The sequence below is a fragment of the Cupressus sempervirens genome, chromosome 6 (genome assembly GCF_028749045.1).
Source record: "Cupressus sempervirens isolate cs-2001-9-10 chromosome 6, ASM2874904v1, whole genome shotgun sequence".
NCBI lineage: Eukaryota > Viridiplantae > Streptophyta > Pinopsida > Cupressales > Cupressaceae > Cupressus > Cupressus sempervirens.
In genome coordinates this window covers 283,133,176-283,277,354 of record NC_143123.1, presented here as the reverse complement: position 1 = coordinate 283,277,354, position 144,179 = coordinate 283,133,176, and the positions used below count along the sequence as shown (strand labels likewise).

Genomic DNA, 144,179 nt, shown 5'->3' with positions numbered 1-144,179 from the left:
TTTTTGTACGAACACATTTTTGGAGATATAGGTATGAAATTTTGGGTCAAGTAGCCTTGTGTCATGTTATTGTTAGTGTTTGTCTTTTCCTTTGATGTACATGAGATGTTTTTATGCTTACGATTATGAGATGCAAATGTAATGTTAATGTATGTTTGATATGATTTGATTATGTGATGTAAATGATATGAGTTTATAATTGTAATGCATATGGAAATGAACTGACATCTCATGAGGTCCTGTGTATTTTTGCTTGACAATGACAGGTATCCCCTTGAAGAGCATGTGAATACAAACCAAAGAACCAAATTCTTGTATAGCCATGGAGAATTTTGATATGTTTGAAAAGATCCACAATCCCCAATCACAAAGGATGGAAACAGAGTTGTAATTGAATTGCGTGCGTATGCAAGTGAAGTATGCAATGCAAGACTGTGTTATATGTAACCTTAGGTCTGGTTACCAAGCCTGGACAATTTATCATCACTGAGCATAGAATAAAATCCTATATGTCCTACAACCCCCACTGATAATGAAATCATGAGAATATGAATAGGACATAGTTTATAGGTTTGTCAAGATTAAATGTAAGAATTTGAGGCACAAGAAGCCAGAATGACCAGAACATTTGTCCCTTTTATTGTAGAAAATTAACATAAGCATCAAAAAATAAACATTAGGATGACCAAAATATTGCTTGCATGGAAAACACACCAAACACAAGAGAGATCCATCTTTTGCTAAGTATTCAGTAAGTATTTTGTCCGCAATGACCCTTGTGTTCATAACCTGAGACAAAAGTGTGCTAGGGATATTCGCAGTGACCCATATGTTCACTTAGTAGGATGAGTATCAGTATTTACTGTAGTATAAAGAGTTCACTCCAACAAACAAGGAGAAGAGCCAATGTTATTGATGTATTTGTATAAAAGGAGTCAAGGTACACTCATCCATCCAATACAAGATGAAGGCTCTTATAGTGGACACTCCTCTTATAGGAATATGTCAACTAATTGGAACTAAACTAAATATAGAAAGCAAAGAAAAGATCATGCCACCAGTCATTACTTCTCTAGTCAAAAATGACATCAACGAGTTGCTCGAAGAAACATGATAAAGTAAAAACAAAGAAAACAAAGAAAAAAAAAGCTCAACATATCCAAACAAAGTATGTTGTTTTGAGTTCATTTTTGTGTCATGGGATTGATGTCAAGTGTCAGTGTCCAAAACATGTTTGAAAGAAATCTCTTTAGTAGGGTGACAACAATAGGTAGATGCAATCAGAATGACTGGTGAGTGAGGTCAAAAGAGGAATCTTAAAGATGAAGAACCTAAAGAGGATTGAGCAATAGTAGACAGACACAGCCAGAATGACTAGTGACTAACGCAAGAGAGATCTTCCATAAAAGAATCTCAAAACGTGACATGAGAAAAAGTAGGCAGACACAGCTAAAACAATAGGTGACTATTGCAAAAGAGATTCTATGAGAAGAATCTTGACAAAGAGTGACACTAGCGGCAATAGGCAAACACAGCTAGAATGACCAGTGACTATCACAAAAGATATTTTTTGAGGAGAATCTCGAAAAGAGTGGCACTAAAGGGGAATGCCCCCAACCTGTGACAAGACTCAATCCATGGATACATGAGCAGAAAGTAGAAAAAGTAGGAAAGCAACTATACAGGAAGCCAGAAGATGTGCTGCAAGATGGAGCATTGGGAATAAGAGACGCTTGTTTACCAAGTTTTCACCTTCTTGGAAAAGCTTTCATTTTTTTGCTACCATGATGCCTGTTTCCAAGTTTTCACCAATGGCACATTTTTTTTCCTTTTTTCTTTTTTTTTTGTATTTTTTTGGATTTTTCAATTTTTTTGGTATTACCAAGGCACCTATTACTAGGTTTTCACTAGGGTAACAATTTTTTTCAGGACTTATTCTAATTTTTATATTTTTTTAGGACATATAGATATGTACAAAGAGTTACTAAGATCATATCAACTATAAAACCGCTCTAGGTGGAGAGTGTTGATAGGTTCCTTGAGCACTTCTCCTTTGGTTGTGAAAAGGTAATAGATGTTGGATCCATATAACATAGTAATGATGTAAGGACCAAGCCAGCTTGGTTCAAACTTCCCTTTTTGAACTCATTGCTATTAATTCTTAGGGTTCTCTTTTAGGATGAGATCACCCAACTAGAAGTCACGTGGCCTAACTTTCCAATTGTATCTTCTTGACATTCATTGTCGATAAGCTCACAAACAATCACACACCACTTGTCAACATTCATCCAGTAGCACTAGCTCTTGAAGCTAAGCTATCCTGTAATATTCATCAGTAATAAGGCCTTTCATAGAGATTCTCAAGGTAGGAATCTTGACCTTTATTAGAAGCACTACATCCACTCCATACACCAAAGCAAAAGGTGTCATACCCATTAGAGTCTGAATGCTTGTCATATATGGCCACCAAGTTGGATTAATCTAGAGGTGCCAATATCTCCCAAATTTTTTGATTGTGTGATGAAGGATTTTGAGGATAGCCTTATTAGATGCCTCAGCCTAACCATTATCCAGGGGTAATAGATGGAATACCAATGTTGTGTGATTTTGAATTTCTTGCATAATTCCTTGAGGTCTTTGTTCTTGAATTGTCCTCCATTATCAGCAATGATTGAGGACAGTACACCAAATCTATAGATGATGTAGTTTGTGATAAAAAGAGCTATAATTTTTCCATTGGCAATTGTGAGAGGTACTACCTCTACCCACTTCATAAAGTAGCCTATAGCTATGATGATGAACTTATGTCCATTAAAAGAGGTTGGGTGAATCTGACCCACCAAATTGAAGGCCCATTGTTGAAATGTCCATGTTGTAGTAGAGGGAATCAGCTCCCTAGCTAGAGCATGTATCATATTCCCATGGAGCTGACACTTCTTGTAGGATCTAGTGTAGTTGATTACTTCTTGCTCCATTTTAGGCCAATAGTAACCAGCTCTAAGGAGTTTGTGAGCTAGCATCAATTCATTTGAGTGGGATCCACAAATGCCCTCATGAACATTAATTAATGCATGTTTGGACTCTTTGAGTTCTAAACACCTAAGAAGTGTTCCATTAAGACCTCTCCTATATAGGTCATCAACAATAATAACATACCGCAAAGCATTATGAATTAAATAACATTTTTCATTTTGGGTCAAACCTTCTGGAATGGTTTTATTATAGAGGTAAGAATAGATGTCATGGTAGTGAGATGAGTCCTATCCTACAATAGAATAGATCATCCTAGAGTCAGGGGTGTCGTAGGCTGGGTAGTGTAATGCTTCCACTAAGAACTCATGTTGGAGATCATTTTCAGGCATCTATAGCAAGGAGGCCAAAGTAGCCAAAGCATCAGCCACTTTATTATCTACTCAAGGAATATTTTGGAAGGTGATGTGTGCAAATTATTTCTTTAAGTCATCAACCATGCATTTGTAAGGAATTAATTTCTCATCCTTTGTTTGATACACACCATTAACCTGGTTGATTACAAGATGAGAGTTGCCAAAGATGTCTAGCTGATCGACTCTCCATTCAGCTACAATTTGCATGCCATTAATCAAAGCTTCATATTTAGCAATGTTATTTGTACAAGGGAATAGAATCTTGTATGCTTTGGGTAATGAATATCTCTATGGTGTTATGAAGAGTAATCCAACACCAGATCCCTGTTGTGTAAAGGACCCATCGAAGAACATGACTCATGTTTGGTGTGTGAGTGTCAAGATTGACTCATCAGGTAAATCAATGTTCATTAGCAAGAGAATCTACATAGGCACATCAGCTAGCTGATCTTCAATTTCCTATCCCTTGATAGCTTTGTGTTCAACATATTGAATGTCAAACTCACTGATTATCATAGCCCACTTAGCCAATCTTCCTATGAGAGCTACCATACTAAGCAAGTACTTTAGTGGATCTATTTTAGCCATGACCCACGTTGTGTGGGCAAGCATGTAGTGTCTCAACTTCTAGAAAGAAAAGATGACTGCCAAGCAAGCTTTCTCAATGATGTTGTAGATCCTTTCATAAGAGATTAGTGTGCAACTCAACTAGTAAACAACTCTCTCCTTGTTGTTGTTGTCTTCTTGAGCCAATAGGATTCCTAGAGATGTTCAATTTCTGAAATGTACAAAAGAAAAGGCTTCCCACGGATATGAGGCATCAGGATTGGCAGATTAACAAGATATTGTTTGATTTGCATTAAGCTTTTCTCATAATCCTAGCTCCAATTGAATTTCACACCCTTATGTAAAGTCTTTGTGAAGGGTTGTGATCTATTTGCCAATTGTGAGATAAATCTATGAATAGATTGGAGTCTTCCTTGTAAACCTCTCATCTTGCTAATGTTTTTAGGTGGAGGCATATCCATAATTGCTTGAACATTCTTCAGATCCACCTCAATTCCTTTTGCAAACATGATGTATCCCAGCAACTTTCCTGATGTGACACCAAATGCACATTTCTTACGATTGAGTCAAAGACTAAATTTTTCCATGTGATCTAGGATAGGTCCCAAATTTTGCAGATGAGGATTGCATCTTGCACTTTTCACCAAGGTATCATCCACATAGTCCTCCATGGTCTTATGCATCATGTCATGAAAGATTGTAGTTACTGCTCTTTGATAGGTCACACCAGTATTTTTCAATCCAAATGGCATTACATTCTAGCAAAAGGTTCCCCATGCACATGTGAAAGTATTTTTCTCCTAGTCTTCTGGCACAATTTTTATCTAATTGTAACCAAAAAACCCATCTATAAGAGAGTAAATCTCAAAGCCTGTCATCATGTCCACTATCATATCAATGTTGGGAAGTGGAAAATCATCCTTAAGACATGCCAAGTTGAGATCACAAAAGTTAGTACAAACTCTAATAGATTTATCGTGCTTAGAGACTGAAAAAATATTGGATATCCATTTGGCTCAATCAATTGTACGAATGAATCTTGCCTTTAGAAGTTTCTCCAATTCTACTTTGATGAGCAATGCAACATGAGGATGCATTTTCTGAAGTTTTTGTTTAACTAGTATGATGCCTAGTGTGATGGAAAAGTGGTGCATGCTAAGATTAGGATCCAATCCTAGCATGTCAGAATATGTCCAAGCAAAATTTATCTTCTTCTCTCGAAAAAAATGCAATGAATTCTTCCTTTTCTTTAGGAGACAATGATTGTGCCAAATGTATCATATGAGGATGTTCTTATGTACCTAGGTTGATTGGTTGTGTCGGCTCTATCAACACTGATGATCTCTCTTGAAAGTGACTTGGAAGTGAATCAAATATCTCATCCACAGGTGCCTCGGAGAGGTTTTCACCCTTGGATATATCTTTTGTTTTTACTTTTTTGGGTTTTGACACTGCCACAATGTGGTTTTCACCATCAGACTTTTTGCATTTTTTCTTTTTAATTGTATAATTGAGATATTTGATGTTAGCTTCAGACATGTTGATGTTATGTTCATTGGTGGAAGACATTATAGGTTCAACAACATTTAGGTAGCAAGCAAGATCATAATCATTCTGGAATGTGGAGACTTCACTAGATGCATTAGGGTTCTAGTCTATAAGCTCAAGATGTGTGAGTGAAAAAGTAGTGACAAGTTTGATTGTGTTCATGGTATAGTCATTAAGTGCTTGGACCAGCAATTCGAGACCTACAGTGACTTCATCCATAGGTGTGTTCAAACACCTCTAAGTACTAATGTCAACAATTGATGACTCTAGGACACTAGTTAGATTAGACCCATCTGACCTAACCCTAGATGTTTCACCCACTTCAATTTGGTTTTCATAGACATGAACTTGGTCAATGTATTTATCAGTAGTTGCTTCTAAAAGAGATTCAAACTCATATTCCTTAGAATCAGTACTACATGGCAAGAGACTATAGAACTCCCCAACAGTGATAGGGACATACTCGCCTTCATCATCTAGGTTCTTACATAGGTACTCAATATACAATGACTGACTAGACTCCCCCTTTTCTGAATGATCTTTGGGTTGATCAATATTGTCCTTAGAAGAATCACTAGTATCATCCATAGTGCTAACACGTAGCACGAAGTCATCTGGCTTAGCAAAGAATTTAGTGAGGTCATCAGGAATAGGATAAGGATAGGGATCCTCATCATCAGATTGTTCCTCTTGAGTATTTGACTCGGCTTGTGCTCATTTCCAGATGAACTCTTAGGTTCTGGTATGAATTTGTTAGCACCCAAATGGAAAGGAAACTTCTTAAATCCTAGACTAGTTGTATCATTTTTTCTTCAAGTTGTTGCATTGATAGGATCAATTAGGCCATTTTTATTGCACCCAATAGGACCAGTTCTCTTGTAGCCAAAATGCTTCATGAGCCTACGACTAGGCCCATATTTCTCAGGAGTGATTTCTCGAGCTTGCTCTGTTAAGTCTACTAGAGTCTCTTCTCTGTAAAGCCATGTAGCAATGGCTTTGTTTTCACTTTCATCCTCTACGGGAACTGTAGCCTTGACAAAAGTTACATTATACTTGGTTTGAGGCATCAGCACAAATGGTTTCTTTGCCTCTAAGGGTCTCCCATAATGACGAGGAGACTATGGAAGAGATGTTAATGATAACACTACTTTAATATGGTACTCTCCCATGCTAGTTTCTTTTAGTTTGAATGACTACTCAATTTGTTTCAGCTTATTGTCACAATAATCAATGGATTATTGATTAGAAGGGATGAAATTTTTAGCAGCTTTGAGCATATTTCAAGTATAGCTAGTAGTTGCAGGAATAGTAACTTTGAAGCCATGAAATAGGAATTTGATGCATTGGTGATATGTGGATGGTACAACGTGCATCTCATGTATCCATGGCCATCCTAATAGAATGTTATAATCCAAGGGAATATCGAGCACCTGACAGGTGACATCCCTTTCTATAGGACCGATGCGAATGGGTAAGACCACAAGACCTAGAGACTTTTGTTCAACTTTTTCATATGCTTTGATAGTGATCTTGCATTGAGGATCAATAGAGTCCCCAAAATAATTTAACTGTCTAAGAAAAGTAGCAGAGACAATGTTTAGGCTAGCACCGTTATCGATGCGTACCTAACAAACATGTGTATGATGTATCATAACCTTGATGTGTAGAGGTTGATTGTGTGGGTGACTCAGTGAGTTATCATCCTCCTCAAAGAAGGACATAAGATAAGGTGAGGTCACGTGACCTACCATGGATTGAAATTTCTCAAGGTCAAGATCTTGAAGAACATTCGCCTCAATGAGGGCTTTGTCCATAATCTACTTGTGAGTAGCTAAGATTTTAAGTAACTCAAAGATGGAGATTTGAGCATTAGATCGTTTCAATTGATTGAGAACACTATAGCTAGTTGTCATTGAATGTGTTGTGAATTTTGCACCTTTTCCAGTAGCTAGTTGTCATTGAATGTGTTGTGAGTTTTGCACCTTTTCCAGAAGGACCAGCAAGGGCTTTGTCTTTATGTTGTTCAGGATCGGGAGTAGAAGGTGCAGGGCCTTTGAGCCTAATTTGGTGCAAGAGTGGGTAATAGCATTAGCACAGTGTTGTGAAGATGTGCTATCTATTGTGTTGGAAGTAGGGCCCCTCAAGACAAATGGTGTCTTGGGTTTATCATTATCTTGTTTTCCCTTAATGGTAATGATGTCGTAGTATTATAATCCACAAGTTCAACCATGTTGATCACATTTTCATCATTGGAGTATGCATAGTTGACCTTTTTGTTGGGATTTGGTTTTGAAATCTTTGCTTTTTCATAAGTTGGGAAAGGCTCTTTGAATGCCTTGTGATCCAAGTTCTTGTTATGTCCATCTACCACAAGTTCACCAGCATCAATCATGTCCTGTGCTTTATGGCGCAAGTTTATATAGTTGCTATTTTTGTGTCCCTTATTTTGGTGATACTCATAGAATGAGGTTTCATTCCACCATGGTGGACGTGTTTGTGGATCATAGGGGCGAGGGTTGTCCAGTGGTGAAATAAGCTTGTGTTGTAACAATGTTTTGTAAACCACATCCAAAGGTTCATCCAAGGGTGTATATTCTCACTTAGGACATGTGGCCCATGAGTTTCTCAGTTTGTTCTCGAATGATTTGTTGTTAGGAGGAGGATTCTCAATATTTTTGGCCACATTGAGACCATCTATGAGATTAAATATTGCCTTAGTAGGTTTGGGAGTGACATTTTCAACAACTCCATCATGTACAATTTCTTGGTTCTTGTTGACATATTTGGTTTTATCCTTGTTGGAGGTGGAACCTTTTTTTGTGTCCTTCTGAAGAGTGAGTTCACCTTTCTTGACCATAAATTCCTTGATATAGATAGCTTGTGTGATCATGTCTTCAAATGTAAGTAGACCTTGAAGTTGGACTCTATACCCGAAATTAGGTAGGAGATTGTCAATGAAAATATCAAGCTTCTATGTTTTTGGAATTTTCCATGAATATTTAGTGTATAGTTATCTCCACCATTAGAGGAATGTAAGGAAAGGTTCTCCAACTTTTTACTTAAGGTTACATAGATCTCAAATAATGACAAGGTGTTGAATGTTATGAGAATACTACTGGACAAATAAGTTGGCAGTTTTGTCAAACACCTTGATATCGGGAGGTAAGTGTGAGAACCACTCCAAAGCCTAACCACCTAGACTTCTGGGGAACAAACGCATGAGGTCTATTTGGTCATGTATAAACTCAATAGACAAGGTTCCAAATTTCCACAAGTGATCTTGGGGATCATTGGTACCAAAGTACTTGTCATACTTAGGTAGCTCTATGCCTCATGGGAAAGGAGGCATGTTTATGCTCTTGTCAAATGGAAATGAACAAAGAGAGACTAATGTGTATGTTTTTGTGGGTTTCTCTTTGTCATGCATCATCTGAGCCAGTTCGTCTTGCATAATTTTTAGATGTTTTTGGAGTTTAGAAGTCTCAATTTCCTCTTCAGGCATGACAATGGTTTCCACATTGAAATGATAGGGTAGCTTAGCTCCCTCTTGGGCAAGTTGGAGAAAGTACCTTTCTTTCTCTTTGTTAAGTAGAATTCCCATGACCTTTTGAAATTTTTTGTCTCTACGACATTTTTCTATGTGTTCAAGAAGTATTTCCATTTCTTCCTGTTCCTCATCGATGTCATGGTCTTTCTCTTTCTCTTTGTCATTCCTAGGTGGTTCTTGATGTCTACTATGACTACTACGTTCAGGTTCACGATCAGTCATTAGAGGAACATGTTTAGTTTCAAGACATTATGATTTGAAAGCTCCTTTGAAAAGGAAGTCAGACATTGTGTTTGGACATACGAGACCTTTACTAGTCTCAGGATCCTCTTGATACAAAGGATTCCTAGTTTGTTGCAAGTTTATGGAAAATGTTCGTTGGACTCGAGGTGACCTGACAGGTGAGGGAGATCATGAAGATGCCTCACTAGATGAACTAGATGTAGAGTGTGTAACAAAAGGTAGGTGACCTCTACTATGATTATGACCCCTAGCATGACCTCACCTAAGTCTAAGAGGATAAAACACGTTGTCACTTCTTTTTGTGACATTCATAGACAAGGACAAGAAGCAAGAACCTGGACAAGAACCCCACTAAAACTTAGCTTCAACAGGACAAGACAAGAATTTTGTATACTAAGACATGAGTATTTTGATTTGAAGGCTAGAATAGGCAAAGGTTATGACTATCATAATGTAGAGTATGACAAGCACTAAAGAACAAGAATCTAGAGAACTAAACGATGAGACTAGTCAAAGTACAGATCGCAAATCTTTAGTTAAACTAAATGCCACTATTCTGGACTATGTACAAATAGAGAAGGGATAGCTCAATGTAGAAAATAGACTAAATGTAGATCGCAGATTGGTCGAATAAGTTGATTTGACAGTTTGAGAACAAGGTCTCGTGCAAAGCTCCTCTGTGAGGCACACAAGAAAGTATAGCGGGTGGTGCAAAATCTTAGAATAGCAATTTAAACTTGTGCAAAGAGTTGTGTCAAGTTGTGCGAAGAAATGACAAGTTCAACAAAGACACTTGGCAAGATCTTGCATGGGCATATGCAAGTTCTTGCACAAAGACCTAAACTGGCTCGCACAAAAAAGTGAGTTCTTGAGCGAAGAAATGCAAGACAATAAGCAAAATTCAGGACCAGACTGACAACAGAGTTGGATTTCAAAGAGATTTTCAACAGTTTTGGACAACTTCAGATAGATTGCAGGTTTGTTTGACTAATAATAGGTAGAATGCAGGTTGATTTTTAGACTTGTAAAAGTGGTGTTGAGTTTCAAATAAGACAATATTTTTAGTAGAACGCAGGAAGCAAATAGTAGTCAAATACAATCCAACTGAGGGCAAAGCAACTTAGAGGGATAGGGGAGTCTTGACTCTTTAGTTTATTTTGTCAGGTTTGGACATGTCGAAGACTCGATAACAAACATGCTTTATCCCTAGAAATAGAAAATGGTAGAGAAGGAAAAATAGTTGTCCCACATCTTATGTGCATGCATGTACCTCACACAGTCGTGTCACCCCCTAGAGGGCACCTATGTTTTTGGTATATTCAAAGGGATCAATAGTATACACTGAATGAGTGCCCTTTTGGTAGGGTACAAGTGTGTATACCACCTTCCAACATCTAGTAGCATGCCTATGGTAAGTTCTACAGGAGAGATCCTTCCCCCTCCTTGCATAAAGATTATGCCTCATTTCGAAGGTGAACTGGGTGGCTTCTAACTACAAGGTTTTTACTTGGCTTCCATTTGAATTAATCCCTAGTGGCTCTAAAAGCAGAGTGTAGACTAGCAGCCCACACCAGCATCTGAGAGTGCACACTTGCTTAGCAAGACTGGGGCTGATGTCGGCCAGTGCAATAGACAAAGCTTCCCCTTGATAAGTGATATCAAGAATCAAGGGAAAGAAATCAATCCGACTTTGAAGTCTTTCACTCTACAAAGCATCTTGATTAGAGTGAGTTGGAATCTTCGGCAAAAGGAGTGTGCTCACTTGGGTCATTCCCAAAGGTTAGATCACTTTGGCAGGCCCTCTAAAGGATTGACTCAGACTGGTGGTTCAAATGCAAGGTTCAAAGTTTCTAATTTCCCTGGGAAAGAGCATACTCCTCTACCTTACTTTCTCACCCAAACACATAGAATAGGTTAATTTATCGACTTAGCTTAATCAATCCAGACTTTTCCTTTCTGAGGATTCTGATTCCCTAAAAGGAAACTATCATCCCTTCATAGAAAAGGACTCGTACTAGAGAACCACTAAGCTACTTGCCTTCTTTGGAATGTCATCTTTCAGAAGCATCTAAGTTTTTGATTCACCCTTGGTCATGACCTCTAAGTGGTGAAGAGCATAAGCCCCTAGTCTTCTATCTTGCACCCTAGGAAGTTCAGAAACCCTAATTGGTCTATGTTTTGAAAGCAAGAAAGAAAACACATTGTTTTGTGGGTTTTAAAAGTAGTCTTTGTCAAATGTATCTTCGGCAATCATCCTGCAAACAAAAAGGGTAAGTTCATGTTTGAGTGGGTTTTGTAAGGAATCTTTGAGAAATGTCCTGCAGACAATAGTTAAGCTACAAAAAACTAGAGAAATAGAATAATAAAGATTCAAAGAAAAACAGGTTAGAAAAATTAAATGAATAGCATGCTGAAAGTAGCAAAATTAAACTTGTTGTTTTAAGATCTCGTGCGAAATCCTGCGCAGAGCCACGCGAAATTCTTTTTCAACCCACATGAGAAAATGATGTATCACTCAAAGACTTGCGCAATGGGGCACTTTTTTGCACGAGAAGGTTTAGAACTTTGTACGAGATCTTCAAGTCCTCACGCGAACATGAAATGTCTCGTGCAAAGATTTGAGTGACCGTATGGAACAGTACAGATAGAATGATAAAATAATAGGAAAAAATGTAGATGAGGCCAAAGAAATTGATTTTCTCAGCCCCATGGTGGGTGGTAGAAATGTATATGTCTAAATGTGGCCTCTGTTTAACACACTTCAACATGATCCTTGTATGCGGATTCATTCTGGAATGAATATGGGATTGTTCACCAAAGAGGAGTCCTACAAGATAACCTGTTGCCTTCAATCTAGGTGGATTTTACCTACTTATGCTCTCAAATTTGAGGTACAGGTAATCAAACCATTCTAGAATGAAGGTTTTAAAGATGATTATTATATATGAATATGCAAGTAATTAAAATGAATTATGCAAATTATTCTAAGAACTTGTTAAACAAACTAGATTAAACGTATGCATATTAAAACTAAATGACATTAATCTAGGAAATCAAAGTCTATAGAAATAAAATAAGCTTAGATGAGTATGCAATTTAGCAGCAATTCGATAGCAATTCAATTCAACCTTTTTTTTTGTAATGAGGAATTATGAGCCCCTTAAATAGAATCCAGGAATGGATCGACGGTTGAGATCAACTCAGATGAACAGTCATGATTGAAGTAAAGATTTAGTCAAAGTGGAAGATTCCAAATATAGATGTAGTTAACTAACTCAGATCTTGAGTGCAAGAAATAGTTAACTCAATTTCATTTTAGTGTGAGAGTAAGTGATTTGAATCACTTCTAATTCAAGTAGTTAACTAGGAATTTCCATTTTGAACTGAGAAATAGAATTTGGAAAATATATATAATTTAATAAAATGAGATATGACCTCATAAATAACCTTTTCATTTAATTGAATAATTACATTCAATTAATTAAAGTGGGCATAATTATTAAATTAAACAGTTTAATTCCCTAGTACATTAGTCTTAGGATATATTTTAATTTAATTAAAGTATAAATACTTTAAATTAAATTAAATCTTAATCAATAGGTTTAATGCGACTAATATAAGTCAATACTTTAGGAATTAAATGAATAGTATGATGAATGCAGATTTAGGGTTTTCTGCATTTGACAATTAACTCAAGTAGCAAATATTAGAATAAGAATTGCCTAATGAAATAGGACTTTAGAATTGATCAGAAAAGACTAGAATTGGTGATGATGGCGATGAGCCAATTTTGGGGTATTACAGCTTCATCCTAGTACTCACAACAAAATCAAAGTATCCAACTTCTCAAACATGAACAATGTCACCTCCTATTATGCCACTACCACCAGACATACATAAAAGTCATCCAAAAAGAAATCCACCCAACCTGTCACATAAGAATCATAAAATCCTATACCAATTAAAATGACAAGCACAAACACCTAATCCACATGGAATCACATGTATCTATAGTTGTCAAAATATCCATAGCTGAAATAGCACCCAGAGCAAGTGCTAACTCATCCAACTATCCATACCTCCAAAAGGTACACCAAGTGAATCTCACATCATCAACATATCCAATCTATAACCTACAAACACAAGCCTCAAGAGAAATACTTGCCACATATATATATCAAGAAGCTCCCACTGCAAAAGATAATATCAAATTTGTAACCAATTCACTCAGAACATCTCAAAGAAGTGAATCCATGTAGTATAAAGGACATCCACAACACATAAACCAATAACCTACACAAACAACTCTCATAACAAGTCTCTAACACTCTCCCAAGTTCTCCACAACCAACAGAGGAAGGAGATAAGGGAATAACCATGTCATCTCTCATATGACATCCATGAACACAAACTAGTGATCACAAGATCCAACCAATCTCAAACCCAATGTAAGTAAAACCAAACATCTAGGAAGATAACCAAGACCTAAGAGAAACCATACGAATTACAACTTGTATCATGTCCTTCTACACACACCTTTATATGTAAATTGTGAGTAAAATATCCTCCATAAAACCTCAACCAAGAATCCACAACAATACCCAAACCATACCATGTAACTAATCATGGATGTAATTCTTTCACAAGAAGATCAAACTCACAAACCATTCCTAACTCAAGAAATGAACCATTCCTAATCCAAGGAATATGTCCACAATAAACCATCTGCCAAACTCAACTAGCATAACAACATATGCACATAGAGACAACCAATGATAAACCATCTCTCAAATGAACCCTCCAAAACTATCTCAACTAGCATAACAACATATGCACATGGAGACAACCAATGATAAACCATCTCTCAAATGAATCCTCCAAAACAAACTCAACTAGCATAACAACATATGCATATGGAGATAACCAATGATAAACCATCTGTCAAATGAACCCTCCAAAAATAACTCATGTGTACCATAGCTCAAGACCCATATCAATGAAAGACAAGCATAAGCATAATACACTTGAGAGAAACAATGGGTTATACCTCTCAAGTAGTAAACCTCCAAGTATACCAAGAGTGGGGAATGAGAATGTTCATCAAGGTATCAAAGTCTCCAACTTATCTAAGAACAATCTCCTCTCAAGTCATATCAGTTGAATACCCCTCAAACTTCCTAGTCCCAAGAAATACTTTTCTAATCCAAGAGAAATTAGCATCACCACTATCTCTAAGTATCCAAGAGCACCTATACTGAATCAATTCATGCCAACTCCAAATGCAACATATATGAGGGCATAACCCATAGTAGATTTGAAATAAATATGCAATTAAAATCACTTAGAATCCACATGCAAGAGAATAGAAAACATACCCACAAAAATGTGACACAAGATATACCCTAGGAAACCCTCAAAGGGAAAAAAACCCAACCTTCAAAAGCATCCATCACCACATCTTATTCAGCAAAAACACCATTGCAATAAAACTATGGAATCCTTCAAAGCCATAGCCACAACCAAGAAATCCATGTGAACAAGCATGAACCCACACATCTCATGTCATGCTTCCAACCTTCACAAATGCTCCATTAGCTAACCTGTCAAGCCTTGTCTTGCTTGACTTTCTTTTTTTTCCTTTTTTCCCTTTGTCTTTTTTTCTTTTTCTCTTGTCTCTACAACTACCCTTGTGGCTTCTTATATAGTAGAAAGTCCCACAAAACCACCAAGTGATATACATAAACCATGTGTTAAATTCATATGCTACCTAGCCTGTTGACCCCACATTTAATATTGGACATTTAATTTATTTTCTCCAGTATTAAATAATTACATCAAATATTATCACAATGTTACAATACAACTCATCAAGTATATCTCTTGGGAATCTTTACATATTGCATGTCCATATGGGTACTCCTAGGTGCAACATTACATAATAAAATAAAATAATACAATATAAAATATTATGCAATGTGTGCAACACACATAATCTCAACAAAAAACATATTGACCTATCACACAAGCCCACCATGATATATAGCTTAATTTGACTTCACAAACCATAAAATATGCCAAAGTTAGGATCATCACAAGACCATGGATACATTGGCAACATTACACACATTGTATACTCTTTTGCACATTAAGAAAGATATAGATGTTGTAGATGATTTGGTTTACCTCCACATGATGGAACATAGGAATAAAGTATGTGACTTATAATAGTGTCACACTATTAATGCAAATTTGTGTGTACACATCCTTGTCCCTAATTATGTATTACTATGGTTTATTCCTTTTACTTACGAATAATTCCTTTTATATATGCATACAATGACATCATATTACCAATTTTCAATGTAATCATATACCGATTTCTAATATAAAAATTTCAACAATAATAAACAATGGGTCAATAAAAATCAATCACACATAGTGTCATAGTTCACACAATATAGTGCACAACATTTCTTCAGGTTCCAATCAACAAACACACATGCAATAAAAAGATACTATAAATTACCTCATCACAAAGGGAAACAAATAATAAATTAGAAACTCAAGGGATACTTCTAAACATCCTCAAAAGAAAGAGATAACATACATATCATCTATCATACAAGATCAGGTGATATAATTCAACCATGACCACCTAAACATCCACAAACTTAGAAAAAACCGTAGATAACCAATGTTAATAAATGAAGAGAAACTCTCCAACATCCAACCAATAGAGAGGTTCTTTCACAAGGGTATGTATTTTTGTTTGGTGATGTAAAATACTATGAGGAAATCATTCTTCCACCACAAATTCCCGTGAAATGTTGCGCATAGGTTCCCAAGCACAACCTACTCATGTTCATGATACAACACTTACATGTCTTTGCATTGATCATATCTTTTACATGGGATAAACATAACCATGGATCTTAACCTTGTTTAGAAAGATACAAACTAGTTTGAAGGTTCCCAAAAAGAGAGAGAAACTAGTAGATCTAAACATCTCCAATTTTTTTGTAATTTTCTTTGTTTTAGTGAATCACACAATTTTTTGTAGGTATTCAGAGAAGAATAGGGAGATGAAAATATTACCACCTACTTATGAAAACTACCAACTTCATTTTTTCAAGGAACTAAAATTATATCTCTTCAATACCTTTCAAATGATGTAGGTGGTTTCAAATTGTGAGCACTAGGTATAAATTTATGACCCTACTAAGTTGGGATGCCCAATTTTCACTCCTAAATTTGGATAAATGTGATTTAGAATCATGCACACATATCAATAAGATGAACTAAGATAATGATTTAATACAAGATAATAAATTAAGAGGTTCGTTGAAACAACCACACATTATGTAAAACAAACACAATGAGCATATATACACCATGGTTCCTAGTGTATGAACTTGTGTTTTGATTCTAGATGTAATGACCTACCAAGGAACCCTTGAACCAAAAAGGTGTTATAGAAATACAAGTGGTGCAATCATCTCATCCTTTAATAAGGTAAAAAAAATTGATTCCAATAGTAAAAATACTAAAGGGTACAAAAGGAAAAGAGAGGAAACCAAAGGGACCAAGATAGACTATGACATTACAAAATAGAAAAAGAAAACTTTCAAAAAAGGCATAGAGAAGAGAGGATCACAAAAACGATGCTTCACATGTAGAAGTGAACATAATTCAAATCAATACCTACCTAGGATTCAAGGAGTGCAACAACAAATAAATTATTTACCATCACAACAGATAGTCTTTCAACAAAGACTTTATGTTACAGTAAACAATAGACAAGAAAAGTTTTAAATCACCCAAAATTAGGCAACAAGTATGCTTAATGGGAACCCTATAATACTACTTATAGACACATAAACTATAGAAAATTTAATTTCACCATATTTATTAAGAAGATTTCCAAAAATGATTCACTTTATGGCCAATTCTTGGATAATGGAATATGTCATCCAGTCAAGAGATTAGGTAGAGAAGTGTCTATATAATGCTAGGGTTGAACTTTCTTCGCTTCAAAACAGAAAGTTATTTGTAGCTAGTCTATGCTCCTATGATATAATTATAGAATAATTGGTTGTGGATACATATGGCCAAGGAATATTCCTTTGCTAGAATAATAGAATATCTCTATAACATTAAAAATCAGGTTTATTTGCAAGTTATCCAAGATAAGATCAAATGTGGCATATCTCGGCTATGCAATACAGACAAATTGAAAGCAAATAATATTATTTTTTTGCAGTATGAAACAGATAATTGAACTTGAAATTAGGATGCATGACGACATGATAATGTTTCTGACAACCATAAATAAAGAGAAAGAACTAGGTGGGGCTAGTGAGGAAGGAGAATGTTTTGTGGATAACTACCCCTATTTTTGAGATTATTAGGACATGTTTCTTGAAGAATTATCTTAGTTACCATATAAAAAAATATTTAATTTTTTTGTTGATTCATACTAGGAGTAGAACCAATTCTAAACCTCCTTATTGAATGACAAATATTGAACTCAAGGAATTAAAAGAACAATTCTAGGAATTAGTAAGAAAGGGGTTGATTTAATCTAGTTTGTTGACATGGGTTGGACTAGTGATATTTGTCAGTGATAAGTAAGAGACCCTTCAATTATGCATTGATTACTACATGTTGAATAAGGGGGCAATAAGAAACAAGATTTCCTTACCTTGAATTAATGATATATTTTAACAAATGTGTGTCCTCAGAAGTACCTTTAGTTACAAATTAGAGATAAGGCATCTATAACTTTTAGAACTTGGCAAGGGCACTATGAGTTCATAGGTTTACCTTTCAAACTCACTAATTCCTAGAAAACTTCATTTAATCTTATGAGAACTATTTTTTGAGATTTCTTTGATTAAAAAAAAAAATTATGTGACATTTTAATTTACTACAAGAATGAAGAAAAATTATAACATTTACAAATAGTATTGCAATATTTCTGGAAGAAAAATGATAATAAAAGTTGTCTATATATACAATCTTGCAAAAGGAAGTATAGTTCTTAGTACAAAGTAGATGTACTAAGGAGGTTGTAGTAGATTCTAATAAAGATAAAAGCCATCTTATATTGATTAACCCCAAGAAACATGGAAGAAATAAATTTCTTAATGCAATTTAAAAATAGTACATAAAATAGTTATAAAATTATCACAAATAGCTCATCTTATTTATACACTTCAATGAAAAGAGAAGAGGTTTGAGTGAACCATAAAGTGCCAAAAGGCCTTCAAACTTCAGAAGGAAAAACTTTATAAGGTATCAAAACTTGAGGGAAAATATATGGTAGTCGTTGATGCCTCAAATTAAGGAGTAGCATCCCTAATGTAGGATGAGAAAATGATTACGTACAAATCCAAAATCAATGAAGAATAGTGAACAAAATTATATGCACCTATGACCGTGAGCTTGCAACCATTGTGCACGGACTTCAAATGTGGTGTCACTATTAACTAAGAAAACCCTTTGATGTCCTATTAGATGATTGGAGGTTGAGATATATTTTCACCTATTGCAATCTTTATTTTTTTCAAGGAAGAAGGTTTGAATGAATTTCATATTATGATTTTGAAATCAAGTACATAAATGGGAAGGAAAAAAAAGTAGCAAATGCCTTAAGACATAGATCTTGATATTTTTCAAGGATGAAGGTTTGAAATTAATTTCAGTTGCAATTTTGAAATCAAGTACATAAATGGGAAGGAAAACAAAGTAGCATATGCCTTAAGCCATAGAAGGCATATACATTATATGGTTTATATTCAAATAGATTTTAGATATTGAGTTTTAAAACAATTAAAATGGGATGAGTATTACCAAAAAGTAAAATAAATAATCATTTATGCTAATCCATTAGAATCAAGACATAAATGCCTATGTTTTAATTTGATGACCTTTTAAGATGTCAAGGTTGAATAAATTTACGAAAATCTTTAGAACTAAAAAAGTTGTTTTAGAAAGAGGTGTATTTACTACCATACTTAGGTCACCCAAGGGTCACCAAAATCCTAGATGTTAAGCTCCTTTATATTTGGAAGGGTATGAAAAAGGATGAAATAAGATTTGTGGCTAGTTTTTTTATTGTCAAAGAGTGAAGGCAAAACAGCAACACCTAACAAGATTACAGCCTAATGCCATTTTAGAATGGAAGTGGCACATAATTAGAATAGAATTTTTATAAGGATTTCTCAAGATGAGAAACAAACACAATTTTATATTGGTTATGGTTGAAAGGATCACCCAATTAGCCTACTTTATACTTGACATTCTGATAGATAGAGCAGCCATTGTAGCTTAGATTTGTGCATGAGGTGTTCCACGAACATGGGGTGATAGAAAAGATCATATCAAACAGGGATACTAGAATGACATCTTGATTCTAGAAAACTTATTTTGAGTCCATAAGAATCCAACTAAGTATTAGTTTAAAATACCATTTAGAAATATATGGCCAAAAAGAGTCAATCAAGTTCTTGAAGATCTTTTGAGAATGTTTAGCATGGATCAACAATTCAAGTGAGAGGATATGTATCTTTAGTTAAATTTGCATATAAAAACTTGTATCAATTAGTGATTAAGATGGAACCATTTGATGTATTAAATGGAAGGAGATGTAGAGCTCCTATCAATTGGGATAAAGTAGAAGATATGTTAACTCTCACTGTGAGATTCCCTTGAAAATATAACAACAAATGACTTTAGATAGAGAAAGGTTAACTAAAGATAAAAATCAACATAAAAGAAATGTAGAGGAAAAGAGAACACAAAGACAATTAGAAGTAGGAGAGAGTAATCCTAAAATTCAAACTAGGTTTAGGTTCAGGTTTATCAAAGCTTAGAGGGTCAATTGAGATATTCGGGATTCTCTTCTTTAATGCAATTTTTTAAATGCCAAAATAAACTCTTATTTAGTCAAGTTCAAGAGTAGAAATTAAAACAAATGAATTAATGATAGTCATATATTTAAAAGTTAAATTTCTATTATAATATATAAAAATGTGTGTACACAATAAATATATATACATAGGTATATGTGTGCAATTTAGTAATTCAAGAATATTTGTGTACATAATTTTGTAATAGTATGTATTTAATTGTATGAATTTCATAATATAAAAATTAATATGTAATAAATAGTGGTGTTCTCCTCTCCTATGTATGCTTTGGTCAAATCCTCTTCATTTTCCTTTTTTTTCTATTGAAGACAAGGCATGGTCAGTGTGGACCTGCGGGTGTCACGTGGTTGGGAGGCGTAGCTACCTTCACCACTACTAGGGACCGGTGTACTGAGACGATCTTTTATCCTAGTATGACCATTGCTAGATGTTTTCACTTGGTACTTTGGGTTCTAGAGTATGCTTCCTTGTGATTTATACTTTCATTGGAATTCTTGGATATCATGTTTAGATGATGTTAGTTTATTTGACGCATTTCCATATTATGATGTTTGGCATATGACTAGATGATGGAATTTTTGTATTGGATTATCTATTTCTTATTGGTTTAGCATGTTAGATTTCCCTATTATGATAATTAGCATGTGATAGGAGATGTTATCTACTTATAGGATTATCTTATGCTTTTCTACTAGCATGTTAGATTTCCTTATGCTTATATTGTAGCATGTTTTAGTAGTGATGTCCCTATCACGATAGTATCGATGATCTGACTGGTGGCTTTCAATGTTACCCATGGGGGATGGCTAGGATCCATGATGGTCTTATGATATTATTGATGGTTGAGAGGAACTGCATACTTAGTTTGGTTGTTCGATTATTGTGATGTTATGTCTGTACATTGCGATGTTGCTTATGTTCACTGCGATGTTGCTTTTAGTACACTCTTTACTGCTTTGGTTTAGATAAATAGGTGTTCCTCTTTCTTTTCTCATGGCATCTTATTGTTTATGCACTCGAGTGTTCGCTCCTTGATCTATGTGGATCTGATACTCCCTGGTGTGGAGATTTTATTCTCTCTTTTCCCCTTTTTTGTTTTCCTTAAGTGTTTGTTGTATTTCCTGGGCAACCATTTATCAGCATGGTGCGATACAATATTGTATCGCACGCCCATTGAAATTGTGTTGTGCATCCCCTATTTCTATCGCACGCCTCTTGGAGAAATATCATGCGATACTTTCCAGTATCGCACCTCCTTGTAAGAGCTATTGTATGATACCCTTAAAGTATCACACGCCTTCAAGAGGAGTATCACCCAATCCCTAAAAGTGTCGCCCTCCTTTAGGAATGTCATGCAATACTTTTTAGTGTTGTATTAAAGTATCGCCTGGATTTTTGCAAAGACCTATGTGGGCAAGCAGAGGGCACTTTTTGGTTTGACCCAAACTTTTTGGGAGTTGTTTAGGGTACCCTCTTAGGCATTCTTCAGTCCTTTCGTGTCTCACTTTGAATTTAGAATGTGTTTGATTTGAATTCAGTTAAGCATTCTTCGGCATCGATCATTTTGGTCAATTTGTTAGTGATGTTCACAAATTCGTTGGTTGTGAGGATTGTGGTGAAGTGTTCTGTTGCGATCTTTTTTATCCCTGTATGATGTTGTCACGTGCATTCATACTTGTAAAAAAAAAATTATCTTGGCTCGAATTGAATCCTTGTTCCAAGGATCTCTAGGCAAGGCACTACATCTGGTATCAGAGCCCATGTTCAAACATTGGGATCTCTACATTTATGTTGCCCTTGTGGTTGTTGCGTTGTGTGAGTGTGAGTGTCTTGGTGATACCTCATGATATTTTTTGCTTTGGTATCTACTTGTGATGAACTTGCTTGTCCGGTAGATGTGACTAGATCTATGTGAGGAGAAGGAATTGAGTCTTCCCTTGTTTTGTAGGCGAAATCAATGTGCCTTTGTGTGGTTGGTTGCGTGTGTGACCTTCTTGGATGGAACCACTGATTGATGTGCATGTGTTGGCTTTTAGTGCCTCCTTTTGCTTCTCCTTGTAGAGTAAGGTGCATTGTTTCCCTGATTTCTTCTAATTGTAAGTTAATAAATGAATCTTATTTGTGATTCTATGTTATATTGTTATAGTAATGAAATGGTTCCTTTCTTTGAGAAATGAGTGTTTATTGTGAATCATTGTATTAAATTGATGAATATTTAAATATTGCATTACATGGAAAATAATTAAGGAAATTATTGTTGTATGCATATGCATGAGGTTACTAATGGTATATTGCTTGGTGTGTGTGTGTGTGTGTGTGTGTGTGTGTGTGTGTGTGTGTGTGTGTGTGTGTGTATTCTCTAACATTTCTAGGATGATGTATTCCTTAGCATTGTGTGGTGATTTATCCCTCTTGTGTGATTGTTTTCATTTATCACATGTGATGTGATTTGTTTGATGCCTTATTTTATTTGGTTGGAGGTACTTTCCTCATGTTGTTAGGCTGGTATTGCTTTTTTGTATTTTCCTCTCTTGGAATAGTCATCAAATTTTATCTATCACTCTCTTTGTGGTGGTTGTCACACTTGAATTATTGTTGAAATGAGTTCTTTTTAATATTTACTATTGGAATTGACGATTCCCCATTTGAGCTTTTGTTTTGGTTCATGATGATTATTCTTATTTTTTAGCTGCTGCCCAGTTGTGTGTTGTGACTCTACCATGTTCATCTTGAACCTCTGGTAGTACATATAAGGGATAACGTCATGGAGAACATGATAGTGTGCCTTCAATAGCTTTTAAGTTGTTAATGTAATTGGATGGTTTAAAAAATGAGTAAATGAAATGTTTTCTTGAAAGAAATTGAAAGATATGTACTTGTTTTATGGTGACTCTTGAACCCTTGCAATGAAAACCTTTTTGTTTCTTTGTGCATTAGTGCTTATGTTATGTTTAACTAATGAAATTATGAAAGATAAGTGATGATGGGTTTAGTGTGTGAAATACCTTTCACTCCATGTCATATCTTGTTTTGGGCATGTGGGTTCTTGAGTGGTTTTGGACGTTTTGTCTATTGCTTGTCTTGGTAATCGAGACTGTTATTTTTTTTTTTGCCGATGTGGTTTTTTTTGAGTGGTAACTCAACCTCTTAGATCTTAGGACTCTCTTAGCTCCATCATATTGTACTCCTCGTCGATATATTTTTGATGCTTTTCGAACGGAATCAATCGAAATCCAAACGTGGAAGTTATGGCCTCCGGAGTGAAGATAGTTTGGTGCTGATTTGAAATTTCATGCGAGAAACTAGTGACCATGCACTTTCTTGCCTAGTTCATTGCACTTTCTCACCTAGTTTATTGAGAAATTTTGCTAGAGAGTGTGCTAATGCAAAGTTTCTCCTGGGGAACAACAAGCATCTTGTTTGCACTTTTGGAGTTGCTAGTCGATGTTTTGAGTACCCTTTTATCAAGTAGAGGCCAATTCAATCATGTCATATCATATTTATGGTCATTGGAGAAGTTTAACTCTTCATGTTATTCGTAATGGAAGAGTTATCTAGTCTTCATTATCTACTAGGTACTTTTTGGAGCTCATGTTGGGGTTTGTGTGTTTCCTATAGCACAAAACCACCCTTATGAGGTGAAGTGTGGTTTGGGAGCATTCCTTGGTTGATGTTGATGTTGCCTTGTCATTTGGGAGTGACTCGGTTCTTTGATGAGTCTAGATTCTCCTTTTTAGACATTGTCTTGGGTGCATCTCCGTATTCTTTTCTCTCTTGAGAGAGTAAGCTAGTGTGGTTATGCCACTAGCTTAGTTAGTGTTTTCCTAATGAGTATGTTGATGGTTGGTGGAATTGTGAGTTCCCTAATGTGTCTTAGGTTGATTTAGTGCAGAGGTTGAGGGAGACTCCCTCTTAGTCCTATACTCTGTAGTTCTTTCTCCCTAAGCTTATTTCTTCAAGAGGATTATCTTAGTCAATTTTTCTCATTGACCGTTGACTTGAGGCTAGAGATTGAGTTTAGCAGTAGGTTGGGTGTAGTATTCCCAACATGGTGTTAGAGGGACATGGTATCGTTGGACATAGGTTACCATCTTGTGAGTTGGTATGCAGACATTACATGATTGTGTCCACTGACGGAAGTCTTTGAACCTTGTGGAAAGGTGATATATTGTCTAGTTGGGTTATGTAAGCCTAGTTCCCTGTGGGAATTGAGCTTTTGTACCTTGGAGAGGCGTTGTGCTCCTACGCTTGGTGGTGAGTAGTCTTTTGGAGTGTGTAATTTTGTTGGTGAACTTCCATCCTCTTTGTTCAAAGGGTGAGTTTACATGGATTCAAGGATGTTCATGTGTGACATGATATTATTCTTGGGAATTTGGGATGGTTATTCCCCATGATTCCAACTCTTTTGGGAGTGCGTAGTGTGTTGACCTAGTATTGCGGTCATATGGTAGGTGCATGTTTAGTTGGGCACCTGTTGACGAGGTAGAATGGGGTTTTCCTTACCTTGTATTGTTGACTTTATGGATAGATGGGTTTTTCCTAGTGCATGGAAGGTTCCTTGTTGGAGGACCTTGTGTCTGTGTGACCCCTATTCTCTTATGGTTAACCTATTTGGGGGTTAACAAGATGGTTTGAGATTGATGGAGTGATCTAGTTTGACTTGTGGAGAGTTTTTTGAGTCATTCCTATTGCTCGATTTTGGATTTTTGGTTCTTCTTGTGTTTTGGGTTCCATTCTTGGATTGCAGGCTTTCAGGAGTAAGTCTAGTCTTTGGGGGGGATGATGCAATGCCTCTGCCATTTGACTTTTGTAAGTCATCCTCATGGATGCAACCTTGTTGATCTTTAGTTGTGATGGATCATGATTGTGACCGAATGGTCTACACCATTGAGGTGATTTGATTTATGTTTCTATATCAGTTGCTTTGATTATGTTTTTGGCTAATTTATGAGATTATGATGTGGTTTATGGTTCACTGAGGTTTGTGCCAATGGTTACCAGGATCGATGTGGTATCATGAGGTTGTTCCGTGATTAACTTGAGATGTGTGCAAACATTGCACTGTGTACTTTTTACCTACTACCTTGGATTAGGTTCCTATAGCAATGGTTAGTCATGTTTGTGACTGTGTTCACCTATGTGTTTTATGTGACCTTTGTTGTTGTTTAAACAACCATTATTAAATGCTTAAGTAATTAGAAATGGGTTGTCCACGTTGGATTCATTGGTTATGTGATGTGGATATTTACTTGTTATATTTTGATCTGAGAGATATTTTATTACTTATGTTATGCTTTACTTACTTGAGGATCGGATGTTATACCTTGATTTCAATATCATAGATGTTAGACTACTATATTGTTCAGTTAATCATATTGCATGATGATGCCATTTTGAGATGACGGTGTGCTTTATGATGATATCTATTTATCCGGTATTTGGACATATCTCTGATTATGTTATGTGACGGATTTAATGCTATGGTTATTCACTTCATTCCTGCATTATTATGCTTTATGTGAACGTGAGTGATGTAAATAGATTATTTTAATATAATTAAATAAATAGTTAAATTAGGTGATTTAATGCATTTATTGCTTCAGCTATGTTATAATATGCAATTGCACTTGATCGTGTTGTTTAGTGTGCATGATTTATATCCCTGGTAGTGGCACATGGAGTTAGTGATTCAGCCATTCATATTTTACCAATGTTGTCTCTATTTGATTGACGTATCCTTATTTTAATTGTTTAATTAAACCTTTTAGTGATTATTAAATCCGAACTCATTTGCATTATGTGGCTAGACCAATGAGCGTGTCTGTCCATTTAGAGTTTTGCATTGTCGCAAAAGTTGTTAAGGAAATTTTTGTGTTTTGGGGTTTTTGAGTTTTTGGGTTTTTGGGCTTTTTAATTGATTTATTTTAATTCTGGCAACTTTTCCATAGATGAATTCATGTTTATAGGAATAGCCTATTTTCATTTGGGTCGATTCGGAGTTCAACTAGGTTGGCTAGTTATTTACCCTAATTGATTATTCACTCAAAAAGTGAATAAATATCTAAAAAAGAATTTAATTCCTCACTTCTCACTTTTGAATTAGAAAGTTTGAGAGTAAAACCCAAAATCCTCTTCATAAGGATTTATTGTTTTGTTTTTTGTAGGAGCTACAGGCATGGGATCATCACGAGACCGAGCTCGTTGGATCCAACTCAGGGAAACACTGGATTGCCGCGATTTTTAGCTACTTCTGCGAGCTATTTATTTTATGGTTCAGATTCTCGTTTTACCCTTTGGGCTGTGAGGTAGGGCTTTACTATTTTATTATTTTGGCTCTATTTCTACTCCTATTTTTTGTAGCCATTTGTTTAGAGGCTCAAAACTAGTGTTCCCCTCTATTTTTGTATGTTAGTTCTACTCGATTGGGTGGGTACGGACATTTCTCTATTTTTGGGGATGAGGGTTTGGGGTTTTGCGCCGTTATACTGGCCATTTTTGCATACAGTGTTCGAACTTATTTATTTTTTGGATTTTTGGAGTTTTTGTACCCCAAGGCCAAATGGGTTTTAGTTTTTGAAGTTTTTTCAAAATTTGGAGATTTTACCTCATTTTGTGTGCCGCCCTATTTTTTCAGGTTTTCTTGGCACATTGTTGGTCATGGACATGGATCATTCATTTGGATGTCAGTCAGACCATTGTTTCACTTTTGTGTTGCATTGGGATGTGTGTCACATCCATACTCCCAACTTTGTGTTTGGTTGAGTGATTTGGTACCTAGTGTTATGGTTTCTTTTGGACCTTTGCTTTTGTTTTGTGGACACTAGGATTCGAGTAGAATCCATGCTACTGGATTGAGGCTGGTTGAGTGAGTTCATGATGTTTGGTCTTGTTGCATCATTAGGATTCATGTAGAATCCATACTCTTAGATTGAGGTCAGTAGAGTGATTCGTGAAGTATGGTTTTATTGGCTTTGGGATTCATGTAGAATCTGTCCTCCCAATTTGCTTTCGGTTGGGTGTTTTGTTTTGCATTGTGTTCTCATCCAGTCCTTGTGTTTTGATCTTCGTGATGGTGGTGTGCCACGCACGAGTATGTGTGCATACATTTCTTGGGTGACTTGCGAGGCCCAATCTTCTGTGTTACTTCTGGAAGTTATGATCATTGAGGTTGGGATGGAAGTATGCATGCCAATGGGCACTTGTCGTAGGATGAGCATGGGTAGGGTAGGGTAGCATATGGAGGGGCTTCTATCTCACAATTTGGTGACTATTTCCCGGTTGGCAAAGGAAGTTTTATATAAGTGATAACTAAATATAATGCTTGTTTGGAAATAAAACTTAATTAATAAAGAGGAATTGTGCACCTTTCATTGGGAAGTTGATGTTGCCAATACTAGCTTGGGCTTGTCGATGCCAAGCGACTCTCCATGATGTCAGCCCCTACTTAGTAGCCTATTGAGTGTCTGACCAAGACTTGTACTCCTTTCATTGTCTTAGGTTCTTGGTTACAGCCATCATACTATCTGGCATAAGTGTTAGCCTTGGATGATTGTTTTGTGTGTTTGTGGTTGGATCATTATCTCCATCAGCACGACGGGTGTGGACCTACGGGTACGATGTGGTTGGGAGGCATAGCTACCTTCACTACTGCTAGGGACCGGTGTACTGAGGCAGTCTTTTATCCTAGTGCGACCATTGCTAGATGTTTTCACTTGGTACTTCGGGTTGCGGAGTATGCTTCCTTGTGATTTATGTTTTTATTGGAATGCTTGGATATCATGTTTAGATGATGTTAGTTTATTTAACGCATTCCCATATTATGATGTTTAGCATATGACTAGATGATGTGAATTGTTGTATTGGATTATCTATTGCTTATTGGTTTAGCATGTTAGATTTCCCTATTATGATGATTAGCATGTGATAGGAGATGTTATCTACTTGTAGTATTATCTTATGTTTTTCTACTAGCATGTTAGATTTCCTTATGCTTATATTGTAGCATATTTTAGTAGTGACATCACTATCACGATAGTACCGATGATCTAACTAGTGGCTTGGGATGTTACGCATGGGGGATGGCTAGGATCCATGATGGTCTTATGATGCTATTGATGGTTGGGAGGAACCGCATACTTAGTTTGGTTGTTCGGTTATTGTGATGTTATTTCTGTACATTGCAACATTGCTTATGTTCACTGTGATGTTGCTTTCAATATGTTTTTTACTGCTTTGGTTTAGATGGATAGGTGTTCCTCTTTCCTATCTTGTGGCATCTTATTGTTTATGCACTCGAGTGTTCGCTCCTCGATCTATGTGGATCTGGTACTCCTCGGTGTGGAGGTTTTATTGTCTGGTTTTTCCCTTTTGTGTTTTCTTTAAGTGTTTCTTATGTTTCTTGGGCGACCATTTATCAGCATGGTACAATACAACATTATATTGCATGCCCATTGAAATTGTGTCATGCATCCCCTGTTTCTATCACACGCCTCTTGGAGAAATATCATGCGATACTTTCCAGTATCGCACCTCCTTGTAAGAATTGTCATACAATACTCTTAAAGTATCGTACGCCTTTGAGAGAAGTATCGCCTAGTCCCTGAAAGTGTCACTCTCCTTTAGGAATGTCACACAATACTTTCCAGTGTTTAAAGTATCTTCTAGATTTTTGCAAAGACCTATGCGCGCAGGTGGCGGGCACTTTTTGGTTTGATCCAAACTTTTTGGGAGTTGTTTGGGATACCCTCTTAAGTGTTCTTCAATCCTTTGGTGTCACATTTTGAATTCGAAATATATTCGATTCGAATTCAGTTATGCGTTCTTCCTCATCGATCGTTTTGATCAATTTGTTAGTCATGTTTGAAGATTCATTGATTGTCGGGATTGTGGTGAAGTATTTCGTTGCGATCTTTGTGATCCTTGTATGATGTTGTCACATGCATTCATACTTATATATATATATATATATATATATATATATATATATATATATATATATATATATATATATATATATATATATATATATATATATATATTGGCTTGTATCGAATCCTTGTTCCAAGGATCTCTAGGCGGGGCACTACACCTATGGGAAATAGGGCTGGTCAGTTTCCTCAACCTGGATCTCAATTGACACTGAAGCATTAGATGAAGGTTTCTAATTTTTTGGGTACTTTGAATCCTGAAGACCTGATTGATTGGATTGGTGAATTGGAAGACTACTTTTAGCTTGAGGATATTGAGAATCCACTCAGAGTAAGGTTGGCACAAACTAAGTTGAAGGGACATGTTACTCTTTGGTGGAAGGAAATGCAAAAAGATAGAGAAGAGGAAGGTGAAATGAAGATCACTAGATGGAAATTGATGGTGACTAAATTGAAGGCTAAGTTCATTCCTGTTGATTATGAACTTGAGTTGTTTAAAATTTTGTAGAATCCGAAGCAGAAGGATATGACTGTGAAAGATTATATAAAGGAGTTCTACAAGTTGACTATTCAATCTAGGCATAGAGAATTGTCAAAAGAGAAGGTAGCTCGATATATTAATGGTTTGAGATTCAATATTCAAGATGAGGTTGGTATGTTGAATATTTCTTCAGTTGAAGATGCTTATCAATATGCTTTGAGAGCAGAAGAGAAGCTAAAGAGGAAGAATCAAGGTAGTTCCCAAGGGAAGCAGAAGCAGGATGATTCAGCACAAGCTAAACCAAAAGAAGAAGGTAAACAAAAACCTGCTGATCAGAAAAAGAGGACAGGTGGAGGTAGGTTCAGAGGTAATTTTTTCAAGTGTGGTCAAGAAGGGCATAGATCTTTTGAATGTTCGATTGGTAGGATAGTTGTTGTTGTGAATGAGGTTGAAGTCTAGGGCAGTCACCTGGAGCAAGGAGAGTTTTCTGGCTCGATGAGTATTGATTAGTGAGAGGACATTAGATTCTTGTCAGAGGACTAGTTTATTCAAAACTTGTTGTAAGTCTACTGGTAAAATCTGCAAAGTGATTGTGGATGGTGGTAGTACTGATAACCTTGTTGATGAAGAGATGGTTCAGAAACTTGGTTTGAAAAGAGTAAGACATCCTTATCCTTATAGGATTAGTTGGTTGCAAGGTGAGCATGCTTTGGAAGTAAGGGAGCTATGCCTTGTTGATTTCCAGATAGGGCAGTATAAGGATCAAGTGTTGTGTGATATTGTGGATATGAACATTTTCCATGTGTTACTTGGTAGACCTTGGCAGTATGATTGCAAGGTTGTGCATGATTGTGTTAGGAATGTGTTTACTATTGAGAAAGATGGTAGGAAGTTTTCCTTGATTCCTTTGCAAAATGAAGAGCTCGGTAGGAGGAACCTGAGTATTGGCAGCCCAATTGAGTTGGCAAATTCTAAGAAGGTTGGAGATCGGCATGGAAAGCAGACTTATGGAACACCTGTGGTGGGTGTGAAGAAGAAGAAGAAAAACAAGGGAAAGAGTGCAATTTGAAGACTTCGAGGACGTGTATGTGAAGAATCAATTTGGGATTTATGTGTTAAATCCCAAAGGATGTTCTTCCAATTGCTAGAACATCTTTTTGAACCTGGGGTGTCTGATGCAGGAGCATCCTAGGATTTCCTTCAATCCTGCATGTTTGGAGGTATTTTGGTTAAGTGCTGAGGAGTATCAAGCTTGAATTTTGGTGGAGCTATGTTTTAATGGTTAGGGATGTGTTGGAGGCACATTGGAGAACCTTTCCTCATGATTTCATAGAGATTGGATGGATTGAGTTGAAGTTTGAACTGTTTGAACCATGTTGTTGGAACTGTGTTTTTCTAGTTTCTAGGTGTATGTTGTAGAGAATATAACTAATTATCCTTAATGAATGAGAAGTTTCACACTTTAGGGTTTGAATAGGGCCTAGAGTACTTCCTTGTGTCAAGAGCGCAAGTCTTAATTCATTAAATGTTGGGAGATATGGAAATTCTCCCAAAGTATCAATTTCTGCCAGTTTCGCACTACAATTTGCTATGGGTGACTTTCAAGATGGATGTGCACTTTTCCTTAGGGAATCAGCCTTTGCACATTTAAGGGGTTGTAGAGGACCTAGATTTCTACCTACGGTTCGAAGCACGAGTTCTAATCCAATTGGAGCTCAGAGATATCGCGATTTTACTCAAATATCAATTTTTAGACATTTAATTGTTGTTGCAAGCCAACTTCTAGCATTTAATTTATGTATTTGTATTTAATTTGTGTTCTAGGCCGACTTGTGGCTTAGATTAGTATAAGTAGGGGTCTTGGGGAGTCTTTTAGTCATTATTGAGTTGGGACAGAAGGAAGGATAGATGCAAATTTGTAGAGCTAGAGCTGCGACTTAGGAACTAGAGGATCTCTTGGTGGACCTACAGGTTCAAGTGTGGATTCTTCTTGGTGTTCTTATCCAGTTGTGCATCTGGACTAGCTGAGATTGGTTGTAAGTTGGATCATGTTGGATCTTGCAGAACTGATTTTGTAATTTTCTGATTGTATTTGGCCCTAACCCGAAAGGCCTTACAACCGAGCATATTGCATGTAATCAATCATCTTTTATGAATAAATTATTGTAACTTGGTTTCAAATCCTGTTTTGTTGTTTCTTGGTGTTGTGTTTCCGTTGTGTGGTTGTATAGCTAGGGGCTAGGACATCTCCTTTGGGGATTCACTTGCCTTGCACTACATCAGATGGCATTATTGTTCCCCCTACATGCCTTAATCTAATTATTGGTGCTCTAGGGCATCACCATTCTCTTCGCATAGCATTGGTGGTGTTGGAAAACTTCCATTACCTCATGCCACCAACTTTAAACCTGCCTTAGGTCAAAATACATTAAATAAAACTAGTGGGATATGTGTGCCAGGACTTCATCTCCACCAAATTCCCACTATCTTTCTTTCTTGTATTTACAAAAAATATGTAGCCAATAGTTAGTTAGTGAATGAGTAGAATTGGTAGTTTTTTCATAAAGCTACCAATTGTGAAAATTACTATTGCAGTCAATGAGAATTAATCTCCCATCTTATGAAGATTATTTAATTACCAAAATTTAATTCACAACTAATAATGATAGAAAAATACAACTACAAATTCACCAACAAAAATATAGAAAGAAATTCGCAACACAATATTTTTGGACAAATTGTCCCTAGCAAAACCCCTAAAGGAAAACCAATTTCGCATATGAGAAATATATTAAATTTTAGCAAAAGAGTTACAAAATTCCTTGCCTCTTAGTGGTAGAACTTCTACAATCTCCCAATTTATCCACTGATATTCCCCCACTGCTATCCACAACACTATCACTATGCTCTTGCTAACACTACAAATGCTTCTACAAACTTATTCTTCAAATGCCACTTGATCCCCTTTATACTACTCTCGTTGGAAAACCAACAATTGAGATTGATTCTCAATCAATGGCTGAGATTAAATACCACACAACAACCAATAACAAATTTGGTTTCCAATTGCTTCCAAAAGAGGTCAATTAATTAATTAATAATTGTCCCTACTCTAATAGAATTGTTAGGAAAATATTTATTTACTAAATAATTACATATGGACGAACAATTGTCCAAGCTACCAACACTAACACTAGTGTGGTCGCTTCCTTCAATTCTAGGAAGATTTTCCAACCATATCCCTCTCTTTTGATATATCTTTTTTCCTCAATTCCTCTTGTTTGTTTGGAAGATTTGGCTAGTGTACAAGACAAATTTTTGGAGGATTATACCCTAATTTGTAGATTCAAAAAATTATGGCCAAAATTATGTGACATGTGTTCATGGATTTTAGAGAAATAAAAAGAACACATGAGGGTAAATTTTGGATTTACAGCTATGGCTAGGGGTTCTTCATTTTAGAATTTGATTATCAAAAATATAAATAGTTGATACTAAAGAGTAATCTATAATTTTTTCTTCATTTAATGTGTAGAATTGCTTATATTATCTCTAGATTATATATGGCTTTAGTATTACATTGAAATTTTATGAGTTCTAAAAAAAATCAAGAATCTATTTAATGTATAAAGGAAGAAAAGATGCAAATACTGGAACCTCAAAGCCATGTTTGAAGTATCTATGAAACCATTCCTTCCATGTCTAAGGGGATTGAGCTTTATTTTTACAACTATAAGATAATTTAGATAATTGATAATAATGGCCCACTGCCCAACTTCAAAAGTAGAATGTGTTGAAGGATAAACAAATAAAGAAAACATTATTGCTATAGATAGGATATTGGCTTTAGTAAATATAATAAAGCAAACTTTAAATCATAATTAATTCTGAATTGAAACTGAGTTTATACTTATTATTTAGTATACAACAATACTAATGCACTCTATTTAAGAGTTTAGTAGAGACGCTAAAGATGTAATCTTGAATTTTAGAAACTGGACTACGTCGTGTCATACTAGGTATATAAACCACAAAGTTGCTATGTTGTACTCTAAGATCGTTATTTTCTGATACTCTAGATCATGTTGTCTCTCTAGATCATGCTGTCTCATTAATTAATCCATATTTCAAGAAGCAAGATTTAAATCATGTTTTCTTTAGTTGCGCTTATATTAGTATTTTACACTTCTATACCAATGGAGTGTGCACGGTCGTACCAATACCCATGGGCAGCGTCCCACTATAAGAACATGTCTGTATAGAGACTTGTGCAACAAGGGTTATATTGTTTTATATAGATTTAATCCTTTGATGGAATGATCATAGATAATATAAATTTCCCATTCATTAAAATATAGGGAAAATAAATCTTAGATATAATGCATCCATGTCAATAGCAGACCCCGGACTTTAAAAGCTCTCTTTCAACAATCGTCAAATTCTAACATTTTATCTTCGATACACATTACGCTTATGGCCTCGTATATTGAAAGTTCTAACATTGCTCCTTCATGGAGGCACCATATTATAATATCAATAAATAGTATAAATGAATGCATTGCATTTTTGTGCATTATGTTTCCTTTCGGCATTGGATAAGCATGGACTCCATTAAATATAGCACCTGTAATAGGCTACTGATTATTTTCGCCTGTTCTCTATAGTTTAGTCCAAATTTGGATTTTCCACTTCTATATTGCAACATGTAGCAACGTAAAAGAAATGGAAATATGTCTTCTGGTACAGTGCTTCATCACCACCCATCCTGTCTCTCTCATAAATTCAGCAAAGGAATGTTACTTGAATAAAGCCATGATGAAGATACCTAACGATATTAAATTTTGAATACCTAAAATCTGCAGCTAATACTCTTCTAATGGCAGTTATGATAAATAGTGATACCTTATGCAATCAATTATCCGATCCTGATTCAAGTATTCAATTAAGCTGGACGAATTCCCCACACATCTTGTACTCAGGCATAAGGCCAATGTAATTATAACCAAAACAATTTAGACAGAGACCATGTAATAGTTACACTGTTGGTGAAAGAAATGTTGCTCTTTAGAATTTATGACAATCAGCAGCACAACTATAATAAGAACCAAATGCTCAGAAATGTATCTCACTGTGAACTCCTTGAAAAGTGAATGAAGGCTTCTGCAACTTTGAAATAAATCCAACTGAGAAGCAATTGATCATGCATTTGACAATGAAAACAGATTAGTATACTTAAAGAACAAGTTCCAGTCACTTTGGCCGTCCATGCATACAGTGACAACCAACAAGTTTACCTAAAGAACAAGAGGCAAATGCATGCCAAAAGAGCCCTGCTCTAGAATTTCAACTGTGCCACAAGGAATAGCACAATTCAGTCCATTGCATCCACTTTAATCCCGAAATTGGTATATTGCAATTTAGGTATACTCTAAGCATATTGATTGAACTAGCGTTGCTTCTCGCTTTACAGTATTTGGGATATCAGCTTCAGTAGCTAAGCTTTTCATTGACTTTCCGAGTTATTTGCAACCTTTCAGCTATCAAGTTTGGATCACTGTAAGCAGAAGAATCTGATGGGAATCCCCTCTGCAAAAGAACATTGAAAGAGAAATATCAGTCTTGTTCAGGATTACGACGATACTAATCTGGAAGAAGACAATAGCCTAATACATAACAAATAACTGCTTGATATCAAGAAACAATGTTGTGGGTCTCTAATTCTAAAAATTTACTATGAGCTATTTCCTGCCAAATTTCCTCACTCAACTAAGGAAAGTTTTAAGTTGCTAATAGTTAGGCCTTAATATCCAATTTTTATTTGACCTATTCATCTTACAGCAGCTAATGCTTTGAAGGTGTCTTCCCTTTGAATGCGCTCTCGAATGATTAAAGGCATTCTTTTGTGATCACTTCCGAAAGTACAGTACATGCGAGTGTCTCTTAGTCGCATGAGTACACCATCAACTCTTAGCTGCCAAAGCAAGCAAAACCACTTAAAATTGTTTTACATGGTCAAAGAGAACATGTACACAAAGTACTGTAAGCTTTCAATGCTATGGAACTTTTGAAACACAATAAGAAAAGCAATCTTACCCAGAAACGAAGAAGAAGAAACCAACAAGTTGGCATGACTCTCTACAAAGAAGAATTAATTATTAATAAATAACCGCTAAAGTTCAGATATAGGAAGCAAACATGTATAATTTTCAAAGTGGATTTTGTTAGTCAAGAAGCTGCCTAGCATTTGCATGTATTGTACTTTCAAAAAGACTTAATTCCCAACTTACAATTTTTACAGTCAAGAGTGAAACACCATTGTCAGCCAGTTCATCCTCATACAATACTATCTGTTATGCCACAGCAATGAAAACAAATCAGCACCCTGAAAATAATTATAGGATTCAGATGAAAGTCAGATAGCATAAAAGATAATTCCTCTTGTTATAATTGAATAGTTGCAATTAGAGCCAGATCACTCAATGCAAAAGGAAAACTGACATGTTATAATGCATTCCGCAGAAGTTATTAGAACTTAAACACCATTAAGTTGCAATTACCTCATCATAAAACAGTATTGGATCCTTTGATTGTAGTGCTACCATATTTATACAATCTTCACACTCCACCCACCTTAGATTTTGATTTGAATCTTTTGGTGTTACCTCCATGTCTACCTGTCCATTTCCATTTTTATCAAGATTTAGCAGAGACTAATTAATAAGACAATATCACATAGTGTTTGCTACACATGCAAATCTACTTAACAATACAATAAGAAGATAATTTTTGCACAGTATAAATAATGCAATGCAAAATTCAAGGAAATGTATTCATAATTTATGAGCAATATATGTAGTGTGTGGTGCCTTACACATCTGATACTTCACATTAAACAAAAAAGAAAAAGCTGCCATCTAGGGAGGTTTGGATCTGCCAGCTGTGTGTGGTGACCGACCACCATTTGGCTAAGGGAGGATTGGATCTGCCAGCTTTGTGATTTGGTGGAGGCTAAGAGGAAGACTCACTTCATTTTTCGCTGCCCCCTCTACTATAAGATCAGAGGGAGATTCTACTGCTTATTTAGGGAGGCTCAGTCTTTCTGAGCCTTTTTCACAAATATGGACCTGAGGTGCCTTGCACTCTATCTTCAGGGGACACGGAGACTTTAGGACCTCCCTCTGCAATGGCTTTTCCACCTGAGATTGCATTCCAAGCAGCTCATCACCTCATTCTTCATAGTGGTTCCCTCCATGCGGGGTACCAAGTGTGTGTCTGATCCCCTTTCTGGGTCTCCCAGTGTTGTGAGACCTCGCACATCCTTCACTCAGTAGCACTTCTAGGGGCTCTCGAAGATGGCTTGGGATCAGAGCAGATTGCTTGCTTGATTGTTTGGTTTGGTGGTTTCCTCTTGCTTTGGTTTCTTTTGTTCTTTGCTTTTCTTTTTGTCTTTCTTCTAGACACCATTTGGTGATCCCATGCTATGCTAAGTTGCTGCTCTGTTTCAGGCAGCCCTTTGGACCCTTTGTTGGTCTTTTGTTGAACATTAATAAATTTACCTTATCTTATCTACAAGCAAAGCAGCTTAGGTATTCTTTATCAACGAAAAGGTGAGCAAATGCAATGCTAAAAATATAGATCAGCATCCAATTCATACAGGTGAGAAGTCCATAAATTTATGTCTTACTTTCGATGGAAAATATCAAAATTAAAATATCATCTCAAACTGAAAAGAAACTTCTGACATATGCATTAATCTTCAAGTCAATAACTATGTATAAATTTTGAAGTGACATATGAGTTAACAATAGTGACATGTAACCCTGTCGTATGAGTAGCAACGGTAAGGATAAGTACTAGTAGCTAGTCTAAAGCAGCATATTTTGTTGCAATCATTCTTTTACCTATATAATGACTCTTTCTCCCTTAGGAGGGAATATCATCTTTCATTGAATGCTTCACAAGGCTTCCTTGCTACAGTTTGGTAGTTTCATCATCAACAACAGGTTACAGATCTCTAGGTCCAATAGAGAAAACTGCTAAAAAGCATTGACAATAAAAAGCTTTACAACATGAAACAAAAAGAGAGGAAGATGCGAGTAAAGCTAAGGTTTAAATTTTTGCTTCTTGATGATAACGAGTTCAAACATAGCATTCCTGTGTAAAATTTAAAAGTTAAACCAAAAAACGCAAAATGCCAAATGCTTAAGGAATCTGTTTGATTCACTGCCAACATACCCCCAGCCTATGCCAAACGGCATTTTTGGAACAGGGCACATGCACTCATCAAAACATAAAAGATAGAGAACTCTATCGTACGTTACATGCACATATAATACAAGTTTCTTGATTTTCAATCAAACCTTATGTTGCAGATTTGAGATTCGCTTAAGTTGAAAACCATTGGATCTATTTGGGGCCTTGGTCAAATTTGAGGACGCTCATTCTTCAGGAGATATCAACTCCATTCTCATTCAGCTATGGCCTTATTATTGCTTTATGACATTGACAGCAGCATTTTTTGAAATGCATGAAGCTTTGGTTAAAAACAATAAAATTATGGAAATAGCATGTGCAATGGAGACCCATTGTTAGTTTGTGGCAACTGATCAGGGAAGTACTGTAAATTGTAATTCTTTGGGGTTTGGGGCATTGATTTTGATGAGATATTCTCTCTTATTGTTAAAATGACTTTTATTCGCACTGTTTTAAGTATTGTGGCTACTGAAGATTTGCATTTGGAGCAGCTCAACGTTAAAACAGCCTTTCTTCATGGTGATTTGGATGAAGAGATATATATGGCACAGCCATAGGGATTTGAGGTCAAAGGTAAGGAAAACTTGGTGTACAGATTGAAGAAAAGCTTATATGGCTCGAAGCAAGCACCTCAACAATGGTATCTGAAATTTGACAATTTTATGCATGAGCATGGGTATAGTAAGTGTCATTCAGATCATTGTGTTTACTTTACGAGGTTGGATGATGACAGCTACATTATTTTATGTTTATGTGTTAATGATATGCTTGTAGTTGGGTCTAACATGGATCACATTAAGGGGTTGAAACGCCAGTGAGCACATGCATTTGCTATGAAGGATTTGGGGGCAGCAAAACAAATCCTTGGTATGAAGATTTGCAGAGATAGGAAGAATAGGAAATTGACATAATCTCAGGCTGATTATATTGCGAAGGTGTTGCAACGGTTCTCTATGGAGAATGCTAAAGCTGTCAGCACACCTTTACCTGGTCCTTTGAAGTTGACTAAGGAGATGTGTCCAAAGACACAAGAAGAGGAGGATAAGATGTCAAAGGTACCTTATGCTTTAGCTATAGGAAGCTTGATGTATGCTATGGTATGTACAAAGCTAGATATTGCACATGCAATGGGATTCATTAGCAGGTATATGAGTCATCCAGGGCTTAAGCATTGGCATGCTATAAAATGGGTTCTCAGCTATTTGAGAGGAACATCCAATATGTGTCTACATTTTGGGGGCTCTACTATTGATTTACAGGGATATGTTGACTCAGATTTGGCAGGGGATATTGATACTAAGCGGAGTACTACAGGTTATGTATTTATTGTTGATGGGACAACAGTGGGTTGGGTTTCTAGGTTACAAAAGATTAATGTTTTATCCACTACAGAGGCAAAGTATGTTGCTGCTACAGAGGCAACCGAGGAGATGATATGGCTTCAATTCTTCTTGGAAGAATTGGAACACCCTCAGAGGGATAATTATTTGTTTACAGATAGCCAAAATGTCATTCATCTTGTAAACAATTCAGCTCTGCATTCAAAAACAAAACACATTCAGTTGCGATACCATTTCATTCGGTCAGTTTTGAATGTTGGACAGTTAAAGCTAGACAAAATAAATACAAATGACACTCAGTGGATATGTTTACAAAGGTAGTGACAAAGGAGAAGCTGAACTCCTCTTCAGCTTCGGTTGGTCTTCTAGACTGAACAGAATAAAAGAACAACAGAGTCCAGAGTGGTCTGATCTAGTGGGAGCCTCATGGAGTAGCAGCATAGCTACAGGATCAGTCTTCAAGTGAGAGATTATTGTCTAGTGTGGAGCCTGATCAATCCCCAAGTGGGAGATTGTTAGTTTGTGGTGACTAATCAGGGAAGTACTATACATATTTCATAATTCTTTGGGGTTCAGGCCCTATTGTATCGCGAACATTTTATTAGTAATTTTGAGCTGATATATTGTAATTAACTATAACCCTAAAGCAGCAAAAATACTTGTATAAAAGGGCTTAGGGTTAGGGATTTTTCCATGTGATGCGAAAATTGCTTCTTGCAGCGATATTGAGTTTTAAGGGATTACGAATTCAAATCAAGTTGCAATCACTGGATCGTAATAATATTGGACTTGTTGTTTGGTGGATGTAGCCCAGGGTTTAGGTGAACCATGTTAAATCTTGGTGTCTTGTGTTCTCTTTTGTGCGATTTATTATTTTCCGATATTGTTTATATTTAAATGTAATTATTATTTTTGTCTAAGGTTAACCCTAAACCCATGTGGCCTCTTCTTTGAAAAAGAAAAGAATTAAAATTATTGTCAACTATAACAAATGGAATAGCAACATCTTCCTTATTTGGTTTGAAATAAAAACAACATTCTTTCCTGTATTTCTACATTTTTTTAACTATTTTCAATTTCTCATCTTTTCCCAATTAATTGAATTATAATTAATCTATTGGTTTGCAAAGCCTAACCTAAGAGAAAAACAATTTACCATGTTCTTCATAGAACATTGTTCTAGAAGAATAAACTAAAGGTAAGGCAAACCAAACTTAGAATTGTAAGAATGATGATACACTGAAAAGACAACAAATCTTTAACTATATGTGCTTGATACTAACCTCCACATTATGTGATTAGATACATCAAGGCCGTGGATGACTTCCTTTTGAGAGAAAATCGATTGTTTTTACTTTATCCAAGGTTGCACGGGTACGTGGGTACGGGAACGGGTACGGGTACGCATATTTTTCAAAATAGGGGACGGGGGTACGTGTGTATGCCTATTTTTTCTATATTATTAATATTTTATAGAAAATATAAAAATCAAAATATATGTCATGAGTCATGACATTGAGCATTCAAAACAAGAAATTTGAAATATGTATATATATATATATATATATATATATATATATATATATATATATATATATATATATATATCAAGGTTGCATGGGTACGTGGGTACGGGAACGGGAACGGGTACGGGAGCGGGTATGGGTACGCATATTTTTCAAAATAGGGGACGGGGGTACGTGTGTAAGCCTAATTTTTTCTATATAATTAATATTTTATAGAAAATATAAAAATCAAAATATCTGTCATGAGTCATAACATTGAGCATTCAAAACAAGAAATTTGAAAATATAAGCCATAAGTCAAATATATATATATGCTATTGCTGAATGTTTAAAGTATTTTTCATAATTGGGGATGGAGGTACTTGGGTATGTCAAACTTACTTAAAAATTACACTTTTATATTTATAAAAAATCTAATTTTATGAGTCATGACAATGGTTTTTCAAAACAAGAAAAGTGATAAAGTTTGCAAATGTAATGTACTGTTTTCAGTTTCAGATTTGCTATATGTTTGAAATAATAATACATGATAAATGCTTAGATGCATAACAAAGAAGGCAGACTTTAAACATGAACAAGAAGATCCTAAACCATATGACAATGACATATTGCAAATGATAAACTTTTAACTTGAACAGTGATAAAGTTTATTGTTAATGAGTATCAAAGTTTCAAACTGATTTGGTATTGAATTAAGTTTGATAAACAACAAGCTAATACAAAAACAAAAAACCAAAAAAAAAAATCAGAATCTTAATCAAGGTCCTTAGCTATGATGCTCTCCACCGAGTACCCGGTACGTGGGATACGTGTACCCGGTACTTGGGTACGTGGGTACGAGTACCAGGGGTGTGGGTACGAGTACCCATGCAACCTTGATATATATGCTATTGCTGAATGTTTAATGTTTAAAGTATTTTTCATAATAGGGGACGGAGGTACTTGGGTATGTCAAACCTATTTAAAAATTATACCTTCATATTTATAAAAAATCTGAAATCATGAGTCATGACAATGGTTTTTCAAAACAAGAACAGTGATAAAGTTTGCAAATGTAATGTATTGTTTTCAGTTTCAGATTTGCTATATGTTTGAAATAATAATACATGATAAATGCTTAGATGCATAACAAAGAAGGCAGACTTTAAACATGAACAAGAGGATCCTAAATCATATAACAATGACATATTGCAAATGATAAACTTATTACTTGAACAGTGATAAAGTTTATTGTTAATGAGTATCAAAGTTTCAAACTGATTTGGTATTGAATTAAGTTTGATAAACAACAAGGTAATACAAAAATAAAAAACCAAAATCAGAATCTTAATCAAGGTCCTTAGCTATGATGCTCTCCACCGAGTACCCGGTACGTGGGATACGTGTACCCGGTACTTGGGTACGTGGATACTCGGTGGGTACGAGTACCAGGGGTGTGGGTACGAGTACCCATGCAACCTTGACTTTATCTTATGATACCGTTCATTCCATTATTCATGAAGATAATCACACATTCCTTTACTCTGTTTATGTACTGCTAGTGTGATTTCACAAGTTGATAATATCACATATGTTTCGTTGTCAAACTAATTACAAAATCATAGTTTGAAATCTCGTTCTCTATCACTCATTGGCAATACAAAAAAAAAAAAAAAGTTTTCTTAACAAATATCAAAGAGAAATCGACAACTTCTCCGAAAAATATTGGGAATTTTAAAATTGAAATAAATGTAATTTAAAAAGATTTTTTTTTACAAAATTCAATGAGTAGATGCATGTAATGAGTCTAGTAAATGAGTAAACAAACCAAATAAGTTGATCTAGATTTATATAACTGCAATAAGTAACGAAATTGCATCCTCATGTGGAATGCCGATGTAGTCAGAAACTCTAAACTCTGAAGCAAACTACAAATATTGAAATGTATTTTTAAAAAAATAAGCAAATACAAATGTCAAGCTCAATATGAAACTAGTCTACATCTTCATCTTTCTCTTCCCAATAGTTCTAGTAAAAACGATGGGAGAGGGAGGGGGTCTAGCAGGTCTAGCCGTAGCAGTCCTCTGTGGTGGTGTTGGTGTTGGTGTTGGACCTGGCAATGACTCCTTATCCTCACTATCACTATACTCACTGTCAATGTCCTCACTCTCACTGCCCTCCTCTTAAATGTCATCCAATCCCACTGTGAAACCCTCCTCTTGAATGTCATCCAATCCCACTGTGAAACCCTCCTCTATAGCCTGCCTCTCCAACTCATATATATCATCCTCAATGAACAATGAAGGTTGCTCATGTGTTGTCCAATCACCAAAAGGATCTATGTCATCCAGATCAAGTGGCTCAGTTGGTGATGACTCTACCTTTCTTACGCGCAACTTGAAGTTAAATGCACAAAGACAAGGTCATTTAGGCATTTTTGTGCCAACTTGTTCCTCTTCTTTGTGTGAATGGATTCAAACAAGCTCCAACTACACTCACAACTGGATGAGCCACATGGCTAACATAAGATTTGAAAGCAAGTTTTTACATATTTGGGACATTTTTACCTAGTTTCGCCGCCAAGCATCTGCAAGATAAATATTAAAGAGTTAGAAAGCAAGGTGAGGACACATTTTTGTAGCTCAGTATTTATCTACTAATCATGCATGTGGAAGACTCGAAATTCCAAATATTGTACCTGGGGTTTGAGTGTCTCTACCTCTCTTTGCCATGGCTAAGAAGAATAGTTTGCCCATTGCATTTTGATACACTACCATTTCAACCACAATGAGGTCTCTCACCGCAATGTCAAGTACCATCCTCTATGTGCATTCACTGAAGCCCTCCATGACCTCTCCATTGGGATTTGTGTATGTTGGAGAGAAGCGGAAACAAGGGTTGAGGAAATACCACACTCCATGAATGGGTTGGTGGAGTTGATTGCTCCACCTCCTATCAATATACGGGCTGAAAGTTTAGGCTCTCCCCCCTATACTTATTTCTTATAGCCTCTTTGGCCCTATCCATGGCCTCATAAAGGGACCTCATTGTGGTTTGTTCTCCATCTACCAAGCCGAGAACTCTAACCAAGAGCTTCAGCACCTACAACTAAAACGTAGAAAACAAATTAATCAGAAATAGTTATAAATTAATAATGAAAGACTTGATTAATAAGTACAAAAATATTTGAAGTTTCCAAGTTACCTCCACAATTTATGTAGCTCAATCAAAAAAATGGATATCAAAAACAACGCGTGTAACACTCTATCTATCGGCCTTCTTTGAATAACTCAACTCTACCCATTTTGGATGCACAAACATCTGCCTCAAAGGATTCATAGAAGAACACTTTACAACATTAAAAGTTCGTTGCAAATCTTGTGACCGCGAGTCTAACCAACTCCTTGTCTTTGGTCAAATCTCTCATCAAATGAAGCACCCAAGGGTGATTATAGATATATTTTGTTATCTTCCTTGCTTCCTCTACAACTAGTTTCACCCAATCTAATTTCCCTATATCCTCCAAAAGGAGGTCAATAACATGAGCTGCACAAGGAGACCAAAAGAGTTATGCTTTTCATGTAAGATCCTACCCGCTGCCTCATATGTCGCTGCATTGTCGATTATGATTTGCACCACATTTTCAGCCCCAACCTCCATCACAGAATTCTCCATCATTAGAACCAAAGTCTCAGTCGTCTTTACCTTATCTGAGGCATCCAAGAATTTAAGAAAGACTACTTAATCCTTACAAGAAACCAAAAAGTTGATGATGGTACGGTTTCTTCCATCCATCTATTCATCTAAAAGTATGGTGCAGCCATACTGTTTCCATTGTAACTTTTTCTCTTCAACCACATCTTTACCCCTATAAACTGCATCTTTCAGCAATCTACAAGCACAAAAAAAATGACATTAAGTAAACAACTTCGATTAAAAAAAGTTATTTTCAACAAAAATTTAAAAAAATTGTAAAATTGTAAAAGTATTAAAGTTTGAAACAAGTAAACTAACCTCCCACTCAAATCTGTGGAAGTAGGTAGCTTGTAGCCCTCTCCTACTACCATACAACCAGCCACAAAATTCGGAAAATATGGACTTGCTACAACATTGAAGGAGAGGTTAAAAAACCAAAAATCAGCACATTGAATGTCAAATTGCTAATGCACATCACGGTTCCATCTAGTACCCTCCAATGCTGGTTATGCTCCAAGTGTGTTTCTATCCACAAAATAACCATCAATAGTAGAGTTTTGTGGTCTACTAGAACCAACAGATATGGAAGTTGACACTAAGGGCCTGCCATGGGTAGGGGTTGTTGAACCCTTGGTATTTGGTCTTTGATTGTTGTCATTGATGTCAATAATGAGCATATGGTATGACTAACATCATGTAATTCTCTTATTTGATGTCCTTCAATATTGTTCAAAACATATTCAAGACAAATATTTAAATGTTGTACAATTAACACTTAATGTTCACATTGGTTTTGAAAACGGATATAACAAAACAGTTTTGGTCTATTAGAAAGTCGACAAGTTTTTTTATCAGATAGACCCCAACTATCATACCTTCACCTTTTTGGAAAGGTCTCGGAGTTAGCTAAAATAGGTCTTTGTTAGTTTTTGCATAGCACATGTATGGAAAGAGAAAAAGTTTGTTTATCAGAAACAGTTACCAAATTGTTATGACAGTTTTAGCAGTTTTGAGCAGTTTTGGTCTAATGGAAGTTTGGGGTATGTCCCTGCCTCTAAAATTTTGACTTTCTTAGTTTATAAGTAGAGGATACATTCCTCTAAAACATCTAACAAGTGGTTTTGATAGAAGTTACAGAATTGGTGTAGAATTCCTTGTAGACCGAACAATTTGTAGGCAGATTTTTAACAGCAAAGAAGAGGGTAATGCTTTATGTTTATTATTTCATATTTGTGATTTGATTTTCATTGCCGAATTTTATCAGAGGTCGAAGAAGGGTTATATATTGCTTCTTCATTCTTTCATATCAGTATTTGATCAGATCTTTTAATGGAAAAAAAATATATATGTGGATATTGGATGTTTTGAGGAGAATAGAAGTATATCCCGCATTGTGTTTTCAACAAGAAGTTGAAACTAGTGATTCATGATTTGTGTTGTTACTGAGATGATCCTTTGATTTTATATCTCACTTGTTCATTTTTTAAGTTGGTGCTTCTTGTATTCATGAAGTTGGTGCTTTAGGTGTAAGGAATTGGTGTTTCTAAAACAAGGTGTTGGTGCTTCCCAGAGTTGTAGCTCTAAAAGATTTTCCCAAGAGGCCAATAAAAGTTTCAGATTCAAAGTGGTTTTTTTACCCTAAGGAGTTTTCCACGTTAAAATATTGTATCACTTTGTTATTCATTAACTATCTTGCTCATGTGTTAGATTTTTATAACTTGTAATTATTTCAAGTTTTTAAAAGTATTTTAAACCACTGATTCACCCTCCTCTCAAAGGTGTTTGTATTCCAACAAGTGGTATCAGAGCAAGGTTCCCTATATCAAGTTTAACAACTTTGGGTAGATTTTGATTGAGTGGAATACTTATCTTTTATAACTCAATATAGTTCTTCAAAGGTTCCTATTTTTGATGGATCAGATTATGTTTTTTGGGAAGTAATGATGCAAACATATTTGTTATCTATTAATGTTGATGTTTGGGCTTTAGTTGTTAATGGTTATAAAGTTCATAATACTTTACCTACAGATCCTGATGAAAAGAGGAAGTATGAAACTAATATGAAAGTTAAATTTGCTATACTTAACAGTTTATCTAAAGATGTTTTTGTTAAGGTAATGCATTGCAGTTCTTCTAAAGAAGTGTGGGACAAATTAAAAAACACATATCATGGTAATGATAGAGTTAAAGAAGCCAAGATACAACATTTGAAATCAAGATTTGAAGACCTTAAGATGGGTAATGATGAAAAGGTAGAAGACTATATCCTTAAGATAGATGAAATTGTAAATGGCATAAGAGGACTTGGTGAAAAAATTGATGATATTGATGTTGTAAAGAAAGTTTTGAGATCTCATCCTGATAAATTTGATTCTAAGATATGTTCTATAGAAGAAACTAGAGATATTAACAAGCATACAATGGAAGATATTCATGGAGCACTTGTAGCTTATGAAATGAGAAAGTTTGGCAAACAGGAATCCACAAGCAAAGAAGCAGCATTCAAGGTGGAAAAGAAAGTGAGGCAAGTCTCTTCAGAATCAGAAGATTTTGATGTTCTTGAAGCGCATTTACCAAGGAAATTAAATAAAGGAGCAAGTAAATACAAAGGTAAATTTCCTTTCAAATGCTTTAATTGTGGTAAAATAGGACACTTTGCATCTAAATGTCCTTATAATAGTCGTGATGAAGTAGATGATGAGAATGAGAAATCAAGTAAAAAGAAATTCTATAACAAAAAGTTCTTTAAGAAGAAAAAGAGTTTAATTGTTGATGTATCAGATAGTGACTCCAGTAGTTTTGAATGGGATGAAAATGAAGTTACATTCATGGTTGTAGAAACTACTTGTCAAGAATCAGATAGTGATGATGTTGAACTTGTTGAGGCTGATTTAGAATGTGAATTTCTTTATGCACTTAAAAAGATCAAGGAATTTAAATGTTCAAGAAAATCAATTCTTAAAAGAAAAAGAGAACTTTGAAAAAGAAACTAAGGATTTAAATCAACAAGTTATAGAATTGAAATTACAAGTTGAGGAACAAAAGAGAATTGTCTTTGTCACTAAGGAAGAGTTAAGTTCTAAAGATCGGGAATGTATAAGGTTAATGAATGAAGTAGTATCATATAGAAGAAAGTTAGAAAAATATGAGAACACTACTTTGGATGATATGTTAAGGAAACAAAGAAGAACTGATGATCTAATAGGAATTGGTTTTGAACTTGGACAATGTTCTAGTGACAAGAAAGATAAATCTTTATTCAAGATATTTAAATCTGAAAGTAAGGATACAAATAAGAATGCTACCACTTCAAATGCAGGTAAAAATGCAGATTTTAATCAGATTTCTAATGATAAAAATCAGGTTATATCAAGCACTTCATTCATGGGTAAAAGATACTCAAACAAGTTCACTTCTTTCTTTGATGGGTATTGCTTCACAAAGTCATCAAAATGGACATAGAATAAGTAATTGCAGATACATGTCAAGGAGGTATTCAAGGTTTCATTTTGGTTATTCCTTTCCTAAAATGAATGGTCTAAGATGTTACAAATGCAATCTCTGTGGTCATGTTATGAGTAATTGCAAAACTAAGTCAATTCAAAATGATCAATCTTATGCTAGTCTACAAGTTGATAAAGAATTTGATACTAAAGTGACTAAGATATGGAGGCCTAAGATTAATAAGTCTATGTTTGTTCAATGGCTCTACATTCTACAGAAAAGGACTTTTGGATAATTGATAGTGGTTGTTCTAGACACATGACAGGAGATAGAACGAAGTTTGACAAATTGATTAACTACAAAGGTGGCAATATTAGTTTTGGTGATGATTCTTCAAGGCAAATTAAAGGTTTGGGTTCTCTGATACTTGGCGACAAAATGTCCATTCATGATGTGTATTATGTTGATGGAATAAAGTACAATCTTCTAAGTGTTAGTCAAATTTGTGATCATGGATATGAAGTTGTTTTTGATGACCATGGTTGCCAAATCAAATTAAGATCTGGACCGATGGTTGCATCAAGTAAAAGATCTAAAGGGAATGTATACAGTTTAAAAGATATCACAAATACTAACAATAATGAAAATGTTTGTCTTAGGGGACAGGCAAATGAAAGTTGGTTATGGCACAAAAGGCTTGGGTACTTGAATTTTAACAACTTGGTAAAAATTAGTAAGCATCAGAAAGTAAGAGTTATGCCATGTATAAGTAGGCCAAAGAATGTTATTTGTGAAGGGTGTCAACATGGTAAACAAACAAAGGCATATTTTCCTTCAAAAGAATATTTTTCTTCTGAACCATTGCAATTAGTACATACTGATTTATGTGGTACTACAAGGACAATGTTGTTAAATGGTGAAAAGTATTTCATGCTTTTTATAGATGATTATACAAGAATGACATGGGTAACATTCTTAAAACATAAATCAGAGGCATTTAACAAGTTTAAGATTTTTGAGATAATGGTTGAAAATGAGTCAGACATGAAGATTAAATGCTTACGATCAGATAAAGATGTTGAGTTTACTTCAGATGAATTTGTTGATTATTGTGGAAAACATGGCATCAAAAGACAATATGCAGCATCCAAGACACCTCAACAAAATGGAGTTGTTGAGAGAAAGAACCGAACAGTGAAAAAAATGGCAAGGACTATGTTAGATGAATCTAAAGTACCAAACAAGTATTGGAAAGAAGCAGTTCAAACAGCAGTATATATTTTAAACAGGGCACAACTAAGGGTAAAAACTAAGTACACTCCTTATGAGTTATGGTATGGACATCCTGCATCTATTAAGCATTTTAGACTTTTTGGAAGTAGATGCTTCATTAAGAATTCTGATGATAAAATAGGAAGCTTTGATTCAAGATGTGATGAAGGAATCTTTTTAGGATATTCTTCTTAAAGTATAGCTTACAAATGTTTTAATAAAAGGTTGAATAAACTTGTTGAAACTATACATGTGAAAGTGGATGAAGTTGTGCAAGATAAAAAGGAAATAAGAATGGGTAATACTTTCTTACAAGACAGTGATAAAGACTTGAAAGAAGCAGATAATAAAAATGTTGAAGCTGAAGAAGAGATAAAAGATCGAATAGAAACACCAGAAACCACAAGTACAAAGGCTACAGGAACAAGATTGAAGAAGTATCATCCTCAAGAACAAATTATAGGGGATAAACATGCAAGTATTCAAACGAGAACAAGAAACACATCTAGCGAATGTGCTAATCTCTGTTTGTTATCTCAAATTGAACCTAAATCATATAAAGAAGCTAGTATGGATGAGTTTTGAGTTAATGCTATGAAAGAGGAACTAAGTCAAATTGAAAAAATTAAAACTTGGGAATTAGTGCCTAGACCTTAAGATAAAAATGTAACAGGTGCTAAATGGGTCTTTAAAAATAAACTTGATGAAAATGGAAAGATATCAAGGAACAAGGCTAGATTGGTTTGTAAGGGTTATGCACAAATAGAAGGTGTGGATTTTGATGAAACTTTTGCACCGGTGGCTAAAATTGAAGCAATAAGAATCTTTCGTGCATGTTCAACTTTCAAGGGCTTTAAAATGTACCAAATGGATGTTAAAACGGCATTTCCTAATGGTTATCTTGATGAAGAGATTCATATGGATCAACCTAAAGGATTTGAAAACAAAGACTATCCTAATCATGTCTATAGGTTAAAAAAGGATCTTTATGGTCTAAAACAAGCTCCGAGGGCTTGGTATTCTAGGATGGATCAGTATCTTATCAAAAATGGCTTCAAAAGAGGTGGTGTTGATAGCAATTTGTACATATATGGTACATGTGATGATGTTCTCATTGTTTTTGTTTGTGTTGATGATATAGTATTTGGATCCAATGATGATGCTTTAAGTCAAGGTTTTTCAGAGCTTATGCAATTTGAATTTGAAATGTCCATGCTTGGGGAACTATCCTATTTTCTTGGGTTGCAAATTTCTCAGTTGGAAAATGGTATATTCTTATCCCAAACTAAGTATGCAAAAGAAATGTTAAAGAAATTTCATATGAAAGATTGTAAGCCTATGGGAACATCAATGATAACAAGATGTAAACTTACTAAAAATGATGATTCTCCTGATGTTGATCAAACTACTTATAGATCCATGATTGGTAGTTTACTCTGTCTCACAACTTCAAGGCCTGATATCATGCATGTTATATGTTTGGTTACAAAATTTCAATCTTCACCTAAAGAATCTCATGTTATGGCAGTTAAAATAATTTTGGAATATATTCAGGGTACTTTGGATTATGGGATTTGGTATCCTAAACATGATGACTTCAGATTTGTTGCTTATACTAACTCGGATTGGACAAGTTGTCTAGATGAAAGAAAAATTACTTCAGGAGCAACATTTTTCTTGGGTAACAGGCTAGTGTGTTGGCATAGTAAGAAGCAAAAATCTACTACACTTTCTACTGCAGAGGCTAAATATATAGCTGCATGTTCTTGTTGTCAACAAGTTCTTTGTATGGTTCAAACTTTATTAGATATGAAAGTAATAGTATCTAAACCAATTCCTATCTATTGTGATAATCAGAGTGGAATCAGTATTTCTAAGAATCCAATTATGCATTCATGCAAACAAGCACATTGATGTTCGTTATCATTTCATAAGGGAACATGTCTTGAATGGTAATGTTGAATTAGAATTTGTTCCTTCTTCAAATCAACTTGCTGATATATTTACAAAACCTCTCTCAAGAGCCACATTTGAAGGGTTAAGAGCAAGATAGGGAGTTTTATCCCTCTCTTCTCTTGCATAAGTTCATAAATGAGTGATAGGTTTCAGGGAGAGCATATTTTCCTTATCTTTTTGTTACACTGAAACCTTGGTATATCTCCTTTGTCATTGATGTCAAAAGGGGAGCAAAATGAAGATGTCTACATAATGGATATACAGGTACAGGTACACATGAATATCCAGGTGGAAGTTGGTATTGACATCAATGCCAACGAGGGAGTATGTTGAAACCTTGGTATTTGGTCTTTGATTGTTGTCGTTGATGTCAATAATGAGCATATGGTATGACTAACATCATGTGATTGTCTTATTTGATGTCCTTCAATATTGTTCAAAACATTTTCAAGACAAATACGTAATTGTCATACAATTAACACTTAATGTTCACATTAGTTTTGAAAACGGATATAAAAAAACAGTTTTGGTCTATTAAAAAGTCGACAAGCTTTTTTATCAAATAGACCCCAACTATCATACCTTTTTGGAAAGGTCTCGGAGTTAGCTAAAATGGGTCTTTGTTAGTTTTTGCATAACACATGTATAGAGAAAAAGTTTGTTTATCAGAAACAGTTCCCAAATTGTTATGATAGTTTTAGCAATTTTGAGCGATTTTGGTCTAATGGAAGTTTGGGGTATGTACCTACTTCCAAAATTTCAACTTTCTTGGTTTATAAGTAGAGGATACATTCCTCTAAAACATCCAACAGGTGGTTTTGATATCAATTGCAAAATTGGTGTGGAATTCCTTGTAGACAGAACAATTTGTAGACAAATTTTTAAAAGCAAAGAAGAGGCTAATGCTTTATGTTTCTTATTTCATATTTGTGATTTGATTTTCATTGCAGAATTTTATCAAATGTAGAAGAAGGGTTATATATTGCTTCTTCATTCATTCATATCAGTATTTGATCAGATATTTTAATGGAAAAAGAAAATATATTTGAATATTGGATGTTTTGAGGAGAATGGAAGTATATCCTGCATTGTGTTTTCAACAAGAAGTTGAAACTAATGATTCATGATTTGTGTTGTTACAGAGATGATCCTTTGATTTTATATCTCACTTGTTCATTTTTGAAGTTGTTGCTTCTTATTTTCATGAAGTTGGTGCTTCAGGTGTAAGGGATTGGTGTTCCTTGAAATTGGTGTTTCTAAAACAGGGTGCTGGTGCTTCCTAGAGTTGTAACTCTAAAAGATTTGCCCAAGAGGCTAATAAAGTTTCAGATTCAAAGTGGTTTTTTACCCTAAGGGGTTTTCCACATTAAAATATTGTGTCACTTTGTTATTCATTAACTATCTTGCTCATGTGTTAAATTTTTTTAACTTGTAATTATTTCAAGTTTTTAAAAGTATTTTAAACCACTGATTCACCCCCCCTCTCAGTGGTGTTTGTATTCCAATAGGTGTGGCCCATGCATGGATCTGTGGGCCACAAAGAGAGCTCACTATCCCCTCAAGTGCATCTTCTTCTTCATCAAAGGTGATTGGGGTACCTAGTCACAACCCACATCATTTCATTATAAATCATGATAATTGTTTTAGCACAATCATTAGCGGTGATTAGAAAATAATAAATGATTCCTAAAAAGGAAACATAACTTGCGATTCGTAAATAGATGCCCTCATGGCCAATTTTTTCCTTTCCCTTTTCAACAGCTTCTCTTCCTAGGCACTGAGAAAAGCAATCATCTCTCTTTTTATTTCCTCTGTAGTCTCATCACAAATCCTTGTCTCGCTTTTGTATACCAGCAAGGTGGTACTTCAAACTAAATATGCCTCCACAAATTTGTTTTTTGCATTTTATGCATGACTATTATACTTCATTCCTTCAAAACCATATTTCCATTCAAAGTCTCTAGCCCCTTTGGGGCACGTGCCTATGAATCCAAATGGACATGCTACAGGACCACTAGGAGATGTTGCAGCTGACCCAATTGTAGAGGAAACCATATTTTCCATTTAATGTAAAATCAACTTGCACAAAATAAATAAGCCACAAATTTTGAAATTTAATAAATATATTTAGGAACAAACTAATAGTAGATTAAAACTTCAAGTGAGTTTAAACACAAGCTGAAAATTCAAAGAATAAAACAAAAAATGTATTAGGTTGTGAAATTATTGAGAAAAAAAAAATTAGAAAAATTGCAAAAACATGGTGTTAGATCTTTGTCATGACACTCTAAAATGTGTTAGAGAACATTAGAAATAGTATTCCTAGAGTCTTACGTAAGTTAGATGCAAGATATGCAAGTATGGCAAGGCAAAACGATTTTTAACTCAAAAGAACAAAAGATTAAGAAACTTACTTGTGAATCCAGATTTGCTTGAAAAGAGATTCAAATCCACTCCAATTCCACCGACAATAGCTCTAAATCACTAGCAAACACCTATTTTCTCCTCCCACACCCAACAAGCTCAACGCTGCAAAAAAGAAATAACACTACAGTTTCTGGGCATCTCTATCATTTAACTAGCAAATACACACGCTGCTTGCGAGAACTTAAGTACTTCTCACGAGAAGTTGCAGAGAAATCACCGAGAAATGGCATTTTATCACAGTGAGAAATTCAATTTCTAGGGACAGTAATCTCACAAGAAAACTAAGATTTTTCGCACCAGTGTCAGAATCTCGCGAGAAGACGAGATATCGTCGATATTTCAGCGCTATTTTGAACTATGTACAAAACCTTGCAAATGATAAAATTAATCTCCTAAATCTTCACCATGAGATTCATTCGCATATTTGTGGGGATAGTTCCCATATTCATGTTGTCTGCTCATGTTTTCCATTCAAATTTGTGAATGACAAAAATATTCCCCTTGCTAAGTCACAGGCACCCTTCAGTTCTTAATGGTACATATTTTAATTTTATAATATCCCAATTTTTACGCCATCTTGTTATACAAGTGTTGACCAGTTTTTAGGGTTTTCATAGGTTTCCAGATGCATCAAGAGAGTTCCAATGTTATAGATGAGCTCAATTCTTAGTTTCAATGAGTTTTGAGAGCAATAGCTCTGTTTCGTAAGTGTTTGCAAGATATCGATCTTTCTCAGTTTTCCTGGGTCTGTTCTCTTTAATGGAGAATACTGCTATTTATAATGTGGTGTCAGAATCATTTATCATCTTGAAACTTTGGTTGTGCTCAGACATTGTTTGATTTCTATTTCCAATGTTTGGGAGGATTCCGTAAGGTGATGGATGTTATTTCAATATTTACACTAGAGTTATTGACTCTAAATTATTCGTTTGTGTTAAATAAATAAAATATTAAGTGTTGAGCAACTAAGTTGGACAAGTTTTTTAAAAGCTTATAGCGAGCTTTTCAAGAGAAATTAAATATTTGAATTTTTAAAATTTCCCTGATTTCCTCAAAACTCTATAAATTGGAGTTTTGACTCCCATTTCTTCATTCAGAGTTTGCATACATACATATATGTTGTGGGAATGTGTTTGTGTTCTTCCTAGAGTTGTTGAGGATATAGTTTTTTGCAATCTTTCTAGTTCCAATTGTGAAAGATCTAACTTGGGCTGCCATTGTTTTTTGGATAATTTTGGTTTCAAATATGAAGATATAAGTGGGGTCTTGATCTGAGAATTGGAATTGTTTGTCTGATGTGGATTTGTATTGATTTCGAGCAAGTTTGGTGAGATTTTGGATGATTTTTGCAGAGTTCCCAGGTCTGGTTGTACACCTCCATGATAGCTGGTCAACCATCCTTTTTGATGACATCTTCTTCCTTCATATGATTTTGGGTACCTTTCCTAATGATTTATGAGCTGGACAAAAGGGTTGGACATTTTCTTTAAAGCTTATCAGCCAAGAATAATTTTCTTGAAGACATCATACCTCTAGTACTCCCCACAAGGAGTCCTTTCTGGTGTCTAGGAGTGAACATTGGCATTTTGTTTTGAAGTGACCAAGTGCAAAGAAAGATTTTCTGTTAGTTGGATGAGTTTGAAATCTTCACTAGTAATTTCTATGCTTTGTTAATACCCAACTAGCTTCAGCAGGTGCATTTAGTAACTTCTGAGCATATATCAGATCCTATTGGTGTCGTTTCCAGGCATTAAAAAGCTATCATACAGATCTGAGCAGCTTGGAGGTTCATTTTATTGTTTGAGGTGTTACATTTTTAATATCACTGCCTACAGAAAGCCTAATTTTATCATGGAAAGCCATGTATTAATGCAGATAATGACTCTCAAAATATCTACACTTGTAACAGACCTGTAAACGATTTCATTTGGTCACCTAACTGGGGAATTTATTTGATCTATGATTAAAATTAATTGATATTGATGTTTAGTATTGCTATATCAATTTGGAATTATCTTAAATTTTAATGTTGTTCTCTAAGCTATGTATTGTGCCATGAATGAATATAGAAATCAGATCAATCTTATTTGCAGACATTTTCAGTTGTTCTGGCAAATTGTTCTGAGCCATTAAAAAATTATTTTCAAAAAACAAAAAAAAAATCAAGTGTCTATTATTTCAATTTTTCCAGGAAAAATATTTATTTCATTTCTTTACATGTATAATAAAAATGTCTTTGTCACTTCCAAAAAGTGATTCTCGTTAACTTAAACATGAATATGACGAGACCTATAAATCACTAAGCTCAACAATATTGAACATAAACAATAATGAATATATTTAATCCAAGATGACCCACAATACTGTTTTTTTTACTCAGTTGACCGGCAATACAGCAATATTTTACTTTACATTCGTAATACAAACATTTTTTATCAAAATAAGTTCATCTAATTCCCAACACAATTGTACTTGGTGTTTTAAATTAAAAACAAGTACCTTGAAAAATCAACGGAGAGGCAATCCATAAAAGTGCAAGAATGCAAACCTGGCTTCTTCTTGATTCAAGTACTTCACTCCCAGCATATGGTGTGGTGAATGTATAGTCGTAATCCAGAATTACCTGCTGACTCGGTTTACTGTATAGGCAAAAGAATAATATTATACAGTGTGTAATGGAATTAAAAGTCTTGAACACTTCGACATGGAACTAAATCTCAGAAAGAAGAAGAAACATACTAAGTTACTGACATTGACATAAACAATAATGTGTCCAGTTCGTGACAGTTAAATACAACCAGGAAAACAAGTTTAAGGATATAATTAAAAAGGACTTGTTTCACTTAATGCCTGGCATAAAGTCCAAGTGCTCAATTCCATGGATGAAGAACACACATCATGATTAAATTGGAATAACTGCAACAAATATATTAACATAGGAAAGAGAATCGGACTTGGTGCAGACTCGGCAAGGCTAACCAATAGATTGGGACTTGGCAAAAAACTGGCAAGACTCAGCAGTACCCGGCAAAATACCAGCTTCTAGCAAGCCTTGCCTACAGCGAGTTCCTAGAGAGTCCCAAGCCTCTGGGACTCGGCTAGGGTCACTTGGCTCGCAACTCGCAAAGAAAGTCCTGGAACTATGATATGCATGCATAATGCTAGATGGCTATTCCCACACCACAGTGAAGCTGGTAAATATTCAAACCTTCTAAATTTCCATTGAGCTGCAGCTGGGACTTCAACAGGGGGTAAAGCTTCCTCCTTCCATCCAAGGAGCGCATCAAATGCATTAAAGTGGATTCTAATTCCAGTTTCCTCATGAAAAAGATCAAGCCAGCTTTCTCCAAAGACCATTTCTGGTAAGTGTGCAGTATCAATCCTTTTCTCCCATCTGCAAGATCAACATAATATGCGTGCTATGAGTGTTTCCACAAGTAACAATATAATCTGTTTTAAATGTGGCTTGTCCTTCCAAAAATATACAATCTATTTCTACAGATAAGTGTCAAACTTTTGAGTGAATACGTACAACTATATAATTATCCATCCTGACATAGAAGAATTGCAAGAAGAAAAAGATGTTTATTATCAAGTATTTCATAAAAGTAACTGCAAAAGAAATATCTCTAGAAAATGAATATCAGAGAAACAATATCGTAGCTTCCTTACTGCAACCATTGCACATTTACACATCTGCTGATTAATAGGAAACCAAATGGTGTCTGTCCAAACTTGTCAATCAAACAGTCCGATAGCTACCTCCCTTTGTTGCTTAGTTAAGATCTAAAAGTTGTTTATTCATTAACCTAAATTACGAATCGCTTCCAAATGGAAGTAAGCATGAGAGCATGCTCTGTTCCCAAATAATGCAGTTCATTTATATTTGAACCATGGCCAATTTTTGTAAGATTGCTAGAGTTTTACTGTAATATTTTCTACAAAAGAGATACACAACTGCCAATTTTCATCTCAGGAATGATTGATATATATATATATATATATATATATCCCAAATAAGAAGTTTCATGGATTTTAGTTCAAGGAAAAGGAATATCCTAAAAAATAGTACCCATAGTTCCCCAATGAAGTAACCTACTTTAACAATAATAGTCAATGACTCAAAACCTACAGTAGGCATATTCTTGGAGAAAATCAAAAGTTATAGGCAAATCTAATTTGTATAAGCACAATATAAACTTGCATAGATTAGTCACAATGGCATAACTAATCTTTCTTATGCTTACTCAGAGAAATACTCTGTGTAATATTTATAGAATCCTTGGTAGTTCAGTTGATTATCGTGTAGAGTAGCAGTGCTCTCTAATTTACACCCAATATATAGATGCATAAACTACTGAGTTGTTCATTTAATTATATTAAAAAGTAACAGTTCTTCCATTCCTGCAGATAGAAATATGTCATTCATGATGTCTAGTATCAACTACGCTTGGAAAGAAAAACAAAACCTTGATTGTTCATGACCTATTTTACTGAAGTGTTGAATTGTAAATGAAAAATTGCTGAATGACAAAGATCATTACACACAATATAGAGACCCTTTATTGAATATTACCCTTCAAACAATGATTTAGTTCAATACTGCTAAATGCCTCTTATATAAAGTTCGAAACTGGTCTCTTAATCAACATCATCAACTTGTACTAATCCCATCCAATGCACTAATGATAATGTTATGATAGACAATGTAATGGAAGAGTAATCTAGCTTTTGAACTTGCTATAAAAAAATTCACAAGGGAACTTATGGACCTAATATAAGTAGTTCTCAGATTGCCAAAACTGGACAAAGAAGAGAAAATCAGACTGATGAGGTTGCTAAAACAATAGATCAAGCAATACATATAAGGAACGAGTGAAATTCATTAGAATGTATCAGTGTTCCACAAGGAAGCATCCCTTCCCCCCAAAATCCCCATGAATCTGGGATAGGAACATCCCCCCGCCATCCCACCACCACCACTCGAGACCTGAGGACACTTCCAAGATGCCCCCCACTCATCCGGGGTGTACATGGGGACTTTGGGATGTCCTTGAGACATGCAAGGGACTCCTAGAAGTCTCTTGACCCTGCCAGAGATTTCCAAGCATCTCTAGCAGAGGAATGTATCAAAAATATCTTTTTTTTAAATGCAAAAAAAAATGCGTGCCACAAGCCTTAGCCCTAAAGGAAGCATCCCTTCCCCCTAAAATCCACATGAATCTTGAATAGGAACGTCCCCCTGCTATCCCACCACCACCAACACCCAAGACCTGAGGACACTTCCAAGATGCCCCTCACTCATTTGGGGAGTACATGAAGACTTTGGGATGTCCCTGACACATGCAAGGGACTCCTAGAAGCCTCTGACCCTGCCAGACATTTCCAAGCATCTCTAGCAGTTCAATGTATCAAAATTTTCTTTTTTTAAATAAGCAAAAAACAAAATTGCATGCCACAAGCCTTAGCCCTAAATGCCTATAGGCCCCACAAAAACCCTTAAAACTTGCAAAAGCTTAAAATAGCCATCTAAGCCTTGTTCCAACTCACTCCCATACTTCAAAAACAAAATTGAAAGTTGCAACAACAAACTGCTATAATAACAAAGATGAGAAGTGGGTGCATTCGGATTAAAGAAGAGTGAAAGGAATGGCAAGTGTGAAGAGTGACATCAATCCGCCATTAAATCATAATCAAAGCATTATTCAAGTCTCCAAGTAGGCATCCTTCATGATTTGTATTTTTATTTTAATAATTCAATTTAGTAACTAACGACTGTTTACTATTTGAGCCAAGCAGGCTGATGAGATGTAGAGCCAAAGGAATCAACACAACTTGATAGTGCTATATGTCAGAGATATTGATGAACGTTCAATCATTTTATTGACCAAACATAACACCCTTATATAATGCATAAGACAGTTATTGGCAAGACACAGTTAACCAACAACTGTTAACTGTTTACAGGAAATAAAGCATCAACATTAGATATGTATTATATGCCAACATTCCCCACCCCCCCTTAATACATTGATCCTAAAGACATCAAATTCACCTTAGGAACCCCCACTTAAGGCTTACAAAAACAGAACATGCTGATTACATAATTTGAATACATATTTTGAGAAAATGTTCTGAAGTAGCAAATTCTGAACCAAGCAAGACTCCATCAAGTTGTCTTTTGACCCTTGGAAAGTTGTAGCTTCGAGCTATGTTCTTAAATGAAGAAGTCTTGAATTATTCAATAATGATTCTTAAAGATGTGACAGATCTCTATCATTGTCTACTGGCCGCAAAAAGGTATAATTCTTGATCATATACTCTGAAGCTCACTTGACAACAATCCACACTGAGTGCAATATCAAGTCTTAAACAAGTCTCCAAAATTAGGCTTTACAAAACATGTTTTCTTCAAATTTGTCAGCATTAGAAAGCAAATCAAAATAGAAAACCAAAAATGTCAAAAACGCTTCTCATGCAAAACACCATCGCGAAGCGAGAAGCTGACTTGAGATGATGGAAATTCCTCCATCCTCCGATGCTGCCAACCTCCAAAGTTGTGTCTTGGTAGAATCTAATTCATAAATATATTGCTCAAAATATTAAAGGCCCTCTTAAATATGATTGGTGCATACTCATTAGTGGGAATGAATGCATAAGGCTTTATTTAAACCAAAGCTCTAATCAGACAAGCTGCAGTTTTCAGTCTCATTGTAGGATATAATTTCTAACAACACAATTTGAATCTCATCATAAATGTAGTCTTTTCAACAAACTGTAACAGAGTTGAAGGAAGATATAACACCCATAGAACCATTTATACTCACATTTTCCCTCTGCAACAGAGAAAATTCAGCAAGATTTGTAATTGGAGGTAGATGAAGATTCACGACTTCAAAAATGAAGTTTTCTAAAGGATCCTTCAAATAAGTTTTGCACAAGCAATCCGAAAGAAAGAAGACCAATTCTCTACCAACTGATTCATCTTCATGCAAATTTAAATGTAGGTTTCAGTTTCTCCTCACCAGACTTATAAAAAATCTCAAATGCCATTAAGTAACAAATAAACTCTCAGGTATGTTAGCATTCGTTTGAAATTTATCTCAAGATGTCATTGATGTCAAAATACAGAAACATCAGCAGATAACAGTAGTATGCATACCTGATTAAATAGTCTAGATGTTAAAACTTCTGTATCAGTAACAAGGATTTTCCAGATTTGCTAGAATAACAACATTCTCCAGATTTGATTCCTGTCATGGCAATATTTGACGGAACTATTCTGAAGTTTGTCACACATCCTCACCGAAGCATTCATTGCAAGGTTTCTACATAATGATCAAATAAAACAATGGTATGTGTCTTCCACATATGAATTATATCTGAATTGTACAGGTTAATATCTTCTGGAGAATCTACTGGTTTCTATTGTTGTTTCGTAATACATCTGCCTATGGTTTAAGTTTTGAACATCAATTTTGAGGAAACAAGCGCATAAATATCTATTGGGGATATTTCCTATGATTTATATTATTGGTTTTATAATGCAACTTCACATGTTTATGTTCTGTATGTTATCTGGAGAAAAAAAAATCAAGTCAATATCCGTTTGGGATATTTCAGTGATATCAAAACTATTGAACCTGCCATCCTAGTGGGTATATTCAGAGTTTTGAATCAAAGCTTAGTTGCAAATATCCAGATAGAGTAATGGACAATTGATATATAATATCAAGGAGTGATTTATCGTAATTCTGGAGCCCATATTCAATAGAGAGCAATCTTTAATAATGTCTATGGTGGGAATGTCATTTTGGAGGTTTTGAGTTCTTAAAGAGTGTAAGATTTTTATCGGGCCTTGCTTTATACCAGAATATTGTTTATTTGAAAACTAATGGATGCAAATTTCAAAGGCTTGGACTGATGCAAAACCAAGTGTGCTATGCATGTCTTTCAATAAATGTTCCTAAAAACTTCCAAATGATTTTAACGAACTTCTATCAAGGAAACCTTATCAATGGAAAGTCTTCTGTAGCGGCGACCATAGTTGGAGATTTAAAAGCACTAATATTTTTAACAAGAGAATTGTATTTGAAATTGTGGTAAGCCCTGCATTTAGTTCTGGCAAGTGTAATATTTAATACTGCAAGGGCACCTTGTCCGAACATGTTGAACGTCAACATACTATGAAGAAAATTGTGAGGTTATCAAACCACCACAGGCAATTGTAGGAAAGAAGCACAGCACCCGAGCTAGAGTATTCCCGTGGACAAATTTTTGGGAAGTCGGCAACATCAATAACAATGGTTATCACATAGGGCAATGTCAGAGGTTTAACGCACCTTAGAGCAAGTCGCAAGAAATGTGAGCAGGTAACCAACCTTGTGTGAGGAACATACACAAAGATTCATCATTCCCCCCCCCACCTCTTGAGTAGAACCATCATAGACGGCAATGTGAGAAGGGGCGACAACTCTGAAACAGTTGGGTTGAAGAATTGTCCCTTAACAGAACCTTCACGGTTTGATTCAGCGACACCTAGGTGGGATTTGTGGGCATGTTGACACTCCCGAGTTGGAGGTATTCCATGAGTCCCTGTTGCAACGTCAAGATTAACCAAGTCGTAAGCAAGCTGCATTAAAGGGGATTAGAGGGTCACCAACCCAGTCACGACATCTCAGAATGTACCAATTAAATGAATATGAAACGATGGTGCAGATAAAACAAGGTTAGCCCAACCAGATAGTCTTTAACAACCAACTCACCACAATTGCTCCAGTGATATTAGTGGTATGTAAGCACCCAACTATTATCCATTATCCTGGCACATATCGAGAGTGAGTAGAGGATATCTTGAACATAACGGCACCTTCCAAAATCAACTTCACTGGGTTCTCACGCCAAAATCATTACACATACTTGAACGGTTACTTAAGAAGAACTAATGTGTTAGAGTGTTTGTTGAAGTACTCGTACTCCATCACGCAGGAAGTTTTGGAGCAGAAGTAACTGCCAGGAAGAAATTGGAATGCCAACTATTATTGGGTAATTGAGCAACAAGACAAGTGTCTGCAATCTAGTAAAACTGCTTACAGAACTTCAGAGATCAATGAGAGTATTATCCACTAGTGTAAAACAACATGGCACCAAGATAGAAAGAACTAGCCATTGCCATTCGAATCTGATTTCAATATTTTTCACCTGAAATATAAAGCTGATGTCATTTTCTTTCAAAATTCGCGCCCAAGAACATCAAGTCTAGGCTGGTTTTAGGAAGGACAGGGAAATTTATTTTCTTTGGTGGGTGTTTGTGTTGTGCATTTCTTTTGAAAACACCAATCTTTATTTTGCACCTTTCGATTGAAAGGACGAGACGGGAATGAGCATTTCGCCCATACTAGCTCAGTTGTCGTGGAAAACATGCTGTTCACCCTAGTTCAGCTTTAGGAACTAAACATAGGAGCATCAAGCGGTCTTGTGGTTCATAGTGAGCATTTGTGGTTTTCATCTTTGCTGAGTTGTGTCCTTTCTTCTAGCGCAATGCTATGAATCCCTTGTGGTGAACACTGAGTTGTAGTGCCATATAGACATTGTCGATACTGGCACACCTTGGCACGAGTCCTTGTACATACGATTGTTTGTCATTTGGCTTCTTATGTCCTCTAGTTAATCCACTGCTTATACTCATAGCAGCAGTAGTTACCGTTCTTGCCGGTCAAGTAGCATTAATAAATCTTGTGTAAACCTTAGTATTGGCCGCAAGAAACCCCAGTATTACATCTTTGTGTTCGTATCTTACATTTTTTTGATAATACTATGAAATCCTCGGTCTCCGACTCCCACAATTCCTTATGGCATCGTATAGGAAGGAATTAAACCAATACAGTTGCATCTACACCAGTGCTCTATTGCAAAAAGATTTTTATCATCTAGGGTGCCTGAATTTTTAATTAATACAAGTCAAGCAAAGGTTGCAACGATTGATGCAAGCTATTAGGATGCTCTAGTTTTGGATTCAGTCCACTAATAAACTAAATCTGATTTGCAAACCAAACTGAGAGTTGCATTCCTCTATGTTGTTGAGTGTTGATTAAATGCATGAGGATTGTTTGACTTTATGACTGAATATCGAATCCTTGTGAAGTTCAAGAAAAAGATGAAAATTGGGTAGAAATATTACAGTGTTCGTTTGTAGTAAACTACCATAACAGGTGGACCACTTTTCAGTGGGAGGTAGCCTTAAAAGTTTCAAGGAAGAAGAGGAGTGTGTTGCTAGTGAAAGTCTAATGAAGAGGCTGATTTTGAAGAGACACATTTCATAAGAAAGGTGAAGAAGAAATTAGAAATCAGCTTAAGCTCGAGATTTTACAAGAGCATCCATCTTGATAATTTGGAAAAAATAATAGGTTTTGGATAAAATTAAGAAAGGTACTATGAAGCTACAAGCGCAGTTAACCCAGAATTTTGAATCCGATATAAGAGCAGAAATACTAGACATTTATAGAGAGCATAAAAAAATTCCTACATGAGTTCTGAATGACTTATCATTCAGTGAGTACATGGATTTTCATCCAAAATAGTAAAATAAGACTGATATGGCAAAAAGGAAGTATGTGGAATTGGTCTAGGATCTCCTTGCAAAGACCAGTGCAAAAATGTGTATAAAGAATTTCCAGCAAACCCAAGTGATCTAATAGAGGGTCTTGAAAAAGAAGAGCAATCAACTAATATTGATTTCCAGCCTTCTAGGGATCATGTACAAGATGTTACATGGTGCAAGTTTCTACGTTGGTGATTTGGAGGTTAGCTTTGACAACCAGGTTGATGAGGCTGGTTGCACATGAGATAATAGCAGGTTGGAATCTTTGTATAGTGAACCATATATTTTTTATGCCAATGACATGAATTTATAGGAACAATCTAAGATGACACTGCGAGACGATGAACTGCTTCAACATGATGACAATGAAATGCATATCTTAAAGAACTAGCTGAAGGTTAGTGAAAACATGGTTGTGGCATCTTTGGTACATTATGACAGCACTCACAAGATGATTGAAGATCTCTACAAGAAGGCTCAAAGGGAAGTGGAAGGAGATTGGCCTATTGCTGATTTGCAAGTGGTCAAAACAGCTCTTGAAACTATTAAATCACATTATTTATGTTTGCTTTCAGACAGGGATTATATTCTTAAAGTTGCTGAAATATATGTTGATCAATCGCATAGAGAAAGGAATGAGATTAAGGAGCTCGAGGAGCTTGAGTATGCTCGTGGGGCATTGGATGATACTTAGTTTTCTCTTCAAGACGCAAAAAACTAGATAAGTATCACGCACCATTTTCGGGAACATGAGGGTAAAGAGAGGCAGGAGTTTTTCCAAGAAGTAATTGAAAAACTTGAAAGCATTCAGCAGTCTTATGACTTGGACAATTGTCCCAAAAGACCAAGTACCAAAGTTTCAAATCACATTCAGCTTATAGACAACCCCATGTTTGAAGTGGATGTTGATTGGACTTCCGATAATCCCCTTTTTGAGAAAAATGAGAGAAATCCTTTTGATTGTCATGAAGAAGATGATTTTGATTTTAGGATATGGAATCTTGGTACAGTTCCTAGCAATGAATCTTGGTCACAGAATGGGAGTACTGATTTGACTACAGTCACTTGTCATTGGGTCAGGCCAAATATGGTTTCCAATTTCACCCCATACAGGAGTTGGATGGACTTCCTACATCATCCAATGAATAGACCTTGGTGGAGTATTGATGAGAGCTATGTTTCAATTATAGTGAACAGCTTTTTAGCTTCATAGCACCTATGTACTTAGGGGTTCCCCAGATTTATGACGACAATATGGTTTTTGATGTGCCCGTGGTGTTAGTTTCAGCTTTTGAGCAGCTCATTTCTTACATCATCTATTTAGGTCGAGTCGTCACCATCTACTGGGTTATACATAGCCCTTGGGTACATTTCTACCTCATCATATCAATTGGTCATGATAACAAGGTTTGGGATCCAGGTGTTAACAGGATGTATCTATGGCTTGTTGAAGATTTTGTTTTAGTTCTACTCAATTTGAGACTGGATGCGAGGTTAATCAAAGTTGTACAGTCTATAAGTGCAGTGATATTTCATAGATTTGTATGGGATCCATGGTGGGATCCAGGGATCCGATTGATGGATGGGTTGTAGAATGACACCTTGCATCGCAATTTGGTCGGATTTGTTTTTAGATTGGGCTACAAGGCTACCTGGAGATTCATATGGGATTTTGGTACTAATTGCTTGAGGGCAAGCAATCTCGAGGAGGGAAGATTTGTAATGTCCCCCTTTTTGCAACATTAGAAAAGTTAACGACATATTCATATAATGCTAAAATTAACTTTGAGAATGTGGACTCAAATTATAAAAGGTCAATTTAATAGTGTAAAGTGGGCTAAAAATGACAAGGAGAGAAAAGAGGAAAAGTCAAGAAGGGAGTCGAAGAGTCACTACTATGAGAATAAAAGGAGAAGAGACTATTTCATTTGGCATGCTTGATTTATGATTCATATTTCAGTTCTCTCTTGCGAGAATTATTCAAGAAAGCTTCAACTTTTAGCCAGTCTGAGGACATAGCCCCTCGTACCGGCAAACAGTGGACGCAAACCCATTGTCCATGGAGACGTCACTTCAGGTGTTTCGTATGAGCTTACAGGTTCTTCCCTTAGTGTTACAATCTGTCTATAAAATTGTGCTTAAGATTGGATTCTGAATGCTGGTTTTGTTCTTGTGTAATGCAATAACATGTTTTTGAGGAATTTTATGAGTTTACTAGTTTTATACTGTTGGTTTATAACACATTTTCATATGCTTGAATCTTGAATATTATTTTGGAAAGAATGAGTTAATATCTTTTGGAGAATCTATTGCTATTGTTGTTTCATAATACATCTTCCTATGGTTTAAGTTCTGAATATCAGTTTTGAGGAAAAAATCGCGTAAATATCTATTGGTTATATTTCCTACGGTTTATATTACTCGTTTTATAATGCAAATTCACATGTTTATGTTTTGAATGTTATCTGGAGAAAGAAAAATTGAGTCAATATCCATTTGGGATATTTCAAACATAATGTATCATAGGCGCACGCAATGTAAGGGCTCACCCCACTGGAACAAAAGCATGTGTAATGTAAGGGCTCACCAAGGTCTCCACCAACATTCTCCTATTACCTTTGCACGCAATGCCAATGACCAACAAATTACAGAAATCGCATGAAACAAATTACCTCAAAATCTACCCCTTAACACTACAGATCCCATTCATCGCATTCCTTGAGATGGCATTCCTTACAACATATTGTCAAATAGTTCATAAACCATTCACGATTGTCCTTGGCTGGCATCCGACTATGGGTCCTCCTATGGCGTAGAGATGCACGAGAATCAATCCCCTTCACATGGTCACCACTATGCATAGGCTCCGATACCAAAATGTTAGAGAGATTGATATACATTCAATCATTTTATTGACCAAACAATTGACCCTTATATAGTGCATGAGACAGTTTTTGGCAAGATACTATTAACCAACAACCATTAACCATTTAAAGGAAATTAAGCATTGACATTAGAAATGTATTGTGCCAACACTATACAGGTAGGGCTGATTGGTGTTGGTTTGGAGGAGCTTGCACTTGCAGGGTCCAACAGCTCTAGTGATTAGGAGTTTGGTGAGAACTTTGGGGAATATTAAACGAATCAAGCTTTAGTTATCTTGACCATCGTAATCATTATGAAATACTTTATATAGTTATAATATTGAAGTTGAATTCAAGTGCAATTGTTGCATTGTGCTTATTGTTTATTAGTTTACTCGGAAAAACAATTTGCAACTCTTATGCTTTTTCCTTATACATCTCTTTATAACTAATCTTTCAAGTATTATATGTTTTCGCACTGCCACCCTCCCATGCCCAAACTTAGGCTTGTTGGCATTATGATGTTTTCATTGATGTCAAAATATTGTGTATATTGATGTCAAGATGATGTGTGTGTTGATGTCAACCTGACAAAGAAGTTTTTGATCTCAGTAGTGTACCTAATGCAGAGAAGTATGAGAGTTGTATTCAGTATTGTATCTGCTTGTTCATATGTAGGAAAGAGTACATGAAGTCTAATATGCAAGAAAGAGTATTTGAAGTGTCGGTACAAGTTTGGTATTGTAAGTTCAGATGTTCTAATGTCTCGTAAGGATGGCAATTTAGTACAAGTTGTGTCTCGAAGATGGAAGTGTGGGAAGTTGGAATATGCAGGAGAGAGTATTTGAAGTCCTTATGGGAGAATGCTCTACATTCCTCCACATAAGGTATTGATGGCTTGCAATTTTGGTGCTATAATGTATAGTTTGTAGAAGTTGTGTTGTGTTCTTTGTTGACAATAAGATTGGCTATTAGAAATAGTTTGTATGAGTTCAGAGAACGCTTAGCATTGGTAGTTCAGGTTGTGTGGTTTGGTTGACATGTTCTAAACATATGTCCATTTTTTCAATTCAAATATCTTATGTTGGTTTGCTCCACAACTGAAGTTATCTTGTTCTGAGTGCGACATGGTTATCTGTGTTAATCTCTAGCAGACAGTTGATTATGGTGAGTTGATTTATATTTATTGGTCTGGATATGCTTTGGAGGAAAATTTAAGAGGTTGAAATAGAGCCTGCCATAGCATCTTGTTCTCTGCATGGTGTTATATACAATGAAGACTCTGTTTGCGCCAACTGATTATTGTGCTTTAATGCTTTGCTACACATTTCATTTGGGTCCGACTTTAAGAGGTTGTTGCAAAGTGAGAAAATAGGGACAAAAAGGCAAAAAACTTGAAATTATAGGAAAGCATGAAAAAATGATCCCACATTGTCAAGGTGAGTGGTTGAGCTCTTAGAAGGTGTTATTAAAGAGATAGAAGAGCTCTCTTTCAACATGCTTGGTTACACTAGGAACTAAATGATATTTTGGTGGATTGATATTATTGGGTTTCGATGATATTATTGGCCTTCAAGGACAAAAACCCTCTTTGCTGACATTCTCTTCACTGTTGGAAGATACAGTCAGGAGGATTTCTATTGAGTTTCAAAGGAAAATCTGAAGTTTCGAGTTTGCATTCAGGTACCAAATAATTATCATGATTTATTTGCTGGAGTGCTTGATTCATATTTAGAGCAAATGAGAGTGCTGGAGATAAATTAAAGGACTGTCGGTGGAGGTGGTGTTGTTCATAGCTCCTTTCTAGCTAGCAGAGAACCCTACATGCAGGCCATAATTTATTGGGGAACAACTATATGACTACTGAAACTGTCCATGGAGTTTTAACGAGTTCATATCTGCATTTTGGTGGTCCTCTACACTTTCATTCAGTGGATGTTTATTGTTGTAGCTGCTACAGGCAGTTGACTGTCTAGAAAGATTAAAATTCTGCATTTCATGTGTTTCTGAGATGCCAATCCTGTCCTCTATTCTTGCTGGTAAAGACTGGACAGAATTGGAGCAGATTGAAGGATTTGGGAGTGTAGTGTGACACTAAATACATGTTTGTGCTCTTCCAAATCAGACTGTAAATGCTGTACCAGGTCTGCATAACCTTTATTTGTATTAAGAACATAACCAGGTCTGCTACATTATTATTATCAGTTTGTACTGCTTGAAAATCAAATTCAATAACGGCTGAAAGAGTTATTTTTGTGCATTGTACCTCTATAGCTGTTATATTGCAAGCTTTGCTGTGTGTTGTTTTCCATAATAAGAAAAATCTGGAAGTTACCCTTAGCATTCCAGAGCCAAACACAAAGAAAGAAAAAAATCAAGTACCAAGCACACACAGGCAGCCTATTACAGTAATCTTATGATGATGGCTGAGACCATTCTTTGAGCCATTGAATTAGATCCAACTGCTATGCAAAGTGTGGGAATTGCTGATAATGTACAAGACAAGCATGCTTCTTCCCCTTGACCCTTATTTAGATGTTGTTTAATTGTTTGAAATAATGGGATATCACAGGTCTGCAGTCAGGGCAACTGCACCTTTCTCAATGAGACATTGCACTTTGATGAGACTTTTTTTTGGCATACATGATAGTCATTGTCTTGCTGAAAACTATAAATAAATTCTGTTACATAAGATATTTCATTTTAAATTTTTAAAGATGTTCAAAATAATAAATTTGTATTTCTGATTAATAATTAAAGAAATAAACAGTTCAGAATTAACTTTTAGATTCATTCAAATTCTATATTATTACACAAATCAGATCAAGCAATGCAAAAATCGGATCAAGCAATGCGAAAATCAGATCAAGGCAAACATAATTACTCGGAATTTGATTTCAAAACAAAGAGAAGGTGAATTGTGTAGACGAAAATCATTACAAACAATATGGAGGGTAAAAATTAGCAATACTGTATAAATATTATGGATTTTTGACACAAATGAGGCCAAAAGTACCTCAAAGATCTTCCAATCTGGATCCACGAACAGTGCACACAGCGTGAATTCAAAGTTAACTGTTTGGCAGATTTATTTTCTCATATTTTTCGCGATATATTGTCAGTGCTCCGTCCGTAAATCCAACTCTTTGATAAATAAATTTAAATTACCTTTCTTTGAAATAAATAACAGAGTTGGGAATTTTGACTTTTTAAGGAAAGGCAGCGACCAAAACACAAATTACAGACAAAGTTTCATATAATAATTTGAATGCGAAATAAATTGAAGAGTTGCAGAGAAGGAAGCTGATGTCATTGCCCTTGCATATATCTGCATTTTGACTGAATATTATTTTGAGCTTCAAAAGAGTTATTTGATTGGAATTTGATCAGATGATTATATGAAGAACGGAAATCCAATAGTTTAATAATTAGTGAATACGAAGAAAACTCAGGGTTTTTCTCAGAGGTGCAAAGGCAGGGGAGGAAAGCAATCCAGCGACCCCAAAATTCGGAACCGTTGAAGATAATTAACAGGTTTCCAAATCTGAGATCGAAATTAGAAGCCCCGCAAGAAGATTGCTTTCAATAATTCTGATTGAAGGACGCAACGACAATATGACCATATTAGCAGCGACCTGGCATTCATCTAAACCCAGGATCAGAGACGATTTAGCTCTGCATTCAAGGTAGCAAACATCTCCATACAGGTAGTGATCCCAAGTGAACACTCTGTTGCTTATTAAATATTTACATTCAATTGTCATCCTGAGAATAGAAAAGGTCTGTTTTACATCCTGTTATTTTAAGAATATAATATATTAATACCATTCTGGTTGCTACTTCTTTATGTTATTATTTCTGAGGAAAGTTAGCTAATATCATACATGTTAATTTCTTAAGCTGACATTTTCTCCTCAGAATTTAGAAGCAAATTTTAATTAGCAGTGATACTCTTAAGTACCGGTTCGAGTTCGGTTCCATGTTCAAAGTTCAAGAACCGATTTGCAGGTTTGTCAAAATTTTGGGAATGGGTTTGGGTTCGTTTGGGTTTGTTTGTACAAAAACATGTAAAATTATTTATATATATATATATATATGAAGCATGAGTTAAAATTAGAATGTAGCATAGTAGCATATACACATTTAAACAACAAAAACACAATAAACTTTTAATCGTAGTAATCATACCCTCATATTGTTCATCAAAGATTCAAAACATTAAAAATAAATCATAGCATCAAGTTCAAGTATCATTGTTGAACTAATGGAATAATATTCTAAGTTCCTCATCTTCATCTTCTTCTTCATATTCATATCTATTAATATTCTAAGTTCTTCAATCGTCATCTTCTTCTCCATATTCATTTCCTTCTTTGGCATTAGTTGACTCAGCAATAGAGCTAAGGCCAATGGGATCAGCAGCAACAACAATGGTATTAGCATCAAATACTTCAAAAAATGACAATGACAATGAGAGACAACAAAAAATCACAATGAGAGGCCACCAAAAGCATTTCATAACAATCTTTTAGGGTTGTGGATGCCAAAATCTTATTAAATTTTGCAAAAAAAGTACTTTATTGAATCCGCGGGGCCCATAAAGCACGTGTTCAAACATGGTTTGAACTTGGTTCGATTTTTTTGGCCTGGTTTGCTCGGGTTCAAACTTGGTTCAAACCAGATCAAACTAGCAGGCAAAAATTGGAACCCTGCCCGAACCGGATTGCAAATCAAACCCAAACTTCAAACCAATTCAAACTTCTACAGGCCCAGGGGGTCCAAGGACGAACAATGGTAACTTAGGCGATACTCAGATTAGACAACAAATTCTATTGCTTGGTAAATAATCAACTTTAGATAGCAAATTAACTTAAAATTTAAATTTAGGTATATGCAAAATAGCGAAAAATGACCCTGTAAACTCTGCATTTTGTTCAATCTATGTGAACAAGGTGGCTAGGGAAAAATTTGATAGACAATGTTTTATCTTTTGGCACACAAAATATGCCCTCCCCTTTTACTGCAAATCAATTCCAAACATGGTTCCCTAGAATCTTTTTGAACCAATGAAGAAAGGATATGATGATGAGGGTTGGATTAATGTAAAATCTAAACAATCTAGACGACAAGATGCAGCATTTAATCCCCCAAAAACTCAAATCCATTCCCACTCTTATCCTCAAAACTCACATAGGTCAAAACCGCCCTATACAAGAAGATCGAGATTGACTCTATTCAGACATCATTTGAATTCTAATTCTTTCATTCCTCTAATGGATCCAGTTTAGAGATTGCACTTGCCTAAACTCAAATCGAATCCCCTAGCCGAACTGCCTAGGAAGGAAGCCCCAAAAAGCCAACACGAAGCAATCATCCCTAGTCCAATGATGACTAACAAGGAGGAAATCCTCACTCTAGATCTTCAAGGTTATTAAGTGGAATATACCCAGTGACAATGCCAAAAGTACAAACTCTATGTCGGATGGACGAGAACAGGTATAGAGGCAGAATCTATAGTGAGATGGTTGAAAGAATCTTATGATAAGAAATTAGAAATATCTATCTTGGAAAATGATTTTCTTTATATTGATTGTTGTAGCTCCAATTTGGAAAAAGAATTTTTATTTTAAAAATACCTTAGTTTTTAAAGGCAAATCTTTTAGAGTCTTTGACTAGCAGCCTTTCTTGAACCCAAACAACCCAGGTTCCTTCATAATAGATCGTGTTGTTAGTTTTCCTAATCTCCATATTGAACTACTAACAAAAGACTCTTAAATTGATAGGTAACAAGTTAGGGAAATATGTAGGTTTTGTACAAACTATATTGAGGTTGTCTAGTCCAATTATCATAGTATGGATGCCAACATCTGTAAATCTAAGGCTTTAAAGATTTGCATTAAGGGAAGGACACTCAGGATACAACTGAGATTTGCAGAAGGATCTTTCATAAAGGGCCTTCCATCAGCTTTTATGATCCCGAATCGAAGCCCTTCTTTTGCTTATCCTCCTTTGTACACACAAATTATCCTTAATAAGGAAAAGGAGGCCTTTGACATTGTGGAATCCTCTGTAGGGAATGATTTGGAAGAGGGAGAAATAAGAGAAGTTGTGCTCTTACTCCCCTCGGTTCAGTGGGAATTGCTATCTCTGCAGATCAGGGAGAGGAGGCTTTAGGATTCATCATGAATTACCCCCTTTCAGCCCAGCCAAAGTTACAAATAGTTGTAGAAAAACAAGGGGTGAGAAAAGTTCCAAGCAAGATCTTAACGAAAATGAGGATAGAAACCACAAAGGTAGGGGGTAGGAGCTCCAAAAGGGATAAGCCTCAGAAAGACTTAGCAATAATACTTAATGAGCAAGAAAGAAGCTTTAAAACTGAAATGGGTCAAAAGAGAGGAAAAGGATTACAAAGGATGGAATCACCTGGATAATGAAATAGATATCTAAGAGGAAACACTATGTCCATCAAGCCCTTTAAATGAGGAGTCCGATAGCCAAGCTAGTCTGGAGGAAGTGGTTAGGATCATTTCTGAGCATTTATGCGAGTTTGTAGTTAATGAACTAATGAATGAATTTGTGGTGAGGAAGAACTGTTAAAACAAAACGAATTGTTGATCAAAAAGATTTTGAAAGGTGGTGATCCAATGGAGAAAGTAGGAGTTGAATAACTACTAACAAAACTAGAAGATTGGGGACTAAATGATCACAAACAATGGGGATGGTCATAACTCAGCCAAGTAAGAATAACCCTGGTTGTGCAAAAACAAATAAAAAGAGGGGAAGAAAATCCCTACAAGAACTAAGAATGAGGGATGGATGTGCTCATGGTCAATCAAAATTAACTGATACCTTTAATGCAAGGAAGGGGAAGATCCTCCCCAAGTCACCATGAATGTCCTAACTTGGAATGTAGAGGTTTAAACGCTCCTAACAAGCAACAAGACTTAAAATGCTGCATATCAAAAACAAAAGCAAAACTCATTTTATTACAAGAAACGAAGCTAGATAGGAATAATCTAGAGGGTTTAAAAAAGAAGCTAGGATTTAGGGAGATATGGGCATCTCCAACTAGGAAAGAGCCTCAAGAGTTTTAGCTTTCATATGGGGACCCAAGGTTTCTGACTATAACATCATTAGAAGATCATGAAAATTTAAGTTGTGGCTTAGAAAGAAGCTCCCAAATAAAGTTGAGCTTCTGGATTTTTAATTTGTATGTCCCTATTCAATATATGGAGAAAATCAAAGTCTGGAATGAGATTGTAGAAAAAATTAATTGTTTATAAAGGAGAGATTTCAATCATAGGACAGGATTTCAATACTATAAGTAAGGCATCAGAAAAATGGGGAGGAACTTAGAAACTCCCCAAAGCAGCAATAGGTTTTGACGAATGGATTTACAAAAGCAGACTAATAGATATTGCCACTTCCAGAGATCATAAAGGATAAAAAGTTAGGCAATTGTCCTTACAAATTTGAACAAATGTGGTAAACGTGATTTAAGGAGGGGATTTCAATACTATAACTAAGGCAAAAAACAAATGGGGAGGAACTTAGAAACTCCTCAAAGCAACAATAGATTTTAACAAATGGATTAACAAAAATGGACTATTAGATATTGCCAATTCCAGAAAGATAAAAAGTCTGACAATTGTCCTTTCAAATTTGAACAAATGTGGTTTGAGGATTAGGGCATTCTAAAGATGGTAGAAAAAGGGTGGAACAAAATTGTGTAATCTAGATCTAAACTTTACCAAGTGATTAACAAACTAAAAATTATCAAGCAAAGGCTTAACAAATGGAATTCTGAACACTTTAGGAATATCTTTGAAAATAAGGAAGAATTGGAAGAAAATTTAGAGAATCTAAACAAGGAGGGGTCAAAGAGAAAGGGATGAATTTAGCCTTATATGAAAGAGAGAAGTGTCAAATGAAGGATTATGAAGACATCTTAACCAAAGAGGAACTGTTTTGGAGACAAAAATCAAGAGAAACAAGGCTAGTTGTAGGGGATAGAAACACAATTCTTTCACGACAGTACAAAACAGCGTAGACTAGCTAATAGAATCACTTCCATCCAAAATAAGGATGGAGAAAAACTGGAGGACCTAGGTGACATTGCAAAAAAGGCAATAAAATACTTTGAAGAAATCTTCAATAATTATGGCAACCAAAACCTAGGGGCACAAGGAAGCATCCTTAAGAACATACCAAAGAACAAAATAAAAAATTGTTGGGAAAACTTACCTTTGAGGAAGTAAGTGTGGCCCTCAAACAAATAAATCCAAATAAGTCGAATGGATTTTCCACATGTTTCTTTCAACAATGTTGGGACTTCATAGAGATGGAGGTAATTGAGGCTTTAGGAGTATGAAATTCAAGAAAACTCCTCAAGTAGGTGAATAATACCTTTATCGCCCTTATCCCAATAAAGGAGAAACTAGAGACCTTTAATAATTATCGTCTCATAGCGCTTTGCAATACTCTATAAATTATTTACTAAGACTATGGTAGTGAGACTCCAAATACTTCTCCCAAACCTAATTAGCAAGGGACAAGCAAGGTTTGTACAGGGCTAATCTATCTTCGATGGACTAATTATTGCCCAAATGGCCGTACATATTGTTCAAAAAAACAAAGAGCCTAGTATGTTAATTAAGCTAGATATTAAAAAGGCGTATGATAGAGTGGATTGGGGCTTTTTGAGGAAATATCTCAAAGCCTTTGGGTTTGCAAAAAAATGCGTGAATTTGATCTTATAATGCATATCCTCCCCTAAGTTATCAATTATGGTAAATGGATCACCCAAAGGCTTTTTTGTAATAAGCAAGGGACTTAGACAAGGGGATCCGATATCTCCTCTTTTTTCAATCTTAATGGCAGAAGCATTAGGAAGATCAATAAGCAATCCCAAGTATGAGAAGACTATTAAAGGAATAAGGATCACTAGTGACCTAGATCCGACAACCCACCAACAATGTGTTGACAACACTATGTTTATGAACAAAGTACCATAGAGGAGGCAAAAGCATATAAAACAATATTAAGTGAATAAACCAGTGCTTCAGGTCAAGAGATTAACCCCGAGAACTCGGAAATCTTCTTTAATACCCATCTTAATTTGCAACAGCAGATTTGCCAAATTTTGAATTTCAAAAGAGGAAGTTTACCTTGTAAATACCCAGGTCTCCTTTTAGAAAAAGGGGTATGCTCGACAAAATTATGGGATCAAATAACAAAAAAGATCAAAAGAAATATGGATTCTTGGAAAGAAATTGGCTCTCTTCTCCAAGTAGAGCAACGATAATACAATATGTTTTTTCAGCACAACCTATTTATCAATTATCTTGTATTGATCTCCCAAAAAAAAATAGGGATGAAATCAATAGACTCCTTAGGACTTTCTTTTGGCAAGGAACAGGGGAAAGGATAAAAAATTCCCTATTAGCTCGGTACAAGGTATGTAGACCAAAAGACGAGGGAAGTGTAGGGATCGAGGACATCAAAATCCAAGGTAAAGCTTTAGGAGCTAAACTAGTATGGAGAATGTTCAAGAATCCACACCTCAAGTGGGCAAAGATCCTAATAAAGAAATGTCTAAGCAATATTGATCCGATCAACATATTCAGGGGGAAATCACCGCATAGAGGATCAAGAATTTGGAACTTCATGATGGATTGTAGATCCTCCATCCAGGATACACTAACATGGAGCCTAGCGAAGGGGGAAAAAGCTCTTTTCTGGCATGACTCTTTGGGAGGATATGGTGCTATGGAAAGGATGGTAAACTAGCCCAATTAAGGTTGACACTTGAAGCTAGATGGGGGAAAAGAGTTATAGATTATGTGATCTTTGAGAAGGGAGGAACAGGTTGGAAATGGAAAGATTTTAAGGACATGAACCTCCCACCTAAAGAAGTGGACAATCTAAAAAGAATCTTATCAAACAAGAAAGTAACTTTCAATTTTGCCAAGGACAAATTGATGTGGGATGGATACAAGAGTGGGGAATACAATTCGAAGGATGGTTATAAATTCTTCAAGTCTCTCCAAATGAGCACAAAGGACTCCTCCCGTCAACATTATGTTGGAATAAAGCTTGTCTTCCTAAGGCAAGATTTTTTACTTGGTTAGTGTTAAATAGGAAAGTCCTTACCTTAAAAAGATTTATGAAAATGGGATACCAAGGCCCAAGTAGATGTCCTTTATGCGAAAATGAGGTAGAATCCATTGACCACCTTTTTTTGCATTGCCCTTATTTGAGTGAATGCTAAAAATGGCTATGTTCACAATTGGAGTGGGTATCAGCATTTCCAAGAACTATAAAGGATATGCTATATGCTTGGCCCCTCTCCTTTAAAGGATAGTATTTATAGCTCTTTATGGATATTCATTCCTTCCATAATCCTATGGGAATTATGGAAAGAACACAACCGCAAAAATTTTCAAGATAAGAATATGAGTGTAGAAAAACTTCTAATTAAAATTGAGACATATGTCATTCAACTTACCAACAATCAAGTTTTGAATAAACAAAAGGAGGCCGCTATAATGTCTCATTGGGATGAGAAAATGAGAGGCAAGTGGATAGGTCTAAAATGAACACACCCCCCCCCCCCCTTTATAGGAACTAGGAGGGAAACTTCTAAATGCAAACAAGAGATGTGCCAATGGAAGCCACCAAAGGAGGGATGGTTTAAACTCAATTTTGACGGAGCTTCAAGCGGAAATCCAAGCAGAGCGGACATTGGTTATAGTCCACAACTCACATGGCAGACATAGAAAAGTTAGCAAAATATATAGGAATAAAAAGTATTCATTAGGCAGAATTAACAGCTTTAGTTGAAGGACTAGAACTGTGTAAAATTCTTGGTTGCAAGAATGTAGAGATTAAAGAAGATTCTGCAGTTATAATAAATGTTATAAGGAAAGGATTCCTCATTAATTGGAGACTGGACTCAAATTTATCTAGAGCTTTCTCTCTATGTTAGACCTTTGACAAGATCACAATCAATCATATATATCGGGAGGGCAGTCAAGGAGCAGATGAATCAACTAATATAGGTATAGAAGAAGGTCAAACATAAATATAGGGACTCCGTCTCAATTAGGGATGGGTTAGATTTTTTTTGAATTTGAATCATTGTTTAATCTCATTATCTCGGGGAAGACGCAAAGGTCTTTTTTCTAGCTTTTACCTACTGCCTACATCTCGCATCCCTAGACAATATGATTGGATAGACAGATTCATTATGGAAGATGGTGTTAGAGGGAAAATGAGTTTGAGGTAAATTTGGAGGTTTTGGAATCATCCACTTTGGACTTGATGGACATTCAAAATGATGGGGAGCGTCTTTCCCCCTATTTTATGCTAGTAGGGTAGCATAGGTTTATTACTATTGTATTTTAATGTAACTAAGCCAGCAAAACACCCTTTGGTGTAACAAACTAATAATCACATTGCTTGAGATATGTTTTCTCAGCTGAGGAATGACTACTTCGATCTATTAGATGTATTTTCTGATGATTTAGATGTATATTCTAATTTTGTTTAAGAAAATGCTTTTATCACTTCACATTTCATTTCTATGTCCATCCTATAGTCATGTTTCATGACTTTTCAAAGCTTTATCCTTAATGTAGTGCTCACATTATATACAAATCTTGATCAGAGGCAGAAGAAGTGAAGGACGAGGAATGACCTAAGAAGCAAGGCAAAAAAATGTAACTTGGGACTAAAAGTTGATTATCTGGATGTATCCATGTACTTTATGATGTATCAAGGTTTAGCTCATTTATACATATATATTTCTGCTCTATTTCTCTTATCGCTGAAACATTGCACTTCGACAAGACACTTTTTCCAGAGATGGCTTGTTTCCTTGATGGGGCATATATATTATTTGCTTTTCAATTTATAACATATGCAACCAAATAGGGGACCCACCACTTGATATATATTTCATATTTCAAAATGCCCCTTTCATAATTTTAAAATCAGCAAAGTGATATATATTCCAAAGGAATTTCTTTCTTCAAAGTATGTTGGATCCCCTCCATTTATTTTTTAAGCATTCCTTTTATAATAATGCATATGCTTAATGTGAAGTATTTGTTTTAAATTTCTTTAAAAATTATTTGAATACTTCAATTGTTGTCCTTCATTCTCCCAAAAATACCCACTTCAATATTCATAAAAGAAGTATATTATCAGAGTTCTTATGCCCAAAAATTTAAAAATCATATCACTATTAAATCATTGAAAGATTTAATTAATAACTGGAAATTGGCATATGATCTCCTTTTTATTTCCAAAGTGCATAAATTGCATCTGGAATCAACTTGAGAAATTATTCAAATCTTGTCATGAAATCCTGAGAATTGGCATGCTAACAATCATTTTACCAAAGATTACATTGTAACAAGTGGCGTTGAGAAATCCATCCTTGGGTAAGAGATATTCACCATCCAAGATGGTCCCCAACTGTTTTCTGCAAATTTATCTGATAAACCTCTCTAAACAACATATTTTTTTCATCTTGAACATATATAAAACTGATTGACGAAGTTCTGCAATCCAATACAAACGCATGTTATTCAATAGAGAATTATGAGAATAGATCCATGTTAATTTCTTAAATCCAATATATAGGTAAATAGAACAGATCTAGATTTACACTAAGAGATTTATTTAACAAAATAAAGTAGCGGAAAACTAGAAAAGAAAAACACAATCATACACAATTCATATGCTCTTTAATCAGTTCATCATTCAAAATAACTTCAGAACTTACAAGAGCTCCCTATACATGGGAAAATGGCTCTAAAACAAATTACAAACAAAATAGAAAACCTAGAATATACTTGCTATTGCCACCTTCTCCTTCACTGTTTACAAATGTAAACTTTCTCCTTTTTGCCCAAATGAAAATCAGAAATCTCTTCTCTGATTTTCTCTCTCTCAATGTCCTTCTTGAAAAAGATAATTGATTTCTATTTGAACCCTTAGCTTCCTTTTATAACAGCAGTTGGGAAAAGTAGACTCCTACTCAAGTTTATTTCCATAAAGAAGAGTCCTACTTGAACTCCATTTCCTCCTTGTAGAGTTCGACTTGAACTCTACTAAGACGAACTCTACGTCTAACTTACCTTTCTGAGGTACAATTATGAACACTCTCTCTTAGCAAAGAAGGTATTCACCAGCACTCCAAGCTTGTCTCAAAAGAAAACAAACTTACCTTTTACCGAGGGTTTAGTGAGTATGTCTGCAACTTGTTCATCCGTCAAAATATACTGAATCTTAATTGCTCCCTTCAAGGTCTTGTCTTTATGCAACTCCGATTGTCAGAATTACTCATAGTAGGCTCCAACTCCTTATCAAATAAACTTATAAGCAGCTGACGAAGCCAAAATGCTTCACAACTTGCCAAGCTAGCTGCCATGTACTGAGCTTCAGCTGAACTGAGTGCTACAGAGGTTTGTTTCATGTTGAACAAGGAAATCATGGCTAACCCTAAACTGAAACAACACCCTAAAGTACTCTTTCGATCTGTATCACTCCCTGCCCGATCAGGATCACAATACCATTGCAACTTCACCCCATCTTCACAAAGGTATTACTGGGCCCTACAAATATCTAAGCACATGCTTTCTTGTGATCCAATGAACTTGCCTTGGCTCTACCATATACTAACTCAAGGTGTTTACAACAAAACTAAATGTTTGGTGTAGTGTTGATGAGATGCATCAATGACCCATTTAGTTGTTTTTGATTAAGTAAAACAGGTTTTAACAGGTGCCTGAAACCTAGCAGTTAACAAAAGAAACCAACATTAAGTTCGGAATACGAAACAGACAACAAACAAACAACAGGCCAAAGAAGGCCAGGAGAGCATGACAAAAAAAAGCCTCTAAAAGAGCAAGCTAGCCTATCAAACTAGAAACCAAAGGAAAACCTGAGAAGCCAGGGGTTCCAGTCAAGAAGCAGTATTGTTGACCGGCTCAGCAACCTTGAGCTCCAGCATTTCCATAGTCTCAGCCACGTCACTAATCATCTGAATGTCAACTGGAGAATCTTCCCTGTCCCTCTTCTTGATGCTCGATCTCGTTCTGTTGTCGGGGCCCTCTTCTTGGGGGTGGACCTCCTCTTCTCTGTCCCTGTTATGCTCATTTCCCTTCTCCTCTTTGAACCTTGTGCTAACCTCCATCATATTGTGTAGCTATTTGATATTATCATTTAAAGCTTTGATAATTTGGAAGCTTTGGTTAGCAATTTTATGGATAGAGCTCTCCATTCTGTCCATCCTTTTTTCCACCTCGGTAACCCTATTATCCAAATTGTTGATTTGTCATTCCCAACATCCCCCTCTATCCTTTCCAGCCCCTGCAACTTGTTTTTAATCTCCCCAGTCTCCTGAAAAATCCACTTGATTCACTGAAAGTTGTCCACCATGTTATTCTTGGCATTATTAAGGAGATTCATCTCTACTTCCCTGTCATTGTCACTAAAAATCACCATGGCCAGATCAATGCCATCATTACCCTCCAAAACCTTGAGCTGTATAGTTTCTCTAACAATGCCCATTTTAGCCATCTGAGTCTCAAAGTTTCTCCAGACTGTTTTTCTCCCCTTCGAGCCAATAACACATGTGGTTTTATCCATGCCATATTTCTCATTTTTCTTTTCCTAGACGTGAAGGAGGGGTTCCTGCCCCTTACTAGAATCCTGATCAGCATTAGTGTCGTTGCCTCTTCTCTTCTTGGCTGGGCTATTCACCTTCCTACGAACTAGGACATTGCTTGTAACCTCCTTTTTCACATTGATATCCTCCTCCGTGTCCATACCCTCATCCTCCTCATTGTAGTCATCTACAGAATTAACATCAATTTTAATATCTTTACCTACAAAGCCTTTCCTGACCTTGATGATATTCTTACTTGGGTTCACTTTTCTTGTTGTTTTTTCCCAAATCCTTAATAATCTTAGCAACCTCCTCTTCATCATCTGAATGAAGCCCAACGCTATCCTCAATGCCAGACGGGAGATAGGAGCTCTTAGTGTCTTCCGAGGACTTAACTTTCTAGGCTATGGATCTACCATGGGTTTGAGCCTTAAAGTGCTCATAAATCAGCCAAAGCAAGCCCTCATAGAAAGCAAGGTTGGCATAAGATTTCTTTTTATACCCCGTGATATTCTTATTAACAGAGAAGAAGAGGTAGTAAGGGATAGAGATTTAAGTGTCATAACTAAAGAGGTTAAGGATGACAAAGTGATGGGTTCGGACTCTATCATACCTAGTATCCAGCGTGATGTAAGAGATGATCTCCCTAAAAACAAACCTCCAAGGTTTTTTAATGGAAGTTGGTTCATAGTACGCCCCCGTGTTCACCAAATCATTCATCTCCTTAGCAATTTTGGCAAAATCTATGACAGCATTAAGGGAAACCTTCTTATCCCTGAAGAATTTGATGCCCTCGGAAAGGGAGTCAATGACCTCCGCAATAACACTTTCATTAACTTGGAAATTGACTCCATCAATTTTATCTTTCCCTTCTCTCCAAGAATTAACCATAAGTTCAGTCACTGCAGGGTTCCAACCATGCAATTTCTTAATGTAATTTGTAATGCCCCCTTCCTTCAGCGTCTCCCAGACCTTTGACCTCCTTTTCCATTTTGCCGCTTCATCCTCCGACTCTTTGTGGTGCCTTTCTCCCACCATAGTGTTGTAATGAGTTGGGATGCTACTTTGCAAACTCCAGAAGAAGTGAACAACCCTATGATATTTCTCACCATAAATTAGCTTGCTTTTGCCCTTGGGATTATAAGAACAATTGCGATTACTAAACACCCAGAAAGCGTGCCAATAATCAATCGTATTAAGTTTCTTCGTGTTCGACCCGTGCTTAGCATTTATTAAATGGTATGTGGAATTGACAACATTACCTATCATCATTAGTTTTAATAAATTCGAGTCCTTCCCAAGATTCTTTCTTTGTCAATCATGCTTTTAACTTCCACTGGAAGCCCGTCACCATTAGTCCACCTAGTAGATGTGTCCCTTTTGATTGCCTCGTTAGCCATCCAATTAGCAACCGAATTAGCCTCTATATTCATGTGACACATAGACCTTCTCAAAGGTAAGCAGGATTTGTTTAGTTTCTTCTGCCATATTCTCAATAGACCAGGAGGGTGAATGTTCATCTTTGAGGCACTTAATGATATTATTAGAATCTCCTTCAAGCCAGAGGCATCTAACGCCAATTTCTTGAGCAAGCTTAATAGTGTGAAGGGCAACACAAGCCTCAACAAAGTGATTGGTTTGGTGCCCCAAAGGGAAGGTGATAGCCGCAATGCCAAAACCATAGTTATTTCTTATCACCCCTACACTACCAGCTTCTCTCGGACTGCCCTTTGTCGCCCCATCGAAATTGGCTTTGTGTCATCCTTTTGGGGACAAAGACAATTGACATTCTTTTCTTCTCTTCTATCTGTCATTACTTCTTCTATTGTCTCCTGCAAACAGGTTAGAACCTTTGCAAATAAGATAATTTTCCATAAGGGCATTGAGAATTTTACCCAAAACAATCTTGGCAGGAAGGTTGGCATCCCTAAAGATATGATTATTACATTCTTTCCATATTCCCCAACCAAAGTGGGGAGGAGCCCAATTGTTGATGGTGTGAAGATTAGTTCCCTTCCAAGAATAGTGTCATTGACTAAAGAAGTCAGTGATAAAGGCTGGGGGCACACCAGTCCAAACCAAAAACTTGACTAAAAATCGACCACACTTCTCTCGTAAAATTACAATGAATAAATAGGTGACCCATAGACTTTGTCTGGTTTTTGCATAGAACACCTCTGTTAGGAATTTAGAAGCCCCTTTTCAAGAGATTATCAATAGTTAGAACCCTATTCTGGAGGAAAATCCAAAAGAAGATGTTGAATTTTGGAATAAGGCCAGGATACGAGGCATTCACCCACGCCAGTTTGGAATCTTGCTTCAACAGAGCTTAGTACCCAGAAGCCACCGAGTAAATGCCATTAGAAGTACTCTCCCACACTAACTTGTCCATTCAATATCTGTTCAATGAAGACACCATTCCCAATGGCTCAAATATTTGGAATGGCATGCTCAGCAATGCGAAGTGGAGAGTGGGAAATGGTAATGACATTCTTTTCTAGCAAGACAATTGGCTGTTCCAGGGGCCTCTCCTCAATTTTCCTGCTTTTGACAGATGGGCTAATTCTTGCATTCAGAGATTTGGTAGAAAATTAAGTGACTACAAATTAGGCCTAGAGTGGAGAGACCTTTCTTCTATCTCTGAGGATCTCAAACCTCTGATGACCATCCTCCACTCAGTGATTTTGAACAATGATCAGGACCAATTAGTGTGGGAGAAAACTTCTAGTGCTTTTACTCAGTGGCTTCTGGGTACCAAGCTATGATGAAGCAAGATTCCAAACCTTTAAGGGCGAATGCCTAGTACCCTGGCCTTATTCCTAAAATCAACATCTTCTTTTGGCTTTTCCTCCAGAATAGTGTTCTAACTATCGGTAATCTCTGCAAAAGGGGACTCTACATTCCTAGCAAATGTGTTCTATGCAAAAACTAGGCAGCGTCAATGGACCACTTGTTTATTCATTTATTCAATGCACTTTTAGAGAAAGGTGTGGTCTAGTTTTAGTCAAGGTTTTGGTTTGGACTAGTATGACCCTGCCTCAACTACAGACTTCTTTAAGCAATGGGACAATTCTTGGGAGGGTTCTGGTCTATATTCCATCAGAAAATGGGCTCTTCCCCACTTTGGTTGGGGAATATGGAAAGAACACAATAATCGTATCTTCAAAGATGTTAGACTTCTTGCCAAGATTGTGTCAGGTAAAATTCTAAATGCCTTTATGGCAAATTATCTTTTTTGCAAAGGATCTAACCCATTTGCAGGAGACACCAGAAGAGGTAATGACACATAGAAAAGAAGAAAAGAATGCCAATGGTCGTTGCCCCCAGATGGGTGACACAAAGTGAATTTCGATGGGGCAGCAAAAGGTAACCCGGAAGAAGCTAGAAGTAGTGGGGTGATTAGAAATTGCTTTGGTTATGGCATAGTGGATGTCACCTTCCCTTTGAGGCACCAAAGTAACCACTTTGTTGAGGCTTGCGCTGCCCTTCACACTACTAAGCTGGCAAAAGATATTGGCATTAGATGCCTCTGGCTTGAGGGGGATTCTAATTAAAATCACAAAGTGCCTCAAAGGTGAACATTCTCCTTCCTAGTCTATTAAGAATATGGTGGAAGGAATCAAACAAATTCTTCTTACTTTTGAGAGGGTCTACGTGTCGCATGAATATAGACAGGAAAATTTGGTAGCTGACTGGATGGCTAGCGAGGCGATCAAAAGGGACACATCAACTAGGTGGATTAATGGTGACGGGCTCAAAACGGCTGTTAAAAGCATGACTGAGATAGAAAGAATCCAAGTATAAAGAGTAATGATGAAAGGTAATGCTGTCAGTTCCACATATCACTTAATGAAAGCTTAGGTCGAACACAAGGAAACTTAATTTGGTGGCTTATTGGCACACTTTCTGGGTGTTTTATATTCATAATTGCTCTTGTATTCCCGAGGACAAAAGAAAGCTTAGTTTCGGTGAGAAATTTCAAAGGTTTGTCCTTCTCTCTCGGAGTTTGCAAAGAATCATCCCTACTCTAAACAACACTATGGTGGGAGAAAGGCATCACAAAGAGTTGAAGGATGAAGCGGCGAAATGGAAAAGGAGGTCGAAAGTTTGGGAGAAGCTGAGGGATGGTGGCATTTCAAATTACATTGAGAAATTGCATGGCTGGAACCCTAAGGTGATTGAACTTATAGTCACGTCTTGGAAAGAAGGGAAAGTTAAGATTGATGAAATTGATTTCCAAGTTATTGTGGAGTTCGCTTACTCCCCTTCCGAGGGCATCTTGTGCTGCCCTTCACACTACTAAGTTGGCAAAAGATATTAGCATTAGATGCCTCTAGCTTGAGGGGGATTCTAATTAACATCACAAAGCGCCTCAAAGGTGAACATTCGCCTTCCTAGTCTATTAAGAATATGGTGGAAGAAACCAAACAAATTCCTCTTACTTTTGAGAGGGTCTATGTGTCGCATGAATATAGAGAGGCAAATTTGGTAGCTGACTGGATGGCTAACGAGGCGATCAAAAGGGACACATCAACTAGGTGGGTTAATGGTGACGGGCTCATGATTGAGATAGAAAGAATCCAAGGAAGGATGGGTAGTATAAAGAGTAACGATGAAAGGTAATGCTGTCAGTTCCACATATCACTTAATGAAAGCTTAATTTGGTGGTTTATTGGCACACTTTCTAGGTGTTTTGTATTCATAATTGCTCTTGTATTCCCAACGACAAAAGAAAGTTTAGTTTTGGTGAGAAATTTCAAAGGTGTGTCCTTCTCTCTTGGAGTTTGCAAAGAATCATCCCTACTCTAAACAACACTATGGTGGGAAAAAGGCATCACAAAGAGCTAGAGGATGAAGCGACGAAAAGGAAAAGGAGGTCGAAAGTTTGGGAGGAGTTGAGGGAAGGTGGCATTTCAAATTGCATGGCTAGAACCCTAAGGTGACTGAACTTATAGTCATGTCTTGGAAAGAAGGGAAAGTTAAGATTGACAGAATTGATTTCCAGGTTATTGCAGAGTTCACTGACTCCCCTTTTCCAAGGGCATCAAATTCTTTAGGGATAAGAAGGCTTCCCTTAATGTTGTAAAAGACTTTGCCAAGACTGCTAAGGAGATGAAGGATTTGGTGAAGATGGGAGCGTACTATGAACTAGCTTCAATAAAAAAACTCTAGAGGTTCATTCTTAGGGCGATCATCTCTTACATTATGTTGGACACAAGGTATGATAGAGTCTGTACCCATCACTTTGTCATCCTTAACCACTTCAGGTATGGCACAAAGATCTCCGTCCACTATTACCTCTTCTTCTCTATAAATAAGAATATCATGGGATACAAAAAGAAATCTTATGCTAACCTGGCTTTCGATGAGGGCTTCTTGTTACTGATTTATGAGCACTTTAAGGCTCAAACTCATGGCAAATCCATAACCCATAAAGTGGAGTCCTCAGAGGACACGAAAAGCTCTTATCTTCCATCTAACACTAAGGATAGTGTTGGGCTTCATTCAGATGATGAAGAGGAGGTAGCCAAGATCATAAAGGATTTGTAAAAAAACAAGAAGAAAAGTGAACCCAAAAAGAATATAATCAAGGTTGGGAAAGGCTCGGTAGGTAAAATTATTAAGTCTGAGGTTAATTCTACTAAGGACTATAATGAGGAGGATGAGGGAATAGACACGAAGGAGGAGAATAATGTGACAGAGGAGGTTACTAGCAAGGTCCATGTTTGTAGGAAGGTGGAAAGCCCAGCCAAGAGGAGAAGGGGCAACGAAATGGACGCAAATTAGGATTCTAGTAAGGGATAGGAGACCCCCCTCTATGCCCAAGAGGAGAGAAATGAGTATGGCACGGAAAAAACCACCTGTACTTTCGGCTCTAAGGGCAGGAAAACAGTGTGGAGAAACTTTGAAACTCAGACTACAAAAATGGGCATTGTGAGAGAAACTATCCAGCCCAAGGTCTTGAAGGGCAATGACAGCAAAATTCAATTGGAGGAACTTATTGATCCAGCCGTGGTGATTCTCAGTGATAATGTCAAGGAGGTGGAGATGAATCTCCTAAATAATGCCTGGAACAGCATAATGGACAACTTCCGGTCTATCAAGTGGATTTTTCATGAAACTGAGGAGATAAAGAACAGGTTGCAGGGTCTGGAAAGGAAGGGAAAGACGAGATTGACAGAATCAGCAAACTAGAGAACAGGGTAACTGAGGTGGAAATAAGAATGGAAAGAATGGACAACTCTCTCCACAGTATTGCAAACCAGAGCTTCAATATTATCAAAGCCTTAAATGATAATATCAAACAGCTGCATACTATGATGGAGACTAGCACAGGGGTCAAAGATGACATGGAAAATGAGGACAACAGGGTAAAAAAAGATGATGTCAACCACATTGTTGAGAGCCCGAGCAATAGAACGAGATCGAACAAGAAGAAGAGGGACAAGGATGATTCTCCTAATGACATACAGTTGATGAGTGAAGTGGCTGAGACAATGGAAATGTTAGAGCTCAAGGCTGTTGAGCTGATAAAAAATACAGTGCCCTGATTTGTTCCCCTGGCTTTTTTGTTTTTCCTTTGGTTTTTCATTTGCTAGGCTTGCCTGTTCTTTCAAAGGCTGCGTTTTATTTTGTCAAGTTCTCCTAGCCTTCTATGGCCTGTTGTTTCTTGTTGATTTGCTTCATGCTCTGGATTTAACGTCTGTTTCTTTTGTTTACTATTGGGTTTCAAGCACCTGTTAAAACCTATTTTACTTAATCAAAAACAAATGTATGTATCTTCTTTATATATATATATATATATATCACAAGAAAACTCTTCATATTATATGTATTCAATAATCCTAAGCTTATATTAATTTACAAAACTTACAAGAAAACTCTTCATATTAAATGTATTCAATAATCTTGAGCTTATATTAATTTACAATCTTTCTTCACCGATCATACTTTTTGCATGGGTCAAACTTCCATGATGCCTGATCAGTTGGGTCGGTGTACCTTTCTTGGTGATCAAAATCAAAACTCTCCACATCCTTTAAGATTCCACCATAAATTTTCTTTCAGAGCCCATACTTATATCACATCTTTAATATCCACTTTGTTTGCAATGGGTCCCTACCACCCATTGACCTGCACGTACCTCTTCCAGGTGGCATTCGATGACATGCCCTTAAACAAGACATTGTGAAGTTAACTAATTAATGTGGGCCCATAACCGAAATGCGTACTCCATTGGTCTCATTGCCTTGTATATTGTGACTATCCCCATTGTCAACCAAAGCACCGTTGATAATAATAGGTATTGGTGAATTCAACCTTCGCACTTATCGGTCTAACAAATATCTTTAAAAAAATATTCATGTGAAAGTCATCATTTTGTTTTTCTTTAGCGCCAATAGCTAATGTGTCACAGTTTTCCTGTCCTTATCTCTTTGTACATTCTGCACATGTGATCATGTGAATTGGATATTTGGTCATCGAAACTCCTATTTCGACCATATATTCTCTAGCACAATGTTGGCAAGACCTTGAATTTTCAAAACTATAAACAATGCCTTGCAATCTTTTACGATATTTTCTTTTCTGAGCCTTTTGCAGTCAATGTGTGAAGAGAGTGATGGGGACTCAACGTCCGTAGTGTTTGGTGTGTTGTTCCTTCAAAAATTGTTGTTATCAAAACTCACATTCCCGTTCAAATCGATGTCACTCATGTAACTATGATTCGGACTTCTTGTCTCCTATTCCTCTTATATCAGGATTCACATGAATGAATTCTATTTTCTAATTTGCTCTTATCATGTGATTTGTTCCTTATTGATCTCTTGCAGGTGTTAAATGTTTACCACTCATCCTCTGTGCACAACGGAAAATAACCAATATATATTAGAGATCACTTTTCACATTAATCCTTATTGTGAGGTGTTGCAACCTATCATCAATTTTGCACAAGTAGTGCAAACAGCTATAATCTATTGAAATGCTTACAACAGTCATGCACATATTAAGTATTTCAAAATTCTTTATTATCGCAACACCATGGGTTCAATTTGTATATTTATCACTCTCAATAAATGTGTTTTCAAATACAAAATTTTCAATTCCTTCACACTTCTATCCATCAGTTGGAGATGTCATCGTCTACTGAGATCTCAAATGTCCACTTCTTATACAACATAATTAATGATATACATGCAACTCTCAATCAATTATTCCAAGAAATTTATTTACTTTTGACCAGCATCCACTGCCCTGTGAACAACCGTCATCGTACTTCTGTTGTCCATATCAGCAAGGTCTTGTAATGCTTCAAGGAAAGAGTCTCTGGTCTTTCATCTGAGATAATTAAGTAGTGCTCTGATACCATGTTGATTTTCTGAGGATCTGCAAATGTACTAACCACTGCCATAATGTTTGGCATGTGTTTTCCAATTTGCAGCAATCTCTTATTTATATATGAAAGTGACTAAAGAATAGACATGTCCCTTATTTATTAATATACTCACAATCTCATAATATATCTAATATATAGATACACACACACATCACACACACACACACACACACACATATATATATATATATATATGCTATAGTTTATCTGAGAAAAGCTACAAAACATCAACAATTCTAATTTTATCTTATGCTTCTAGGCATCAAAAATATGTATATATATAATTTTTATAATTTTTACATGCTTTTTTACAAACCCAAAACCCTTTCCAAAAATTTGTTGTACCAGCGAACCAATAATTCAAACCCATATTTTGAATCGAACTTGAATCAGTAACTAAGCCAAAAATCATTCCTCGTGATGGAGTTATGCTCCTCCACCATGGCATCTCTCTAGACATGTTAGCTAGTTTCTTCCTCAAAGTTGGAAGGTTCTGAGTCAATATGCTAGCCATCAAGGCCATATATGTCAGAAACTTTTGTGGAGGTCTACTGTCCTTAAATGTGGTTTTGGGAACCTCAACTTGTTCCCAAGCATCTCTCAAAGATCTGCTCAAAGCATCTAGGCCTACTGACTAATTCAAAAAGGGCTAATTGTCACTCTCATGAAGTTTGGCCCTTTGTACTAGAAATTGTGAACTCATCTCGCATTTTGAACCCTCCTGCAAAATATCCTATGCAAGTGTGGGTGGATCATGAGATTTCTTCTAGGCCAAGTTTTCTTCAAACTTGACATTCCTGCACACTATTTTCCACTGTGTTGGTATAAAGACCCTGTAGGTTTTTGATTTGTCACTGTATCCCACAAGAATGCCCTTCTCCCCTAAAGGAACCCACTTTTTCCTCTTCTCCACAAGCACATGAATATAGAGTGGACAACTAAAAATCCTAAGATGTCCTATCTTAGGTTTAATCCCTGCAAATGCCTCCTCTAGGGACTTGTCCTCTAAAACCTTGTGAGGACTCTTGTTTTGTACATATGGTTGTGTTGCATGCTTCTGCCCATAGAAACAATGGCAAACTTTGATCAAGATCATGGCCTTCATATAACTGATGATAGACTTGTTCTTCCTCTCTGCAACCCCATTATGTTGCAGATTATAAGCAATTGTCTTCCAACTCTTTGAATAGATTGAAGACCTCATCTTTGGTCTTCATGAAGTAGATCCAGGTCATCCTAGAAAAATCATCAATGAAGGTGACATAATAGGATGTGTCATTCATTAATGCCACTAACATATGCCCACAAACATCATAATGTATTAGATCCAAAATCTCTTTGGATCAAGTTTCACTGTTGGGAAATGAAGCTTTTTTGCCAAGAGCACAACCTTTACATACCCCTTGCTGCTCCAAACAAAACTCTGGAAGTCTAGTGACCATCTCTCTCAATATAGGTAGTGCTTTGTGATGCAAGTGCCCCATCCCCTGAGATAACCCCGTCAGGATTAATAACTCTTTATTCTTCAAACACTCGAGCTCTAATACCACTGAGATAACCCCAACGGATTATCGACTCTTTAAGCACCAAAAATAACTCTTTATTCTTCAATGATTAGGCATTCTGTCAAACAGTTAGCAAACAGGCTCTGATACCACTGTAGTATCCCCGACAGAATATTTGACTCATAGTATTTACAATTACATTGACACAAGCTATATAACGCTTTCAAACAGCACTCCAAGAAATCGTAACACCAGATTATATGCCACTGAGAAAAGAAAAAAGCCCAAGCTGCAGGAAGTCTTGCCAGTTACTAATCGGTGACTCGATGGACATCTAGATGCAAGACAGTGACTCCTTGAAACCCACCAGTTTATGCTACACCCTTTGATTTCCAGAATACATCCAGGAATCGGAACCTTCAATAGCCACTCACACACACCTTCAATAGCCACTCACACACACCAACAGCAATAAATTCTTCAAAGCCCAACAGCCACATACGCATGGCCTTTCATCTGCTAATGCTGAAGACTCTTCATAGTCTTCAAAAGGCATGTCTCTTCATATAGAAGACCGTTCAATATTCTAAGCTCTTCGCAGTCTCTGCTTTCTTTTAAACCTCGTCACCATATGCGTGGAATAACTCGATCATCAGACGAGACGGGTCCATCGTGGGTTTGGTCGCCATCGCATTTGGCATGGAGGTGGAATTCCTAATACTCCGCCCCTCGTTCCATTCACCAGCCCTATTTTCAAGTCCGGATTATGACCTCAGCTTCGACGCAGAACTCAATCTTCTTCGCTGCAATGAGCCTGTTGATTGGGCAATGATCTCTATTCGTGTTACATGAGCGATCGGACTTGTTTGACTCCATCGCAACGATCCTCGGCCTCCCTCATCGCAGACTTGGATATCCTAACCAAACATATGCGGCTCAATATCATTTGTGATGCCGGCTTTATTACCGATGAGATGTCCAGCTTCTCCTTCGAATAATGACACGGGCTGCATGGACCAGAGTCTTCTTAGATCCCCTATTCGAGCACAAAATATCTTCGACTGCACGATCAACTCTTCCGCCCGACCGGATCACAAAACACAGAACTGAATTCTGCACCCGAATTTCGCAGAAATGCTCCAATTTTCCCACGTCACTTTAGTTCTCCAAGAATCCCCTCGAAACCCAAAGGGTCAAATGCTCACGCTAAAAACCCTCCTGATCTTCAATCTGATATTGACGCTGCCCTGAGATTCCGTAATGGTGATTTGGATTTCCGGTTGTTCTGAATCGGATCCTTGTTACTTTAAACTCTATTCCCAACTTCCTTCCGAATTTCCTCTAATACTGCAATTAGTTAATCCCTTCCTAACTAAACCTCCAATGATCAATGAATCGCAAGATTTGGCCTTAGGCCACAGATTTGTCCCTGATGAAATGACTGAATGTCACCTCCAATCTGCAATAATTCAGATGATATTTCACACCCTCAAAATTGCGTACCAATTGAGAGTTATCGTTCTCAATGGCCAACTGTGACAATTACCGAAACCCTAGGTTTCCACAACGCACCCGTGATTGAATCACAATCTGAAAATACAAAGAGAAATAATCAACAGCTTGATTCGAATGGAGCCCCGGGGTGCCTATTTATTCTTTTCTCCATCCTCTCCAGAGACTTCTAGAACCCTTTTTGATCTTATCCCTCAAGTGACTTTATTAAATACTCCAAGTAACTTTATTAAATACTAAAGTCACTTTATTAAATACAAGGTCATCTTTTAATATTTATTTATTTAATTAAAATAACTAATTAGTCGTCCTTGGACAACCATTAATTAAATTAATTAAATCGAACTGTCACCAGAAATTTGGGGACATGACAGTCCGCCCTTCCTGAAATTGCTTGTCCCCAAGCAATGGCTGAACCATGACCCAATCAGTCTGCCTGGATCCCAAATGTAAATCTGTGTATCATCCCAATCCGCATCATACTCCCGTGGAGAAATCATCAATACCAGTAACTGAGGAACTGTACTCAACATCCAAACAACTGACAACTCTGATGAAATCATCTGAAAACCAACTATAGATGTCAGTAGAAGAAAACATTTTGCGGAACTCAAGCCAACATCAACTCTATCAAAACTCAAGCTCCTGTCAAAAAGACACCTGCACCCAACTGCACTGTAGATATGACAACAGCTATAGGTACCTAAATTACTGCCATCAAATTCAATCTCTGAAAAACTGCTCCGGGTGTGTCGATGCTGCAGGCCGAGTAACTTGCTACTACCGGTTTTATCTTCAAAAGATGGTGCCACTCTATCCCCTAATGGATGATAAGAAACTGGAGCCAATCTACATCTGCGTGAAATAAAATCTTCTACCTCTGTGTCAAAAGAGAAATGATGAGCGTATCCTACCGTATAATGCCGGTAAGAAACTCCAAACTCTGCTGCTGGCTCATCATCACTGAACTGGGAATCAACAGATGGCTCCATTTTCTGACTCCAAGTGACTGTAGGCTGGCTAGGATCCCATGCATTCTGCTCAACAAACCCCTCCTCAAGATCCCTGTGAGGTAGCATAGTAGAAAGGACCCCTAAAATCTTCTCAACCAATCCACAAATACACTAGTATCTTGGATGAGAACACCTTCTGTCACCTTATGCGAGTCTAACTGGACACACGTACTATCCAACAAATACTTCATGAACGGTTCAGTGCAGTAAAAATTATATGAGGAAGCATCAATATACTTCCCGACACACCACAACTGATCCTCCTGTGAAGGTGGCATACTCCATTGTACCACACTATCAACTAACTGAGAAGAATCAATCTGGAAACTTGATTCTGCCGGTATCCCAAACTCATTGGGACCAACTTCTTCCAAACCCTGAACATGTATGTCAGTCTCAACAATAAGCTCCTCAAAAGCTACTGTAGGAGTGTACTTACCGTCATCTACCTCAGTAGTCAAATGAATTGGGTCTGGGGCTGGTTTTGACCGCAAATGCTCCAACTCCACGGTCACCTCCTTCAACTGAAACTGTGACTTCTGTAGATCTCGCTGTGTGTCCTCTAATGCCTCAGTAGTCGCTAGGAGCTTTTGAGAAAGCTCACTCACCTCCTCTTCACGATCCAAGAGTGCCTCATATGCTGTACTCCCCCACTCAACCAAGTGATCACGGTCGGCTACCAATCGTAAATAATCCTGCTTCAATATCCGAACAGCTTCACGCAAGGCATGAATCTCTACCAAAGAAAAGTAACCACCGCTGGACTCATCTGTCATAGAAGAACCCCAGCCAGTAACAGCCAACAACTGACGAGCAGTATCAAAATGCTCACAAGCGATAGCAATGTCTCGCTCACTAACTTTCAACTGGCTAACCACATGATGGCTCTGGCTAGACTGTCTTCTATAAACTCCCTCTGACACAATGTCTGGAGGAATGTCTTCAAAGATACTAGTCTCTGGATTATTACCATCTATATTTTTCGAATCAACTTCAAAACTCATATCAACATCCAGAGTGTCAAAATCTGTAGTTCTGCTATCAAGCTCTTCTGTACCTAAAGAATCTGTCAAAGAAGCTGTGTCTTCAAAACTGTCCATTTCATCCTCCTGGATGTCATCAAGGCCAAAATGATCCTGGGACTCATCCGTACACACTGGCAAATATGAAAAATCTTCAACACCTTTTAGCAAGAAGGGTCGTCTACATATATGAACCAAGCCCAATACCGGTGTATAAAAACTAATACCAACATCGGATGTTCTGCTGGCACAAGGGAAGATAACACCGTATAGTCTGCTAATCAAATCCATGATAGTACTCAAACAATCATGGCTATCATATAGTGCTAAAGATCTTCGGTTGACTGAATCCCAAATGCTGCTGAAACATTCCCGAATCCATATGCAAGAAACAACTGGTAACTCAAGCAAACTACTTACCTGAGTAATGTGACCAATACCAATTAACTTCTCATACCTGTCTGCCATTGTCCTTGTATCCCGGATGTGAATGCAAGATGAACTCGTAGCATTATCAGCAACCTCACATGATCCTTCTTCGGTCAAAAACTGAGTGCGAGATGAACTTAAGCTCAGCTCCATGTCGTGCTCATTCCTATGTCTCTCCCAGTCCTGTAATGCCAAAGTTGCTCGAGTGTCCTCAAGCTCGCAAGAAAGCTTGACAACTTCCTCCTCCTTCCTCCTCAAGGCATCTGAATAGTCTTTGGCAAGGCTTAGAAGATGGTCACGGTCTCATAGGAGATGTAAATAGCTCAACTTCGTCTTTCCCATTCCTTCACCAATTGCATGTAAGTCACAGCAGGAAGAATTTGCCTGAACTCCCTTATGTCTTCCTTGTAACTGGATCATCTGGATGTGCTCTTCTAACATCTCCCGCATCCTGTCATGATGAGATAAAGAAGCCACAATACTATCTTTGCTTACCTTCAGCTGGCTGGACCAATCATGTGAAGTACTGTCATTCTCATCCTCATGTGACGGAGCATCTAACTGAACCTGGTACTCTCTGTCAGCAAAATCATAAATGCTCGATGTCTGCTCATTTTCACCAAGTATCTCATCACCATGCGCAATGACATCTTCATCATCATCTGGACTCACTTCACTGAAATCATTGCTTGTCGGAAGAGTACATGAGACATCACCTTTGGAAAGCTCGTATTCAACTGTCTCAACTTGAGTGTCAGGTTGACAGTTACTATCCATCAGAGTAATGTCCTTCACCGCTTCTTCCTGTGACCGAACTGAAGCCTCTGACTGGTTGCACACTTGTTTCTCGAGCTCCTCATTAAGGTTCCTCGTAACATCTCTCATTGTATCTGTCAACTCTTCGTGAGAAGATTTGCCAAAACGAAATCCAGTTGATTTACTCACCTTAGCTGGGACGGACAGCCTGTCAAGCATACGGCGGTGCTTAACCAACAGTTCGGACATGTTATGTTTGATCTTTCTGAGCTCATCCTGAATACCTGAATAGTCCTCCTTTCCACATTTCCGACTCTGAATACTCTGTCTATTACTTGTCCGAGATTGTGTCCTTGGAGACTTTGTGCTGTACCTGTCCATCTTGTTTGAAGTAAAGCGCTGATCACTCATGTAATTCGGTTCTCACCCCACAGGATGGCAAGAAAACCACTCTGATACCACTGAGATAACCCCGTCAGGATTAATAACTCTTTATTCTTCAAACACTCGAGCTCTGATACCACTGAGATAACCCCAACGGATTATCGACTCTTTAAGCACCAAAAATAACTCTTTATTCTTCAATGATTAGGCATTCTGTCAAACAGTTAGCAAACAGGCTCTGATACCACTGTAGTATCCCCGACAAAATATTTGACTCATAGTATTTACAATTACATTGACACAAGCTATATAACGCTTTCAAACAGCACTCCAAGAAATCGTAACACCAGATTATATGCCACTGAGAAAAGAAAAAAGCCCAAGCTGCAGGAAGTCTTGCCAGTTACTAATCGGTGACTCGATGGACATCTAGATGCAAGACAGTGACTCCTTGAAACCCACCAGTTTATGCTACACCCTTTGATTTCCAGAATACATCCAGGAATCGGAACCTTCAATAGCCACTCACACACACCTTCAATAGCCACTCACACACACCAACAGCAATAAATTCTTCAAAGCCCAACAGCCACATACGCATGGCCTTTCATCTGCTAATGCTGAAGACTCTTCATAGTCTTCAAAAGGCATGTCTCTTCATATAGAAGACCGTTCAATATTCTAAGCTCTTCGCAGTCTCTGCTTTCTTTTAAACCTCGTCACCATATGCGTGGAATAACTCGATCATCAGACGAGACGGGGTCCATCGTGGGTTTGGTCGCCATCGCATTTGGCATGGAGGTGGAATTCCTAATACTCCGCCCCTCGTTCCATTCACCAGCCCTATTTTCAAGTCCGGATTATGACCTCAGCTTCGACGCAGAACTCAATCTTCTTCGCTGCAATGAGCCTGTTGATTGGGCAATGATCTCTATTCGTGTTACATGAGCGATCGGACTTGTTTGACTCCATCGCAACGATCCTCGGCCTCCCTCATCGCAGACTTGGATATCCTAACCGAACATATGCGGCTCAATATCATTTGTGATGCCGGCTTTATTACCGATGAGATGTCCAGCTTCTCCTTCGAATAATGACACGGGCTGCATGGACCAGAGTCTTCTCAGATCCCCTATTCGAGCACAAAATATCTTCGACTGCACGATCAACTCTTCCGCCCGACCGGATCACAAAACACAGAACTGAATTCTGCACCCGAATTTCGCAGAAATGCTCCAATTTTCCCACGTCACTTTAGTTCTCCAAGAATCCCCTCGAAACCCAAAGGGTCAAATGCTCACGCTAAAAACCCTCCTGATCTTCAATCTGATATTGACGCTGCCCTGAGATTCCGTAATGGTGATTTGGATTTCCGATTGTTCTGAATCGGATCCTTGTTACTTTAAACTCTATTCCCAACTTCCTTCCGAATTTCCTCTAATACTGCAATTAGTTAATCCCTTCCTAACTAAACCTCCAATGATCAATGAATCGCAAGATTTGGCCTTAGGCCACAGATTTGTCCCTGATGAAATGACTGAATGTCACCTCCAATCTGCAATAATTCAGATGATATTTCACACCCTCAAAATTGCGTACCAATTGAGAGTTATCGTTCTCAATGGCCAACTGTGACAATTGCCGAAACCCTAGGTTTCCACAACGCACCCATGATTGAATCACAATCTGAAAATACAAAGAGAAATAATCAACAGCTTGATTCGAATGGAGCCCCGGGGTGCCTATTTATTCTTTTCTCCATCCTCTCCAGAGACTTCTAGAACCCTTTTTGATCTTATCCCTCAAGTGACTTTATTAAATACTCCAAGTAACTTTATTAAATACTAAAGTCACTTTATTAAATACAAGGTCATCTTTTAATATTTATTTATTTAATTAAAATAACTAATTAGTCGTCCTTGGACAACCATTAATTAAATTAATTAAATCGAACTGTCACCAGAAATTTGGGGACATGACATCCCCTTGTGCCACAACTCACACAAGCTCTCACCGTTGTGCAATAGTGCCTAAATGGAGTTACCTTATAGCCTAAATAAGTTGCCTTCCCTCACTCCAACCCTCACAGCCGTATCAAGACTAGCTCCCTTTGGGCATATAAGCACTTGCCCTCTATGAAAGGTTATTGTGTAGCCTCTGTCCTCCATAACTGAGATGGACAAGAGGTTCTTCTTTGGACCAGGTACATACAACACTCCTTGGGCATCAATTGATCCTCCTAACTCAAGTTGGAATTGCACAATTCCCTATCCCTTAACTGTATACAAGGCATCATTGTCAAGCTCAAGAGTCCATACTTATCCCTGAGACATAAGCAGAAAGTTTACTGAACAACTCTCATGCTCGAGTCATGTGATGGGAGGCACCACTGTCCAAGTGCCAAGCACTTCTAACTATAGTGTTGGTTGAAAGGCAGGTTACAAGGAAAAAATCATTCTCAAACTTTGTTGCAAATTGACTCATTGAGTCTTCGTTGTTGTTATCACTTGTTGTGTCCTCCCTGTGCCTTTCTTCTTATCCGGACACTAAGAAAAATAATGTCTTTCTTAGTCTTGGTGATGAGGACCAAGTTCTCATTGCCAGCTCCTTGCTTGTTGGATCTTAACTCCTCTCGAGTCTCCTCTTGAATACAATCATCCCATAGCATCTACCAATTTGGAATGTTTTCTTGAGCACAAATTCCCTTTACAAATGTTTCCCACAGCTTGGTGAAACCATTTACAGCTACATGCAAGATCTTTTCTCCAACTACTGCAAGCTGATCACGAATCTATATGATCCTTATAAGGTAAATAGTAACATTATCAGATTTGGTCATCCAACACTCTCGAAGCTTGCTCTTCAAAACTATCTTCCAGTTCATATTGTCACTCTGAAAGAGACCAAGGCATCAAATATGTCCTTGGCTTTGGTCTTTTTTACTATATGTGGAATCAAGTGATTCTTTACAGCATCTAGAATCACCCTTTGTCATTTAGTGTGTAATGTCCCCTTCTTGGAACAATAGAAAAAATTTATGAAATATTTATATTGGCTTATGAGAGGTTAATGCAGATTAATAAAAAATTTAATATTAAAGGGGAATTAATAAGAGGCGAAATGGCAAGATGACAAGCAGACAAGGTAGGGGAAGTTGAAGGGTCGTGTTATTAGACATTAAAAGGAGGAGAGATAGTTTCATTTGGGCAGACTTAGATATTGGTTTGATTTGAAATTTCCCTTGGAGAAATTAAGGAAGCTTCAACTTAAATTCAAGATCTGAGGACGCAAACCCTCAAGTTCTTCTTGGATGGATTAGACATAGCCTCAATTAATCATCTGTAGTGGATTCATTTTAAAATTCACATCTGAAATTACAAGTGCATTTCATAGCTTCTTTCCAGTCTAATTGTTGACACTCTGTTTAAGATTGAATTGGATGTTAATGTTATTGTATTGCTGGTCTATAATGCAGTAATGAATTCTGTAGTATTTCAATGAGTATTTGTTGGTTATTTACTGGTTAATGTTGCTGGTTATTATTAAATAAATTCTCTATTTATGTTTCTGACATTTATTTGAGGAAAATTGGTAAAAAAAAAATAGGTAAGATATTACAGTGGTATTAGAGCTGGTTATCCCGCCAGACTGTGAGGTTATTGAAGAAACAACATTTCTTTCAAAATTACTTGTCCTCAAATCGAATTGTGGTATGGAGTTGATTGAGAAAGAATATTATTCAGAATACAATTAATTGATAGTTTACTCTAAATCTGCTGCATTTCCTTTTGTGGAGTCATTTCAACCTTGAAGTAGTAATTACCTACTCTTAGTTTGAGACTTACAAGAGCATGCACAAAATGATGGGCAGATATTAACCATATGCAAGGTATGACAGGATTGAGCCAACCATTTCTTGGAATAAATTATATATAGCCTAAAAACTGCATTAGTTATTTCCCTGAATACTGAGAACCCATACGGCACTTTGGAATCAAATAACCTTTCAGGAGGCTACATTTCTGCTAGAAACTTATAGTCGGCAAATTAATATTTTTGTGAAACTACTTTTCAATATAATAGCAATACTCAAATGTCATACAGTAAACAAATTTTTTATTTGTCTTTCTAATATATTGACTGCAGAAGCATTGTCGATTTCCAAAGTTAGGGAGAAATAAATTATATAACTCCTTAATATATATGAAGCGTCGGGTATTTAAAGGATGCAATGCGTGATGATACTCAACTGAAGATTTGGTCAGTAAACTTCTAAACATTATTAGAGGAGACTTGTCAGGACTTCAAAGAAATGCTGGAGACATAGAGATTTTGATAAGCTACTGATATATGTTTGGGATATTGTGTATTAAGCCTCTGTGCAGGGTGGTTTGCGGAACCGTGTTATGTTAAATTGTAATTATATTACAAGTAATTGTTGGGAGTACTGGCATGGAGGTTTAAATTTCCTATAAAGAAGCCTTGTCGCGGACAGGAGTCTCTCTCATTATGAGCTTTGCCTTGAAGCTTCATTCAGTGTTAGAAATTGCTTGCAAATTTGATGCCTAATAGTTTGAAGCTGAACGCATATCGGGAAAAATATATGTATTCTTGCTGAGTCGTTTCAAATTTCTACATAGGCTTCTTGTGGTCTTGAGACTATTTAGTGAGCTGGTCGAAGAATTTGGCAAAGTGCGCAAAAAATGTTTTGGTAATGTATGGAAGAGAAAACGCTTGGACGACTTAAAAACACTCTTGATACAATGGCCTGCAACTCATTACCTGTTCTTGTTTGAACTGACACTTGTAGAAACAGTAAAAATTGGACAGGTGACAGGGAATAAAATAAGTTTGAAACCTTTGTGTTGGAAGATGGTTTCAGGTGCTTAGGAGCAGTTAGTAGTATGTCGTTTCTGAAAGGCAGGTGTTCTCACCCATGGAAACAATGATACAAAGGAGTTGTATAAGCAGTTGCAATAAATAACAGGTGTTTTTTAAAACTTCACAATTAGGCACTTCAGCTGAGTCAGTACTGCAGATATCTTCCTTGTTGCGTGAACTTATGTGGAGTTCATTTACATCAATCATAGGTTTGCATGAACCTATGAATTTGGTGTTAAAGAAAAGACTTTAAACACTGTCGCACAGACGGGATGAAGAGAGTTTCAGTGCAGAAGATTCCATGAAATCTAGTTGCATGATCCTATGACTGAGTTTGGTTTTTACTGAAAAAGAAACTTGACTCCCACGAGTTTCTGAAACACTGCATATTGCTTCAACTTAGGAGTAAGAGACATTCTCGAAATATCCTTACAGTATTGAGCAGCAGCAAATTTAACATAAATATCACCCCTAGTTCATACCTGTGCTATTTGAGTGATTGTAGATTGCAGGATGTAGATTAGTTTCTGAATGAAACACTACTTCCCAGAGTAAATAATTCAGAGAATTGACAGAGTTTGTATTGCTGTTGGAGAGGGCTAGAGAGATGTGCAAGCCATTCAAGACATTTATGGGGCTGTCGTGAGACTTGAGGCATCTTGATATAGTCTACTGTTAACATTGAGGAGAGTATTTGAATCAATAGCCCTTGTATAAATCTTGGCAAAACATTATTACACTTGGCAACAGATTATAAGAGTTTGATGGCGCTGAAGCACACTCATATCTTCATTGGTAGGAAAAGAAAGTGGTCTGGAAATAGCATGCACTTGGTGCTATAGCACCTACAGCAGGAATACATTATTTCAACTACCATATCAAATTGTACAGTGGTGTCAAAAAAACAGGAATACAGGTATACAATAACAATTGAAAGAATAATCAGAGATAGTTAAGAATTCTCAGTCTAATGACTCCATTCTTGTACATCAATGTAGTCGCTGTTGAAAAGGTTAATCTTTTGTTCAAGTCTGTTGTTGTAGAGTTCCTTCCATGAAAACACAATCAGCTACCAAATGCTGGTGGAAGCTTATATGCTCAGGTTGTATATAAAATATGCATACAACATTAAAGGTATTTTCTATCAGTAATTGTTATCTCTGTTGTGCAGCTTCAGCAAAGTTTCAATGAGTCTTATTGTCTCCTTAAAATAGCACTAGTAATTGGTTCTCGGAAATCACTGTTATCTGCTGCTCTATTCTCAGCTTATGCGTATAAATAGATCAATCCTGATTGGAACCTTGACAAACAATTCAAACTTTACCGCATTCTTGCAAATTGATTGTCAAACAATAACCATCAGAAATTTAAACATATGCAGTGTAAGTCTTTGTACAAAGAAGCCAATGGAGAATCTTAAAAGCAAGGTCTTCTCCAAGGAATTCAAAGACATGTTTAATGGAAAACAGCTCAGGAATTTATAAAGGGAAATGGAAATAGGCAATTGCCTGTATGTGATTGGCTTACAATTGAAGTCCATGGTAGTCCAAGATGGTGTTCTCTCCAAGCTAGAAGAACTAGAAACATATTTGTCCAAAGTATACCAGGCAGATTGCAGGCTTCTTAATTGGGCCTTACAGCCCTAAATGATTGCTTTGGTTCACCATAGGTTTATGGAAAATCCAAATAAAATGTTATACTTACAGTGGCTTCATGTCTCATGGAGATTACACAGATAACCTTCCAATAGCTCATGTCTCATGGAAAATCCAAATAAAATGTTATACTTACAGTGGCTTCATGTCTCATGGAGATTACACAGATAAACGCACCAATAGCAGCCTATAATGATGATGTGATGAGGAAAGTTTTACAGCTAATGGTGATACACTTTCATGGGTTATACAATGACCAAGACCCTACCTTTGTTATGAGGATTAAGATATTAGAAATTATGTCAAAAGTCAAATCATTTACCATTATGAGTGACCTTGAATGTAATGATCTAATTCTCCACTTGTTTCAATGTTTCTTATAGCTGAAATCAGGAAGCATCATTCATATAATGCAAAAACTTGCATGCGTACCATGATCCTTTATGAAAGTGAGTTCAATGTAGTCGTTGATTTCAAGTTGTTGTGTGCATTGATGTCAACCTCATAGAGAAGCGCATAAGTTGAGTAGCCTACCTAACACAAAGAAGTATGAGATTTGTGTTCAGTATTTTATCTCATGATTGATATGCAGGAAAGAGTAGCTTGTAATGTCCCCTTCTCCACGCTAGACCTTACTAGCGCTTTATTGCTGTATCTCCCCATTCAGATAGGCTATCGGCATTGATCTAGAGGATGCCAGCCAGTCACATGAGTTTATTTGATTTCGTTGGGGAAATATTTAAGTGGATGAGCTTTTCTATGGTTAAGTCACTTTATTTTATAAAGTGGATTTATAAAGTTACTTTATGACTTAATGTCATTTTATAACAAAAGTAACTTAAGTGACTAGAAGAGGAAAATGGCTTTTATCCCACATTGCCTAGTTATTTGTACTTCCCCTCATATCAAGGTTATTAAAGCAATGAGCTTCCTGGGGATTGTCACCATGAAATATAATATTGTTTTAAAAACGTCAAGGTAGCTTAAATGTGACTGGTTGCTCTTAAGGACAAAACCCCTTAAGTTGAAGAGTTGGACATAGCCCCAGCTGCTCATTGGGTACATCATTCTTTTGAAGTTTGCTGCTAATATATCATTCATATTAGGTCTGCACCAAGAGTACGTTGGTTGAAGCAGGCAGATACAAGGAGGAATGTGTTAGCTGCCACCTAGGGCCGTGAGATTCACATGCAAGGTCAGGAGATCACCCGTATGATACTGAAATAGGAAGTTACTCAACAAGCAAGAGTATTGGATGTAGGATTCAAGCCAAGTGTGTAGGAAGTAATGGTAGCAAGTGTTCAAACCATAGTTTAAAATAATGGCAAAATAACGCCAAAATCACGAGTTATCGCAAGTGGGCAGGAAAAAAGATTAAAATACGGAAAAACTCGGCAACGCTTTTTCCAATAAATCGCGATGTGTTATTTGGATTAAAATCCCAAGTAACCAGAACAGGCAGCAATTAAAACCGTCAGTTAGCAAGTCAACACAAAATGACAAAAAAAACTAGTTTAAATGCAGTGTGTACGTCATCGCATAAAGATGGGTTTTAGGTATATGGTTGAGACTCGACTCTACTCAGCAGCCACAAACTGGGTCATTTCCTCTCGCGGATTGGTATTGGTCTTCAGCACGAGGGATCAAAGAAGATATACTGGGTGTGAACTTGCCTTCAAAGACATATTCCTAGTAGTATTTGAGTTAGTTTCCGAACTGTATTCTGCTATTACACAAAATATGAATAATAATTCATTTTCTATGTTTCCCGACTGGAGACTGAATAATTACACACAAATATAGATTAAAATTTTAAATATTTGTATTCTGCTAACTCTGTAATACTATTTTGTACTCTATATTCATTTTCTAATTTCTATATTTCCGAACTGAATAATTATTTTTACACACAAATATGAATAGAGTATATTTTTTATTTTATATAAACTGGTTATTATAATTTTTAAATTATACTAATATAAATTTGATAAAAATATGAATAAACAGCAAATCATTATCTGATATTAATTGTAATATTGTATTACTATTACTATTTATTATTATTTTATTAAAATTTTAAATAAATAATAGTAAATAGTAAATACAGTATGAAATTTTATGAAGTTCATGAAATTAAAACTTTGTATATTGTATTACAGTTTACTATTTATTTAATACAACACTAAATGTCATTAAATTAATGAATATACTATTTTAAAAATGTATTTAATCATTAAATCCTATATATTCATATTGCTTTAAAATTGTTGCAAACTATATTTGATATCAAACTTATTTGATATTTGATTGTTCATTCTTATTCTTGCAGTGTTAGTGACATACCTATAGAAACAGGATGATTGGTGGTGGCAAAGGTAAGGATCCTTTATGGAATCATGGGATCCCAGGGTTAATTGATGGGCACGTCGAATGTATCCATTGCCATAAGCATATGACTTCAGGCATAAGCCGATTAAAATACCATCTTGCGAAGATTCCAAGAAATGATATTACACTATGTGAAAAATATTCAGAAGAGGTTACAAGGGAGGCTTTGACAAGCCTACAAAAATATGCACAAAGCAAGGCAAAAAAAGAGGATATTCGAGGTCATGGCAGCCCCAATGGGGACTTCTAGTTACACAGGATCAAGAACAGGTGGAGAGGGTTCTTCTTCTATTGGGCCTCGTATACGAGGATCGAGAAGTACGAGTGTGTCTCTAGTAGACTTTTGGGTTCCACGTAACACTCTTGGTGCTAAACCCGGCTTGCTAGGCACTACATGGAACAAAGAGATGCATGAGAAGACAAAGGTGGCAATTACAAGATTTTGGATCCGCAATGATATTCCCTTCAATCCTTTATGTAGTGCGTATTGGGATCAAGTGGTAACTTCCATTTCTTTGTCTGGTAAGGGGTTCAAGCCCCCAACTCCCTATAAGGTGAGTGGGCCGTTGTTAAATGACTAGGTAAGAAATATTCATCAGCTTGTGGAAGAGCAAAGAAAAGTTTGGGAACAAAAAGGTTGCACTATTATATCTGATGGGTGGACAGATGGCAAGAACAAGACGCTCATCAACTTTATAGTTGCTTCAAGTCGGGAATTGGTATTTCTAAAATCAATTGATGCCTCTGATCAAGTAAAAAATGCAAAAAAATTGTGTAACAAGTTGGATGAGGTATAAGGTGAGTGGGTTGTTAAATGAAGAGGTAAGAAATATTCATCAGCTTGTGGAAGAGCAAAGAAAAGTTTGGGAACAAAAAGGTTGCACTATTATATCTGATGGGTGGACAGATGGCAAGAACAAGACGCTCATCAACTTTATAGTTGCTTCAAGTCGGGAATTGGTATTTCTAAAATCAATTGATGCCTCTGATCAAGTAAAAAATGCAAAAAATTTGTGTAACAAGTTGGATGAGGTGGTAATAAAAGTGGGAGTGGCTAATGTCATCTAGATTGTGACTGATAATGCAGTTGCGTATGTGGCAGCCAGTAGACCTCTAATGGAGAGACATCCCACATTGTTTTGGAGCCCTTGTGTTGCCCATTGTCTTGACTTGCTTCTTGAGGATCTAGGGAAACTTAGCTGGGTAGAGAAGTTGGTTGAAGATGGAAGGAATATTGCGAAGTACATCTACAATCATACATGGGTCTTGAGTCTTATGAGAGAGCACACTAGTGGTAAGCATCTTGCACGAGCTGCGGTCACACGCTTTGCTACTAATTTTCTAAACTTGCAAAGCATATCTGAGACATTGCTAGACCTCAGGCACATGTTTCTTGATAAGAAATGGTTACAGAGTCCCTGTACCAAGATGCCTGAAGCAGAGAAGATTGTGAGGATTGTGTTTGATGCTAGCTTTGAAAAGCTAATGGAGGAGACCCTCAAAGTAAGTTTTCAAATCTTCATTGATGATTTAGTATTTAATTTTGAAATATTCTCATTGGCTGATTTCTGTATGTTTTTTTATGTCCAGGTGTTAGAACCGTTGGTGAAGGTTCTACAAATTGTGGATGGGGTTTTTATCTAAAGCCATGGATAGGGAAAAAGAGGTCATTCAACACTTATATAGGTCAAATGAGACCAAATATAGACCCATATGGAACATCATTGATCGTAAGTGGAACCGACAACTCCACCAACACATTCATGCAGCTGGCTACTTCTTGAACCCCAAGTATTATTTCTCCAACACTTTTAAAGCAGATGAGGTTCAAATTGGCTTGGACACATGTATTCGAAGATTGGTTGTTGATACGAACTTCCGAGACCTTATACTTGATGAGTTGCAGAGCTACAAGAGGGAAGAGGGGTCGTTGTTTTCTTATCCTAATTGCAAACGTAAGAGATACACCTTGCAGCCAGGTAAAAAAAACATGTGTTTAGTTCTATCATACCATTTATTTCGCTCGTGAAGTTTATTGGAAGTTTTACCACATCATAAATGGATTTTTAATCCTTGCATATCTATGGTGGGAAGATTATGGTGTCACAACATCTAATCTTCAACGGCTTGCCAACCGAATTTTATCGCAGCCTTGTAGTGCTTCTGGCTGTGAGAGAAATTGGAGTACTTTTCAAAACATGCACACAAAGAAATATAATAGGTTGACTCAAAAGTGCCTGAATGACTTGGTTTATGTGAAATACAACCTTCTCTTGCATGAGAAGAAGGTGAAAGGGCAAGCTTCATATAGACTTGGATGACATTGATCCATATTTAGCTGACTGGATTGCTCCTCCTGATGGTGAGGATGCAAATGTTGGTGAACCTTTATTGACAGATGAGCAGCTAGCTAAGTTTGAGAGAGAAGCAAATGAGTGGGATGCAGATGTGGCAATACGTGAGGAGGAAAATGAGCTTGGTTATCCATCAGAGGCTTTTGTCAAGCGTGAGGCACCTAATAGGGCACCTATTGAGGATGTTGCCACAGCAACTACTTCAACACCACCCACCTAGCAGCAACAATCTCTTTTGAGTTGTACTCATAGACGCAATTTATGATTGCTACTTTCAGTTTTCATTGATACCGAAACGTGAACTTAATATGTTTTCAAAAGTAGTAGTTACATAGAGTTTGACTTCTATGTATCAAACTTATTTTTATTCAGAATCTCAAATGTTGTACTTGTTTTTTGGTATAATCTACTACGTTACCCTTGCTATGAATTACTGGTCAACTTAAAACTTTGAATGATATATGGTGGATGTCTCAAATTATTATATATTCTACAAATTTGATGTGTATGTATGCGTTTTTAAGAATATTTTAAGAAATTTTATATTTTCAAATGTTCGATAAAAGTGTTGATTTATTGCCGAATTTTTTGCTAAGTTTTTGCCGATTCCAAGTTTTTCAAAAATTTTGGGTCGGCCGAGATATTGCCGATATCAAGTTTTTAAACTATGGTTCAGACCTTCACCGCAGAGAACAAGAATGAGGCACAGATATTCAGCATCAAACAAGGTGAACTCGGCCATGATATAAGTGCTATACAAGGAGATTACGGGTGTATGGCACCAGTCACAAGCATGGATAGTATGAATGCACTTCACCGCAGACCGGTAGGATGTCATTCATGATAAGGAACAGACTGATATGACATTCCAGTGGTTTGTTTGCTAGCAGCAACAAGTTTTCATGACCCTTAACCAATCCAATTCAATACCATATAAACTGCTAGTCCCTCACGAGAATATTAGGTGCCAATATTTGTTCTTGTATGTTCGTTGTTACATTAAATGTTTGTACTATTGTTCAAAACATTGGTTGAATGTGATACACCCATATATTGTTATCGTATGTCCTTAGGAAATGAGAAATCGAGGGAGAGCTTAAATAAATGATTAGATGTTTGTTCCGGAATACATTATAAACTCTGAACTTAACTTTTGAGTAATTTCATTCCTTCATTGTTGTTATGGTTATATTGTGGGTAAATTATTTAAGTTTCAGGTTGGTTTAAACAGGAAAAATGTCAAATGGGCATGAATAGGAAACCATACTCACATCCAACCTGAACAGGCAGGATCTTCAGACCAGATTGATATTGAGGACAGTTACTTAGTTGATGAGGAGCTAACCTTTGAGAAAAGCATACAGGGTCAACAGGTTGCACAGGTACAAGTCACTCAAATGGCTCACAATGCAAATGAATAGGAACAGGAAGTGAGGGAAACTTTGCGGGCTATTAGAGATGGATAGAATAATATTGATACTACACTTCAGCAACTTAAAAGTGCTATGCAGCAGCTAGCGCTGACACACAGGAGAGCACCGTGTCATCACAGTGGAGGTGGTAGTGTGGCAAGATCACCCCGGGCTGTAAGGGCCCCCACACGAAACACTGATAGGCCATTGATGCCCATTTTTGCTGAGAATAATGTCGAGGAAGAGGTAGCCCAACCTGTAGCAGCAAGCTTACTTTTGGATAATGTTATGGCCATGTACAATGAATGGGATATGTTCCCTAATCCAATTAAACAGAATTTGTCCTTTGTTCAATACATGAACCAAAAAAGGGCGATAGAGAGACCACAGCAGGACAGGAGGCCTAAGGTACAAAATAGGGATTTGAAGCACGCCATGAACAAGTTATCCCTCCCCACTTTTGATGGCAACAATAAGATATCTGCTAGAGCTTGGATTCACAAGCTAGACACCTACCTGACACTTAAGCCCATGTCGAAGACAAAAGCCATTAGATTTACCACAATGCATTTAGAGGGAGCAGCATATGATTGGTGGCATCGTGGGCTAGTCACCCAGGATCATGGTCTCATTACATCTTACAAGACTTTCAGCTCTAAGCTAATCACCCGTTTTGACAGGAAGGACATTGAGGTCTACTACAGGGATTTGGCGCAATTGCGACAGGGTGGATTTCTCGATGACTCCATTGGTGAGTTTGAGCAAATCTCAAATATGGTTCCGGATATGACAAAATAGCATAAGGTAATGTTGTTCACTGAGGGCTGAACAGGACAAATTTAGAGGTTTGGTCAAGGTCCTTAAACCAAACACATTAGATGATGATATTAAGATCGCACATGATCTAGACTCACCTTCTTTGATACTACTGCCTCCTAAGAAACCTTATAAGGGGTCCACTTTGATCTAGAAGAACAAGAATCAGCAAAAGACTTTCCCCCCAAGGTTGGACTTTGAAACATGGAATGAGTTGAGGAGGAAGAAGTTATGCTTCACTTGTAGGGAGCCATGGATACCAGATCACAGGTGCCTGGGCAGAGGGAAAATACATTATGTCAAAGTTCTTTCGGAAGATGGATGAGCAGCAAGGAGTCAACAATGTTGATGGCAGCGAGGAGGAAGAAAGTGAGGAGCAACCTCCTAAAAAGAGGAAGAAGCAATCCACTCTGGGACAATCTCCTATCATAGCTTATGTTTCTAGCAATTCCACGGGTCACCCCTTTCGTTTGAAGGGTGCAGTTAGAGGGCAGCGTATTGTGTGCCTTTTAGATATAGGTGCATCACATAATTTCATAAGCACACATTGGGCATCAAAGAGAAGGTTACAAGTTGATGATATACCTGAGTTCGAAGTTAGGGTAGCAGGAGGTGATTAATTAAGGTGCACAGGAAAAGTGTAAGGGCTCTCGATTCACTTTGATGACTATCTTTTAGAGGCAGATTTTTATGTAGTTGACTTGGATGGGTTAGGCGCCATGTTGGGCAGGCAGTGGTTACAGATAGTCGGCAGATACATAGTTGATCATGATAAGATGCAACTAGAATTCTTACAAGATGGCCGACGGGTGATTCTCAAGGCCATGGCCATGCCAGAGGATGAAACCAGAGTGATTCAACTCACAGGATGGAGGCTATTATAAGGCATGATGACATGGAGTGGGCAGCGCACTGTTTCATTTCCTCTAAGGCTACATTAGGTTCAGAACAACAGCTTCATGTTGACATTCAGCCAGTGCTTGATAAGCACAAGGGGGTTTTTGAAGACATACCCCCAGGTATTCCCCAAAATAGAGGGTTTGAGCATATCATTGAGTTAGAGGAGGGGTGTCAAACCCATCATTACCACTCCTTATCGTCACCCCAGGCAATATAAAGAGAAAATAGAAAGGACGATCAAGGAACTCTTAAACATGGGACACATCAGACCCAGCTCTAGCCTTTTTGCTTCTTCAGTAGTTTTGGTAACCAAGGATGGTACTCTTCACATGTATATTGATTACCAAGCTCTCAACAAGAGGACCATTAAGAATAGGCATCCTATTCCTCGCATTGATGAGTTATTAGACGAACTACATGGGGTTGTCTACTTTTCGAAGATAGATCTTAGATCTACATACCAATAGATACGAGTTCATGAGAAGGATGTGCATAAGACAGCTTTCCGATGCCACTACGGACACTATGAGTTCTTGGTTATGCCATTTAGGCTCACTAATGCACCAACCACATTTCAATCATATATGAACCATATTTTTAGACGACAATCGCGCAAGAGCGTGTTGGTATTCTTTGATGATATCCTGGTTTTCAGCAGAACTTGGGAGAAGCATTTGCAGCACCTAGATGAGGTACTTAGTATTATGGAGGAACATTCATTGTTTGCGAAGGAATCGAAGTCAAATTGACTGAGATTCTTTACCTTGGACATGTGATTGGTGCAGATGGGGTGAAGGTACACCAAGAAAAGATACAAGCAATCCTTAATTGGCTGCCTCCGAGGAATGTATCAGATTTGAGGGGCTTCCTCAGTCTTTTCTCTTATTACAGGAGGTTCACTAGAGGCTTCTCTCAGACAGCAGCTCCCCTCACCGATCTCACATAGAAAAGGGCATTCAAGTGGATGAATGATGCAAAGGTGACCTTTGATAAGCTCAAGAAAGTGATGAGCACATGCCCAGTTCTGGCACTTCCCGACTTCTCTCGCCCTTTTGTCTTAGAGTGTGATGATTCAAAGAGCAGAATTGGTGCAAATCTAATGCAAGATAGGCATTTGATAGCTTATGAGAGCCAGAAGCTCAAGTACAGTGAGAGATTGTACTCCACCTACGACACGGAGATGCTAGACATTATCCACACCTTAACTAAGTTTAGACAGTACTTGGTGGATGGCAAATTCATAGTTAAGACAAACCACAATAGTTTGCGATATTTCTTAGAACAAAAGGATCTCAATGAAAGACAGCAAAAGTGGGTCAGCAAGATTCAGGCTTATGATTTTGACATCGAGTATGTCAAGGGTAAGAACAATATAGTTGTTGATGCACTTTCTAGGAGACCTTCAATAGTAGAATGTTGTGTCATTTCAAAGATATCGGTAGACTGGAAGTCCCAGTTATTGGCTGAGTATTCTAAGAATACTCAAGCTTGTCAAATCATGGATGGGCAACTCCAGGACAGCAGGTACAAGGTAATCAATGATGTGATTTTTTATAAGGATAGGATCTATCTCGTGCCAGAGTTTAAGCTCAAGGGAAAAATTATGGACTCTTCATGATGCATCATCAGTTGGATACCCAAGTTTCTTCAAAACTTATAGGCAAATCAGAGAAAAGTTTTCATGGAAGGGCCTCAAGGACGATGTCCTTCAGCATGTCAGAGAATGCCATACTTGTTAGCAAAACAAGTCGGAGCACGAGTTTCAAGCTAGATTATTACACCCTCTCCCTATTCCAACACGGAGAGTATCTCCATGGACTTCATTATAGGATTGTCGAGAATGAAGGGCAGAGATTCCATTGTTGTGGTTGAGGACAAATTGACTAAGTTTGCTCATTTCTAAGCTATAACAGCGGATTGGTCGGCCTATCATGTAGTTGAGTTATTTTTTTGAGAGGTTTTTCATCTACATGATCTACCTCGAACCATTGTGAGCGACAGGGATAGCAGATTTCTCAGCACTTTTTGGCAGGAATTATTCAGATTGGCAGGTACGAAATTGACACCCAGCACGAGTTACCACCCGCAAATGGATGAGCAAACTAAGATAGTAAACAAATGGGTGGAGGATTATCTCTGAAACTATGTAGCAGCCCAGCAAAGAGCCTGGGTTAAATGGTTATATTTAGGGGAGTACTGCTACAACTCCTACCACATATCCAGACATTTCAAGCTCTCTATGGCAGCGAACGTCTATCATTCGTCGATCTGGCCTTACAGGACAACAGAGCACTAGTAGCTGGAGATTAGATACAGGATCAACAGGACATCCTCTAGTCTCTTCAGGAGAATATCCTATAGGCTCAAGATCAGCAGAAGATGTACGCTGATCACCACCAGACAGAGTGCAGTTTTGAGTTGGGCAACATGGTTTACCTTGTCTCCAACCTTACAAGTAGAGTTCCTTGAAGAAGAGTGGATCTGAGAAGCTTCAGCCTAGATTTTATGGTCCCTATCGCATTACCAGGAGGGCCGGAGAGGTTGCTTATGAGCTGAACTTGCCAAATGACAGTAGAATCCATAATGTTTTTCATGTGTCTTGCCTCAAGAAGGCGATTGGTCAGTGTGTAGTGCTTTCTGTTGGATTACCCCCACTTGATGAAGAAGGGAAATTGGTTTTGTTTCCAGTCGAAGTGATTGAGATCAGGGAGAGGAAGCTGCGTAACAGATCCATCAAGGAGTATTTAGTCCACTAGAAAGATTTGTCATATGAAGACGCCACTTGGGAGGGTGAATCAATCCTGCAGCATCCAACATTGAGATTTCTTGAGGGCAAGCAATCCTAGGAAGGGAAGACTATAATATCCCCTTCTCCACACTAGACCTTACTAGCGCCTTGTTGGTCACTTTATTTTATAAAGTTACTTTATGACTTAAAGTCATTTTATAACAAAAGTAACTTAAGTGACTAGAAGATGAAAATGGCTTTTATCCCACATTGCCTAGTTATTTGTACTTCCCCTCATATCAAGGTTATAAAAGTAATGAGCTTCCTGGGGATTGTCACCATGAAAAAAAATATTGTTTAAAAAACATCAAGGTTGCTTTAATGTGACTGGTTGCTCTTAAGGACGAAACCCCTTAAGACAAGTGTGAGGAGTTGGACGTGGCCCCAGCTGCTCATTGGGTACATCATTCTTATGAAATATTCTAGTAATATATCATTCATATTAGGTCTTCACCAAGAGTACATTGGTTGAAGCAGACAAATACGAGGAGGAATGTGTTAGCTGCTACCTAGGGCCGCAGGATTCACTTGCAAGGTGAGGAGATCACCCGTATGATACTGCAATAGGAAGTTGCTCAGTAAGCAAGGGTCCATTTAGTTCATGCAATTTAAAAAACTAGGATTTCTACAAACCTTGGTTTAGCCAAATCAAGGTTTTGCAAATCTTCATTCCAATTTTTGGGATTTTACTTGAACCATTTGTTTCACTTGGGAGATGCGTGTGAAGACACATTTTTATGCGTAAGCTTGGAGTCAAAGGCAATTTTCAAAAAGTAGTCCAATCTATTGTTTTTACACTCCTTAAAAAACATAACCAAGTTTTGATTTTCAGTACCTACTTGCTTGTAGTAAGTTGGAAAGCCTGGTTTTGAGGCAAAATTGGAAGTCCGGTATGCTGATTCCATTTTGCCAATTTTGAAACAAATGCAAAAAATTTCAAATCCGGATTTTGAAAAATCCAATTCCGATCATCTTCCAGCAACCAAATGGACCCCACGAGTATTGGATGTAGGATTCAGGCCAGGTGTGTAGGAAGTAATGGTAGCAAGTGTTCAGACCTTCACCACAGAGAACAAGAATGAGGCACGGATATTCAGCATCAGACAACGTGAACTCGGGCATGGTACGGGTGCCATACAGGGAGACTGTGGGTGTTTGGCACCAGTCACAGGCACGGGCAGTATGGATGCACTTCACCACATGCCGGTAGGATGTCATTCACGATAAGGGGCAGAATGATATGACATTCCAGTGGTCTGTTCGCCAGCAGCAACAAGTTTCTGTGACCCTTAACCAATCCAATCCAGTACCGTATAAACTGCCAGTCCCTCACGGGAATATCAGGTGCCAATATCTGTTCTTGTATGCTCGTTGTTACATTAAATGTCTGTACTGTTGTTCCAAACATTGGCTGAATGTGATATGCCCATATATTGTTAACATAAGTCCTTAGGAAATGAGAAATCGAGGGAGAGCTTAAATAAATGATTAGATGTTTGTTCTGGAATATATTATAAACTCTGAACTTAACTTCTGAATATTTTCATTCCTTCATTGTTGTTACGGTTATATTGTGGGAGAATCTTTATTTTTATGGAGAGCCATCAAAACCCATTCACAGATTATTATCGGTTCAATTAACTACACCAGTAGTATACGGGTTTGAATCATTTCATAGCTGAAGTTTAATATGTAGGAAAGAATATTTAAAGTGCTGGTAGAGGTTTGGAATTGTAAGTTTAGATGTGGTTTTGATGTTTAGTGGTGATAGCAAGTTAGTATCAGGAGTATTTGAAAGATGGAAGTACGTAAAGCTCGAATATGTAAGAAAGAGTATTTGAAGTCCTTATAGGGGAATGCTCTGCATTCATCCTCATAAGATAATGATGGCTTGTGGTTTTGGTGTCCTAATGTATGGTTTGTGAATGTTGCACTATCCTATTTTCAGGTCGACAAAAGTTTAGAGGTAGAAGTTGTGTTTTGTTGTTTGTTGATAGCAAAGTTGGCTATCAAAACAAGTTTGGACTCCACATCATTCTGCATTGGTAATTGAGGTTGTGTGGTTTGGTGGACATGTTCTTAACATATGTGCAGTGCTCTAATTCAAATATATTATTTTGGTTTGCTATGCAAGTGAAGCTATATTTGTTCTAAGTACAACATGGTTGTCTACGTTGGTCTCTGACTAACTCAGTTGATTATGGTGAATTGATTTATCACATATTAGTCCAGATATGTTTTGGAGGAAGAGATAAGAGTATGAAATAGGTTGTGGAATGTTGTGCTTTGCACAGTGTTATATGCATTAGGCAGTGTTTTTGGGGCAACCGGTTAATGTGTTTCACTGCTTTGCTATGCATTTGATTTGGGTACAACCTTTGAGGTTGATGTTGAGTATATAGCAACTGATGTCAAAGGTTGGTAATCAAGGTCATATAAATCTCAAAGGATTCAAAGAAATAGAAAATTGGTTGAACTACTTGCTTGCTTGCTTGCTTAATTGAGTTATTTGAGGTGCTTTGTTGTCTACTTCAATAGCTTGTCAGTTGCTTACTTGTCCACTTCATGCCAAGCCAGATTGACACATCAACAATTGAAGATTCAAATGTGGTGGCTAAGTTTTAATTCTGCATCAAATATATATCCTTCTATGCAATGTTTTAAGTGATGGTTCATTAAATGACTTCAGATTTATTTTACTAATTTCTCCTTTCTCTTTTGGGTATGATGGTTTTCAAGCCTATATCGTGCGTGGCTGGAAGCATTAAATGACATGCAATGTGAAAATTTGAAGTTGTGCTTCTATTAAGAAAAGTACCATGTATTAAAGAAATTGAATATGCTACAGTGAAATGTGTTGCGTTAATGCTCTTTGACTGGGCAGCGCAATATCATAATTGAAGGAAGTATTTTGAATGAAAGAACTGAGATAATATGGCCATTTCATTTCTGGTGTTATAGGCAAGCTTAATATAGTATATGTGGCTTTTGAAATGCTGAATGAGTCAAGCTAAGGATTTTTATGAAGTTTATATAATGAAACTGAAAGTGTGTGCAGTTTATATAATATATTATCCAGTCAGTTCCCTTTTCTGAATATGGTTGATCATTGAGAGGAGTGGGTATTATGACCTACAGAATAAATCTTCCCAGTGGTGTTGTGCATTCTAATTAGAGCTGCTGCATGTGTGAAAAAATAGAGGTGGTATTTTAATGAATTCAAAAATCAGAAAATATAGAGTTGAATGCATATGAAGATCTTAAGTCACCTTTTTGAAAGATGCAAATAAAAAGAATAAAATAATATATAAGCCACCAGTTTGAAGAGTATTTTTGTGTGTAATCATTTAGACTGTTGGCAAGTGTAAAGTTTGACTAAGAGGAAGTATTTTTATGCTGTGCGATATCTTTTGAGCTGGTGCTATCATTTCAAAACAGGGTGTGATGCGATGTATGGCTGTATATGGGTTGCTGAAAAAGTATTAGAGCATGCTAAAGAAATTATAGAGGTTTGAGCAATGACTTTTAGGTGTTTCCATTGTTGCCTTTGGTTATTGTTAACAGATGAATGAATATATATTTGGTGCATAATTTTTATGCTGAAAAAGGAGTTGTGTGTCACTGATTTATATTTCTAAGCGTTTTATTAAAAAATGATTTATTGAGTTGAGCAGTACTTTGTGACTAAGCTGATAGTGGCAATTAATTTTTGTATTGACTATGAAGGAGTTGGTTCAGATGTAGGAGACGTGTGTGCGCTAAAAAAATTGTTGAGTTTTGTGATTAGGTTGGTGCCTAAACTGGGGTTGGTGCCTCTGCTGACTAGAGTTGGTGCTTCAGTGTTTGGTGTTGGTGCTTCAAAGAGGGTTGGTGCTCCCTAAAAGGTGTTGCTCATTGTGAACTGGGGCTCACATTTGTAATATGGGTTGGCGCCCATTTCAGTTTTAAAAAGCTATTCTATGTCGTGATTTTTTACCCAAAAAGATTTCCCAAGAGAAATCTGGTGCATGTGTCTTTATAATTGCTCTCGTTATGTTGTGTGCCGTTTCATGTAGTTAAAAGTTTTAAAAGCTCTAAAATAATGATTCACAATCCCCTCCTCTCAATATTTCCTGTGTGCTCTTTAGTTGTTGTGAACCTTGTGCTTTAATGAGATCATTTATGGGAAGCATGTTCTGATGTATTTGGGTCCCTTTTATCTCCTGGGATGGTTTGTTAAAAGTTTTTAAAGCTCTAAAATACTGATTCACAATCCCCTCCTCTCAATATTTCCTGTGTGCTCTGTAGTTGTTGTGAACCTTGTGCTTTAATGAAATCATTTATGGGAAGCATGTTCTGATGTATTTGAATCCCTTTTATCTCCTGGGATGGATTGCATTAAACATAAATGCTCAAGGTGGCTGACTTTGAGTAAACAACGCTTATCTCTACAGTGGCCAACGAAAAAATAATTTTAGTTAATCAAATTGATATATATAGATGTGCAATAGGGTGAGTTCATGTGTGGAGTGGCACGGATGTGTGTAAAATGATTTGAGATTGAATGCAAATGTGAAAGAATAGAGGTAAAAGAGTGCAAGTTTGACAGAACTGTTGCAGTATTTGACTATGAGATCCTATATCATTTCACTTCATCATTCTCCCGTGCTTACTAAAAAATTGTTTGATCCTTGGCAGTTTCTGCAGAATCGTATCTTACCCTAAGGCAATAGGCCTTAGCCTGCAAGTTCTTTTTCAGGGAATAGTGCGCTTTGGTGGTAGTGAGCTAAAACAAACATTGTAATCTGTTATTCATAGAGTGTGATTCTCACAGTGGTTTTTCCCACATTGGGTTTCCACATAAATCTGGTATTTTTGTGTGTTGTCCTTGCAATATCTTTTAGTGAAACTCCATAGAATTGTGGAATATATAGAAATCAACTCAAGTCATAAAGATCTCCAAGAACAATGTAGTCACTGCACTTGACCCAGGAGATCCTACATCATTTCATTTTATCATTATGCCATGCCTGCTAGAAGATTGCTCTACTCTTTTGGCAGCTTGTGCAGATCTTTATCTTGCCCTAAGACAATGTGCCTTAGCCTGCAAGTTCCTCTTCAAGGAACGGTGCACTTTGATGGTAGTGAACCTAAAACAAATATTGTGATCTGTTATTCATATATTGACTGTGACTCTCACCATGGTTTTGCCCACATTGGGTTTCCACGTAAATTCAGTATTCTTGTGCGTGGTCATTGCAGTATCTTTTAGTTGTGAAGGAACAGTGCGCTTTGAGGGTAGTGAGCCTAAAAGAGATATTGTAATTTGTTACTCATATAGTGAGTGCGATTCTCGCCATGGTTTTTCCAATTTTCCACGTAAATCTGGTGTCCTTGTGTGTGTTGTCATTGCAATATCTTTTAGTGATGTTTAGTTGGGTTAGAGATAACTAATAAGATATTGTGACTGCATAAAGTTAGGTTTTGGTGCATGCTGATTCACCCTTCCCCCCTCCCCCTAGCAACCACTCTTCCCCATCTCAGCATCAAGAAATATTCAACAAGTTCCTTGGTCACCTTTTTCCCCAATCAGAAAACTCCGTGGAATTGTAGAATATGTAGAAATCAACTCAAGTCATAAAGATCTCCAAGAACGGTCTGGTCACTGCATTTGACCCAGATAATAGTTTGACTGTACAGACTGGTTCAGAAAGTCCTTCCATAAAACATACAAACAATATAGTTCTACTGTATAAAGGCCTATCCACGACTGCTTTCCTTTTAGGACTTGTTTCCTTCGTGTGTGTGACTTGATTTTGTATTTGTTAAAAATACATCAACACAACAGTACAACTAACTGACACAAAATTCAGCTTAGACATAAAACTTCTTTCACTAATAAAAAGATTGTAATTTCCAATGACCCACATTAATACTACAGAATGTTGATTATCTTTTGATATCTTAGCAATCTTGTGATGGCCCTGTTCGTGAGAGATGTGCCTTGCCAGCCACTTATGGATCATCATAAAGCCTCCGATGCTCTGGTAGAATGTTTGCAGGGCCATTCTTAACACCTGCGGGTGCAGCCCTCAACACCAGACTGGTCTTTTCGTGTAGTGGTTGGACCTTCGTGTTATACTCTTAATGACTGTTCAAGGTGCTAGCCATTTACTTTGCTTCAGTTATTTTCTTGCAAAACTCTGAACTGGTTAATAATGAAAAAGTGTAGTTTGCCAATTCTGGAGCATATTTCATATTGCTAGAATAATATTCTTGAGCATTTCATTCTAAGCATGTTAAACTTAAAACTGCAATATCATTCCAAAACAATTTCAAACTGGAAATGAACATAAACAGCATTAGAATTAAAGTTAAACTTCAGCAATTACCGTAGAACACAAGATCTGAAGTTGGCACGTAAAAATAGGAAATTTGTAAATTGTTGCTAAGGGTCCTTACAAAGAGTTTGTATGCATATATTCCCGATTCAAAACTGTTGTAATCGAATTTACTAAATTGGTCTGAGATTAATCCGAAAATATATAAATTTGTGTTGAGTAGGAACTATTTTCCACTCTACTGCTTCTTCTGTTCCTGGGGCTGCGAGGCTTAGACTTCCTTTCAGTAGTAACCCGGGGTCCCCACCCCGTCACCCATATAAGGTGCAACATTACAAAGCGAAAACCCATTTATGTATCCCGATTGCCCTAACAAAGAGGAATGAAGAAAAACACGGGTAATTGTAGCCAAAGGTCAACATCTCCTTTGTTATTAATCATGATAGAATAAACAAGAAGGCTGGCCTCAATTCGCCAGGATGCCAGTGGAGCAATACACAAAAGAAAAGAAAAAAATTTAAAACAAATAATGCAATCTTTTTCTACAATTTGTTACATTTTCCACAACCCTCGTTAAATCCAAAGGCATTTCCACAAAACCCCAGTAAAAACCAAAACATTAATAACCATCCAATTACATTAAGTATTTCAATAACCCACTGTAATTAAATACAGTATATAAACTATTATAAAAATTTATAATCCGCCAGTTGCTTAAAAATAATAGAGCAAACTTGACATTTCTGTCCAGTTACATTTTCTGATATTTAAATTGGGAAAAATAAAGAATAGTGAAAGAGAAACTACTGTTCACGGGAATGGGATTGAAGGATGGGTTGCTTGTTGGACTGAATCCGCCAGCCAGAAATGCGGAGGCCGTGAGGTAGAAGCTCTGCACCTGCATTTTTTGCGTTTGCTAAATATTCCTCCATCTGCTGCTCTCCAACCCTCGTATTTAACATATATTTTATTTGTCTCTCTACTTACAATCTAACCAACATACAAGCCACAAATTGCCTATCATGCAACTTATCAGACCTATCTTTCTCTTCACAATGACGAGCAGACTTTGCAATTTTCTGTAGAGATTTTTTTTAAATCAACGGTTAACGCTGTTAGTCCGTCATAGATTTGGTCGCCGTGTTTTCTTAGAATTGAGTAGCAAATTCGTTCATCGTGGATATGCTCCAGAGGATGGAATTTTGTTAAAGGCGTTCAAGTATTTGATTTGTTTCAAATCTTCAATTTATTATAGATATCTCAATTTGATTTTTCTTACATCATAGGATGGAATTTGTTAAGGCATTGAAGAATTTGATTTGTTTTAAATGTTTAATTATTGTGGAAAAAGGGGTAAAAATTTATTCAATCAAAGTCAAATTATAGAAGGCCTCATGCCCAAAAGAACAAGACATAAACCCAATAACAATTAAATTCTAAGACATAAACCCAATAACAATTCAATTCTATCCATTTCCACTAACTACTCAAAAGTCCCAATGTAATCAACAGGAAGATCAGCCCTCCCTGAAATATTCCAACCATCTCCTTTCTTCGACGCCCATTTAGCCAAGACATCAGCCACTCCATTCCATTCCCTAGGAATATGACAAAAAGAGATCCAATCCAAAAAGTTGCTCAAATGAAGAATCTCTCTAACAATAGAGGCAATTTGCCAATTAGAATCATCCACACTCTGGTTATTAATCATATCCACCACAATCTGAGAATCTCACTCACACACCATTCTCCTCTAGCCTAGAGAGCACCCCCGCTCAATAGCTACCTTAATGGCCAAGGCCTCCATCACGTTATTGGAATGAACTCCTTTGTAAATAGAGAACATGAAAATAGCATTGTCATATGTACCTCTCCCAATCCCCCCCACACCAGCTTGCCTAGGGTTCCCACGGGAAGAACGATCTGTGTTAATTTTAAGGATATCCATCAGTGGAGGTCTCTGTGGCCCCACCCTACAAACCTTTCTCTTGAGCAGCTGAGATCTCTTACCGCTTGTGCATCCCAATCCTTTGTCCACCAATCCCAAATTTCTAACTATAATGTATTCACCAGGGTCCACAGGTTCAGTCATATCACAATTGGCATAGATAGTTTCCTGAAGTCTACTCAAAATCATCTGACACAACTTAGTAACTCCCAAACTAGAGTTACAAAAAATCCTACGATTACGTTCCAGCCAAAGATTCTAAAGAATAAAAGTAGGTCCAACAGCCCAAGCCACCTAGAGGAACATAGTTTTCGTCGGTGGTCTTCCAAGGCTATCCCAAAACTCAATAAGAGATTCAACATGAATTCATCCATGACACCACGCCTCCCACCACTTATGCCAGATTTCTCTAGAAAGAGGACATAAGAACAATAAGTGAGCCACATTCTCTCCATTCAACTTATAGAAGGAACATAGAGAAGGACCCTGAAACCCTCGTCTCTGGAGGTTATCCCAAGTAAGACACTTCTTTTGAGCAACCAGCCACCAAAAAAAGTTACATTTCGGCCAAGAGAATTTATTCCAAACCTTCTTCCACCAGGGAACTTCATTTATTCCATCACATTGATTATCCAGCCAAGCATAGCCTTGGGCCACATTGAACTTGCCTTTAGGACATGGTCCTCAAGCAAGGATGTCTTTGCCCTTAGAAGAACTACACAACCTACCAAAGAGGAGATTAGCCAGCTCAGCCCGAATCTCTGAGGAACCCCCCAAAGGCCATTCATGAGGATCCTTCCAACAAGCCACATCCATCGAGCCACACCATTTAACAGTCTTGAAGTGAAATACCTTAGTCCATCCTACAGCTGTAAAAATCTGACATAGAGGCTAGAAGTGAGGGTAGCTGGAGAGAATGGGAGGATGGCCATCCCAAGAGTCCTGCCAAAATAATGCACTCGATCCCTCATTACATATCCAGAAAAGACTTTCCTTAATAAGAGGAGCTCCCCTTTTAAGAGTATCCCAAATAAAGGAGCCCTTTCCATCTAGAGCAAGTCTAGGAATATCTTGATACTCCACTCCCGGAAAGTAATTTTGGGCCCGAATCTTAGCCCAATCCCGATCTTGATTCTTACACCACCTCCAGTATAACTTAGTAGCTAGAACCTTGACGTCAAGAGCCATACATTTAAAGCCTAGAGCCCTAGCAAACTTAGGCAAGCAAATAGTGTCCTAGTTGACTGAGCTCCGTTTAGAAGAGAGAAGATTGTCTGACCAAAGGAATTTTTGTGACAAAGCATCAAATTCTTTCGTAACCCCAATAGGAGGAGTTTGTACAAGACACCTATAAATGGGAAGAGCCTGAATCACAGTCTTGAGGAGGATAACTCTCCCAGCAGAAGAGAGCCACCTATGAGTCCAGTGACTCACCCTATTATGAAATTTGTCCAAAAGACCTTACCAATATTCCTTCAGCTGAGTCTCTAGAGCTAAGGAAACTCCAAGATATATCAAAGGAAGAGAACCAATTTGAAACTTGAGAATCCTAGCAATCCTGAGCTGGATCGACTATGGAGTATTAAAGAAATAAATAGATGACTTACCCTCATTAATTTGTTGTCTAGAAGCTTTTAAATAAGTGTCCAAGATCATTCTGAAATTAGTTGCCTCATTTATAGTAGCCAAGCCCATCAATCTAGTATCATCTACAAATTGGAGGTGCTTGTATGCTGGAATATTATTGTGCCACTTCCACCCTTGGACAAGCCCCTGCTCAGCTTGAAATTTTATAAATCTACCTAAGTCCTCTACCATAATGATAATGAGATATGGAGAGAGAGGATCCCCCTGTCGAAGTCCCAGAGAAGTGGAGAATAGCTCAATGGGTTCTCCATTAATAAGAACCAAAAAGGATGGGGAAGTCACACAATTGAGGATCCAATCAACCCATTCCATATCAAATTTGAAAGCTAGAAGAACACGACCCAAGAACTCCCAGCAAACCCAATCGTATGCTTTTGGTAAATCCAGCTTAATAAACATAGCCTTTTTCTTACACGTGGCCATAGAGTAGATAGCCTCTGAAGCAATAACCACCCCATCAAGAATATGTTTGCCACCAACAAAGCCTCCCTGTTCCTCGAATATTATGGTAGCCAAATAAGGCCTGAGACTTTCAACAATTAATTTGGTGATAATTTTGTAAGTGACATTGCATAAAGCAATAGGTCTTAACCAAGCCAAACTGTTAGCCCCATCAATCTTGGGAATGAGAGCCAAGAAGGTAACATTCAAAGGCTTGAGCATTTGTTTGTTCTAATATGATTCATGAACTACTTCAAGAAGATCAAATTTAATAATCTCCCAAGATTCTTGGAAAAATTCAATGGGAAAACCATCTAGGCCTGGGGCTTTACCTTTCTCCATACCAAAAACCACCTTCTCTAGTTCTTCAAGCACAATAGGCCTTAACAGATTCTCGTTCATGTTGTTGGACACAAGTTGGGGAATGCAATCTAAAATAGTCCTTGTCTCAACCAAAGAACAAGGTTCCTCCTTAGAGAAGAGTTGAGAAAAGTATCTAATGGCCTCTAGAGAAACCACCTCTTTGGAAGAGAGTTGATCTCCAAAAGCATAAACAAGAGAAGTGATAGAATTACCAGCCCTGCATGCTTTAACCGTGTTATGGAAGAAAGCAGTGTTTCTATCTCCCTCTGGCAGCCAATCCACTCGAGACTTTTGCTTCCAAAATATTTCCTCCCAAAGCTCCCATTCCTCTAACTCCCTTAGAGTTGAGAACTCTTCTGAAATTAAATCCGAAGTCATTCATTGGTCCCTAATTTGGCGAGTGAAATTGTCCAACTTGGCCTGGGCTGCCCTCAAATGGTCTTGAAGGTTCCCAAAACATTGTTTATTCCATTTTTTAAGCCTAAATTTCGCATGTTGAAGCCTCTTCTCAAAGGTGAACACGGAAGTGTCATGAGGAGGCCTACCCTCATGCCACCAGGTTATCATAAGATCCCACAGAGAGGGATCCCTCAACCACATCAGTTAAAAATTGAAAGAAGGATTCTTATAAGTCTTAAAAGGAGTGACTGAGAGCTTAATAGGCCAGTGGTTAGAGTCTCTCCAATATAGAATTTCTAATCTAATAGACCATCTAATATCCATCCAAAAACAAGAAACAAAGAACCTATCTAACCTTTCCGAAATGGCCTCTATTCCACTCCTTCTGTTATTCCAGGTGATAGTACCAGAGCCAAGTTTGACATCAACGAGATTCAAATAACTAATATTATCTCTAAGCATACTAGAAGAAGGTCCCAAATGAGCAATCCCGCCTCTCTTTTCCTCTAAACTAGTCATAGCATTAAAGTCTCCAGCCATAATCCAAGGAAGGAAAGGATCCAAGGAGCGAACAAATGTGATATGAGACCACATAAGAGATTTATCCATCAAATCATTAGGAGCATAAATATTGGAGAACGTGCACCTTTCTCCTATCTCAAAGTGAGAAGTCATCAAAGAGATAGAGGACCTGCTCGAAATCCACCATAGAGGGGTCACCTTCCTAGGATTCCAGAGACAAGCTAGTCCACTCGAGCTACCTTGAGCACCCACTCCCTACCAGCTACCATGGGGCCACAACATTGGCCCACAACTATCCAATTCATCAATTGTTAGCTTAGTTTCCTAAATGAAAATAATATCTAGAGAATGAGAATCAGCCAATCTACGAACAACCTTTTTTCTAGGGATGATGTTCAACCCCCTCACATTCCAAGAGAGAATAATCATTTGGAAGATTGCGAGAAGTGAGAGTCAATGGACTTCACAAACCCTACCTCAACTAATGTTTATCCCATCATCTTAACCTTCTCCTAATCAGTCTTCCTTCCACTCTTAGCAAACTTCTCTGTGGTCCCTTTTTTAAAGGGCTTTTACTGTAAGACTAAAGAGGGTGCAGCTTTAGAACCTTTTGTGGTGTCAGGCATCCCTTTCTGGCTAGGGAGAGTAGATGCTATGAAATTTGAAGCGTCTTTAGGATGTGACCCACCAGGAACATCACAACTTTTCTCCTAATCCAATCCATCCAAAAGATCTGGTTGACCTTGTACCTCTTCAGGTACTCGGGCAAGATTCCTAACCTCCTCCACCTAGGGCCCCTGAAAAGAACCATCACCTAAGGGAAGCTCAATTGGTATGCCTTTCTCTTGTGTCAAATTATCCAGAACAGTAAATCTATTAAAAGTGCCATCATTTTGTCTGTCCATCCAAGTTCTCTTATGCCCCTTTCCCTTATTACGCAGCTTAACTAGGATAAAACCCTCCTTGTCTGCAAAACCTTCTGGCATAAGGGCCTTATCCTTATCATCCTTAAGGGTCGACACAATGGAAGTCAATGATTGATAAAATTTACTTCGGGGCCACTTTTGTTGTAAGTTTCCATACTCCCAGCATATCTAGTATCTAAAAGGTAAAGTCTCATAGTCCAACTGTTGAATCCATGAAGTAGGGCCCAAGCAAATTTCCATAGAATCAGGTAGCGGATTCTTAAGATCAACCTCTACACAAATTCATGCATATGAAATTACCTTTCGATCTTGGGTTTGTGTGGCCAACCCAACCAGTATCCCAAGCAAAAGCGAGAACAAATGAAGAATGTCCTCTCTCCAAAATTCTAGAGGCAATCGTGGAAGACGAACCCACACTCAAACCCGAGATGGGATCTCCTCAGCAGAGTTGAACCCAATGTGCTAGGGCTTGATAAAAAGCCCAACTTGATTAAAGAAATATGGACCACCTTCAAATACCTTGTTCCTGTCTGTCATATTTGAAAAAATAACCATAAAATAGTTGTTGGCCGCCAGAAGAATTTCTATATCTCCTTTAGGATTCCAAATCCAATGCGCCCACGATTCCAACACAAGAAGAGAAAGCCGAAGACCCAGAAACTTACAGATGAGTGCATGCTTATCGTAGTACTCTACATCCTCTAAAATTTGATTTGGTTGAATAACCAATATTGGTCGATGATTAGATCACTCCAAACATCCATTCATCTTCTTAATACAAACATAACTCTTCGACGATGAAGTGTTCACCCCAGATGGAAGATTATTAATCTGGCCCTTAGCCCCAATTCACATCAGTATGGAGGAATCAACCATCTCCATATCAGTGGCTATAGTCAAAGACACAAGGAGCTCTGATTGCCCCATGTCCAGATCTAGAAAACTCTAACTCCAAGCCGAATCCATTTACCCACAAACAAACCCTGCCCTACACCAAACCCCACTACAGATTGGAGATCACATGCTCCTGGTTCAACCCCAACTAGCCCTGACCCCACACATCTAACCAAAATCCCCACCCCAGCCTCACGAACTCCACCCTCCACTCCCTGTGCAACACCCACCACTATCAACAGCAAAAACTAGCAACCACACACACAAGGAAATGACAGAAATAGACAGGCTTTGGGCACGCGGGCCCTAGCCTCACAGGATGCCAAAATTCACATCAGAGCCATCCATATCCAACTCTAAATCAAATACCATTGCCATATTCAAAATGTTCAATTTATTATAGATATCACAATTTTATTTTTTCCTTTATCATAGATATATTCTAGAAGATGGAATTTGTTAAGGCGTTCAAGAATTTGATTTGTTTAAATTTTCAATTTATTATAGATATCTCAATTTGATTTTTTCCTATATCTTCATTTTTACAATAAATATTTCAAATTTTTAAAATGACTTGAAAGTTTTAAACTTGATGGTCTAAAAGATTATAGTTAACTAGCAATTGCACCTTTCTATGCAATAGGTATGCCTATGATATATTAAAGATCAAATACAAAAAAATATATAAAGAGGAGAGGGGTGGCTAGATGAAAATGGAATTACTCTTTATGAATAACTCTATATCTCTCTCCAACTCTTTCTATAACTCTCTCTAACTCTATATAACTATGTATATCTCTCTTGCTCTCTCTATCCCTTTGATTCTAGCTACATCTCTCTACCTTGCTCTATCTATTTCTATCACTTTTTTCCCCTCTCCATTTCTTATATCTCTATCTAATTATGTTATTCCTTCTCTCCTCTCTCACTCACTCCATCTTCATTGCGCTCCTTTCTATATTTCCTTATATCCTTCTCTTTCTCTACATCTATCTTGGGCTATATTTATATATCTATGTATAAAATTCTTATTATTTATTCTAGAGATACTAATGATCGTATGGAAATAGTAACATCTGACTTCATTCTACCAATTTAGTATTATTATTTTTAATATACATTAAACTCATTTGACTAAAAATATACTTTTCTATGGATATCTTTCTAACCTTAAAATTATTAGTTATAAATGTCTAATTTGAATTAAGAGATTGATGAACATGAGAGGGAGAAACATTAATATAAATTGATGAATTAAATGTCTAGCTATAAATTGATAAGTTTGAAATTATTAGTTATCAATATCTATCCCTCTCATCCTCTCTATATCTCCTCATCTCTTTATTGATCTATCTTTATTTCTCTATCTATTTTTCTCTCATCCTCTCAATATATGTTCATCTCTATTTCTATCTGTTTTTCCTCCTTCATGTTCCTCTTCTTCTAAATCTCCATCACCATACCTCTCTCTATCTCATTACTCACTCACTCTCTCTTACTGTTCCCTTTGCGCTTCTCCCACTTTCTATCCTTATACCTCCCTAACTATCCACCCCCCCCCTCTATCTATCTCCTTGTATTTTTCTCTCCATCTCTACACTATTATCTTTCCTCTCTCCCTCTACATCTCTCCTCTCTTTGTCTCTATTTACACATTTTTTAGAAACCCAACATTAATAAAAATGATATAACTAGCGCTTGTACCCCGGCAGGGTCCAAGAGTACAGCTGAAAGGCGTTGTTGTTGCAATGTGCAATGTGCAGTGGATACAGGTTGTTTCCAATTTATATGCAAGATTTTGCTTCAACAACCACTTCAATGGTTCCATTCAACCATTGATAGGCATCAAGTTCACAAGCTTATCTTTATGGCATTCATAGTATTCTCTACTCCTTTTTTTGCATTGTTGTTGCCTTAGCTTAATGTTGTCCTCCATATCCATCTTGTCAATTACATACAAAATCGTGGATGAAACATTAGGAAACGAAGATTCACAGTATAATCAGTGCTTTAGCTCATCCTGTCAATTACATACAAAATCATGGATGAAACATTAGGAAACGAAGATTCATAGTATAATCAGTGCTTTAGCTGGTGGTTTGTTATGTTACGTAGGCTAAAATATGTTCTACCTCGTACAAACAAATTACATGTGCCATGCAAAACAATATACTAGAGACATCATGCTGCTTTTTTTATCTTAAAAGAGCATAAATGAAACATATGCAACAATGGAAAGTGATGGTCTTGTAATTGTATATGGACCATGTAGGTTGACAAGAGCTAATAAAGTGAATTTCAATATACAAAAGAGATGATGTAAACTTGGGGATTTGTGAGTAGACTGTATCAGGCTTCCTTGAGTTGAATGATTTTAAAGAATACCAAGTAAGAGACTTGAACTGTTTCACATCACGGCTCAAAGGATTATCTGATAGAGTATTGGAAGGATTATCTGATAGAGTGTTGGATATTTCCAAAGCTTACGCATTTCCCCCAAATAATTTATCAACGTGATTCAGAACAGACACAATGTTATATTTTTCTAATAGATGTGTTAGACATGTTTATGAAATGGACAAGCAATTACCCTCTAAGATATGCTTCCAAAATGTGGAAGCATGGGTAATGCATATGAACTGTTTGAAAGAAATACGTATTCATTGATCATCTTGATTACAGGCTATGCATGCCTTCTTTGATTCCTAGAATGTCATAACAATATTGAAAACATCAAATATTTCCTTTCCCAATTCCTTCTTTGATTCCTAGAATGCCATAATAATATTGAAAACATCAAATATTTCCTTTTCCAATTCAATATAATAAATCACATTTTAGTGGCACAAATAATATTAAACTAACCAAATTTATACTATTCAATTCCTTTTACAAGAAGAATACCAACACTACAGTTTTTTTTTTAGCAATCGCTCACCATGCTATCATACTTTTATGTCATATGGAACATTGTCCCGTGGAATTATTAAGCCACTTGTTAATGAAAAGGTATATTATACAAACATGGAAAACATGTGAATGTTGACGTCATGTTAAAAATGTCATATGATGAGATTTGTGCCAAGCATTTCTAAAATGACAGCTGAAATAAGTTGTATTTCTTTGGAAGAGGCACATCAATCATTCAATCAATAAAGATCATTGGGTCAATCTAAAACCCTAACTCGAAGAACACAGTTGTAGACGCATATCAAACATGAAGTTGAAGGATAAGATGCAGTTCGTAGAATGTGATTCTATTGGTCAAGACACAATGCCGCAATAAAACTAAAGCCAAATCTCAACAATATAAGCCAGTCAAATTCACTTATGTCTACAGATATTTCAATTTTTTATTATTATCAGTCATGGATCCTATATCTAGGTTGATTATTTATTTAATTGATTTGTTGACTTTATTGGTCTAGATTGTTTCTGTGAGGGAACATTTTCCCTTCCTAGTCATATTGACTTTTCTGATTTTGATACATGACACTAAGGAAAAGTTCCCCACGTCTTAGTAATAAACTATCCAGCTATTACATTCCTAACTTCACTTTCCCCTGATATTTTGAAATGCCTTAGAAAATATGCCCATTTTTAATAGCTTTATATTCACGTTTTATGACATTTTATGAAGTTATGTTTACAACACAAGATCAACAGTCTCACGCTGAGAAATAATAAAGGGTAGGGAAAATCTAGAGCTATGTAAAGTAGTAACTCTAATAATTAGAATAAATGGTCATCGGAGAACAATATATAGTACCGGCACCCAAAGACATATAATGAAACAAAGTAATGAAACAACTGCAATGCCTAAAAGCCTAAAACTATGTCAGTTGGCCATATATATCATCATTTTGTAAAAAGTAAATTGAAATTCTTTGTTGTATATTGATGTATTAGAAGGGTTGAAGGTTATTTCCTCACTCTTTAAGCTCTAGATTAACATAGTGACCCTGTTTTATGTCTGCCTTTTTCCAAGTTAGTAGCTAGCTGTTTTGAATCACACTAAGCTCATAAGTTTATCTTGGTTTCTGATTTGTGGTTTAGAGTGTTAACAGATTCATAGAATACAAAATAGAAGGGTTTTTTTCAATAGTCTTAACTAGGCAACCAAACCTCAAATGACAGTAACCAAGCATATTGACCCTGGATACCAATAATATCAATGTACAATAATCTTCAGGAATTTTTAAATGCCACTCAGATATTCTCAAAAGATAGTTACGAGCAATAGCTTCGACATAAAAGCACAAACTTACATGATAGAAAGTCTGATCCAAGGAAAAATCTGTTTGTACGCAGAAGTTCGGAGCACATGAAACTGAAAACCACAGGCCCTAAATCAGCCAAATGATAACAATAGTATGCAAACAATACTCAAGGAACTTTCAACAATAATTATCAACATGATTTGATATTACTTAGTCAGTTTAACCACCACAAAATGGCGGTAACCCTTACCTTGCATTCGTCAGTTCTTCACCTTTTCCTATCGGATACCCTACCCCTGCTATTAAGGTGATAGCGAATTTATAAGGAGCTCTGGCGGTTCGTTAGAGGTAATTGCAGAGGTGGTGGCGGTCCGGATAAATTCGGGTAACACATCGTTTACCCTAACGAAGGATTCGTGGCCCCTCCATCCATCTGGGAAGCAGTTGTCTGTCCACATGCAATGCTCATTTAAAGGGAACAGTTGTAACCAAGTGTATGGAGTGGACGTGCCGACGATCGGAAGAAAAGTTCGGCACAGGCGAGAAGCAGCAGCGTGAGGAATTCAAGATGGACTATCACCCAGGTGAAAGCCTATCGGCTAACTATATTTTAATATATATATATAGATATATTAATCCTAAATTTTTTTAATGTTTCGTCATATTGCCTTGTTATGAAAAATCAATTTTGAGCTCTTAAATTAATATAATTTGTGCTAAGAAAATTGTTCTCATTTTTATTTGGAGGGCCAACCCATAGTAAGCGCATGAAAAATGGTCTCCAAAATATGGCATGTCTTGGCAATATAATACTCCTAGATGTTAGACAACAAGCCAAAAGTATTGTGCAAATGTGGCACCACAAAAATATTACTTGCTTTTTGGAACCGCATTAATTATTGACATAGCGAGAATTGGTTCTTGTTTCAATGATCCTCCATAAATGTTTAAGAACTCTATTATGTCATACAAATTCTTAATTATTATGTCTAATCTCACCTTAAATGATAATGAGAATTTTGTGGTTGAAGCCACAGATAGGTGTCTTCTTGTGCCCACTGACTTTTTTCCTTTCAATCCAGATTTGGGGATTTTGATGCAGACATAAGGTTTACAATACTATCATGGAGAATTATCCCCATCATAAAAATTATTGCTTGAAGCAGTGTTAGACTCAGATTATGCATTAGACTCCTTGTGATTCTCTAAATGCTGTCATTTCAAGTGTGACATAATCATGTGACAACCTTGTAGCATTTCCAAGATTTTGTGATGGTGCAATAAGAGTATTTGATATATTGAGCTTGAGGCCACACTCTTCTAGTACACCTTCTATATATTTAGGATCGACCATGAATAGGTGTACATTGGCTCATAGATGAAAACTTAAGCAGTGTGTGAATAAATGGATTGAGCATTTTATGATTTAATGTATTTCTTGACTATTCTTACAGTGTTTATCTTATAGTAATTAGATCACATCCATCTAAACCAAATTAATGTTATCATGGAATGACCAATGGAGGAGTCCATGTCATTGAATCTTCAGAATCAAAAGCACAATGGGGAGTGGGGCCTCTTCCACATAATGGCAGTGCTCTATCAAATCCAACATTAAGAAGTCAATGTTGAGAACCGATCCAATGTAGTTAATTATATTACAATACACAATACATGTTGTTTTGTCCTACTTGTGCTTGTAACTTAGCCATCGAGAATCACAGTCTCTCAACACAAACATACCTATGTTGTCTTACATTTTTTTAGGTTTAAACATTGGTTATTGTTAGGTCTGAGTTGATAGTTTAGGTTATGATCTTGCTTACAATTACTATTTAATGTTTGGATTCAAAATATTGTTATGATTGGGGTTGGGGTACGATTATATAGGGTTACAATTATGGTTACAATAAGGGGCATCATGGGTAGTGTACATATATTTGGATTGGTAAGAGGTTGAAGCCAAGATTAAATATTATATGTTTTGATTAATTATTTATCTATTTAACTCAATTAGATTCGAACCTAAGACCTCCCAAATAAGAGGCTCACAATTTACTGATGTGTTGTAGGCTCTTGCCTACCATCATGGGTAGCATTATGGTTATGATAATGATTTATTTCTTAGGGTTATGTTTAATGTTAAGATTGAGGTTAGATTTAGGAATATGATTACTTTAGTGGTTAAAATTAGTTGTATGATAATGGTTTAAACATATGCAATGGCTAATATTATGTTTATAATTTAGGTTATGGTCTTGTTTAGGATTAGGCTTATGTTTAGGATTGTGATTTAATGTTTGTGATAAGATTTAAGGTTAATATTTATGGTAAAAAAACTTATCATTTATTTTCTAATCTAGACTCTACATAGTTAGTTTTTGTCACATGAGTTCAATGTTGAAGGAGCTTATGTCTATTTTGATTTTTATAAGAATGAAGAATCGATAATTTTGTATTAAGTAAAATAGTTTTTTTACAGGGGTTCCTAAAACCCACCAGTTAACAACAACATACTACTAATGAAGAATCAATAGTTATTGTTTGGATAACTTTTCAATTAGTTAGGAACGTGTTAGATGAATAGCAATAATAATGAAAATGTACAAATTACATGTCAAAATCCATGTGCCTTAAGCCCTCAAAATGAGATAACTAAGTCGTAGCTTAGTTCAAGACCCCAACACATAAAGTATATCATGTAGTTTATTCTTGTGGGATTTATCTATGTGAGGTGATTTTATACTCAAAGTCTTTACTTTGATAACCATTTTCCAAGTGTAGCCCTTTCTTTTAAAACCCAATTTTTTTAGATGGAATGCATTAATCATGACAATGTACAAATTATATGTCAAAATCCATGTACCTTAAGAGCTAGAAATGAAGCAACTAAGTCATCACGTAGTTTAAGAACCTAGCTAGGAAAAGGTTTGTGTATTTTAGTTTTGTGGGATTTATTCATTGACTTGGATGATCATTTTCCAAGTGTAGTTGTTTTTGGCAAAACCCTAATTTGTTGGATGGATTGCTTTAATCATGAAAAATTACAAATTATATATCAAAAGACCTTAAGCCCTCAAAATGAGGAAACTAAGTTGTAGCATAGTCCAAGAACCTAGCTCGGAGAAGGTTTGTGTATTTTAGTTTTGTGGGATTTGTTCTTGTGAGGCAATTTTCTACTCAAAGTCTTCACTTCAATAACCATTTTCCTAAGTGTGGCCACTTCTTTAAAATCCTTCACTCGTATACATTGGTGACGATCACAAAGTGAGGAACACAAGCACCTCTAGTAATGTCAGAACTAAAAAGGAAGAAAATATTGTCAACGGACTTGTGTCATTTGGCCCGTGGAAGTATTTTCTTGGCTCTACATCATTTCCAACAACAAACAACACTATGGTGAATTTATGTCTTGTGATTGATTATTACTTCCAATACCTAGTAATTTCTTGTGGCTTCCAATATTCACATCTGCAGCCACGGGAAGGTTATTTTATGTTGGATCACTTGGTGTGGAAACAATAAGATTTCATTTTTGCTTTCCTCCTCATTGGCCACATTCAACAGCTATTCAAACATCGTTAGCATTTGCAGATGTGCAGTCATCAAATCCCTCAATAGATTAGTTGAATGCACCTATTGGTCACATAAAAGGCACAACTTTGTGTTGTTTGCTTGGCAGTAAAGAAACACGCATGGCCTCGCCATAAAAATCACAGGGCAGAATAACTTTCCACTCTTTCATTCTCGCTTACCAACCATTTTTCCAATTGCCACTAACACTTGTCAAACAAGCGATCAATTTTCCAAGGCTATAATGAACATTACCTTTGAATAGCCATCAATGACGACACTAACAGTAGATTGGTGAAAAGATTCATGGGAAAAATGATAATAGGATTCAAACAATGAGCAACCAGGATAAATTGGATGGTCATCGAAGTTTTTTAATGACGCTCAATGGTTGATGGACATAATTAGCTCATCCATCCCATATAGGGAATGCCTTAAACATAAAATAATCAAAATCACTATACATGTTTTGTTGTATAATTTGCTACTAATTTATTTGTTTTCATAGTAGTGTCATATAAATGTATCTTTATTTGTTTATTATATATATATATATATATATATATATATATATATATAATTTTATTCATGTAATATTGATTGTATCAATTACATTGATATGCATTCTATTTGGAAATCAGCTATCGATAAGTTGTTAGTCATCTTGAGAGCTTTCTTCCCTATTCTCCTTTTGCTTTGGGTGCACTTCCCTAGGGTCAATTTGTCATGGTCTTGGTTTCATGTTTGTGGGAGTGAGGTATTCATCATTATGCTTCTTGAGGGGTGACACATCTTGCTTTTTTCCCTCCCGATATAGTTTGTGTTTGTAAAACAAGAGTAACTTACATTTGTAAAGTGTTGAAGGTTAATGTGTACTCAATGGAATGTAATGATTTCAATTTTTATGGTTATGGTAGTTGCTTCTAGGCTCAACTTACCTATTTTTGCATTTGGAGTCAATCTAGTCACATATAGTTTAAGGTTTTGTGTTTCATTGTTTTTTGTGTTGCAGAGGATTCTTAAGGTTAATGTGTACTCAATGAAATGTGCCCACTTAATTTTTGGTGGTTATGCTAATTATTTTTTGGGTTCTAGTTAACTATTTTTTGCATTGGGCATCTACTTAGTCCTCTCTAGTTTAGGGTTTTGTGTTGCCTTTCTTTCGATATTGTATGTGTTGAAGAGGATTCTAGTTGTGTTGCAGAGGATTTTAGCAGTTAATGTGTGTTCAATGAAATTTGTTGACTTCATTTTTAGTGGTTATACTAGTTTCTTTGTGGGTTCAACTTACCCTACTTTTGCAATTTAGTGACAATTTACTCCTCTCTAGTTTGCAGTTTTGTATTGCATTTATTTTGTTATTATTTGTGTTGCGAAGGATTTTGGTTGTGCTCAAAAGGATTTTGACAATTAATTTATGTTGAGTGGAATGTATCAACTTCAAATTTGGTGGTTAAGCTAGTTGTTTTCTGGGTTCAACTTACCTTCCTCTATGATTTGAGGTTTTTTGTTAGTATTTTTTGTTGTGTTGTAGAGAATTTTGTTGCTAAGGAGGATACAAATTAGAGGCTTTGTTGGGTTTTTCTTAACTCTTTTGCATCTACTTGTTGTTTCATAGTTTTTTGTTGTTTATGTGAGAAAAAAAATGAACACGAAAGAAGATTATTAAGATTACTCAAGTTGTTTTGATATTTTTAGATGATTTCTTGTGTTCAATTAAGAATCTTCCCTGTGTATTTATAATCCTATAAATTATGTCAATGTAGGAACATGTTGGTGTAACATTCACTAGGTACATTTTTTATCTAAAACAGGGCTATTTGGCTTTGCAAGCTATTGGTAGTTAATGTGCATTCAAGGCAAACAATCAAAATATTACCAAGTCTTTGTTGAGCATTTTTCGTACGATTTTTCATCACATTATTATTATTATTTATCTTGAAAAATGTATTGAAAGGGAAAGTGAGTTTATTAAATCGCCCAAGTTTTTCTATTATTTTTAGATGGAATGTATGCATAGTTATGAAAGTCCTCTGATTTTTTATAATATTAAGAACTATGTTGAACATGTCTGACATTTGTAAATATTTTTTTGTGTGAGGTGACTCTGATTCGCAAGGTGCTCATGGTTAATGTGCATTCTACGCAAGGAATCAAAAGCTTTCTCAAGTGTTCATTGACCCTTTTACATTTGGATGTTTGTTGCGTCATTGTTTATGATTTTGATGTGAAAAAAAATTATATGGAAAGAGGATTTTTTTAAATTGCCCAAGTTCTACTATTATTTTTAGATTCAAGATATGTGTGTGTGGTTTCATACGTGCTTTCTATATTTATAATCTTAAGAATTATGTTATTGCATTAACTTGGGGTATAATATTCTGCAATCAATTTATTAATTACTCACAATGTAGATTCTACAATCATTTCATTCATTATTTGAACAACATTCTTAGTCAATGAGGTTTTCACAAACCATTTTTGTCTTGTATGTGTTCTCTTGGTGACATTCACAAACAATATAAACATTTTGTAATCATTTCACTCATTCCTTGCCATGACATGTGTTGGTCATTTCGCAATAATTTCATTCATTCCTTGCAACTATATCTTTTGATGCTTAGTGTATGGAAACAATACCATGCACTCTTTCCATTCATTCCTTGGGATGACATCTCCTTGTGAAATTCTAAAAAATGCTTTGTATCTTGTTGTGTAGTCTTCATGACATTAACAAACAATATTAACATTCTGTAATCATTTTGTTCATTCTTTTAAAACAATTATTTATATTTTTACATATTTTATGATAATATTTTTATATTTGACATATTGTAATAATTATAAATAATTATTTTTAAAAAAAAACTTTAAAGAGATTCATATAAATTTTATAAACTGTTGATTATATTTTTACATATTTAAAAATTATGTTTTAATAGCTCCTTTGGGGGTAGTAAAGGGATGATCCTTCCTTGATGCTTAGGAATTAGAAATGAGCTCCTCCAGATCAAGACTGGATTAGAGTGGATTTTGATGGGGCGATGAAAGGTAACTTGGGGTAGTGGTGTCAATTTTATATTTATAAACGATCGAATAATTATGTGTTTTGTTGTATAATTTGATTTATACCAAATTGTCTTGTATTAGCAATTTATTTGTCTTCATAGTATTGTAATATAATTTTTTAAAATTTTTTTATTATTATTAGAAATATAAAATATTTTTATTTTACAATTTATTGTTATATTAATTTTAACTTTGACTTTAATAAACTATTTCAATAATTATAATGCAATTACATTGATAGGTGTTCTATATGGGGATTATCTATTAATAAGTTGTTAGTCATCTTGTAAAACATTTATCAACACTCTTTTCATACTATAATGTTGATTTGTCAGTGGTCATGTACCTGCCAAGTGTGCTTCCCCAAAGTTAGGTTGTAATGGTCTCAATTTCTTGTTTTTGGCAATGAGGTATTCATCGTTGTGTTTTTCAAAGGGTGATGTATCTCACTTTTTTCCCACCTTGTATAGTTTGTGTTTGTAAAATGGGAGTAACTTTCCTTTGCAAGTTGTTGGAGGTTAATTTTCACTCAATGTAATGTAAGGATTTTACTTTTTGTGGTTATAGTGATTATTTTTGAGCTCAACTTGCCCATTTTTGCATTCAACGTCAATTTAGTCATGTATGGTATAAAATTTTGTATCTCATTCTTGTTTGTGTTCTAAAGGATTTGGGAAGTTAATGTGTACACAATGAAATGTGCCCACTTCATTTTTGGTCGTTATGCTAAGTATTTTTTGGGTTTACTTGCCTTTTTTCTACAGTGGGTGTTGACTTAGTCCTTTTTGGTTTAGGGTTTTGTGTTGCCTTTCATTTGATATTGTATGTGCTAAACAAGATTCTAATTGTGTTGTAGAGGATTTTGGCATTTAATGTGTGTTCAATGAAATGCATTGACTTCTTTTTTTATGGTTATGCTAGCTATTTTGTGGGTTAAACTTGCCCACTTTTGACATTTAACAACAATTTACTCATCTTCAATGTAAGGTTTCATGTTGTCTTTCTTTTGCTATTGTTTGTGTTGCAAATGATTTTAGTTGTTCTCAAGAGGGTTTTGGCAATTAATTTTTGTTGAATGGAATGTGTCAACTTTGATTTTGGTGGTTACGCTAGTTGTTTTGTGGGTTCAACTTATCTAATTTTGTCATTCAACGATGATTTACTCCTCTCTAGTTTAGGGTTTTTTGTTACTTTTTTTTTTCTATGTTGTAATAAATTCTGTTGCTGAGGAGGGTATGAATTAGAGGCTTTGCCAAGTTTTTTTGAACTCTTTTGCATCTACTTGTTTGTTACATCATGATATTTGTTGTTTATGTGAAAAAAAATTGAAAGGGAAAGAACGTTATTAAGATGACTCAAGTTATTTTGTTATTTTGATATTTTTTGTGTTTGGTTAAGATTCTTCTCTATGCATTTATAATCCTAAAAATTATGTCAATACATGAACATGTTGGTATAACAATCACTTGGTATAGTTTGTGTGTTTAAAATTGGGTCATTTGGCTTTGTAAGCTATGAGCAATTAATGTGCATTTGACATAACCAATCAAAATATTCTTAGGCTTTTGTTAAACCTTTTGCATTTGATTGTTCATTGTTGTATTTTTATTTATTTTTTAATATTGAAAAATGTTTTGAAAGGTAAACGAGTCTATTAAACTACCCAAGTTTTTCTATAATTTTAAATGGAATTTATGTTTAGATTATGAGAGTTCTTAGAGTATTTGTAATATTAAGAACTATGTTATGGATGAACATGTCTAATGTTTGTAAATAATTTTTATTTGTACAAGGGTGACTCTACTTCACAAGGTTTTCACAACTAATTTGCAATCTATGCAAGGAATCCAAAGCTTTCTTAGGTGTTCATTGACCCTTTTACATCTCGATGTTCATTGCATCATGATATAGGAAGAGATTTTTTTTTAAATTTCCCAAGTTCTTCTATTGTTTTTAGATGAGACTTGTGTCTATGGCTACATATGTTATCTTTGTATTTATAATATTACTAGCATTTGTACCAAAAGAAGGTGTAATTTTTAGCTGGTAGTAAGCTATAATTGAAATAATATAATGAAAAATACATAAATCTTGATTCAACTTTGAGTGGTAAGTTCTCACATGAACTATTGTATCAATTTCTTGTCATTCTCGTCCACTTTGTCAAAATTATAGACTACTTTTATTTGATTTATTAAATCTTTTCAATCCAATATTCATATACATTTTCAATACATATGCTTATGTGATATTTGCACACACTAAAATCAATAATTAAAGTTAAACACAAAAAATCTTTCTACAATATTTTTCATGCTAATTAAATTTTTTAAATATCATTATACTTATTGTCTATATACATATGAATATCAACATAATGTGTATATATTACTCTTCAAATTGAATTTGTATATCCTTCACATTTACTTGTCAAAAATTATTTACTTACTTCTTTTGCTCAACAACTCATATTTATTTTTTCAAAAAAAAAGTTTTAAGTATGAATATGGCTTCTAGATTAATAAAAAAATTTTAATGTAAACATTAAAAAATCAAATTTTGAGGTCTTCCTCTAATAACTTTTAGGTTTCTTGAATTTTACACTTCTTTTTTTGGTATTTTAGTAGTTGATGATTTTTGTATTATTTTCTTATTAACACCTCTTTTAAAGAAGAGTACTTACAAATAAATAGTGGAAGAAAAACTCTTATTTTAAATGTAAAAATAATTGAAATGATTAATAGATATTACTATTAAACATGTTTGGTGCATAGTTTTAATTAGTCTTTTTTTTTCAATAATATGTTCCTATTTAAGATTAAAAGAGTCTTGAATGATTATTAAAATTCATCAAATGGTAAGGACAAGCACATGAGCAAACTAATTTAGATTTATTAATTATAATTGTATTTGTTTGTGACAACATAGATAAGATAGTCAATTTTATCTATTATTAATTTTGTAAATTATATTAATGTTCTTTAAATGATTTTTTAATTTACATCATAAAAATATTTTATTTATTACATCTTAGTGTGAGTTAGAAAGATGTGTAAGAATTCATTTTTTCCATAAAAAATGTGTTTTCAATAGTGATATTTCTCTTGCATATGTGATTTTTTTTTTTGGATCGGTAAATGACCGAAGCCTTTCATTATATTATTAAATAAATAAAAGAAATTATAAGTCATCCATTCAAACGGGCACTGGTAGGAAAGAACAGGGAAAGAAAACCTCCAGTCTTGCCCAGGACATAGTCCTTTATTACACATAATTTAAAGGGGCATTCCCCAGTTTATTGCTTACAACTTAGAATATCTCTGTGAGCTTGAGCTCATTAATATGTTAATGTTTTACATTGATTATATTATGCATTTCAACAAGTAACACAAATACAATATTGTAGCCAACTGAAGTGGAGAAAGGGGAGAGAAGATCCTAGCCTCCACTTTGTTCCATTGAAAAGTCTCTGTCTTGTACAATGCCAGGTTGCCAAACAGAACCAGAACAAATCTTTTGCTTTCGACAAGGCTAGTAACATATGATTAAAACTATAAGAATTAGAATCAAAATAATTCTAAATAAAAAAAGCATCACAGACTTCCACCAAAATGTATCTTGATTAGGCCATCCAATCAACAACTAAAACTATTAATGTATAATGCACAATACTAAAAAAAAAAAAATACAAGACCAACATATGTTATGAAGTACTAAGAGTATAATCCAATCTTTAACCTTTTAAGCACTGGAAGTTAGAAGTGACTCAATTTAAAATTAGTCTACCTTGTGTAAATTAGATTACTCCTGACAAACGATAGATCTATATATGTGTGTGTGTGTGTGTGTGTGTGTGTGTGTGTGTGTGTATGTATATATATATACATGTATACATTTATGTATATATACATGTATACATATATGTATATATATGTATATATACATAGATGTATACATGTATATATGATATATATATACAGGTTCATATATATATAGATTTTTAGTTTTATACATATGTTTTCAAAACTCTCATTTGAAAATTTAAATACAATTTCATATCCTATTATATATATGTATGTATATATACATACATATATACATAGATGTATACATGTATATATACATATATGTATACATGTATGTATATATACATATATGTATACATGTATGTATATATACATACATATACATAGATGTATATATACATATATGTATACATGTATGTATATATACATACATATACATAGATGTATATATACATATATGTATATGTATATATACATATATGTATATATATATACATATATGTATATATATATACATATATGTATATATACATATATGTATATATATATATACATATAGATATACATATATATATATATATATACATATACATATACATATATGTATATATACATATATATATATATATGTATATATATATATATATATGTATATATATATATATGTATATATATATATGTATATATATAATAGGATATGAAATTGTATTTAAATTTTCAAATGAGAGTTTTGAAAACATATGTATAAAACTAAAAATCTATATATATATGAACCTGTATATATATATCATATATACATACATATACATAGATGTATATATACATATATATACATACATATACATAGATGTATATATACATATATGTATATATATATATATATATGTATATATACATACATGTATGTATGCATACATACATGTATGTATGCATACATACATGTATATATACATGTATGTATGCATACATACATGTATGTATGCATATATATATATATATATATATATATATATATATATATATATATATATATATATATATATATAATAGGATATGAAATTGTATTTAAATTTCCAAATGAGAGTTTTGAAAACATATGTATAAAACTAAAAATCTATATATATATATGAACCTGTATATATAGGAATAAAGTTGTAGACACACACACACACACACATATTTATTGTTAGAAATAAGGTGTCTCAACCTTGGATGATTCCTATTCTTATTATTTGTTTTGTAATTGTATTTTTTGTAAATAATGTAATTAAGTGTGAGTGTACATGTCTAGTTGGCATGTTGATGTGTCACTCCACTTGCATGTGTTAGCATCTTGAATAATGACGAATTCCTATGATAGATTCCTATGATGCATAAGACCTATCTTTGGAATATTTAATTGTGTGTGAGGAGATCATGACTAAAATGGTTATGACAGATTCCTATGATGTGTAAGAACTATTTTTGGAAATTTAATTGTGTATAAAGAAAATCATGACTGAAATGGTTATGACAGATTCCTATGATGTGTAAGAGCTATCTTTGGAAGATGCCCTAAAAATAGGAAAGTGCATTATATAAGTACTTTGAGGGCTGTAGATAGTTGTGTGTGTGAGTAGTGTATTGTTGGTTGCTATTGGATAAGTCTTTCGTGTCCTAAAAGAGCTTGCACTGTAAGTGTGTTGTAAACTTTGAGTTGAAGATAATGCATTGTGCAATTTTTGGAGGGGTGGGGCTATTTTACCGAAAGGTTTTTCCCCCCCAGCATATTTTTGTGTTTATGTGTTATTCTTTTTTTGTCTATTTTTGTATTCATGGTTGACTGCAATATTATTGTTTACATAATGTTGAATCATACCTTGTTATGTTCCTTGCTGGATTCATGGGTCCATCTTGTGATGGCTCTTGGAAGTACTTTAGTCACTTTTAGAATGGATGATGTGGTGTCTTCACTGTTATATGAAGAGACAAGGAGAAAGTCATCAGATTTAGCTAAGGAAGCTCTTGTTGTTCGTAGTAGATCACACAATAGAGGCAAGCAACATGACAATAAGTCTGGAAAGGGTAGATCCAAATCCCATGGAAAATCAAAGACAAAATGCTGGAACTATGATAAGACCGAGCACTTCTGTAAAGATTGTAAAGAGCCAAAGAAGAAGAAGAAGGCCTCAGATTCA

General features: G+C 36.2%; 1 protein-coding gene across 2 annotated transcripts; it reads right to left on the bottom strand.

The window, feature by feature from the left end:
• Nucleotides 1-34,676: 34,676 nt before the first annotated feature.
• Nucleotides 34,677-121,417, bottom strand: LOC149552322 (TIP41-like family protein). Of its 2 annotated transcripts, none has more exons than XM_089787846.1 (8): nt 121,002-121,417; nt 56,732-56,917; nt 56,072-56,162; nt 36,188-36,304; nt 35,918-35,977; nt 35,724-35,765; nt 35,454-35,601; nt 34,677-35,216 (listed from the first exon to the last, which is right to left on the bottom strand). In XM_089787846.1, the coding sequence occupies exons 1-7, from the start codon at nt 121,154-121,156 to the stop codon at nt 35,458-35,460; spliced, it is 795 nt and encodes a 264-aa protein (XP_089643972.1). In that variant the 5' UTR covers nt 121,157-121,417; the 3' UTR covers nt 34,677-35,216; nt 35,454-35,457. The 2 variants fall into 2 exon arrangements, with proteins under 2 accessions (XP_089643972.1, XP_089643971.1); XM_089787845.1 differs by having other exon boundaries at nt 35,467-35,601.
• Nucleotides 121,418-144,179: the final 22,762 nt, after the last annotated feature.

Bases quoted from the DNA above. Each gene is read 5' to 3' on its own strand.
- LOC149552322 (XM_089787845.1), bottom strand. From the start codon at position 121,156: ATGTTAAATACGAGGGTTGGAGAGCAGCAGATGGAGGAATATTTAGCA. The intron at 36,305-56,071 runs GTTTGCATTCTT...GGAAATGGACAG, and splicing joins TTGAATCAAGAAGAAGCCAG to GTAGACATGGAGGTAACACC. The intron at 35,217-35,466 runs GTAAGATGAATA...GTTCTTTTGCAG, and splicing joins CCTTCAAAGCATTAGCTGCT to AGGGGATTCCCATCAGATTC.